The sequence below is a fragment of the Salminus brasiliensis genome, chromosome 5 (assembly GCF_030463535.1).
Source record: "Salminus brasiliensis chromosome 5, fSalBra1.hap2, whole genome shotgun sequence".
Taxonomy (NCBI): domain Eukaryota; kingdom Metazoa; phylum Chordata; class Actinopteri; order Characiformes; family Bryconidae; genus Salminus; species Salminus brasiliensis.
The window spans coordinates 16,825,639-16,947,534 of record NC_132882.1 but is presented as its reverse complement, the minus strand read 5'-3'; the positions used below and the strand labels follow the sequence as shown (position 1 = coordinate 16,947,534).

The window sequence follows — 121,896 nt, the reverse complement described above, 5'->3', positions numbered from 1 at the left end:
CTGCATCCGGCCCTGATTGCCTTTGACTGCTATGAATCACAACTTCCTCTAAACCTAAGGCGGGAATTCTTTCTTTAGTGCCTGGACAAATTACAGTAAATTTCTCAGAAGTCCATTAGATATTTCTGATATTTTTTATGCATGCAGAAGAGTGAGAGCAGTTCTTTCATCACTAGTTCACCCCCCCCCCCCCCCGTATTTGGACATTAGTGCCAACGAGCAGATGACTTAAGGAGGGACTTGGTTATTAGCCAACCTTCAATCCTTCAGAAGCCATTGTAACACGTAATGGCCAAAGCAGACTCACTGATGCCAGATACCGGCTCTTTGAGCAAGATGAGGCACAGTGTTCTGTGTAGAAGTGAAGAGAAAGCAGGGGTAGGTTTTCAGCAGCTTGGTAACAAAACAAAAAAAAAAAAAAAAAAAGGGAACAGTAGAAAGCAGCTAAAGCACGGTGTAATGAGTGATCATTAATATGACGTGTACAAGCTTCTAATGATGGTTATAATCAAGCCCCAGTTGTTGGATTGGACACCTGGTAGGAATTCAGCAGCAGTCACATTTAAAATGCATTTAGGTGCATGATTACATCCATATGAAATCCTATGTAATGGTTCCCATCTGAATTCAGGAAATCTCCAGGAGCAAAAAGGATGGAAAATCATAAAAAAGAGAGATAATAACCAGAGCACACGTCTGGGGGGAAAGGAAATAAATAAATGTGTGCTTTGCAACTGTGCATCCGCCAGTGGTGAGAGACGCTAGTCTGCATGTGGTTTTAATTAGAAAGCAAAGCTTTTTGACAGCAAATTGATTTTTAATTGTTCACTTCTGCACTCACTCCAGGTGGCTCGGAATCGTCTTCATTTGCTGTTTTACGCGCTTTATGCAGGGTACAAAAACACCCCACTACATTACAAGATGGTGCAGACCTGCCAGCCAATTTTTTTGCCAAATCACACAGATTCCACATTTCAGGGATATTTGGGCATATTTAGGCGGAACTGTCTGAACCGCCTCCTCTAGCCAGAGTCTGCAATCTGAAACAGCAGCAATAAGGGATTTTCTAAAGACGGTCTGGTCAGCCACTCTAATGGCCCTGACAGGAAGCAAATGCAATTTGAAAGGAGCTGATCTATGTAAGCCATTGTTGTGGCATAATGCTGATCTAATTATTAACTACCACTGATGGAGGAACAGCGCTGTGTGGATTTTTGTCGGGGCAGATTTGGGACGGTGCCATAGGAGCCATGTCGGGTGCCAGGCTGCGCTAGAGCTCCTTCTCTCTGGAGAGTGAAGCCATGAGTTTGCATCTGCCCCACTGCCACTGACCCCCTCATGCACTCACACTGAAAATGACGCCCAGCAAGAACGGAGCATTATGGGCCACTTGAGATACACTTTCAAATGGTTATATGTCTCCTACAGAGTCAGAAGTGGCGGCGTGAAATCTAAAGCCGGTCTTAAATCAAGGCACAGGACACTTTTCACATGGAGCACAGCTTTGGTGGGCAGCAACACACCACAGAGTAGCATGACTACTCAATGGAAGGAAAAGCAGGCTGATTTGTTAAGGTTAGGTTGCAGGATTTCAGACAGATATTTGAATGTTGAATGATTGCTGTAGGTTTAGAGCCATGTATCACATCATTCAGATGTGCTGGAAGAGACATCTTGACTTCGAAGATACATGAAGAACAAGGCACGAGATCAAAATCAAGTTTAGAGACTATCAAAGAGTAAGCTGTTCGAGGCCTCGTTTTAAAAGCAGGCTTTGCCTTCTGCTGAGGTGCCATTTATCACTCACATTTTGTACAATTAAGGAGCAATTAATGCCCTGTATTGAACGGCTCTCTCTAATGCTGGCACTCCATCAAAGCCCAGCACATTGAGCTCTCACTTTAATACCACCACCAAGAACACATATCTGAAGTGCAGCACTCAGATGGTCGACATAAGACAAAAAGAGGAAAGAGGGGGGGGGGGGGGGTAGTGGTTCTAACATCAGGTTTAAATCAATCTCATAGACAAATGATATCAAAAGGCAGCAAGACAATACGATTGTGGTGCCTGTGACCTTTTCTGCATTCGGTGCTCTACCAGTCTGGGTTGAGCACAGTAAAGGACTGACCTTTGTAGAATTATTCTAATACTGCCTAATCTGAATGGTTGAAGGATATGCTCCGCACGCTCCTCATGCAAAAGGTTACTACACAAGCTGTATGGTAGTGGCATCATTCCAAGGACTTCTTATTTGTGGGAGCTTCAGCTGGAATCAACAGTGTGTACCAGCAATATTAGACTGCACTTCCTAATTAGAGAGGCTCTGATTGCCTTCCCTCTACATTCATTAAAGTCATTGTGATAATGGCCAATGAGATCTTCATTACACTACAGTCTCTACTTTAGAACTTCTCAGAGAACAACTTAATCCATGCCTTCTGTATAAAAACACTGATGTACTGTAGCTAAGTAACCCTATCATCAATTACGTCTGATTGGACAGATTGCTGAATAAATGAACAAAGTAGTCTATACAGAGTCCTTTACATTAATCTGACAGCATTCTCAAGAACCTCGTCTCGCTCTAATGCATTTGTTTTCTATACCTAATGCCACCTCTTAGATTATCAAGCTACAGAGAGACAGACCATCAGACAAAACCAGACAGACAAACAGACATACCAGATAAAAACTTTCCCTGCCAGATGGCCCTGTTGTGCGGTTGACTGTGCTACAGTGACATCTTTTGGTGATGTGGATTAACTGCATGTACAACACAAGTGACAGTGTAATTGGAGTGAAGGCAGAAAAACACACTAGGAAAGGTTCAGTGTATTTTATACCTCATGGAAACGTTTTAAAATATAAGACGGCTGTTGTAACCGCCTTCAAAATCAAGCCTCACTGAAAAGACAAATCCCTTAAATGTCATGTATTCAAGCAAGCTTTTAATGGATTTCTACTCTACTCAGTTATTGTACTTTCTTCACGTAGTATTGAAATTACTCTTATTCAATTTCATTTAGAAAAGAACTCATTTGGACCTCATTTACAAATCTCAAACGCCGCGAGAGTTTCCGGCTTTTCTAAAACTTTTTTCCTCTATTTGAATTAAAAATACCAATCAACATTATGTCAGCGTAAAAACGAAAATGCCCATTGCTCTCCTCCTTCATTAGTATGCAAGGCCCACCACTGTCCATTAGCCTTCACAACACATGCACTACATGTCCAAATGTTTGTGGACACCTCTTTTCAAATGAATGCACTGAGCTACTTTAAGTTGCACCCATCGCTGACACAGATGAGCAAACGCACACAAACACATCTTGTCTAGTCCCTGTAGAGAGGTATTGCCAATTTAAGAGGACTCTCTAGAGCAGATCAACACGACCCTATTGGCACCATGCCTAATGCCAGGTATGGGCTAGAGGGGTAGACAGCATTGAGCTGTGGAGCAGTGGGACGGTGTTCTCTGGAATAACTTCTGGGATGAGTTGGGGAGATGATCATCCAGGATCCTGACCTCAATAGCACTTGCTGAATGCAATCAGATCTAATCTGGCAGAAAGCCTTCTTCCCTGGACAGTAGAGACAGTTACTCCAACAACAAAAAAAAGGGCAAAAGCTCTTTTTTAAACAATTAATGAGCAGGTGTCCCAATACTTTTGTCCATACCGTGTACCACCACCACCAAAAAAAAAAAAAAAAAACACTGTGATTTTACTGTGCTAAACTAGTTACATGAAGACTTAGTGAGTAAGGTTTTACCTTACCTTTTACCTTCACCTGTTAACAAATGGAAAAAACATTAACTAATGTTCATGTCAGATTTTTTTCATCTTTTATATACTGTAATATATGTTGGTGACAGCACTTGTACTGCTTTATGACTGGACACACCTCACACCTCACACAGCTTCTTCAGTGAACACAGCATTCCTTTATTTGGGTACTTTCCCTCAAGCTGTTTTAGGAGGTTACTTTTCCTTCCCCTGGAGAAACAACAGGCTACTTTCACGGGAGTATAGGTTTACCACTTCTGCCCAAAAAAGTCAACCAACCGCACTGTATGACTGCGGGCCACTTTTCCAGTTCGTCTACCTGAACTTCTCCGTCTGTAGAGGTCTGATCAGCCTGGCCTTCCTCTCCAGTGCAGATTCAGCGCTCTTCTTTCCTGACACGGTATTTCCGTTTCTGCGCACTCTGGTGCCCCTGCCTCTCTGCCCGAGTTTCACACACTGACGGAAAAGTTTGCCTCATGAACAGCGTTCAAGTTATCTGAGAGAAAGGAGCGATCTGAGCCATGATGAGCGGGACTGTGGTCGACAGCAGCAGTCCCACTGCTGCAGTCCCGGGCGACATCTCAGGACAGATGTTGGACGTGGACGAGGACGAGGATTTTGAGGTTTTCAGTAAGGTAAAGTCTCGGTGTCGGTGAAAGTGGGAGTGGAAGTCGGTTTAGCCTCACTGAGACCGGAGAGATAGTGTGATGATGGCTGCTGCTACTACTACTACTACTACTACTACTACTACTGCTGCTGCTGCTGCTGCTGCTGCTGCTGCTGCTGCTGCTACGTGGTCTGTCTGGCAGACTGTTGTTAACAGATTCGTACAAACTTGGCTACTTATTCGTCGGTTGAGTTTAATCAGATGTTGATACTAACAGAAAAAAAAAGTCCCTTGTACCCGCTCTGAATGTCTAGTGGCACTCCCAGCTCATAGCCTGTGACAATAACAACACCTCGCTGAATGAGCTCGGAGGATATAACACAAGCCTACTACGCAGTTTACCTCGAAAATGAGGGAAAGCAAAGGAAAAGACCGAACTCTATGTCGACTTGTTGCCATTCCTGTGTTTTCCTCTCATGCTGGGTTTCAAAGGTCAGAAATCAGCTGAGGTCAGTATTTCAAACCCTGCTAGCTACTTTCTTTCTTTGCACCGTGATCAGAGTAGACGGACTGCTGTAAGCTACTGCCTGCAGTGGCCAGACACGTACAAACAGACACCCCAGAAACCAGGAACGTATGATTTTGGACTTTTTCTTTTTCTTTTTAATGACGTTATGCTTCAGATGAAAACGTGTAGCTTGTCTAATGCTTCCTTTTTTAGGACCGCATGAAATCTGCTGACAGCAGTGGAGTTTGTTTTGACAGGAAGTCTCCATGAGAGGAGGTGCAGCGAGGCTGTGCAGGCCTCTTCTCCTCCTCAGAGATCTGACCTATCTGATTCTGGTTTTGGTAAAATGAGAAGTATTTGCATGAATCTCTGATTGAACGGTGATAAGGCAGTAGGCTTCGCAGGGAAAACAGTGCCTTAGTGCTAACTCACAATACACACTGGGGCTTTAGCAGAATGAATGATGCCATTCTATGGCTGAGTCTCAGTAGCACCCTGTCCCATATATAGTGCACAACTGAGTCACAGATGGCTTTTGCAGTCAAAGAGTGCACTAAATGTCTGGTAGATAGATGTTCAGCCTATGACTAAATCTAAAATACTCAGCAAAGTGTTGTTACATAGCAGGTAAGCTAGGGGCATAGCAGGTAAGCTAGGGGCAGTGGTGGCTCAGCGGTTAGAGCGCCGGGATATCGATAACAGGGTTGTGGGTTCGATTCCCGGGCTCGGGAATCGAACAAGTTGCCACTGTTGGGCCCTTGGGCAAGGCCCTTTACCCTCTCTGCTCCCCGGGCGCTGGAGTTGGCTGCCCACCGCTCTGGGTGTGTGTGTACTCACTGCCCCTATGTGTGTGAGTGTGTGTTCACTACCAGATGGGTTAAATGCGGAGGACACATTTCGCTGTACAGTGTACAGTGACAAATACGTGCACCTTTACCTTTAAATCAGATGTGTTTGACCAGGAGGAATACCAAAATATACACAAGAGAAAACCTCCTAGACTGGGGAGTCCTTGCCTGTGCAATCCAGTATTAAAACATTTAATTGACCAATTATTACAGGGGTGAAAAAGCTGAACCTAACTCATGTAACTCATACTAATATAGGTATTTAGTTTTAGTTGGATGCATGGTATATGCTCTCAGCATCCAGCTTTTGCCAAGACACATAGGCCCCTCATAAAACTGGATTATGCTATGGCTAGACTCATAGCTGAGGGTTTGGGGAAACAAGCCAGATCAGGAAGTCAGATTTCTATTATTCTCTCCATGTCCAGGTGATTGAGGGCTCAGTTTTCCTTGTTTTACTGTAGGATGCAACCTTCACGGACGGAAGCTCTTTGAATGCCTCTATGCAGACCTCCCCTGGCTCTATGGTCAATCAGTACAAGTTTGAGGAGGAGGACGAGCAGCCTGACATGAAAGACATTTTCGTCACAGTCGATAACCCTGAGAGCCATGTGACAGCCATTGAGACTTTTATTACGTACAGGGTTTTGACCAAGGTACACTACAAACCACATTCTTGAAAATTGTATCTGGTCTCATTTTCTGTCTAAGTGCTTAAAATGTTTCCCTGTCTCTGATCTCAGACCACCCGTAGTGAGTTTGACTCTAGTGAGTATGAAGTCCGCAGGCGCTACCAAGACTTCTTCTGGTTAAAAAGCAAACTGGAGGAGGCTCATCCCACGCTTATTGTTCATGTAGGTGAAATTTATCCCACATCCACACCACCCTCAGTATGCTGTAGAGATGAAGGCATGCAGCCCTTTTCTCTCATTTGCAAATGCACAAGTCTGATTTAGCATTTCAGGCTTCAGTCTAGATATGTCAGAACAGTTTTGACAGGTTTGAGAGGTACGTGTGTAAACATTAGACTGTTTTAAACGGTCAGCCAGTGTGTTAATGTGCAGTACAGATTGACACTGTCCAACAAAACAGGAAGTATCTCCAAAGCTGAAACTTTATAGAAGAAGGCAAATATGTTCTTAACTTTTAGTGTATATTAATATGAAGAGATTTTATTCCAAGTCATTTTGGAGCATTTCTTTTGGCCCATTGATCATGAAATGTTGTAATGATGCAGAAAAACAAAACTGAAAAGAATGGAGATTCTTGTTTTTGTGGACGTCTCTGAAATGGTAACTTTATAGGAGAAATGTAATGCATGTTGATGTAGCAATATTTTATTCCAGTTAATTTTGGATTGTTTTGATTGATTACAATTCTGAAATTCCCACACAATGAACAAGACCTTTGGCTGTAACGGTATAAATCATGAACTCCTGTGAATCCTTTGTTACGCCCTTTGTGCTCTACTGTCATGCAAAACAATGCCTTGTTTGTGCTGTTTCAGCCACTACCAGAGAAATTTGTGATGAAGGGAATGGTGGAGAGATTCAATAACGACTTTATTGAGACCAGGAAGAGAGCGCTACACAAGTTTCTCAACAGAATAGCTGAGCATCCGATTCTCTCCTGCAGTGAGGATTTCAAGATATTTCTCACAGCACAAGCCTGGGTAAAACACACAAACACAGTTACAGTGAAACACACCTGGATCTATACCCATTAGAGATAGGCAGGGTAGGTTTTGTCTGGGAAATTACAAAATCTTTAATAAACCTTCCTTACAGTAGACTGCAGATATTTTCAGTTCACATTTCACTTTTATACTTTACATACTCCTACACACAACACACCCACCCTGTCCAACCTAATCTGATTATTACTGGCCTTCACTATACGCACAGTTCGCCTATTCATATTGACCTATGCACTCACAGTTCCTCTAGGAATATCAGGCTCTGGAGGTACACTAAGGGCTGTTTTGAGATTATGTTGCCATAACAATTATATGTATCATGCAAAAGCTCTTTGCTGCTTTGTTGCCTTGTCTTAGAGATGTACTGTTGTGGCAAGTGACCAATGATTGACCAATGTTTTGCTCAGACATTCATTTTAATTGTCTCAGCATTTCTTTTTTTTAATTAAAAATGCTTAAGCTTCTCTTTACTGGCACTCTAAGCTTTTATCACCGCCAAACTCTGTGATGATATTATCAGCGTTCAGCAGTTACACTTTCCCTTTTTTAACCTGATACTGTCATCTACAGGAGCTGGCCTCTCACAAGAAGCAAGGACCTGGTTTTTTGAGCAGAATGGGAGATACAGTGCGAGCAGTTGCTGCCACAGTCAGAGGGGTCAAAAACCGACCAGAGGAGTTCAGTGCCATTCAGGACTATGTGGAGGAATTCAGTCAAAAGATGACCTCGTTGGACAAAATCACCCAGAGAATCATCAGAGAAAAAAAAGGTATGTTTTGACTTTCACTAAATATTTAATTAGATTTTCAGTCTGTGTCTCTGACCCCTCAGTTTGGCCCCGCCTTCCTGTTCTCAGACTCCTGACCATGGAGGGCTGTGGTGTTATCGGGATTCAAACCTATGATCTCCTGCCTTAACAAGCAGGCAGTTGGACAGATACAGCACTCTAGAGCTGTAAAACAAGCATATGTTTACACATCTGTGTTTTGAGAAAGAACAGAAAGGCAAATTTACTCAGAACTATGTTCTATCTAGTGTGACTATATAGCTTTAGAATGGCACAGCATTCTGCCTGCGTATCAAGTGTGAAGAGATCATAAGTGTAAATCCCAGCAAGGGCTTAACACTCCATTGTCAAAAATGTCCCAGTCCTTGGGACATCACAGGAAATTCTAATACATTGAGGGGGAGAAACAAAAATCTAAGACTAAAAATCTGCTAATATTTTTGAGTTTATATATATATATTGCTGACCAAACTGAGATGCAGAATTTAGTTTATTTAAAAAATATTATATTATTTTACAGCTTTTAAATATGCATGTGCAACATGGCAGTAAATGTCAGTAAATACTTACACATATACAGCTAATACTGCTTCACATGTTAAGAGAAATTTAATGTAAGAGGGGACACATGTAAATCACAGTCATCTGAACAGCCTGGAAAGCTCTTGCAGGTTTTTGCATTATCAACATTCAAGAAATTAATGTTAATAATTTTTTAATCTTTTTATTTAGAACAGAATGAAATATTTTAGCATTAGGATACTCAAGTTTGTCTCAGTACAATATAAGTTTACTGGAATATATTAAATGGCTAAAATTCCCATCCCTACTCCCTAACACCAGTCTGGTCTGATGATAGAGCATTGTAATGAGTAGTCAAAATGAGCTCTTCTGTATCCAGAGTACCTAGAGGAGCTGAAGGAGTGTGGACCCATCTACACTCTGTGGTCAGGCTCAGAGGAGGAGCTGGTGGAGCCTCTGAAGCAGATGGCGGGTTGCTTGGACAGGTGCTGCAGAGAGACTGAAGAGCAGGTCCAGCAGCTCAGCAACAGCCTGCTCCCAATCCTTCACGAGTATGTGCTCTGCTCAGAGACACTTAAGGTAATGTTGAGAGATGTTTACAGGCAGTAAATGTTGAATAAGTAATCTCCAAAGTGAATCTCCAAAGTGACTGTATTATGGAATTATTGAAGATTTTTTAACCCTCTTTCTGACACTTCTCTCTTTTAAAATAAACAGTACTGTTTTAAGGTTTATAAAAAAAAGCCATGTTCAATTTGTGTTTTGACAGTTCTAGCATTTCATCTTATTTGTGCTGTAACTGGAGGCATGAACCTTGGTTCAATACTATGATCAATATAATGTGCATTATGTTTTACCAAGGCTTATTATGTATTTCATCCAGTTCTATATTTCATTAAAGTGTTATTGATCATGGCATTTGTAATACACAGGCAGTACTTCGGAGACGAGACAACATCCAAGCGGAGTTTGAGGCTAAAAATGAGGCTCTTGCCACTAAGAAGACCGACACCGAAGCAGTGAGTGCAGTATTGACTCTTTCCTTTTTCCATTTAATCCGACCAACACTCTCTTGCAATTTCCCAAAGATTATTAGCAATAAAGCCTCGCTTCAGCAGCCATGTCTGCTTTCATTTGAAAGCAATCCATTTTAAGCCTAAAGAGGAATATGGTGAGATTATATAAATATCTCAAGAAAGCTGAGGAAGTCCCACTGAGCCTAAACGCACTTCAACTAGAACACGGTAAATATGGTTGAATATAGCCTGCACTAGTCATATCATTCTTAAATCTCTTGGACTTCTGACTTTTTTTGCATCAATTCCATCAAATGTCATGAGTACAAAAAAAAGATCATCCTACAGAGAGGGGAAAGGGGCATTATTGGGCAGAGTCCTGTTGAAGAAGTGCTTGAAGGTTGCAGAGGTGCCCTCCAGCTTAGCAATAACCTTTCTCCAGAGAATTTAATTACAGACAGTGCGCACTGTTCTTGATGACTTCCACTGGGGTGTATAGCTGTTGTGAGATGGAAGGATTCTTTTTTTTTTATGGTCTGTTTTTAGATTGCTTTGCTCTCTGTGTCTGGTCTACGGACATTTAACATTGAGCACTCCTTCAAGGAGTTTAGCTCTGCTCTGCTCGTAATGTGGTTCTTTTGTACAAATAAACTGTACTTTAGACCTAAGTGCACCAAATGCCAATGCCAGGTAGTGTGACAATCACCATATAACCCGCTTGAATTTGAATACAGCCCTATGCAAACACTGTTATCTGGCCTTGTCTGCAAAATGTCACTGTGACTTATGTAACCACAAATGGGAAGTAAGTGAAAACATTGATATATATATATTGTATGGTTCTGAAAATGTAAGGGCAATGGACAGAGATTTTGAACTGTCCCAATTATTGGCTCTTTAATGGGTTACTAATCATTACACAAAAGTACATACAATGCTGTGAAAAAGTATTTGCCCCTTGCCAATTTCTTTTATTTTTGCATGTCTGTGACATTCATATGTTTCAGATCATCCAACTAATTTTAATACAAGATAAAAACCAAACTAGTATACAGTACAGAATGCAGCTTCTTTATGTGATCATTTCATTCATTGAAGATAAAGATTTATTCAAACCTATATCACCCTTGTGAAAAAGCTCAACAACTGTTGTGCCACCCAGTAACAACTGCAATTAAATGTTTCCTGATAAGTTTCCATGAGTCTTTTTACACGCTGTGGAGGAATTATGGCCTACCTCTTCTTTTTTGCAGTTGCATTGTTTTATCTCAGTATTTTGTTATATCATATAATGGGATTCAAGTCAAGACTCCAAAGCCTTAATTTTGTTTCTTTTGAGCCATTCTGAGGCGGACTTGCTTGTGTGCTTCAGGTAATTGTCCTGCTGCATGCCCCAACAGCGCTTGAACTTTCGGTCATGAACTGACGGGCGAACATTCACCTTCGGGCTTTTCTGCTGGACAACAGATTTGTTTTTCAAATAGAGGGCAAACACTTTTTCGCAGCACTACACCTTTTCTTACCTGTTGCATCTAATGTGTCCTCCTGTATTGGTTGTGTTCATGAAGGAGTCTAAGGTGCTGAGTTTAGCATGGGACAGTCTGGTGGGCAAAGACCCAGAGGAGGTCAAACAGCAGAAACAGCAGAAGCTTAAAGGAGAGATTAAAGAGGTACTGCGTTTAAAACAGCAGTGGAGCATGGCTTTACTAGCTTGCAAATCTGTTCTTGGAAGCATAATTTATTTTTGAGCTGGTAACATTTTACGAAGGTCAGGAATTCTAAGAGGCTACACCCAATGTCTGAGGGGGCTGTTACAGATATGCACGGCTGAACTGGTTTATCTGAAGACCTGAAGAATGTGAAGTGTTACCAGTTCATTTCTGAGCATAGTGAAGAGCCAGGGGATATTAAGTTGTGGTTCTGAAGGGACAGTGTCTAGTAGCGTTTGGTGTTTTTTTTTTGTTTTTTTTTTCCCTGCTTAGAAACGTCATGTTCAGTCCAGTCATTAATTGTCTGGTTCACTAGGTGGATTTCAGCTGGGAAACCACCAAACTGTGCTGGACACCAGCCCTTCAGGACTGTGATTGAATAGCCCTGGTTTAGACTTGCGTATGGATGTAGGAAAATGCTGAAATGCTCTGAGGCGTCAGCCTTGTGTAGCATCTCTGGCCTCTTTCATTCTGGCTGGCCTTGCTTTGGCTCGTGTGGCTGCATGTTAACTTTGGCTGTGCTGGTGTTTTGCGCCGTGGCAAAAGGTTTCTTCTAAATGTATCTCTTTCCTCTAGCAGAATTATGGTTGACTTTGGAGAGCAGACGTTGCAGAGGGTGCATGTGGTTATAAATGAGATCCTGTGCTCTGTATTGTGGCTGGCCTCCCTCAAATCATGTCAAATGATTCCCCATTGCATGCAGAAGCGGAAATAATATTTTACAGCTATCTGAACACTAGCAGTAAAGAATGGCTGTTGATTACGACCGTGTTAATGCTGAATGAAATGCTGTGGCCCGTTGAACATGTGTGATGTAATGTTCTATCCAGCAGATGTCAGTAAAGGTCAGAAGAAGCATATGGAAAACCCATTCAACCATGCAGTTCCCTGGTATCTGATGGTAGCAGTGCATAAGGGTTTTTTTATGTATACGAGCTCTTAGTTAGTGAAAAGAGTCTTGTGTAGCATTATAATGAGTTTTTTTTTAATTGTCTGATTTATCTCTTATTCATTATGTTCAATAGGCTTGAGTGCATTTTAATGATGAAACGTAGATCTGTGCTTTTGATCCTAATGGCTAAGTATGCATGTGCAAACTAGTGTGTTTGTTAGTATTATGTGCCTGCTGTGTATCTTGTAATGACAGCGAGGGCAAATCAGCGTAACTAATGATCTGTCCTCATTGTCATCTGGGAAATGCGGCTCCAGACAGTTACTGAACACGCCAGCACTGCCTCCCTCCCCCTGTGCATCGGCCCCATTCAACCCAAACCATCTCTCGTTCCACAAGACAGCCTCACGTAATCAGAGTCTTTATACACAAACAAACACACACACACAAACATATGCCTATCCAGAAGGGACCTGGGCAGAAGTGGCAGCAAACACCTAGTGCTCGACCTTCACCAGCTCAGCTGTCAATAAGGCGACTGGTTCTCTAAAGCTCTTCCCCTCATCTCCGCTTACTAATTTGACATGCATTCCTCCCTGTGGTCCCCAGACATCCCAGCCGTCGATTAGCGTGTTGACTAATCATTTTGCTTCGTGCTTCAGTGCAAAGTGATACTTTTTGTGTGTTATCAAAAGCCTATTGGACCCAGGAGAACACTTGCTCAGAAAGCAAGCGGTTTGATTCAGATAAGTCGTTAGGAAACACCTTGATGAGGTGGTCGGATCAATTGTGCTGCAGTAACAAGAGGGCGTTTGTACTGTAGTGTCTTATAAGGTACCTACAGACTGTTCTGCTGCACTGTAAAGAGATTCCAAACTGGTCAGGAATGTGTGCATTTATGACGTGTAAATAACTGTTTAGTGAGGACTAGTGCATCATAGCATGTAAAGAGTTAACCCTGGCAAAAGTGAAGCCTGCAGCGTGTCGCTGGTAGAATGACTGAGGCGGCCTTACTTGAATACTGAACCGAGAATGTGCCAAGGAACAAATTAGCGTAATTACAGTGAGTCAAGCTGTCTCTACAAGTTCAACAGAACTGCCCATATGCATCATTCCAAATTAAAATTGAACAAAATTTAATAGCAGCCCACTCAATAATGAAAGGATTTTAAAAGGCTCCTGAAAATAAAACATTCCTCTTTCATCCAGCTCATTTGTGAATGAAGGACTAAGTTTTACATCAGGGAAGATGTTTCTAGCTGATTCTCATGTGACTTGGCTGGCTTTTGGACGGAAGCATTGTAGGTTTGAGGCTGAGTGTCTGTGTTGGATGTGTCTCATATTTGTTGTGATTTGGGTGTGATTGTGTGTATGGGCAGATGAAGGAGGAGATTGACAAGCTGGAGGACAAGCTGGAGTTTGCCAACAACACACTAAAGGGGGACTGGAGCCGCTGGCAGAAGAGCATGAGGGCTGACCTCAGAGCAGCCTTTACCTGTGCTGCGGAGAAGAACGTGGAACACTACGAAAAGGTGAGCAGTGTCCATCTACTAGTTCTTATCAGAGTAAGTCAGTCTAGGTAGCTTAGGTATTTTCTACAAGAGATTAAAAAAATAGACCTTAATAACATTAACTATCAGTGTGGCCTGTGCTGATGTTTTGGCACCTTTGCCGCAAAGGCCTGACCAAATATGTTTTTTAGATACTACGTTTAGAAAAACTGCTTCATAAAAAGCGACATTTGTGACTGCCATATACTAAGTTATTTAACAGTAGTTAGGTTACAGATCTTGGAAATTACATGTATTTACAATGTTTACACATTAAGTTGTGCATAAATTAAAGTGTTTTTGTGGGGGTTTTTTGTGGGGGGGGGGGGGGGGTCAATTTAACAATTTTCTGCTTGATAAGCAGGCGCAGACAATTCACTAATAGTAGCATTGTTATTTATTTATACATTTATTTTAGATATCTACTTACATTTTGTATATAAAACTGGCACTGTGGGCCTTCTGTGCATTCCTGATGCTCTAGGATGTGTCTGACCAGAGACATTATAAATAAGAAGACCAGCCACTGGTTGAAATATGAATGGAAGTTCTCATGAAGCTAAACATTTATTGAAAGAGACAACCCCAAATGTGGAGATTTGTGCAAGAGCAATAGCCAGAAAAAAAAGGAAAAATCTGTTTGTTTGGTTTTTTGGGACAGGAAATGTACCTCAAAATAAGGCCTTAAACATGTTGTGCAGCAAAGTGACCCAAGAATATTCTGCAAAGAAGAGTGGGGGGAAAATCCAACCACAAGAACTAAAAAAAAAAAAAAAAAAAAAAAACATTTCGCTTCTTCAAAAAGCATTTGCGAGCAAGGATTTCTGTCAAAGGGGTTCTAATCATGTCCTGACTCTGTAAGGTGCACACAAACCGAAGTTACTCTTTTTATTTTATAAAAATACACAAATATAGAGTAATTGTGTATTAAGATGTGATGAAAAAAATTGTATTTAATGTTTAATTGGCTACCGAGGCTTACTACCTCCCATCCGATGTTTTAAAAAAATATATACTCATCGTTTGCCACCCGGTTGAAGTTTTGGATCAGTTACAAATTGTTCTTGATGGATGCATGTGGCTTTCTCCCTGTGCTCATTTGCATTTGCTTTGGGTATTTGCCAGTAGAGGGTGGTAGTATTTCATTGTATACTCACTGACAGTTTACCATATGTAATGGGTCTCCGAGGCTATAAAGATAGGCTGATATTTCCAGTTGAAAAGGTTTGGAGGGTTGAGGTATTATGATGGATGTCATTAGATGGGCACACTCTCTTTTTATTTGCTCCCTGTAGCTCCCTCTTTCACACCTCCGAGTTGAATCAGAAATCGTGACCCAAGCACTGATGGTGCAATACAGCCTGGAAAGTGGAATTGGCATCTGCGAATAAGGGAAGGCCGTTCAGGGACTCTGGCGAGAGATGTCAGATGTTTATAGAGATTGTGATCCATCAACAATCTTGCTGCCTCTTGATGCTCCCTGGGACCAACCTGTGCTTTCTTAGAACAAGGGAAGGAGAATGTAATTATAGTAAGTGTGAATATCACACGTTCAAGCTGTTCTAGAGCTTGAGTCTCAGCCACAACATTAACACCACATAGGTGATAGGTGAAGTGGAAAAACACATTGATTATCTTCATCTACTGTGCCGTCTGTCAAGGGGTGGATATATTAGGCAGCAAGTGAACAGTCAGTTCCTGAAGTTGATGTGGTAAACAAGAGCAGAGCTGCTTTGACACGAGTCAAATTAGGGTGGCTAGGCGACCAGATCAGAACATCTCCAAAACATCAGGCATCAGGTCTTGTGGGGTTTTGTGGGGTCAGTACCTACCAAAAGTTGTTCATGAAAGGGCAACCGGTGAACCGGCGACAGGGTCATGGGCACCTGCGGCTCATTAACACAATCCATGGAGGTGTACTGCCAGATACCACTGGATGACTTCAGAGGTCTTGTGGAGTCCATGCCTTGAAGGCTCAAATCTGTTGTGGCTGCACAAGGGGCAATATTGGGCACTATTGTTGTGGCTGATCAGTGTACGTATTTCAACCATGCATGAGAAGAACATTAGTTACTAATCAGATTCACTTATTTGTCTGAGGTAGATGCTTAGAGATGCTATGGTTCTCTAAAGCAGAGGGCTGTAAAGAGGGAGCCATAGGTATTGCCTGGTATGTATTGACCGAACAGGCAAGAACAGGAGGAAATTACAAAATTAGAAAGTCACGAGAGAACCATCTCCTAGCTCACATACTGTTAATTCCATGATTTATTTTTTCTCAGCCTGTAGAGACTGGTATGTTATTGTTGTGTACATTTTATGGGGGGAACAAGAAAGCACACATTCTAAATAAAACAACTCTGGGTCATTCATGCATTATTGCAAGTTTCCATCAAAGACAGCACAGGTGAGATTTGAATTAGGACAAGCCTATTCCTCATTTCATGTTTGTTGTTTTTGTTGTAACCCTAAGGCTACAGCACCTTTTTTGTTTAATATCAAGGAGAAAAAAAACACACATCAAACAGTTGAATGAAATAGTGGGTGAGGTGAAAAAGAAAGTATATAAAAAGAGAGAAAGGAGGGGTAAGCAAAACCACAGTGAATGGCAATAGATAGAGAGCTCTGTAGGCTTAAGTGGAGCCAGTTCAGAGGAGTGTGAGATGGGGTCCCATGATGAGAGGCAGCATTACAGTGCGGTAGTAAGTGGTGAACGCAACTGAGGAAATGCACTCTGCATTAGAACCCTGGCTTTAGAGTTTGGTATGCAGGTGGCGCTGGGGGACGGTTGTGTGCCTGTGGCGGTCCCAGGCCCCCTGAATGATTAATGCACTTCAGAATGACCTCAATAAGGTGAGGCAAGGGGATGAAAATCCTCCTCTGAGGCCGGGGGCTGAGGGCCACAGGTTTTGACAGGACCTGGGGAGAGTGCTCCACTGTGCCCCAGCTATAGTGGAGCACATCCTGAAGTGCCTCATGCACAAAGAGAAATAATGAGGTAGATTTAGGGAAGTTATAGATTTAAGAAAAAGGAGATGAAAGTAAAGTGCATGTGGAAAGGTGGCAAATGAAAAGAAGAGGAGATGCAAGGAAAGAGCGTCAAACATCCAGAGAGCAGGGAGACAGAGTGGTGTTGAACATAAGATGACGTGTGGAGTTTGCAACGTCCATTTAAAATGCAGAGTTAGATGTGGTTTTAATTAAAAATGAAATATGTTTACAAATGGAATAAGCATCTGGTAAGATTTTGCATTAATGTCCAAGATCTCAGTTTATTGACATTAGACCCATTTACCTTGCACTCTTCGACTCATTTAACTAGTCTCAAAGCTCATGAGGTTCATTTCTGAATGCATTGTAATCAGGGACGCTTGCGTCTTTCTATCAGAAATGTATACAGAAAGTGAAGATCCCCAGTCTAACCCTGTCTGCTTGCGTGGGTTGGTATAGGAATTTTTAGAGGCATTTGCATGGTAGCCTATACAACACTGTGGGCACAGCAGCCGTACACTGTAAGATGGCAAGTTCAGAGGATTGCCATGGAGACACCATAGCAACAAGGATGTTGCTCAGAGATGGGGAAGACAAGGATCTCGTCATTAAATGCAAGACTTAAATTAGACAGAGCAGAGCGTTTTCGAGGTTTGCCAACACTGCCTTAGAAACACCCCTTCTGGGCCACGGGGTACAGCAGGGGTCGATGCTAGGCTTTCTATTATTCATTCTAAGAACCCCCTACAGTAGATGTTTCCCCTGTGACAGCTCTCACTGCTTTCTGAGCCACGACGCCATTGTTGACAGTGCATTGCAGAGAAGTTTGTTTTTCTGTCTCTGCGTATGCACTTTGAAGTAGCTCAAGTTGATCTTGTCTCTCCTAGGTCATATGTTCTAAGTCTGTGTGTACATTTGTAAGCATGCCTGCCTCCAGACTAAGAATGGCTGATTATTCACACTGCCCTGCCTGTGTTGTTCCCTGATTAGCCCTGTTTACCTGCACATCCCGTCCTAGCAGCTGCTGCTGAGGCAGAGCAGTGCTGGTTAATGGGGCCAGGCCCTCGACCTCCTAATGAGCCTCCTTATTGCAGCTGAGCTTTCTCCGGCTCTGTCCACAGAAGCCACTAAAACTAGCTGCAGTGGAATGTCTGGTGTCTGTTACAATGTCCAGCCACACTAACCCTGCCATACTTCCACCCCATCCCAGAAGCAACAAATGGCTGATAATAATGACTATCAACTCAACACATCACTGAGTATTGAGATCCCCAGTTCTGGTCACTCCACTTAGATGCTTCAGCCAATTCTTTGCCTCTGCAGACGCTTGCGTCAAAGCACGTCACTCTGTGATTGAGCTTGCGCAATAATCTCACAAGTGCTGTTTTTTTGGGGGCTTATTCTTGTTGTTGCAACTGTATTGCATGCGTGGTTCCCCTCTGTGCAGTGCACTGTAAAATATGTATCTCTGGATTTAGGATGAGTCACATGGTTTATCAGTTGCATCAACAGTGCCGTGTTCTACTGCAGCCCTAACTTGCCTTTCACTTTGACTTCTTTCGCCGGCCTTTTGAAACCTTAGTCAAGTTTTTCTTTTTGATGTCTGCCCACGTCACCCATCAAAGCACGGTGAAATCAATGCGAGCTGCAAGCAAACAGTGGCCTGTATCAGCCTTCAGCCAGTGCTCTTTTCCAGCCCGAGGGTGTCGGTGACCCCACTGCCCAGAGCCAGGGCAAGCGAGGGTTGAGCAGTTGTCTCAAGAAAATGAAAGAGTGAAAGGACAGTCTGCTACTCCACCTGCTTCAGCTTCATAATGTGCTTCTACCCTCATGATGGGGAATCAAACAAGACTTGTCCTTGAGTCTTCCTTGGAGTCTGTTTTGTATGCTATCCATGGTGTCAGCCGTGGAAATTGTGGGTTTTGTTCCAGGCTGTTTTTAGAGGGGGACAAAAAAGTTTTTATTCACATTTGAAATTTTTATGCGGTACACTCATTTCTAATTCTCTTAGTTGGAATAACTTCTCTGAGACAAATGGGGCAATCAGTCAGATGATTTAGTATGCATTCCCTATCCGTCCTTCAGTTTCAGCAGAAAAATGTGGACCAAGTGCTGTTAAACTCTACGACTTGTTCCCTGACCGTTTCCTGTTCATTGTCTGATTGGCCATAAATTATGTGGGGGTGTTGGAGAGGCCAGCCAACAGGCTGCCTTTGATGTGGTCTTTTCTAGCAGGTCTACTGAGCTGTCTCTCCTCTCGACACATTAATATTCTAGTCTTCCTGAGTCAGATGTCCATAGAGACAGCTCAGAACAGGGAGGAGCTTTTAGTTACTCTACCTTACCACTTCTGTAGCTCTACCATTCATACCTCACCTCTTATTTGTCCTAGTAATGAAGCTTACTATTATTTTTTTCTGTCTAGACCTTGAAATTTAATCATTTACCCAAATCTGGTCAGTGGTCAGTGAACTAAAGTCTGGACATATAATAATGCACAGCTGATTTTGACAGTCGTCCAGCACCTTGCCTCATGTGGAGCACTTCAAAAAGGTCAGAGCTTGTCTTCGGCATGTGACGAAGTGCTGTGCTGGTGAAGTGCTTTTGACAGGCACTCAGCCGCAGTGAGCATGCCTCTGGTGTGCCAGCCACGACACAGACTCTCAAGTGCCAGGCAAGTTGTGTGGGCTGTTGTGGGGGGGTTAGGGGAGTTGGAGTGTTTGGGCCTCAGAGCGAGAAGGACATTAATCTAGAACCTGGCAAGTGACACATAAATGGCGTGCAAGCCCACGTCCGGCCACAGCTTGTGAATGAAATTGGGTGCTAAATTGAAAGTTGCCATGTGTCAGCCCTCATGGCAGCCTTCAAAATAGTCTCCCATTACTCTGGGGTCAGGGGGTCTTTATTGATGGAGGGCGGAAACACACCCAGACGAAAGTCCATAGGTGCAGACTTGAGAGAGATGGAGATGGAGACTTGATGATGCCGTCATTCTAAATGTGTGTTCTCTTGCAGTGCCTGGCAGTGTGGGAGTCATTCCTGCTGTCTCAGAGGACTGAGGCCAATGAAGGAGGAGAAGGAGACGATTCTTAATCTCCCGTGATGCATTTAGACAAAACACGATGACCAAAGACAAGTTTTTACCTAGCAGTCCAAATTGTGCAGTAACATACCACTGCTGGAGATATCTCGGTATGAACTCAACTGTGCCTTATCCTCAGCTGACAAGGGATAGGGAAATGTGTAATGGACCCATTTTTTCTATTCTCTATTGCCATGAGTTTGTCTGAAGAAAGCTGTTTTATTTTCTTTGCAACAGATTTGTTGACAATATGAGAAAATGACAAACATTTTATGAGACTATATTTTTGTTTTTGGTTTATTATAAGCATCTAATGCATTATTGGGTTTTTAGATTTGACAATAAAAAATTAATTGAATACATACCGTTTATGGCTTTCTGATCTTTTGGGTACCATTACTTTGTGCTGTTATTTATATGGACAAAAGTATTGGGACACCTGTTCATTTATTGTTTTTACCGAAATCAAGGGTATTAAAAAAAAGTTTATCCTGCTTCTGTTGGAGTAACTGTCTCTAATGTCCTGGAAAGGTTTTCTGCTAGATTTTGGAGCATTGCCTGTGAGGATTGGATTTCATTTAGTTGCAAGAATGTGAAGAAAGTGAGGTAGTAGTTGTTGGATGATCACTACCCCACCTCATCCCAAACACTGGATGGCACACCATCATTCCAGAAAACACAGTTCCACTGCTCCACAGCTCAGTGCTGGAGGGCTTTTTATCCACTCTAGTTCACACCTGGCATTAGGCATGGTACCAATAGGCTCAGAGAGTCCTATTCTAGTGGCACATCTGTGTCAGCAGTGTGTGCAGCTTAAAGTAGCTGAATGCATTTTTAGAAGAGGTGTCCACAAACATTTGGACACATAGCGTATGTTAGTGTATAGAATATATTTGGGTAAACAGGTTTTATCTATAAGATTATCTGGTATAGTTTACACTATTTGACCTTCCAGGTCCTAAACAGCTTGAGCTACTGCTAATGTGACTAAATGATCTACACCCAAACCATACAATCCAGTACAATCCAGATGGCCTTGTATGGCATTTCATTGCTCTCTTGATTTATTTTCATTTTAAAGTATTTTTGGACAAAACAATGTACACTTACCAAGCGCTTCTACTCATTCATGCAGTTATCTAATCAGCCAATTTTATAATATTATGTAGAGCTATGTGTCAGCAGCTTCAGGTATTATCCCACATCAGCCAGAATGGGAAACCAATCTGGTGTTGCTGATTTTGAAGGTGGGATGATTATTGGTGCCAGGTAGGTTTGTTTGACTATTTCTATAACTGCAGATATCCTAAGGTTTTCAGCACAACAGCTAGGGCGTGGATAGGCTACAACCACACAGCCAAGAACAAAAGACTGAGACTGCAGTGGGCATATGTTCATCATAGGGTCAGAATTTGGCACCTGTAAAACCTATGGACCCAGGCTGCCTTACATCAACAGTCCAGGCTGGTAGAGGTGATGTAGTGGTTTGGGTAATTGGGTAACAGCCTCTTTGAGTATTGTTGCTGATCATGTGCATCCCTTCATGACTACAATTTACAAGTTACTTCCAGTATGGTAATGCGCTATGTCACAAAGCTCTCTACTCAAACTGGTTTTATAAACTGTCACCCTGATCCAAATCGAACAGAATCCTTTTGGGATTTAGTAGAAAGGAAGATTTGCAGCAAGAAAGTGCTCCTGGAAGAACTGCAGGAATTGTGTGACACAAAAATGTCAACATGGACCAAAATGACGTTTCCAACATCCTGTGGAATCCCTGCCAAGAGCCGAAGCAGTTTTGAGAGCAAAAATAAAGCCCTACCCAGTATTAGTACAGTGTTCCTCATAAAGCGCTTACTAAGTGAATGTATGAACAGAGGTACCTTGGGGGGTGGAGGGGGGTGGGGGGGATTCGGATGATTCGCAGGCCCGCTTACTAACAGGGGCCCTAAAAATGTATTTAATTTTTTATAACTATTTCCATGTTAAACTATCAAACTTCTATCATTCATATGATGATTTCTGAAAAATGTTCGCATGTGTTCTTGTATTTTTCTTGTTTGACCTAAAGTATTCTATTTACATTAAATGGTTCAGTCAGACCAGGTGTAAACTGCAGTTGTGAGCAGTGACTGCGAGTTGGGAGGAAAGCATTGTCTTGCACCAGAAATGCAAAGAATAAAAAACAAAGACAGGTGAGAGAGAGAAAAGGACGGCAGTATGTCTCCCAATTGTTCAGGATGGAAAGTGGGTGTAATCTGTGATTGATGTAAATGAACCCTTTGGCTTAGTCCACAGTGAAAAGGCTGGCGGTTTTTAATATCTATACAAAAACTGAGGGATTACATATCACACCTCTTTTAGCCAACATTTAATCAAAGGAGGCACAGTTTTTAGCAGCTATTCACACAAGTTGTCCCTACATCTGCCCTGTGCCAGGACAGATATAAACAGCTTCAAGCTCTGCAGCCCTGTCTATACCCATCCCCATGTCGAGCGGTGAGCAGCGCTGTGTTGAACAACTTGTCAGTTGGCATAACTGCAGGGATTCTTCTGCTACTTATTCATTATAACTTATATAATAATAATAATATTACTATAATTATTATTATTAATTAATAATAAGAATTATTATTATTAAAACCATGCTCATTATGTTGGTCTGTGTTAGTTTTTGCTGGTCTAGTGTTGGTCTGGTGCTGATTTCGGGAATTATATTTGCACCTTCAGAAAAATTAGTGTTTACTTTACAGCTTTTGGTATCTTAACATCAGGAGATCAGCATGCTAACTGTAGCTAATTGTGAAGCATATGGCTATTGTGTAAAATAGCCAACTGGTTATACCCATGTTTTTTACGCTGCTGTTGTCAAACATTACAAGCGCAGGCTATTTACTAATTTATTACAGTTATGTGTTTGTCTTGAGTATTTACAGCAGAATTGTTACAGTTATATGTTACATTGTCAGGGTTGGGGGCAGTGAGGGCCAGTGTAATATTTTTTCATGGGGTTCAAAATCATTGGCAGTGCCCCTGTGTATGAATGACCCATCAGTTATCATACAAGACTATTTTATTGTTGTGCCCCGTTTGTTTATTTGTTTTTTGACTATTTTTAGATCCTAAATAAGCAGAATAGAAACCTGTAATTGAAAAACCTTCTTTTCGTGATACACTTTCGCATTGCTCAGTGTGGATTTTTGGTTTCTTTGTCAAGGGATTTACCCTTCACTCTGGGTGTGAAAGAACAGGCCGCTGAGCTGCATGTTAGATGCTGAAGTAGGTTACCCACTTGGTCTAATCACATTAAACATTTAACGGCTCTCTTTAAATAACATGATGCCCTGAAATTATTGCTTTTATCAGCAGTTTATTTTATGCAAAATTGAGAGAGAGAGAGAGCAATAGGTACTGTAATTGCTTGCTTACTCACTGTCAGTTTTGGAGAAAAGGCAGAATTATTTCATATCCTGAGCGCTCGACATTTGATTTACAAGTTGGCACAGAGTTGTGGTGTAGACAGTCTTCTTGATTTGTGAGACTGGAACCTTTGTGTTATTACCATAAAATCCATCACTTTCAGAAGGTCATCTTATTGTTTATTTGTTTATGCGCCAGAAACTGTTTTTTCTAGTCAATTGCTTTTTCCTTCACAAACATGTCTTGTCATTACTGGCAATGCTTGTACTCAAGAAGTTGTTTTTTTGAGTTGTACCACTCTACATTTTCAAAGGAAAAACACTCCTTAATCCACTTCAGTTTCTCAAACATTGCACATTGAGTCGTGTCTGTCTCCAGCTGATATCAGAATCATCTGCAATTGAAATGATGATTACCAGATTATCCGTTCAAACATACGTTGTTGCGAATGTAAGTGGGCAATTATTGGAAGGTTTGCCATGGTCTGGAAGAAGACCTAAACTGTGACCCTCAACTGGGAGGAAAATCATTGAAAGCCCAATATTGCTGTGGTATCCATTTTTGTGATGAGTGGATGTGAACTTCTGACCAGTTGTATATATGCCATGCTCTAAATGCACAAACAATCAGCTTGTCTAGTCCCTGTAAAAAAGTATTGCCAATAGAAAAGGACTCGCTGGAGCAGATGAACCTACTGAAACATGAACCAACTGGCACCATGCCTAATGCCAGGCATGGACTAGAGGCTTATAAAGAACCCCAGCATTGAGCTGTGGAGCAGTGGAACTGTGTTCGCTGGAATGATGGTGCTCCATCCAACTCCTTAGGTAGATAAGGTGGTGAGTTGGGGGTGACCCAAAATCTACTAGAAAGCATTCACTGGACAGTAGAGACAGCTACTACAACAAACATAGAATGCAGTGTTTTTACAATCCTTAATGTTAGAATAACTTTGAGTTGTCACAGTTCTGTATAGCAGTGTTTCTCAACCGTGGTCCTGGAGGCACCCTGCCCTGCACATTTTAGTGGATTCCCTGATTTAACACACCCCCTGCAACCCAACAAAAAGGCTTGTTAATAAGCTGATCAGGGGTGTTTTAAACAAGGACAACACTACAATGTGCAGGGCAGTGCCTCCAGGACCAGGATTTAGGAACGGTGCTATATACAACTACTGCCTTGAATAAAGCACCCCATTTATATGAAGTAAAATAACAAAGCCAGTTCATTTTGCATATTAGATGTACTGCCTTTTTTGCCGTGTATTGACATGTATGATGGCCTCCTTCCTTGCACAGAATAATTATACCATAGAGATTGATAATTATGATACTTTCCATAGACAAACCCATTTCTGTTGCCAAAGCTTCCATTCCAGTCTTTATGCAGTAGGAGATAACCATGTTCAGACATACCTAAATTGGGACTCACCCTATGCTGCTTGAGTTTAAAACTTTCATAAATCTGCTTGGTCACATTTGCTAGAGCCTTCATAGCAATGACTGACTTGTGATATAAGAGACCTGTAAGCAGTGGAAAGTTCATTTGCATGCTGTCATTCTCAGCAGCTGGTGCTTGGTTGAGAAATCTGCACTTGGCACATTGCAGGCTTTTAGGGAGTTCCTTATCATTGAGAGTTATGCTAGTGTCAGGTGAAATGTGCACGTGTCTCTGTGCTCAGGTGGAGACCTTTACTCTCAGAATCCAAAGCCTGAGAGGCTGACAGTTCAGACTAGACTAGAAGGCCCCAAAATACCCTGAAACTGCCAGCCATTAATTCTCACCAGTTTATAGCAAGCTGTAAAACACTGTGGGATGTGTGTAGAGGGAATAGACATGTTTGCAGAAAGTAAATCCACAGCATAAAACGTTAGCTTTTCTGTGAAAAGCAGAGACTGACAGAGTGCAGGTGTAGTTTGAACCTGAGCCTCTAAAGCCGTTTGTTGAAGCTTACAAAGGAATGAAGAAACCCTTTGTATTCTCTGTTGACAAGTAGAACCTGCTTTGCATGCTTCTTGCTGATTGTGGTGACCTCACGCAAGTAGTCAACTGTTACCAAGTTCCTCCTTAATGTTGTACGTCTCAGTGGTGATGTGGAACTGGGTGTGAAGTCAGTGTGTGAATGTGACTCACTGCGCACCTACATCAAGTCTTCAAACCATTTAAAAGTGTCATCAGGGGACTATGGTGGGATATGGTTTCTGCTGAAAATAAACCCAAGAAGAAAAGGTAGGTTTGATTCTTCTCCTTGGCTTCATGCTTTGACCAGTTTTTCGTCTCAGAGCGGATTTCTTCTACAATGCAATACAAATGACACTACCTCATTAATTCACTCCTATGGTTTGATGTGATACTGTATACATACAGATGCCCCTTTCACGGAAATGTGCAAAAGTGTTGCCTACTATCTCAACTCGTAATCAGCAGTGAGGAAAACATGGGCTGAGAGAGGGTAGAGTCTGGTCTCTCAGAAAATGAGGTGTAATGAACAGGGTGACTTTCTGCTTTCAGTTTTGTCCTCTGCAGACTCATTTTCCACATGCCTCCAAAGGCTTTCCCTGTATTCGGAGTCTGGGTCTGTCCTCTTTTCTCTCTGTCTAGTCATGCTGCTTATAAGCCACTAGAGCCATCATAGGCTCAGCATGATGACAGTATGTCAGTAATATACAGAAGTGAAAGAAGAGCCAAGAGGGGAACACATTCCAGTTCTTTGGCAAAGGCTTGTTGCTATGTCTGTCTTTAAATAAGGCCATTTAAGACAAGTCACCTACAGGACTGATGTGATTAGAGGCAAAGAGAGACCGAAATAATTACAGGACATTTCAGGAGTCATTGGACATGGAGTGCAGACTGCCATCGCTCTTAAATGAGAGGTTTGATGAGCTGTAAAAAAAAAAAAGAAAAGGGCAGCCGCTGCGTTCACGGCTCACATAAACATTAAGGGCTTCAGGGGCTGAAGTTCCTTTGCACTCTGATGTACCTTTCTTATGCTGGCTGTTACCAATGTAGATACCAGACATTAACGACTCCACTAAACACAATGAAGGTGGTTACATCTGAAACAGTAGATGTCAGCGTTATTTCCCTGTAGCAAACAAGGACATTTCTCCCCCACTGAAACCAACATAATCACAATTAAATCAGATTTAAATCAGAAAAAAAGCTTTTTTTTTATTCCTACTGACTGCCAGAGGCATTGCAAAGTACAGTGAATGCTTCTCGCACAGGCCGTCGTCTGTCTCTGTGCCGTGCTGGCCTAGATTCTAGTGCAGCCCTTACCATTATGACTAGGGTGACCATATTTTGGTTTACAAAAAATGGGCACAGGGGACAGGAGGGTGGCCCAGTACGGACTGCAAAAGGCAAATGTCTACATGAAATAAAAGCCACATCCCAGACATTTTAGGCAATTAAGAAATGATGGCTTTTTTTTAATCCCACATTTTTAGGTCCCAAAAAGAGGACATGTCCTAGAAAACAAGGACATATGGTCACCCTAATTATGACAAGCCTGAATAGAAGAAGCAGCCTATTCCATGCAGGGGTCTACAAAAAGAGATGCAAAACCTGCTGCTCTGCTGTATATAGTACTGGCACTGCCTCTAAGTACCAGGAAGTATTTTCAGCTTTTCATTGCTGAGTCCCTTCACTTAAACTCACTAAGTGGAGTGCTACTTCTTAATACATCCCCCCAACCCCCCATTCTCGAGAGCATCCAGTGATACACTATATGGGCAAAATATTGAGACACCTGCTCTTTCATTGTTTTTTCAGAAATCAAGGGGCGTTTGTCCTCCTTCTGTTGGAGTAAATATGCCTACTGTCCAGGGAAGGCTTCATACAACATTTTGGGATTTTGCTGTAAGGATTTGATTGCATTCAGCAACAAGCGTGTTAGTAAGGTCAGGATGTTGGATGGGTGCCAACTCCCCAACGCATCCCAAAAGTATTGGATGGAGCACCATCACTCCAGAGAGCACAGTTTCACTGCTCTACAGCTCAATAGCACCTCTAGCCCACGCCTGGCATTAGGCATAGTGTCAAAGGGTTCATGTTTATCTGCTCCAGAGAGTTGTGAGGCCTAATTTGCAGACATCTGTCCCTCACTGGCTTTTAAAACGGTTAAAATGTTGTGAGTTGTTGAAGCTCTGAGTAACACTGAGACTGACAGATCAAAGTGTTATATATCTAAAGTGTATTTTTGAACATGAGCATTCACAATGCAGAACAGATAACTCACACACCCATACCTACAGTTTACTGCAGCTCCACAGATATAAGTCTCTTCTTCATATTTTTTGTGCAACCCTATATTCTATGCCACCATACATAAAGCAACTCAACAGCAAAGCAGTAAGGCACATTTTCCAGAGCAACACCTGTTAGATGGGATGAGGGTTCTTTCAATTTCTCAGAGATGAGAATTTGCCTGTCTCTGGACTTGTACACAAGGGTGGGTTAATTATCTTAAGGATGCTCAATACTTCTACACTTGCTTAGAAAGTTGCCAAGATATTTATCCTTGGTTTTTAGTCTTTAGGTGGAGTTAACTACAGGCTACACCCACCATCTCTGAGGCTTCTGTGCTTAAATGGTGTCTGGGTGGTTCTGATGTCACGCTATGCCCCAATTCAGTGCATCTCTGTCAGTTCTTATCCCTCAGTGTGTTATGAGTCAGTGTGCTGAGCTAGCTTTCAAACAGCACACTCGTCATTTCCTGTTTTGCCAGTCTGGGCCTTGAGGCATTATATTGACTTAACTGATGGATTTCGTCAGTCAGATGCTCAGTAGAGCTTAAAGGGGCTACTCTGTCTAAACAGAGCCTTTCACAATAGTGGCTGAAGACAATTTCTATAGCCTACAGAGGTCAATCAAGCAGCTCACAACAGGATCAGTAACTTGCCACTTTCTCCTGAGTATATTCACATTGTGGGTGGTGCTGAAGGGTGTTTTACTGATGAAGGAAATGGCTACTCAGTCATCTTGCATTAAATCTTGGAGTCTCCCATTTGAGCAGATCCTATTTGTGGAATATCTTACGCCCCTCTGTTACCCAGATGGTATAAGAGGACTGCCCACTGGCATTCATGCTGGATCTGGTAGTACCACATCTACAATTAGCTTTGTCTGAAACTAGCAAGTTGTATATATATAATGATGTAATGCTTTCAATAATACACTTTTATCACATGAAAATGATGCTCTGCATTTTGTAGGAGTCTCGCATGGCGTTGTCAAAGGCTTGAAAAGCTCTTATAGATGCGTTCAGAGCATGCTGGTCTCTTTATGTATTTGTTGCTGATGTGTCAACAGAAAAGATGAAAAGAAAAACCTCTGCAGTGCCTGGGAGGGTTTTGATGCAGACAACAGACCAAATGGTAAGCAATCAAACTCATTCAGCCCCTCACCAATCCCACTTGTAATAGTGAGAATACTAAAAGCAAAGCCTTATTCTGCAATGGGCCCGAATGGATAAACAGACACTGAGCACCACTTCCTCCAAGCTACTTTCAGACCTGGTTCAGTTTGAGCGTTTGGTCACATGGTGTTTTGTTTTCATGCTGCACACAATGGTGTGCGCCCCTCGTCTAATCACATAGCTTTTTTTCACCTGAATTCCGCGCTGGGATCAGGAGGCAACCATTATGTGCCTCAGCGCTCAACCTGAATTCCAATGCAAGTAGAAATCAGCGTGCCTGGTACACCATGTGCACATGTTTCCAATCACACTGGGACACAAGGTGAGAGGCCTCGTTTGCAAATGTTTGTCTTTCACTGGCTTTTTAAATTGTGAGCAACTGCAGTGGGAGACGCTTTGAGTTTGCTCTGCAGTGGCTACACTGAAGCTGGTATAGCATAGGTAGAGCAACCTTCTGAACTTGAGCATCAGGCATCTATAACCTTCGGCCAATCCCATATCTGAGAAGTGTGAATCTCATATCATCATCTGCATGAGGCTAGAGAATATTCAAGTATGAGTGGTAAGGCATACTTCAGCCATCTCTACCACTGGATCAGTGACATTTGGGAGTAATGAGTAGTGTCTTGTCCCCGGAGTGTCACAGAGGGCCAGTGTTATGGAGGAGAGAGATGGAGAGTAGCTAAGTCATCGATCAGAGCCAGGCTACGCCAGCTTTAGGTCTGACATTTATGGTTGGAGCCTGTGATTAATCATCAACTAACAAGGCACAGGCCTCGCAGTATCCCTAATGTAGCTGCTCCAACACATACTGACAAGAGTGAGCACAAAGAGAGAGACAGCACTTTTAAATTAAGACCAGTCCTAATTACCAAAGAAATATTTTGCTGCTGTCCAATGAAGAACAGGTATCTGCATTTCTCCCCATTTCCAGTTTTTATTTCCCATGGTTTGAACCCTGTATCTTCCCTTACACTGTGTGAATAATTCTGGATGAATAGACCAATAGAAATGATCTGAATTACATTTACATTGACTTCAATTCTAAGTTAAGACCATTTTTGCCATCTCCTGTAAAGTCACCATTTTAGAGATACATGCTTTTCACTGGACAGTGACAATTTATGTTTTCCTAAAAATATTTTTTGCCAATAAATTTGACAAGAACAGGTAAGGTTTATAGCCAGAGTCTGTGGAGAGACTGTAATTGTATGCCAACGAGCAACACTACTAACTCAATTCAAGTGCATTGACAGACACCCCCAGTCAGGCTCCACAACAAGATTAAAGTAATTCCTTTCACTGTCAGTAACCATGAACACTCTTTCATTTATTACAGATGATAATGCGTTTTATGGATGCCACAAGGCTAAACAGCAGATTAAGCAGAAATGCAGATATCTGGATGAGAAGAACATTGTGGTGGCACATCATTTATTAAGGGAACCCTGGTCTTCTAGCTCAGAAGGGAGTGATGTGGCAGAAAAATTGCCCCCAGGATTGGATGCATCTCAAGACAATGCTCTCTCCACTACATCTCCTGTGGCCCTCCCAGAAGAACCGAGCTGTTTGAGCCAAAGCTCTTCTGACACTGCCTGTTTCCCAACAAATAACACTACACTCATTAACCCGATGATCCATACACGAAATATCATTTATGGTCTCAGCCCAGTGCGGACAAGCAGCTTAGAACTGAAGCGTACCCTGCCCTTGATACGATGGGCTCCTGCAGCATCTCGTGTGCAGATGACTGAGGAGCCGGTGGCCTGGCGAAGTAAAGGATTTGTTACAGTGAACCGTGAAGCAAGGCCTGCTGAACCACCACAGTTCTGGAAAAGGGCATCTGGCAAGAAGCTAGAGGGGTGCCATGGGCAGCTAGCCAGGTTGGCACATCTGCAGGTGCAGTCACCCAACAACGCCCCGTCTGTGGCCAGAACCAAGCCAGTGATCCACAGAGAGGCCGGGCTAACTGTGGGTCATGGAGGGGTACAGGTGCAGGACAATCATGTGGAACAGAACTTCAGTTCAAAAGCAGAGACTAACGACATTGGGCCAGCCTCAGAAGTATGTACACATAAACAGGCCCTGTATAACTGCCTTTGGAGCACCACAACACAAGCAGAGTCAGGACACGACATAGAACTGGGACAACAAAGAGCCATTTCCATGGGCTGCTCAAATGTGGGCAGGTGGTCGGTAAGAAGCTGCTTGTTGCAATACTTCCTTCCTCAATTTAAAGAGCATTTAGGCTTGGGATAGCCATCTTTTATGTCATTTTATGACTGTATGAGTCCGTCTCTGCTCTTCCTTCAATGCAAGCCTCAATTCAAAACAAATTGCCATTAAAAAGCCATTTCTTCAAACATATCTTTATGTGACACAATGGGGCTGCAAGTCCTTGTTGTGGCACTGATGGATTTTTCTATAAAGGTATTGAGCAGTGGAGTGAAAATAGTGTTCTCCAAACCTATACAACCCCCCCCCACACACACACGGTTTCTTATGGAGCCATTGCTCAGAAAAAAAGAACACATTTTCAGGTGGCTATTTTAAGATTGCTTAAGGTACAACAAGAAAGAAGGAGCCCATTTTTGTTCCAAATATCTTGCACTTCTTTCTCACACACAATGTGTTTTGTGATTCTGTCCAAGCCGGTGGTAAACCGGCAATTAGCATCCATGGCAACCAAGCGCGTGTCACAGTGTGAAACAATACCATTCTTGAAAAACACGGCTCACTAAAGATGCACTGCACAATATGAATATTGAACAGAGGGGAGAAGCTTTATTCAAAAGACTCCTTCAATGACTTGAATCGAACAAGGAGATCTGTGTGCAGATTGCATTGGAGTCATGTTTGAAGAGCAACAGAATCATGAGTTTTTTGTGAAAGACAATACACATGATTGAAGAGGCGCAATTGATATTGCTATTAGGTTTCAATTGGCATGAACTGGCTGGAAAAAGCAATAATATGTTGGAAATGAAAACAGGCAGCAGAGAGAATTTTTTTTATGATAATTAAGACATAATTAAGGGAGTCGTGAGCTCTTCATGCACTATTTTGTCTGTGTGATTCTGTAAACAGCTCACAATTGACAAAGCTTGACTGTGGCTGTAAATAGCATGTCCCAGGGCCGAGATGCATTTTCAGTCCATCCAGTCCCATTGACTTCACATTCAGCAGGTGGCTTTGTGACTTGCAGAGTTGCACTCTCTTTGAAATTATAATGTGCTACAAAGAGTTATTTGAGCAAATCCAAAGAGGAACCACTTTTGGTTCCATGCAGAACCATGTTTGTAATAAAAATATTGGTCATAAAAACACTTCACATTAAATGGTCCCTTTGTGGCATCACTCAAACAATACTTTGTAGCACCTTTATTTTTAACAGTGCAGGGAAGGCTATGGCTTTTTGGGTGCCTTAAAGCCTCACTGTGGTCATTTACTGTTTTACCACAGTATCCCCTCATCCTCATCAGTGGTTCTTACAGAATAGAATATCACCAATAGACCTAGTATCAAAGTGTGGTAACTGTGATGGAGTAAGAGGATCTCTGCCTACTTTTAACAACATGGAAGAAATGAATGACGGTGGGGAAAAGTAGACAGACTGAGCTCTAGGCTGCCAAATGACAGATACACATCTGAGGCCACTGATCATCTACTCATCTCCACTGATTGCTTGTTTGTGTGTTCTCAGGATGTGTTGTGTCAGACAGGACGCCAAGGAAGCAGCGAGTCCTCCACCGTTTTCCATGACGTCACCTTATTCCACGTTCTTCAAGTTCTGCAGAGCAAACCAGTCCATTTCCCACAAGTCAGGGGCCAGAGACACCTCAAGGCACTTTAGAGTCTGAGGCACTTAAATTCATTCGCAAAGGAACACTGTACGCTGTACTCAGAACAGGTCATGGAGATGAAGTCACTCTGACAAACGTAAAAAGCCGAGCAAGGTCAGAATATTATTTTTTATTCAAAGCCTTTAAATTTCATTTCCTCTACAGTGTAAAAGGTCATAATCTGATGAAAGTCTTTAAGGGACGCAGTGAGCTGGAATCATGTCAAACTAACAGGACCAACCTACAACATCCATACAAAACCAACAGCTACACAGGTGGTAATGTCACAGGTGAACAACATAGATAGAAATCAGCAATTAAAAAAAAGTTCAGTTAGGTTGCAAGAATATTCCTTTTACAACCATTAATTCTGTACAAACTATAAAACAAATAGGAAATAGAAGTTGTGAACATAAATAAATATGCAAAATATAAACACTATAAACAAATCGGTATTTCAAAATGAGAAAGGAATCCTGCCATCCGGTTTGAGCGGCTAGCCGATGTGTTGTAACACAACTCATTTTCTGTCTTTTCTTACATTAAAGTAGCTTAAGAATGAAGTACACATGGTACAGTATGTACTTTCTGTGTCATTTTACACACACTCAGACGTACACACACACATACACATGCGCACACAAACACACTGCACAAACATAGGAAAATAAACAGCCAAAAAACCCTGACAATGTATACTATATGTGCATGTTCACTCTTCATTGTACATGCCTCATTACTTTTGATATAATACTGTTTGTTTTACAAGCACTGCAGTAGCTTTAGTCCACACTTACCAGACTAACGACTTCTGATTATCACTAGACTTATTCCTTAAAGCAGCAGTTTAATAGATGTTTTCGTATTTCTCTCTGCAGTTGACGTTTTCACCATGTTGTCTTTTAAAGTGCTAGAATTCTAGTGCTGATTACATGACGTTTGTGTGTAAGTGCATCAGCAAGAATTATAAAAATATACCATATCATGGCACGCAGCCAAATGGGTCTATGTCAATGGGTTCTTCATCAGTGATACTTGTGAAAGAGAAAGCTTCAAATGTTATTGCTCTTCTATGAATTGGTCACATCAGCAGGAAACTGCAGCTCTAAATGGCAATATCATTCTTTGTAAGAGAAGGTGTATATAGCACCTTAAAAATGAATGCTAATCTTTCAAAGGGCACTATTCTATATACCTATTGCAAATAAATGTGCTACTTCCATCCTCAGGATTCAATTCATATGATTAGCTTTTTTTATTTTCTTCTCCGAGTCTGAGGTATCTTGGTTTAATTATGTGACAGATGAACGAGGGCCTTTCTGGCATCGCTCTTGGCTTTGCGGACGCTTCTGAATGTAACATAACCAATTAACAGGTTGGCCATTAGGTTAGAGATCAACATTACATTTGAAGTTAATAGAAAATGAGAACAAACAGTAGAAGACTAAAAGTCTAAAAACAACCTGGCGATGTCTGGGCCTGAGAGGAATGGAATCAGTTTCCAGCAAAATGCTCTTTGCCCAACTGACTGGTTCAAGTGATGTATCTCTGCTATGAATGATTAAATCATTGCCCCAAATTGAACATTAGTTAGACTTCTATTTAGGAGAATTGCCCAGAATGCCTCGCTGAGAGAGCGCTTGTGATTGTCTGCACGGCGGATCCATTCTTCACGAACTGAGAGGGAGGAGGATGCATAGCACACTTGTAAAAATTAAGGTGCTTCAAATGGCTCCTTGAGTGATGCCATAGTAGAACCACTTTTCTATTTGTAATAGAGATTGTAGAGATGTGCAAGTGTAAAGAACCGTTTCTTAAGGTCTAAAAACCTTTAAAATGTTTTTCACACACATCTCTATTACAAACAGTAATAGAAGTGGTTTTTCTTCTGCATCGCTCAAAGAACCATTCAAATAACCTAATTCTTAAGGAGTGCAGATAAGGCTATGCTCATTGTGGGTGCCTCAAAGCTTCATTGTGATCATTTATTGTGTTACCACCATCTCGTCTTGAGCAGCGGTTCATATAGAGTAGAATATCGTACAGATATATAAAAACTATATTTATACTAAATTGAATATTCTTCTTGGGACTTGTGATTGCTCAACATCGTTCACTGAAGTGCACTTCTAAAAACAGAAAAGAAATGTGTGATGACTTGCATTTATTTTGTGGGCAACTCCATTCTTTTTTTTTTTTCGTGTTAAATGAAAGCATTAAAAATGATGCCACAAAAGTATTATCATACATATGATACAGGAGTGGAAAATAAAGGAAGAAAATAATACACTAATCTACAGCAACAAGTTGAGTTCACTCTGAATGTGAAAAGAGGTCTAATCCATCTGTCACCATCAAAGGCTTCTTACACAGACACAGTCTCTCCAGTTACACACAGTGAATCTTCAGTTGAGCTCCAGTTTCCAGGGGTCAAAAACAACAGAACAGAAACCGCAGGGGCAGGGTGTGTGAGCAGCAGCACACCGTTATTCGTGGACAGGGCCGACAGGTTTACACACACACATACACGAAGGGGAGAGTGATCCAAAACAACATCATAGAGGATATGACTGATGCGGTTAGCATTGCACCTTGACTATGATGACTGCACGGTAAAGAGCGTGGATGTCCAATGTGTCTGCCACACTGCCGACTCAAGGTCATGTGACTTCATCGAAGGCGATGTGATTCTGTGAGAGACAGGCGCAAGAGATACAAGGTGAGCAAACACTTCACAATATAAAGAACAGCCCATTTACATCTAGTCACACACGCCAAGCCTTTCTTCATAGGGTCTTTTCCTGCACCAAAACTGACCATGTTTACCCTTCATGCAGATACAGGCTACAACATGTCACTTTAGTAAACTGTCGGAAGACACTAATGTGTTAGGACAGAGACTCCTAACATTTCTTGGCTGGGATCTTACATCTATATCAGATGACTTCGGGCAGCTTTCTGGAGCCGGTTTGGTGGTGAAAGGAAGGGGAAGGGGAATTTCGTATTGCCATTCCAGCTTTGTGCCTTTAAAGCAGCCAAACCTGCCACCCAGAGACTGATGCAGGTGTTGGGGAAGAGCACACGTTTAAAGCAGGGGATGCAACCATGCAGCGTTGCCGCTATCAGTGTGCTATTATTAATTAATATTATTATTATTAATTGTGCTACCTTAATAATCTTGTTCAACTGCCATATAGCCCCTGTCTGCGGGCCAAATCTGAAAGCAAAGGAGGTGTCGTCAGATGCAGTCATTTGTACACAGTCATGACAGAGGGGCTTCTTTCAGAAGAATATTTGGATATTACCTTAGGAGAACATGCTGCATTTCTTGCATTTTACTTTCTATACTAAAGGTGCCGGAAGGGTCTTCTGGAGCAAATGTGAAGAATCACATTTTGTTCTTTAAAATAGTTAAATGATAATTTTTTCATTCTTCAAGGCAGAAGCAAAAATTTTAAACATTTGAGCCAACATTTGAGCTCACAAGCTTTAGTTTAATTCTGTGCTTCTCACAAAACTACATTTTCACAATAAAGTCCACCCACAAATATAAACTGCACTCTGAATGAGGCCATGTAGGTCACACACACATTACAGGCAATCCAGTCATAGAAAACAAGGTAGAAAGCACTGATTTTATGTGGTGATAACATTTACAGTGGTCAAAGCAGACATGCACATGCTGTAAGCCCTATGGAGGCAGATTTCAACGAGTTAAAGGAGCCATTGCCATCGGATGAAGCTCGGTTAAATAGGGTTAAGAAAAGGTCTTTCAAAGCAGTTTCCTTTAAATTGCCATTTAAATATTTGTATTTCTTTTAAATAACCATGAAAGGATCGCTTCAAGGAACCTTCTGGCACCTTTATTTTTGAGAGTGTAGCCTACAAATAACAATGCTGAACAACTTGTTAGCTTGGTTTCTGCACTTACATATACAGCATTCTTCAAAAGCTTTATTATCACATAAATACCAGCACATAGAGTATGTTTTCCACATGCAAACCGACTGCCTTGAGCTGTAGACAGTAAGCTATGAGATTGTGAGAGTTAAACACATCTGAGAGAACAGAAAATAATACAGTTATCATCAGAGATTTACATCACTGAAATGTAATGTGACCCCACATCAACACAGTGGTAGAGAGATTCAACCTTTGAGTAGACAAATGACGTTGTGTTTCAGTGATATCTGCTTCAAAACGAAACATTCTTGCGAGTCCAAGAGAGAAAACATTGCCGTGTGTCCTTTCTCCTGACTCTCTTCCACTAGCACTGCTTTCAAATGTATTATACGCTGTGACAGTGGCCTGATGTGGGGGCCGTTTTTTTGTAGACAGCCGAGCAATACGGCATGTCACTGTCCTCCAACCTCCTCTCACATATGCTATTCATCTACGTGCGCTTTGTCACCAAAGACAAATATCACTGACAAGGATCTCCCGCTTCCACAATTCAGCAGCCTTGCGAGGACAAAGAAATGAGCCATTAGCATTTTTTGTGGTGGAAATATCACTCTCATCCTACACAATTCACCCTGTGCATTTTGAGGAAACCAGCTGCAGACCCAAAGCCATTTCAATCATGGCTTGTTTAAGACCAACAAGCAGACAAGTAAAGCATTTAATCCCACGAATTAGACAAAGCAACAACACAGCAAACAGGGATTAAATTGCTGATTTGTTTGCTTGCATGTTTGTTCATCTTGTACCTATTATTAATTATTTTTTAAGAGTCATACTTATGGTGTAATTACCCTCTATCTCGGAGCTCAGCAGCAGGAGTGCAGCATGTGGCTTAATTAATAGCTGCATGTCTGGTCTAAATCAGTACCCGGCTCAGCTATGGAGGGCAGCTGTAACTGAGGAGCTAAATACAGACAAAGTGGCCTGAGGAAGTAGAATATTTTCAAATGTATTTCATCAAGGTCTCCTTGGACTTGCTGGGGTGAATCACGCGGTTGCAGATTTCCATCAAAGATACAGTAGAATAAATATTTTTTTTATTTTAAAATCTGCCTCTTTATAGATACTGATATATGGGTAATTCTTTAATTGGGGGCTCTTTTTACCATCTTAACTTTTGTTAGCATTAATTGTCTTTTGATTATGTCACCACAATGCTTTGATGCTTTAAAGTAAAGACTTGGCCAACTGATTAAGCCAATTAAGACCGATCTTATTCAATTATTTTATATATATTTGCCAACTGGCATAGATGGACATTCAGACAGTTCACTCTTTCTGTATTTGCAAAGCTTTCTCCTGATGTCTTAAAAAATTGAATATTTTTAGAAAGTTTTAGGAAGTGATGCATTTAACTTTAATTTAACAGTTTAGATAATGATGATGAAACTGAAAACCCTGTCATTCATTACCATCACAACCAGTTCTGTGTTGGTGATGACTTGTTGAAGTAGTGACAATTTGCATTTTTTTCAAACATACATTTCTCACTTTTCCAGACATTAAAATAGTTATGCTTTCCATAGTTACGGCATAAACAATTGCTGTGAAACAAATTAGGCCAAACCTAGTCTGTAGCCCCACCAGCATACAAGAAAAGCAACAGTATAAAGTTCAAGGCAATTAATGGCAACCTGATTGCTTCACATTAAGGGAGGACAGTAGAAAACAAGATTCAAAGGACAGGATCACTCAGCTTGCAGAGCCAAACACTCTGGATACAGGCTGATTATGATAGGTAATTGGTTTGTTTGGAGCAAATGAATGCGATTAGGTTTTAACAGGAATTTAATGGCCTGGCTGTGTACTCCAGAGGCTTGGCAGGTGCTGCTCTTCACACAGGTGTTCATACGTTTATTGCCTTGTGTTTTGCAGGTGGCGGAAGCTGCTGTTTTTGCCTGCGATCCAGTCAAAGAACCCCAGGAGGCGCGCTTTCAGAGAGCGGGGCGCTGCGCTTCCCTCTTCCTCTCTCAACTCGGCCATCTGAAGGACGGCCGTATGTGCGCACACACACACACACACGTTCACAGACATGTCAAGCACGCAGACACTTGACCCATTCATAACTTTCATGTTGCATCAACAAACATACAGTGTGAGTCAGTCATTTTATGCTAAACACAGTATGAGAGTATGGTCGCTGGTAGTGATCTGAATATGCATCTATGCTCTACCTGGGAGGCGATGTATTTCTCCAGGGGGCTCTCCACCCTGGGCATGCTCATCATGGGCGCACTGCTCATGCTCTCCTGCTGGGGGTCTTCACTCAACAGCAGTTTGCCTTTGAAGTTGTGAACCACACACACGACCTGAAACAGCAGAAAACAGCACTTACGCAGCTTGTTATCGACATGCTTTCCTAAGAGCCCACCGCTATGAAAGAAATCAGTAAATCCTGCATCATACAATTTGGAAGGAAAGCAAATATACACGATATGGACAAAAGTATTTGGACACTTGCTTATCATTGTTTCTTCTTAAATCAAGAGTATTTAAGTTTATCCCGCTTATGTTGGAGTAACTGTCTCTACTGTCTAAGGAATACTACTAGATTTTGGAGCACTGCTGTGAAGATGCGATTGCCTTCAGCGACAACAGTGTTAGTGAGTTCAGGATGTTGGATGAACACCACCCTACCTCATCCCTACCTCCCCAACTCATCATAAAAATATTGGATGTAGCAACATCATTGCAAAGAAGCTAGGGGGTTTATACCCCTCTACCCCACACCTGGTATTAGGCATGGTGCCAATGAGTTCATGTTTATCTGCTCCAGAGAGTTCTATTCTATTGGCAATCCTTCTCTAGTGGGACTAGACAAGCTGTGTGGTGTTGCATTTGCTCATCTGTGTCAGCAATGGGTGCAATTTAAAAGTAGCTGAATGCATTCATTAGCATGGGTGTCCACAAACATTTGGACATATAGTGTATGACTGAAGGCTGAAACGAACATTCTCCATCTCGGGGGAACACTGCAACAGTAAAAGTTCGGCCGACTGGTGTGCTTCACACACTACAAAAGAGCAGATATAAAAAAAGAGGCTGATGCAACCCTGTATACAGTGCAGGGGGGACGGGAATCTCAGGCTATATCACTCTAAAAATAAGACTGAAATGAGGGTCATTTTTCAAGCTGCCTTGTCAAATCCTCTCATTCCAGTGGCCTCATACAGAGAGGAGCCAAGCTCATTGAATCTGTCTCAGTGCACACAATGCTTTACATAAGCCTAACTTATCCATCCTGGCTTATCCAGCTTGCAAACCCTGGCACAAAATATTACAGTGGAGATGTGTGGTATATTTTCTATCAGCTAATTTTGGTTTGTTTATCTCAATTTAGTGTACACGGTCATAGTCCTGTAACACAGTAACTGAATTAACTGAGCACTTTATCCTAAGTTGGCTTTTTTAATGAGGCTGCACCTCATCTGTGGTTGGTACACAAAGCACACATTTCTCTTGTTTTACCTGTAAATCTCAATTAAAAGTATCCATTTTCTTCGCCTGGTTAAAGGGTTCTTTGGATTTGGGAGACCTTTTAAAGAACAAATGTGGAAGACCATTTGTAAATGGGTCTATATAACCTTTTATAAAAAAAGCTTACCAAAAACACCCCCTAAAACCCAACAGAATCTTTCTGTTTGTAGTCACAGATATATGCAGCTCAAGGTCATCTTCCCACCTCTAAGGAAAGTAATTTGCTGTATACCCATTTAAAAGCAAGGGATGCATCTGTGCTTTGTGCTTCATATTTGGCCAGACCCATGCTTTTCCAACTCCCAGTATGATTAGTGCATGTTTACATGTTGTGTAAATGATCTGAATTTATCTGTTTATATTTCATCCCACGATTCTTTTACTAAATATGTATTTTAGCTAGTGCATCCTTAGAAAGAATGCATGTCTTCTATCTTGAATAGACAATAACCGCTTAAAGGAGGAGCACATGGTTATGCACTATATGAGGCAAAACTGAAGACGCGAGCATGGGCGTATGACATGAAATGTTTTAATATTCTACCATTCATTAGCTAACAGACTGCTGCCCTGCAGTGCTAACTAGAATTCATGAATATGTGAGGCCCTTGTTGCTCTGCATTAGTTCACTGTAGCACCCTCACATATCTCTCCCAATATAACACTTTCCTTTCAGCCAGCACTCCCTTCTACTCTGAGCTATTAAAGATGCCTAATGTCATGCTTATTGCAAGCAATACATTATCCGACTTGTGTGCATGAGGTGTTGATAATTAATACCACAGAATGTATTCTGACAAAGCACAAGGAAAGTGGGTCACATTTATATCCATATGCCATCCATGCAGCTTCTTTAATCTTAGAAAACAAAACAGAACATACATCATTGCACTAAAATAGTCCAATGATTACCGTAATAGCTTCTCATCATCTGATGCCAGAACAGAACAGAACTCGGTCAACTTTGTCAAGATGAATGCTTAGCTGTTGGAACTGAAGTGTATAGTGTTATAATTCTAGCTATTTTGATTGTATTTTCATACAAGTGGAAGGGTGGTTAAACATGAAATAGATGGGTGGAAAAGACAGTGGAAATCCAGCAAAACAAAGAATAAAGAGCAATATATCTTTGCTGCCATGCAAACACCCTGTATCTCCAAAACAGTAACTTTACAGAAGAATGAAAAGACCTGCTTAATTTTTAATGGAAGTCAATGTCAAAAAAGATTTTATTCCAAGTCATTTTGGAGCATTTCTATTGGTCCATTCATCATCAATCATCAATTTTAACACAATGTGAACAACAGAAGTCAAAACAAAAAAAGAAATGCAAAAATGGAGGTACAAGGTTTTTGTGGGATAGCAACAATAATAGTGGTAAGAGCAGCAATACCGATTCCTTCAACCTTGGATCGTCTGAAAGCACTTCAGCTCTATTATGTGCCATCATGTTGTAATGTGGACAGCAGCTACGATGAAGGCTTAACGAGATAGTTATGCCTTCACATCACATTCACTTAGACACTGCTGAAAGAAAGGCCCCATCGCTCTCGGTTCACTTCCGACACACCCTGGCCCCCGGCAAATTAATTGCTGAAGTCAATCAAATATTAATTGTAGGTTTCTGTGCTTGGCAGGTCATTGAAACAGATATCAGGGCTGTTCTTGGGCCATTACATATTCTTTTTTGCCCACCATGGGATGAGATGTACTCAAAAAGGAATTATGTAATTTCATATATTCTGCTTCTTAGTAAAATCATGAGCGGTAAAATTATTTCCGCAATGCACAATGAAAGGAACATGAGATAGATTTATATAATCTGCCAACCAAATGATACCCATTTGAAACTTCAGTTCCCTGTAGACTGCGCAATAAATTGATGGCTGCCAGGGTGACTAAGCAGCTCCTCCGTACTGACACAGTGGATCTCAGCCCTCTAGTTCTTTTGGCTCTCAGACGCTTTCACAGACGCCTGTTCTCTTCATCTCTGTATCTCACTGGACCAAGTCTCTTTTATCCTCCAACAGACCTTATCAAGTGAAGTTAATCAAAAGGGAAGGCATACCACATTTGCATGTGCATGTAAAATAAAAATAAAATAAATAAAATAAGTAAAGGTGCGTCCATACATCCCGTCAGTCCACTGCAGTAAGCTTACCAAATCAACAGCTAAAGCCAACCTTTACATTCCCCAGTTTTAGATGGCCTCTGTCAACATGGCATATAGAGCCAGGCATCTCTGCTGTTTAAATATGAAATGTCTAACAAAGGTGGTTCATACACTGATGCTGTATATAGCTCTTCCTGAAGCTCAGACTGCTAGCATTCTCATCTAAGGGACGGCTGGTTTCAAATATATGTCTTTTTTGACAGTAAGATCAAAAGCATGTTGTAATTTAATCTCAACTACTGTACTAACAGTTTATTGAACAAATGCTGTTATACAGGCAGATTATGAAGGTTTAATCAATACTGCATGTGTGATTTTATGTAGAAGACAGGTCACTTTATTGGGCTAAAAAGTAGGTGAGCACAATCAACTTTTGCAGAAATAAAAATCATCATCGTTGCTGTTTTTTTTCTAGACATGGCACAACATCACTTTTTTTCCTGGTACCAATATTATTGGTATCTTAATATGGGCTGTTACAAATTTTATATTTCATTTTTTTAAAAAGAACTAAGAACTTAAAAATAGCTGTATTTAATTCAATGAGCAGCTAAAAGCAACCAAAATGTGATAATCCGTTTTTTGCCCTATAATAAAACAGGCAAAGCTAACATTATTATCCTCTTATTAATTTCTACAGAAATAATTTTTTTTGGCTAGTGTAACCTGTAAAGCATTCAGTCACGTATGAGTTAACTGTCTGTGAGTCCTTATAAAACAGTTTCACATTCAAAACAACACAAAAACAATTGTGACACCATGTAAGAGATAAAACTAATCAATCAATAAATACCATTCTTTAACATAAATGTGTAGATAATATAGTCACTGTCACACAAAAACCTGTATTTCATTTTGTGATTTTTGTTTTTCACTTTTTGACATAATATGAATCTAGCTGGTCTTTATATTGTGTCAACATTTCGTGATTACTGGACTAATAAAAAGTCTCCAAAACAGCATGGAACAAAATCTTTTTACGTTGACTTTTTGAGATACAAGGTTTTTGCATGACGGTAACAATATATGATACTACAATCTATTCCCATGTATACCATGTATTATACTATACAGGCACAGACACATTGGTATCTTTGAAGGGTCTAACACAGTGGCATACAGTCCAAAGTCAAAGTTCTTGGTCTTCCAATGAAGAATTAAATATGATTGGAACATTTTGGTTAGCATGCTGTTAGTGGCTGACTGACTGACAAATGACCCAATTACTCTGACTGATAAAAGATAACTAGACAACTGGACAACTGGACAACTGGACCACTGACTGACTGTCTGACTTACAGCTCTGCATCCAGCCTCTGCCGGGGCTAGAATATAATTACAATCCCCAATATACCGGTTCAGGCGCAGAATCTGTGTTGAGTGTTAGTTTTAATCCTGCAAAATTCTGTGCTAGATTTCCAAAGGTAGCAGTAAAAAGACTGCTACGTTAGACACTGACATTTAGTAAATTCCACATTTTGGAAACTGGGATATATATATTAGTTTTTATAACATTTACTATGATTATTGAGCGGCAGCAGTTCTCACACTGAATCATGACTCCCACTGGTTTCCCTGTTTGGAAGAAGTCCTGCTCCTCCCCAAAATGAAGATTCTAGTATGTCCTAAAATAAAACTGTGAGAGGTCTGAATAGCTGCAAAGCAGCAGATCATTTGATCAACAGAATTCAATTAGAATACAATGAGTCACAAAACAGGGAAATATATTATATATAATATAACCAAAAAGATAATTGGACCTCATATGATCATATGATTATGGCCCAGACCCTCTACAGACAAGACCTCAGCATCTGCTCAGAGAACGCCTCCGTTCTTTCCTGGAATTCAGTTATAAAAGGTGACGAGAAGGACACAATGCCCACAGCGAGTGTCACTGCAGTGCCCTGCTGTCCAGTGCCTCCGTGCAAGCAGTGACACACAGGCGTGGAGATATGCAGTCATGGCTGCTGCTGTATTTATCTCCTCTGCCACAATGCTATTTGCACTAAAGCTCTGTGAGCTCTGAGAGCTTTTACTGGCTGCTTTCTGCACAATAACACAACCAGAGCTGGCTGCTGGAAGGAGGAGGTAAAACCATCTTCCTGTGCATGCTAGAACAAAACAGCACAACAGGCTTTCAGGGGGAGCTGGGGTGTTCGTGAGGAGAGAAGCACGGAAGGCGAGTGCTTGGCTATGTAAGCAATCAGGCAGAAAAAAAAAAATCCATGGACCGCCACAGATTCCTTTTATAAACAAAAAGACACATCAGGCAAGTTAGTACCATCGTTTCTGGTCTTAATGGGATCACAAGCTTGTTTCTAGTGATGTGTGGCTTTCACTAGTCTGCTGAGTTACTGACAGTGTCCAGAAAACGGCTTTGCTTTGCTGGTTTATTAAGATTCTTTGTAGCATCCTTGGCTAGTTTAATGGCTTTAAGAATACTGTCACTAAAACCAACTACCAAAACCAAAACTTGATGTAGTTCACTTTACTTCATGTTTAGTTTATTAACATGTCTTGATGTGGCATATCTCATGTAAGGATCTTTTGGCTATCAAAGTTCATATTGGAACCCTTGACTTATGGGCTTAACCCTTGAATTATGGGCCTAAAACACTGACTCAACTAGAACAAAACATACTACTTAAGTACTAAGAAACATATAGAATAGCAGTGGAACTTATCATACTCAGCATTTGTCATGCTTGTTTTGTGATCCAAAATAAAATGATAAATATACACGCAAACATAATAGAGTACTATTGAAAGCTTTATTAAGTAGAAATGGTAGTGATAAAAGTACTAATTTACTACAAGTGTTATTATTTAAAGACAGTCAGTGGAGTGATGTTTATTCCTAAATACGTGTAACTGGGTACATATACCTTATTCTCACACCTACTGCTATGTGATTTCGTTTTCACCATACCTCTGATTATGTATTACTATTGTATTATTCTGAACTGAAACAGGTCATATTAAAACGTGTGTTAATTTATTTGGTTAATCCATTCATAAATGCAATACTGACTGATAGCTGGCTCAGCTGGCTAATGGCCCGGGGGTCGTAAGTTTGAATCCCAAACAGTGCCAACTGGCCGTGCTCTCTCTCAGTGGGAAGATAACGATCTATACCCTTGTCTCTCTTAAAGAGACGTGTGGGGTCCTGATGCTGCATGTTGGCTGCCTAGCGATGCCGCATTGGTGGGAGTTCGAATAGAGGTGGTGGCTGGCTTTGCATGTGTCGGAGGAGCTACGAAGGAGTGGGTTAACTGGCAGTACCAAATAGAGAGAAAAGAGAAATTTTCTTTGATTAACAAATAAACCTAAAAAATACCATGTGCCTTCTTTATGAAAGATTACTTACATAATACATAGAATGAAAACAGGGCTTGGACAAGCAGTTAATAAAGTTGTTCTCTCACTCTCCTTTTGCTGTGACTGTATGTCTGCTTAGGGCAGAGTGTGCATGTAAATTTGACTAAACTCTTTGTGCATAGCTAGTTGATTGGTCTAAGGTAACTGAGAATTGCCAACATTGCTTGGAGCATTTGTTGTCCCTTATAACCACCACACTACAGTGCTAAACACTAGCAAATGCTCTCAGTCCCTCCATGACCTCACATCTCATACACATCCAAAGTCTTTAAAAAAAACACATAATAACTGCCGCAACATGCCTGTGTTGGTTATGCTGCCCTGACTACATTACTGTGAATCACTGTGCGGTCTGAAACTCTCACACAGTCCTGACCAGACTGGAGTTTATGTAGCTTTGTACTTCACTTTCAATATTATACCTGATTTTTACGCTAGATGTGTAATTTGCTTATCACTCCTGACAGTTAGCTGAGTGATTGACACTTTCATAATGCCTGTCGATTTACGCTAGTCAAAAGGCAATCACAGCATACAGCCCACTGCCAGCGCTGCAAAATGACCATGGCACAGCTAAAAGATCCTTACCAGAAAAGTGGCGATGGCTACTCCAATGATAAAGCCGGCGATTACGTCCGACCAGTGGTTGCGGTACTCCGCCACCCTGTTGATGCCCGTGAGGAAGGCCAGGCACATCAGCCCGAGTGACATGACTGGCTTTGCCAGCCTAGTTCCTTTGGCTTTCACAGTGCATGTGATGTACATCTGAAACGAGAGAAAAAAGAAAAGGGAGCTGTGCTCATGCCACCTCAATCAGACAAAAACTTTCCTTTTCTCCTGTGGATAAATAATTACTGTGTACAGTGTTAACCTGGATTACTGCAGCTTTAGTGCTCCTGAGGGAGGAACACAGTGCCATATCAGCAGCAGGGAGCAAAGCAACACGACGGCCACGAGCGAAACTACAAGCGCACAGGGGCTGCTCATGCTTTGCCATCACTGCTGACAATACGCGTTAGAAAGGCTCCAATCCAGCTGTGCCTTAAAATGCCAGGCAGTGTCTGTGCAATCATAGGAGGGTGTGGGAAAGTAAGCCCAAATGAAAAGAGGTCATATGGTATCACTGGGTAGATCAAAGCTGTGAAATGCATTATGTTCAGTAGGGGAAGCATTTGGAGAACAATGCATACACAGGAGCTGTGCAAAGGTTGTAGCCATCTGATAAAATCATATTTTTAACCAAACCTTTAACCTCCTCTAACTACATTATGTTTGTTACCAAATGTTTGTGGACACCCCTTCTAATGAATGCATTCAGCTACTTTAAGTTGTATCAGTTATTGACACAGATGTGCACACACTGCTTGTCTAGTCCCTGTAAAGAAATAGAAGCATAAAACATTTGACACCATGCCTAATGCCAGGTGTGGGCTAGAGGGGTATAAAGCCCCCAGCAATAAGCTGTGGAGTAGTGGAACAGTGTTCTCTGCAATGATGGTTGGGTGGGGTGAAGATCACCCAACATCTTACCCTCGCTAACACTCTTATCATTAAATGCAATCAAATCCTCAAAGCAGAAAGCCTTTTTAATATCCTTGATTTCAGAACGAATAAATGAGCAGGTGTCCCAAAACTTTGTCTATAAAATGTATTTAAAAACATAACATATTATAAACATATATAAAATAATAGTACTTTATAGCAGCACTGATATTTAATATTGTTTTAATCTCAACACATCTCACTACACTTACTGTTGAGATACATGTTACTGATCAATCTGCTTAGGTACAGTCTCGACATTATATGAAAACAAATATGCAACAGCAATTGTGTGTGTGTGTGTGTGTGTGAGTGTGTGTGCATGCATGTGTGTTTATGTCTATATCCTGAAGGAGACAAGGGCAGTATGCAGCTGCCTAACAGTCTCAGCTAAATCTGGCTGGCTAAGGAAGATGCAGACACAGTGCCCAGGGCAGGCCTGTCTGTGGGCCAGCTGACCCGCACTAAATGGGAGAGCTGAGGCTCCAGCACTTTGATGAAACTTAACTTCTGACGTTTTCACATTCTAAGAGCACAGCTATGCTGAAGGTCGTTGTGCATAATCACCAATCACTCCTGAGGACACATGCAACAAAGGCCGTAATTGTAATCCGTTGGGTGTCTGAGCCATCATGTGGCACCATCTCCCTTGTTCTTTAACAACTTGTTTGGGACTCAAAGGTCAGCAGACTGTGACGCAGTCACAGAAGCAGGAGAGGGGAGCATGATTTTATTGTGTCCTTCAGGCTTGATATACAGTCTTAATCAAAGGTCTAGGCATCCAGTAGTAGTATTAAACAGCAGTATTTACTGTAATTTACCTATATTTTGTAACAATATTTTCAGCTTCTAAATCCTAATGCAGTTACTTCTAGAAAACACAGCTCATAAACACTCTTCATAGTAACTAAAAGACTTTCAGTAGGAATTATCCCACTCTTCTTTGTAGAAAGCCTCTAGTTCTGAGTCTTGGGTCATCTTGCATCCACAGCATGTATAAGCTCTAGCCACAATTTTTCTATGAAGTTTAGGTCAGGGGAGTGTGAATGCCATTTTAAAGTTTGTGTCAGTTTGTGTCTCTTCAGGTTGTAATTGGTGGATGGTTTGACATTCGTGCATCAATAATTTGCTGGTATTTTGTGAAATGCATTCTTCTCTCCACAACATCACAATCCCAAAACTTCACAGACCTTGAAATACCCTTTTTCCTTTAAACATACTTTTGCTGATTGTGGTCAATCGGCAAAAGCATGTCAGTCCACAGCACTTGTTTCCAAAACTCATCTGACCTGTCTAGACGTTCTGCAGCATACTTCACACGATGATGCTTTGTGATTAGGTTTGCAGGTTAAGAATTCAATCTTATGTTTGTGTAAGCAATGCTGCACTGCTCTCATTCAGGTTCTTGGCAGTCATATGAGTGTTTTGTCTTATAAACATAACAGCAGTTCTATCCAAGAGTTTTCTTGGGTTTTCAGATCTTATTTCCTCAACAATTCCCCTGACCTGCAATTTCTTAATAGAATGCCACACTGTAGAAGCCTTACCCAGTCTTGTGGTCATTGATTATTTTCGTGTTCAGATCTCCAGACATTTGATAAGAGGAGCTCATTTTTGATTAGTGTTAGTACAAGATTTGAAGGGTCAAATAATTTAGAAATTATAATTTGATTTAGCGGACAGTTCCTAATTACAGTTGACATGCCTCATGTGTTTGATGATTCCGATTTTTATTTTTTGATTTAAAAGAAAATATTAATATAAAGAATATAGTATTTTATGTTTAAATGCCCAAACATTCGCATAGGACTGTGTTTTGAGAGCCCAATCAAATAAGAAGAACTGTTAACTGTGTGTAAAACAGATAAACACTGATAATGTAAAATAACATGCTAATATAACAAGCTGTGATAACAGACTTTATTATACAGCAGGCATAACCTCCTCAAATAAGAGTCTTTGTTCCCCCAGTAATGTCCTCTCCTGTACACCTGTAACCTTCCACCTGCAAACATGCTACTGCACCACAAACAGTCTGGCCCTGGTCTTCCAACACATTAACCTTAGCATCTGAAGCAGTGTTCATGTTTAGCTCAGGCCTGAGTCACCCGTCCCCTGGAGCTCCATCAAATATCATGTCATCTCTGTGTGCAGCAAAACTTTGCCTCTCAGGTCAAGGGCAGTGCTTGTGGCCATACTAAAGGCTGGAGCGTGTAAGCTGTCAGAAATATCAATTTTACACACTACTGCACACCAGTACTCTCTCACCCATAGAGGACCTTCCTTTCAGCCGGGTCAGCCTGCCATAGGCTGGTATATCAACTTGATTTACATCACATAATAGCCTAAAAAGGATATTTTTCAATTCACTTGGGCGTCTTTAAAGAGTTCTAGACATGTGACATTAACAGAACATTTATTCTACCGCTTGATCAAAGACATTCAGATAAAAGGTTTTGAGGGTGTGTACATCTCCCTTTGCAGACATTTCACATCCCCCTAAAAGCCATTAACTAGATTTAAAACCTGAGGAACCTACAATTCAGATTGTTCACTTCAGCAACATTTATGGTATATCATATGTAATACCACTAAATGCTATGCTATTTCTTATGGTGTGCTAATTTTGGCTTAATCTTGCACATACAACATGGAGCAACATCTCTGCGAAGGTACATATACATGTGATTCTTACATGTCTGTGGCTAATTTGCCATTATAAGGATAAAACACGACTATCCTCCTACACGACAGATCTCAGCATGCGCTTTCTGAGTACCATTTGATCCAACTATCAGCCTCTTAATGGCCGATTCGAAAAAAAAAGCTATTTTTGTAGACATCAGCAGAAACAAACAATGCCTCACACACTAGCTGTCCTACATATGTCTCAATCTACTCAACTGATAGGATTAATCATCCATACTAAAAGGCCTCTAGGGGACTAAGTCAAAATCACTGCATCTTAAGACCTCTAGTCCTGAAAGATGCCATCTTCTCCTTTCACATGCTACGTGTCTGGTATGTTAGAAATCTTTCATATGGCAAGCCATTAGCCCTTATACTGTCAGCTCTGGCCTATTGTGAAAAAAGCCCAGAGTGATATGTCCTCTTTCCGTGTAGCTCACTGTGTATCACTCACACACCTGGAGCTGCATCAGAAATGCGACCAGACTCGAATGTAACAGATGCTCATTAACTACCGATTTTGGATCCTCTGTCTCTTTCCCTTTTCATTCATGAACACAGGGTGTCTCTAATCATACCTTTTCATTAAAGCACAGTTGGGAGTGCGAACTGAAAAATGAATCAGACATAGGAGTAGTCATTTTCCAGAACCACTGGAGGAGTAGGAGAGATTGAAATGGAGAGATTAAATGCAGCGTGATAGGGCCATATCGCATCTGTCATGGCTGCAGGGGGAGTCATTTGGCTCAAAGCTTTAGGAAGACTGTCTTTGTCAGAGGAATAATTCACAGAACAATTAAACATATTTCAATCCTAATTAGTTCCTAGGATAGAAAGTAATCCAAAGATCGAAACATTAGATCTTTATTTTGCAGAATTTGAATCAGTCAGTTGTTCCTTATATTTTCTCCAAATGTAATGATGAATGGACCAATACAAAAGCTCCAAAATAATAGGGGTGTAAGAAAATATCGATACACCTTAATGTCGCGATATTCTGCTATGTTTTGCTGATGACTTTGTGTTGTATTTATCCGCATCAATGTAAGCAAGTACCGCACTGCATTAGCATTAGCAAACCTAACTGCGTGAGTGTGACCGCCAATGGCCGAATCCAAATGCATTAGACCGCCTCCCGCGGTGTACAGAGCTGAAGTCTGGGCTCATTTTGGCTTTCACAATAAAGAAGGCACAACAGAGATCGACAAGAACCATGCCGTGTTCTGACTGCATGAAAAGTAAACATTTTCCCTTAGATTTTATGCATGTAGTGGTTTGTTTTTTTATACTATGACAGTTTACCTAAAATGAGATTAAAAAAACGTAAAATAACGCCATGCTTAAAGTATCACAGTATATCGCAATATATCGAATCGTAACCCCTGTATTGTGATGCATATCGTATCGCCAGATCCTTGCCAATACACAGCCCTACAAAATAACCTGTAATATAATATTTTACACTGACCTACATCTTTTCCTGTAAAGTTGCCATTTTAGGCAAACAAGTTGTATTGCATGACAGCAACAATATGCACACATATACTGTACATCATACAAATAAGCAAGCTAGGCTAGTATCAGGATCTATTTTCCTTCTGCATCAGCAGTACATCAAAACGAAAGACTGCACAGGCAGAGATGGCAGTCATAGCCAGAATGACAGCTCCCACTTTTCGCTGGCACTCATTAACAGACCAAAAAAAAGAAAAAGACAACAAACACAGCCATAATCACGGCGCATTGCATTATGTCTTCCATCTCCGTGCTCTCTCAGGCTGATGAACAGAATGCAAATTCACCTCCCGCGACTGCACATCTGCATTTCAAAAGCAGCCGAGGGTGATGTCATCTCGGCCGCTTGCATAGCAGATTAGAGCGCTCCATGAAGATTGCTCTAAGACACTGAGGTGTGCATTTCAATGTCCTTTGTTTATGACAACGCACAGCAGGAATGCAGCGGAGCGAGAGGAAAATAGGCTACCACTAAACTGAGCGAATGTAAAATGCATCTCCTGCTCCTACAAGCACCTAAAAGTCATAACTGTGTGAGTCCTGAGGAACAGTTGAGAATAAGAGAAACATTCTTGTTGTTGAGATGTGATTATATAAGGCAATTACTTTGTTCATGATGTGTGACTGATTTTTGGATCGACACAAGAATAGGAAGAGGAGGAACCCTTTACGGGACTTAGAGCTACTCACAGCCAGATAGAGCGCGGCGTAGACGCTAAGGGCTGCCTCTTTGGAGGGGAAGGTTTTGCGGGCTCGCAGGATGTCCTCCTCGTTGCCAGTGCAGGCCTCCTGGTGGCTAATGTAGCGCAAGGCCTGCTGGCAGCCCAGCGCCGTGTAGTTGGGTTTACACACAGTCAGGAAGTGAGGGGCCAAGTTCCCTGTTACAACCTGCCCTGCGTTCACGAAGATGTCTGTGGTGAAGAGGCCGAACATATACACACCTGTGGGAAGAACAGTAAGAAAGATTACTGATTATTTGTCTGGCAGATGCTCCTCTACTACCATTACTACTGCTACTGTAAAACGCAAGTAAAGATAGTACTTCCAGAGCATGAGATAAGAGCAAGACTCTTACTTCTAAGTGTTATGTCTAATAAATTGTTAAATGTACATTGTGAGCTGTCACTTCAAAGACCTCAAAGAGACAAAAAACGTCAGTCATCGGTTCCATTGTGGTTTGAAGTGACGTCTAGACATACATAAGTTTTGTATGGATTTAGGGCATAGAAAGAAAGAAAACCTTTAGGATGCAAACAGCTGATCATGACCAGCGTGATGGAAGCCATCTGGAGCTTTAGGATTATAGCCTTTAGCAGTAACAAATAACCATAAACAAAACATAATTGGCCAAAGCTTTATGTAAGCTTCCAGCCTGTCATCTGTTTGTGCCTATGCATCCTAACAGGGCTTTTTCTTCTTTGAAGAGCATTTTGCTGTCAGACATTAACTATGTCAAGCCGTCACTGTCAGCAGTGGAGAATGCCTTGTTTCTTTCCTCGGTTCTGAAATGTCACATACTTGTTGCCAGGTTTCAATTTTTCCACCTCAAATGAGCTCATAAGGCAAAAACGACAAAGCCATTATTATAGGCGTCAAAGTCAACAATGAGTCATTTTGAAAGCATGAACAAAATGCACTTAGGCGACATTAACAAAACCCTAATTAACACTTTTTATGTTATCAAAGAATGAATGAATCAAAGGATTATTTCTTAGGATTTACGACACAGGCAAAACTCCAATACTGGCACCAAAACATAAAGCTTGTGTCCAACGAGGCTGATATGCCTAATAAGCGCCCCACTGCTTTGCACAGTAGTAAAAAACAGCAAGCTAAGATTTAAAGCATCAGTCAAGAACTGCGGGAACAGCACTATGACGTCCTGAAACAGGATCTGAGGGTGATTGAATGGTGGACTGAAAACATAACGATTCTGTATTTTTATGTGTGTCGCCTTGCAGCATTATTTTTGGCTGAAAGCTTCTGTTGTTGTTGCCTGGCAGCTGCACTGACTCCTGCCTGGGGCTTTAAAAGGTCTTCGGTTGGCACCACATTGATCCCATTCCCTGTCATGTAGGAACTGTTGTTGAAAGTGCCTGGGTGGCCTTGATAACTTTGATGCTGACTGGAGTTCACTGCAACAGACTGCAGTGCTGGGACCTGGCTCCAGATCAAAGCTGCAGGTGCAAGGCCCAGCCTGGTCCACAAATGGAAACATGCAGACAGCGTGGGAGTCTAAATGGACCCAATCACATTCATTGGCTGTCTAGCCCAGAAGAAAATGCTACACCCTGGTATCCTTCAAAGACTTCGTTCGGAAATGAATTCTATTTCTTATGTGCCTATGTATATGTGTGTATATCATGGCAATACAGATGTCTCCAAAAGATACCGTATGCCGTAATTAGTCTCTTCGGTACTTAAGAAATCAATCTTGGCCAGTATCAAAGAGAATAAATCATTCTCATATACTTCCTAAGTAGGAGGCCATGCAGTAAATTTATTCGTTCCTTGAAAATGTACTCGACACTTTGAGTTTTCAAGAGTTCCACAGTAACTTAGTTTCAGTGGAGGGTTCACAAGGTTGCATGACACACTGCAGACACACTGCAAACACTCTTTGAAGTCATCTTCAAATGCTCATTCTTCCCAGCTCCCTGTTGTCATATTGGGAGCAAACCTAACAAGGAGCCTCTCCCAGTCAGAGGTGGCAGGAAAACAGAGCAAGATAAAGAGCGAAAGTGAAGTAAGAGATCATTTCTGAGCTAGGCATGAGCATGTCATGACCCACAGCCATTTTCTAAATTTAATCTCTCCCAAAGAACGGCGCCATGTGAGTCATTATGCAAATAATAAGACGCGGTGACTTCAGGTCATGAACCAAATGATTGTAGTTAAACTCACTCGATTGACAAACAAAGAGCTGAAATTAGCAGTGTGGCAAATGTCAGCAAAATGCTAAATGAAATTACACAATGCTTTTCTTTACCACCTAAGGCACACTGTAATAATGTCAAGGGTATAGAGGAAATAAGCTTACTGTCTCAGACAATAACAATAATTCCCAAATGTGAACACATGCATTTCATTTACCTCATTTACCTAATTTTACTTCATTTACCTAGAGCACTGGAGAAGCTGTTTACTGGAATAGGGGAACTCTAAATTATATGAATTTACATTCTTGATGAGCCGGTATTTAGCAAGTTGCATGATGATAATTTATATAAAGAATATTCTACTGATTTATAGCAGTTAGGAGCCTAAATCCTATTAGCAAACAGATATGTTACGTTGTTACCGATCAATGATCAGCATTGTATAGAAAGCATTATATAAAAATAAAAAATAAATAAATATCTGCCTCCAGTGGGTGAAGTGGACAAACAAACAACTCAACAAGGGAATTCAATTCGATTTATTAGAGGTTCTTTATCATGGCATCAATGCAGTAATTAGCTACATAACACACTTTGAATTTGGATTATTTTGATGATAATTATGACATATCACAAATCACAGGGAACAGTAGGTGAAGCTCTTTTACTTGGTACCAATGTTTCAACAAATCAGTGAGGAGCTGTTAGCTAACTTAACCCTTCTGATACAGGAGTTCCTTAGGCTTTTCACTGTATCCTATATTCTGCCGTTTTAATGCAGCATCAAACATACTACTTTGACTTGTAACATTGCAATTGTTGACTTTAACAGTACAAACTTTGCAGTAATTAAGTGTTTGCCACCGGTGTACATTTGTATTGACTAACCGGGTCCTACAGTTGTTGTTTTTTTTCCAGATTGAAGTACCTTATTGATCCCGAAGGAAATTGCAGAAAATTTACCATTTCCGTCTTGTCTGCAGATAGCCTGAAGCCACGCATCTCTCCTTTTGCTGTCCTTCACTCTTTGGGGAAGTAATAAAATTCATAAACTGGGTGTTTTTATTGTTAAACATAGAAAATACAAGCTTTTAGGCATGGTGCCACTAGTATTTCAATATGCCAGCACTCTGATGAAGTTTGTTTACACCCAAAGGGTTACATGTTTGTGATGTATGTCTGCTATTATTTATGTGCTTTATGAATATCTTTAGGTCTCGCCATATTAGGATAGTACTCTATAGTCCCCATAAGATTATCTACAGATATTCAGATTGTTAACACACATCAATCTATTCTCAACAGAGTTAGGGTTAGGACTAGATTTAGGTTTTGGTTTGAGGTTGGAGTTAGGTTTAGTGTCAGGGCCAGGTCTTGGGTTAGACGCAACTAAAGTGCATTTAATCGATGTTTAGCTAAATTAAGTAATTAAGTGAAGGGAAATTTAAATATTGTATCCACATTAGAATTTTAAGCATTGTACTGTAAAGTAGTTTAGACATTTTAAGAGACTATTTAGTTATTGTCTGACCATTTTTAAAACTCTGATTACTTGATTTTCAAATGACTTGACTGCTGATGTAATCGATAGTGGCCGGCCATGCTGGAAATAATAAAAGAAAATGTCAGTGGAATCACGGTGAATGGAGTAGCCACTGCTGCTAATCTTGCCAGATGCTTTTAGTGGGGTTAAGATGATTCTCTTGGCACTGTGAAGGGGGCTTAGGAGAAACTCTTCATCTGATCTATCAGCTAATGCCATCAGATATCAACACTACTCTATTCCACAGCACTGCACACTACTCAGATACTTTAAAGCACAGAGTCCAACCCAGAAACTGCAGTCTGCAGTGGAAAACCATTCACAGTTAAATTATTATGTGTCTAACAATTAGGATGTCTATAACTGTTCTATATATTAAAAGGCTGCAAATAATTAAATAAATATTAATATTTAATGTGCATTGCAGTGGTGGCAGTAAAGTAATTTGGAGGAAAAATATGGGTGAGTGAAAAAAGGAGCCTCTTTGACGGTGTAAATGCAGGACTTAACAAAAGATGGGAGTGGATTTCCTCTGAGGATCAGGCTAATAATCCCCTTCGCTTCTGTATCTTTATCTCATAACGACACAAGAAAGCATGAGAGCGAGCTCTACACAGCCTCTCCTCTATCCTTTCTCTTTTTATCAGCTAGAGAAACGGGACTGAAATGGGAACTACAATGGCATTAGAAACAAAGAGCTACGTGTGGCGTGAGAACAAGGTGAGGACAAATGACTAGAATAATAACTGTATTATGTTAGATTAAGAACATACCTAAAAAGCGGAAAGTCCTGCGCACCAGAGGATTGAGGTAACAGCAGTCTCCTGTTACAATGGTCTTCTTTCTAGTGTCCGGATCTTTTGATGTGTACTGCATCAGGAACAGCACTGCTTCCGTCACTGTTATCTGAAACAGCATGAAATCACAGAGGGTAAAGAAAACAGTCCTTAAAGCTTCAGAAATAAGCTGATGCTTCACAGTCCCAAATGAGCAGTCACATGCCTGACATAACAAAGTCATAATACAAAGGAAGCGTATGGCCAGCCACTAAAACAAGCTCCATCTGTAAACCACCTGCTGAATTCACAGCACCATATTGGTGGATAGATTAACTTGGCTTAGGCCGACAGATTCTATTACTGAGGCACTAATAGAAGAAACACAGGTGTCAACTGTAAGGTAAACTTGCAGATGAGTGAGAATCTGAGCTTTACCTACATGTTTACATGTAAAATACTCTCCCTCTTTTATCTGGAGGGGCTTAAGGGGACTAACAGGTGGGATGTTGGACAATAGGTACAGTGGTCCAGCTAAGCAGAGACTGGAGCAATCACCAGTGTGTGAAATGCTATAATTGAAAAAAACAAAACAAAACAAAAAAATGACTGCTGTTGCCAATGGAGACCAGAAAAATGGGTCTGTAAAACAGGAGAGGTGTATTTCACAGTTTCAATTAGACTCTCCCTGCATTGCAGGAGTCCACAGTTAGCTGCTTCATAGATTAACCTGTTTAGAGTTTGACCTAAATTTCAAATGACCATAAGGAAAATAAAATGTCTATGTAAACCATGAATTATAACTATGGCTTGGTATGTGTCTTATTAGTAAAAGGTCACGTAAATGTAGTGGTCATCTACAACTTGAGCTCTAATTCTGTAATACTTTAGGTGTTCTGACTGCATTATTATTTTAAGGTTAATGAACATCTATCAAACTTCTTCTAGTGTCTAAAAAGCATCATATTCCACAGTATATAATGTGTTATGTGTGTTATAGGTTATGTGGGTCATCATATTCCACTGGAGACCCGATATCTCAAAGACTTAATGTTTCAAATGCAATGAGAGTGAAAATTACCTCATGCGACTGTCCTCAGCACTTCTAATGATTCAGCATTTTCTGAATTACAAGTTATACTTAATTATACTACATATTTTTCAGAATCTTTATTCTATTTTTATTCTCTATATGCTGTAAATATTTTAAGTCAAAATAACTTCCTAAACCATCTACAGTTTAGAAAAACTAATTTAAAATATTGACTGAAACAACCTTCTTACATTTATAGATGCAACATAAATGAAAACAGATTAAAACAGTTCCTATGCCTTAACAAATACTACCTGAACTGCACCTGCAGTGAAGAATGGTGGTGGCAGTATGCTGTGGGGATGTATTTCATAAGGATTCTTGCAGAAATTGAAGCAAAAATGTGTGGGAAACATGCTTTAGTCTAAGAAACTGAAGCTTGGAAACTGAAGTTTACCTTGATGCAAAGTACAATGCTAAAGCAACAATGGGTTGCAAAGCTGGTACATATATATTCTATAATATATTCTATATATTATATATATTAAAATACTTTTATATGCAACCTGCATGTCTCAGTTGTTCTGCAACACATATGTAAATGATGCTTAACAATATGTATAAGCATAATTTGTAATCCAGAAAATTTCATGAAAGTGGAATATTTCTGCAAGGTATTGTACATTAAAAGGTGGAAGATAGATTGCACAGTAATAGAAAGAGTCCCTGTACTTGTTAACTTCTGAGCTTTGCTGGTCCCAGAGAACCAGACCTCATCTCATCTCTTGCCTTGTTTAGTGGAGCTTTGGCCTGCTTTTCACACATAGGAACACACAGGAGCAACCCTGGGGCACTCCAGCACTGCCAGGGTGATTTATGATCAGTCTGTAGCTGATCTTCTCTCTGCTCACCCATGAATGAGCTCTTAGAGACTGCATGTATCAGACAGATTCTCTTTCCCAAAGTTAGCAAACCTACACACACATGCATGCACACATACACGCTCCTACATAAACAATCGCAAGATATAAATGAGCGTGAAACCGGCTCCCACCAAACCCCTCCTTCTCACAAACGCCCAAAGCTTCACCACACAGCAAATCTGGGTTATGTGTGTCCCGAGGAAAGAGAGCAAAGCAACCTAGCTTCTTTAGTTCAACTCTGTTCACTTTGCCTGACTTCAGTTGGTGCAACCCTGGTGCAATGGTGGACTTGTGCATGTACTGCACAATATTGTACAATTGAAAGTGTAATGAAACTAGAATGGTCATGATTAATTAATACATTTGTTTTTACAAAATAATAAAATTATGCATTTCTTCATGAATCTTTAGTGATTCATTGGCAATTGGAGTATTTTACACAAACGCACACACCCGTTCTTTCTGAAAGTATTAAACTGATCTGATGCACATGCTGATTTATACGTATCCCTACCTAACAAGTGTAAATTGATATTGTACAGTTAGGTCTATTTATATTGTTTGTCCTTTTTTAAAACTAGATTACTTGATTAACCAATAGTTTAACTGACTACTAATATAATTAATGACAGTCCTATTAACAGCACTGCATGTATGTGGCACCATAATTAGCTTGACAAAACAGCAGCAGTATTCGTTTTTGTACTATTGATGATCAAATTGTTCACAGTAATATTGCGCTACATCATGTACAGTCACACACTTAATACGTATATGTAATTGAAATCAAATGTATGACAATATTAATTGTATCAATAACATTTAATATCACAATACTTTCCACATACACTTTATGGACAAAAATATTGGGACACCTGCTCATTCCTGCTCTACAGCAAGGAAGAAAAAAAGGAGGCTTGTCCAGGGGAGGCTTTCTACTAGACTTTGGAGAGACGTTTTGGACGAGATGTTGGATAATCACTAACCCATCCCAAAAATATTGGATGGAGCACAATCATTCTAGAGAACACAGCTCCACAGCTCATTGCTGGGGGGCTTTATACCACTCTAGCCCATGCCTGGCATTAGGCATGGTGCCATAGGATCATGTTCATCTGCTCCAGTGACTCCTATTCATTGCATTACTTCTCTACAGGGACTAGTTAAGCTGTGTGTGTGCATTTGCACATCTGTGTCTAGGCAAAAAAAGGTAAATTCCGGTTCAATGTCCAGCAACATGTGGTGTGACCTATGGACGCATAAACACCACAAAACAGCCAGCATGAACATTTTTAGCAATTTGAGGACCAGACCAGACAAGCTATTATTCGCTCCCCAGGCACATCAATGAGCCTCAGGTGCCCATGACCCTGTTGTTGGTTCACCGGTTGTCTTTCTTTCTTTTAACCATATATACACTCCATAAGACCTGTCTGATGCACAATCTAGTTCCTTCCTTGCCAATTTTTCCTGCTCCCAACACATCAACTTCAAGTGACTGATCACTTGATGCCTAATAAGTAGATGCTATCCAAATGCCCTGTAACAAGATAATCAGTGTTATTCACTTCACTTCACATCAGTGATTTAATGTTCTGGCTGATTGGTGTATTCTACAGCACTGATGTATGTGCGTAAAGACCATCCTAATCTTTCAAATAGTATAAATTAGAACAAGTGCACATAGATGGAAGTGACACCATACCAGCACATACTGAAAGAGCTAATCTGCATGAGAGCAAGCCGAAGCTAAGCCCTCAGTTCTAAGCTTTGAGAGTGAGGCTCCACCATCCCCCCTGATGGCAGCCTCTACTAGAGCGCTGCACAGCCTTAACAGCCTGTCACCTCCGCTGCAATCACATGCCATGATGAGGCTTGAGGAGCAGAAAGGGGGAAGTTGCTCTGCCAAAGCCTATGCTCTCACGCCTGGAGAATACAGCACATTTCGGAGACTCTTCTGTGCTTGCTGCAGGGGACCAGGTCTGCTGGGACAGTCATTTTCGCTGATGCTGTAGTTGCATTTGGTTCTTCAACCTAACCTACGCTGCCTGAGCATAAAGGTTCTTGGCTTGGATGTGCAGTAATAGGAAAATTAATCAGTATAGAGCATTTACATTATACAGAGGTTCCTTAAACTTTGGAAAAGGTTCTTCACACTCTTCACACATTTCTTTAACAAAAAAAAGCATTGAACATTGACTTCATTACATCCTAAATATTTGTATTATTGAATTATGGATTACTATTTAGTAACTGGATTATATTTGAATAACTACATAGGAATGCAATGCAAATTGACTAAGACATTCTTAATTGAGGAATGACAGGAAGATCTGCAACTTTCCACTTCCAGTTTAAGGTTAAAAGTTCTTTGAGCTCTCCAAAGACACCTCAGCAAATTGCTAATAATATATTTCATATATATTTAGCTGAACAGCAACATTACTGATAAATTACGCTAAATCTGAAAGAGTTAGATCAGCTCTAGCGGTTTAGCTGAATTGTGGGCTAATTTTGGCTTCCACAGTAAAGGAGGCACTAAAGACACAGATAAGTCAGAAAGCCATGGCGTTTGCAAAATATGCCTTGCCAAAATCGAAAACTCAGGGAATGCAACAATTCTGAGAACACATAAAGCAAGACTCATTGTACAGCTAACAGAAAACGAAGAGGCTAATGTTAAATGGGTGAATCCCTCTCTGCTCACTCTGGAAAAAGAGGTTCAATAACTGAAGTGACAAAAATAACTCAGTCAATATGTTATTTAATTTGCAAAGATATGCGTCCTCTCTGTGTGGTGTCGAGAATAAATGCCTCCGCAAAATGGTGAGTACAATGGAGCCTCGTTGCACCATACCTTCCTGATAGCACATCACTGACACTGCTGTGCCCAAAGTTACAAGAAGACATTTTATTTAATTTGTCCTGCAAGTTTTTTTTATTGTTTACTGATCTGCAAATGTTTAGTCATTTGCTTGCACAAAAGCAGTACTATGATGTTGGATGTTACAGGGACTGAGGCAAATGCAAATGCATAGTCCAATGTTCTTATGGCATGAAACTCTTTTTTCCCTCACATGTTATACATGCTTCAGTTCTTTATAAGCTAATATGACAATCACAATTTATCGACTTACATTATTGCAATATACACTACAGTGGCAAAAGTACTGGGACACAGCTTTTAATTACTGTTTAAGGTGTTTCAATCAGTCCCATTGCCACGGGGTAAAAAAAACAAACAAAAAAAAACAGCTAGCCATGCGGTTGGCCTTTACACACTGGATCTCTCTGAATTTCAGCATGGTACTGTAATAGGATGTCACTCTTGCAACAAGGTAAAATTTCTTCCCTCCTAGATAATCCACCATCAATTTTGAATGAGGGGTCATAAAACGTTCTGCTGGTGTAATGTGTGGCTGTCTTAATACTTTTAACCATATAGTGTATTTGAATAATTAGATAATAATTATAACTTCTGTATCATGACTTGTATCGCATTGCTGGATTTTTGTCAGTATACAGGCCTAGTAAACACACTGGGGAACCCAGTATTACACTGTATAACTGTTTTCTGTTTTTTTTTAATCAGAATCACATTTTATAAACACTACAGGTTATTGACATGCTTAGCCACATAATCTGTGCCCTAGTTTAGATCAAATTAATTAATAAAATATTATTGCAGTGTGAGTAAAGTGTGAGATAATGTTTTTCCTATTTTGCTAACATACTGCTGCTCTCATGGTCCACTAACACCAGTCATTCTTGCTGGAAGCAGGATGCACATCCCACCTTTGTGCAAGTACAGAGAGATCCGAGATCTCAGTGTTTCTTCAACTTCATTCACTAGACCCAATGAAGAGGAAGCCACATGCTGTGTCTCCATATTCAACCTGCATGGAGCTTACAATACTACTGTAAAACCTGGAAACTAAGCTGAAGATCTGTCTGGACCACAGACTGAGCCCATCAGTCAGGTAAATGAAAGGTAGCTGCTCTTCCACTTTGTTCTGTATAAACTTAAATCTGAGAGGTTACTGAGGTCCTTCATAAGCATGCTGGACGAGGAGGGACACAATCCTTTAAAAATTAAGCCAACTCTGGGCGTCAAGATTCTTGTCGCTCTGGGCAATTTCTGTCTCATTACTTTTTCAGGGGACCATAGGATAATATTTCAGTCACCCTCAAACCTCAGAGTGCACTGAAATACTAATCACTGGGAGTGGGATGTTCGAAAAGAGGGTGATTTGCATAAGGTCATAAATAAATTAAGACCGCTGAAATGAAATGGTCGGGATTTAAGCACAACCGAAAGCTGGGAGGACTCCAGTATAATCACTGAGAATTAGGTTACACAATCTAGCTTAATTTGGTTTAAGCCTTAGTTTTAAACAAAGCTTGGTACTCGATAGTATAAAACTGTGGATCTTACTAAACCATCATGTATCATAATGACTGATTTGCAGCTTCTTCTCAAAAATGTCCTAAAGCCAAGAAATAAGGGTTTTGTAGATTCCCTGCGTCCTCAATACATTTCTGTCAAAGGGTTTGGAGAAGAGCCAATTGCGTTATTAATATTTATAATTCACGCTGTGCACACCCCTTTGCATGTTTTGAAATGGCTTATTTTCAGCTGGTATATTTATGCTTTTATGGATGAGGAGCACACATGATGTCATGTATACCACAAGAAAACAACAAAAATACACAAACAGAATGAGATTGGGCATCTATGGATAACATAAATGCTCAGATTAAATTACCTGGAATTACAACTTAATTAGTGTGAGCCTTAACAAGGATTATAAAAAGGTCCAGAAAAATGTTATATATGGACTTGTGCTACAGCACTCAAACCACAGGTATTAGCACACCTCCAGCATTCGTAATTCAGGGAATCTTCTTTACGGATCTCAAACATACAAAGAGCGTTTACACATATTTCTAATATGTACAATACTGGTACACACAGCTAAATCGCTCAAATTGTGTCAAGCTGTGACGTTTTCTACACACTGTACTGTAGTCCCAATGCAGCAGTGTTCTTTAAGCCTGACATAATCAGCTTATATGTTACATTATTCATAAAATACTAAACCATTAATTAGAGACACATTATGTAGCATTTTTGCTGCTAAGTTTGCTGCTTAGTGTTTTTAACATGTCCAGTGTTTTTAATATGTAACTTTGTTGTTCAAGGTTGTAAAACATGTGCAAAGATATAATTAAGCTCAACTTTGAATGTGCTGTTGCTCTTACCACTAAATATATAGGGTAAATTTTTTTGTGCAAAAAGGATATCTGTGTTTTACTGAAACACAGATGCTAGGATTGTGGTATTACTAATACATTCCAAATTTTACAAAGATGAACAATGTATCAATGCATTTCACCACCTTGCTAGCTTAACCTGTCTAAACACAGTAACTACAAATATTGCAACAAAATACTGCAAAATACTGCAGATGGAAATTCTCCATCAATTAAAATGTTCTTCACTGCGCTCAGATCTGGATATGCTTATGCATTTCATATTTTGGAGTAAGAATAACTGAATATGTTTTACATTTTAGTCACCCTTGTGTTCCAAACAAGCAGGCAAAGTAGGTCATTTATGGATTAATCAGGCACCGATGTGTGGTTACTTCAGTTCGCGTGATCCAGCACCAGATAGTAGTGACATATACAGTCATATGCAAACATTTTGATGCCCTTGGACAAATTGCACATTTTTACTTTAATTATCAAGAAGTAATATGCATAGCATCATAGCTAACAAACCCTAAACCCTATGCAAATCTCTGTGCAAATAAAAAAATTCAAATCCAAGTGTTTCCAGTCTTTAATTGCTTTGTTTTTCAGGTCTTTGGACAGTTGCTTAGAGGAACCTATGTATGATGAATGTTAGAACAAGGTTTGAAGAGACTTTATAAAGCTTGAAAATTTGATTTAGGTGACAGTTGGTAATATGCCCCAGTCCCAATTTGCTAATCAATTACAATTTCAAAAATATGGTGTTTTTTATGTTGTGGTGTGCTGAAAGATTTTTATGTGCAGTTTTTATGTTGTCCATTTTTGGTGAATCAATCTGGTCAACTAACTACTCCCAAGCTTAGAGGGTATGGCCTCTAATCAGCTCTCTGGAGAGTGTTGTGCCTTCAATTCATCAGGTTTGGTCTCTCTTGACGTCAGAATGCATTACTTTTCTTTTTAGCCACAGGGAACATCCAGACACATCATTTATACACACAAGGTGCTATTTGATGAAAGGTCCATATACACAGCATGTATTTAACTTATTAAACAAGATAGCGTGTTACTATACTTCAGTCTACATGCATTTAATACACATGCAGAAGCTTGTAATGAATCATATCTAACTGGGAGGTTAGGAACTGTTCTGCTAAAAAGCCATCTATCAACAGTCCAGTGGTCAGTGGTAAATGTAGTGACAAGGGTCTTCAAGAACCAATTGTCAATCTGCATCATGGACATGCAGATGTGTCAGAGGTAAGCATACTAGAGCTTATTAGATGGCAATACTGGTGGCTTGGTATGGTTTCTAACAGCCTGGAAGGTCAGCTGGTCTTGGCTGTGGAATCACTCCGCATTCTGGAGGGAGCTCATGTCATTTTTTCTAGCAAAATCACACCCTTAATGAGTGTGAACAAATGAGGTGGAGACTCAAACAGGGACTGTGCATTTGTGCAAATGGCTCTCTGGTGAACAACTAGCTGGTCTTGACACAACCACAGAGATGAGGCATTGAAGTACGTCTAAATAGGAAATGTACACCATTAGACAGAGGTGTTAGTTGCTTTGATCAAATGAATGGTTTCTATATCTGAGAATTCATTTCTATTTTTAATATCCACTGTGAATACTGTGACTGGCAAATGCTTGGCCAGGTAGATAACAGAGGAATGGCCTACCTGGGAAGTGTAAAGCTGTGTACTGGCAAAGGGGTTAGAATTGATACTCTAGGACAATATATTAAAAAGAAAAAAAAAGAAAAAAAAAAACACATCATTATATACAAAACAGTGGGATGACGGAGTATAACACTACTATTTGTTTAAACACAACACAAAATAAACCACTGACTGCCACCAATATTTGTAAGTAAATTATTAATTACGTTTACCACATTTAGCATATTCATCAGGTTTGATCTCTTACCTAAAACCTGTTTTTATTTAATACAGTATTGCAAAACTTAATACTGCAATACTTCAACACATCACTACTTTCTTATACCCCTAAAAATTGAAATTTGCTACAAAAGTAGTTTTCCAGTCCTTGAAGAACTCACTGACTCAAGATTAATGCTCTACATAAGAGGTCAATGATAGGTGGACTGCGGTCCAGGTCCGGACCCATATGCTGTCCTATTCGGACCTGGACCTATAACCAATTAACTATTGAGAACCATTTCATTTTAAAGTGGACCAAGGAAAATTGGTAATGGTTTTATCAGGAATGGACAAACTCGTACATTCTTCCCAAAGGCAGTTTAAAACAAGTGTGTCTCATATGTATAGAGACTGTGGTGAATATTAAAAGCAGCAATGTCAAGCGCTACCAAAAGATGAGTTATTAAGCACTTTCTTTTAAGAAACACATTTTGATTATTTTTTTTATTATTCAGGATTTGGCGCTGACTCAGAATGCAAGTTATAGATTATGATGTTCCGGACCTTGACTTGAGGAAAATGTTCTCTGACCGGACCTTATTGAATTTCAATTAATTACCCCTACTCTACATGCTTCAGAAATCAGGTATGGTTGAAAGAGCCAACTGTCCTTTTGAGAAAAATATTTCCAAACAATTAGACCAACGCAAATATCAATGGATGGATGCCCTTCCGACAGTGCTAACAGTCCTGAGAGCAATGCTTTCCAGGGCAAAAGGCACTAGCCAGTGATGCATGTCACATAGAAAACCATCTAACTACGGCTGTGCAACAGCAGCTATCAGACAAGGCAAATAATAACAAAAACAGGTTTGCTGTACAGGCTACACACTATGCCAGATTTATCTTCTTGTGTTCCACATATTTTGGCAGGGTCGATTCATTATGCCTCTAATCAAACAATTGCACTGTAATGCAGGGCTACACTGATAGCATAATGTGTGCTTGTGTCTTGTTTGTTACGTCTGGAAAAAGAAATTGTGCTGCTAAATGGAACATTACTGTGCTGAGACAAGCGACTCTTAAATCATCCAATATATGCTCAGCAAAGGATTTTAGGATGATTCGTACAGGATCTTGACTACTACCCACCCACACAGAACTTTTCGCTGAACATAATCACTTATTATTTTAATCATTTCTATCTCCTGCTTAGCTGCAGAATATCATGTTGCACAACTACTTTGCACTTGTTGCACTTTACACTTGGCCACTCATCCCTGTATTGTACTTGTTGCATCTTTTTGTATTGTATGTAAATATAGTGTATATATTGTTATTTATGCTCTGTACACTGTGTACATAATCTATCTAATCTGGATGAATAGACCTCTTATAGGCTCTTATTTTACATTAACATCCATTTAAAGTGAAGCTAATTTCTCCCTTCTACTGTAAAGTCACCATTTTGGAGATACATGTTTTTCATTGGATAGCGATGAGATACTTAATACTTTACTTAATTTCGGTTTATTTAATTTGACAAAGCTGTATCTTCTTTGCTTATTTTATTTGATATATTCTACCTTATATTCTATCCTGTTGTTTTATGTGAGCAGACAGTTAGAAAAGCATTTCACCGCTAGTACTGTGTAGAACAATGTAAGTGACAAATAAAACATTGAAAAAACAGCTCATTTTAACATGCATCATCAACTCAAGTCCTTAAAATGCCAACTCAAGTCCTTAAAAGAAAGGTTTACACATAAAGTGTTTCAATTTTTCATGATTTAAAAAACAAACAAACAAACAAACAAAAAAAACAAAACAAAACAAAAGGGAAACGTTAGACAATAACACAAACATTAGATCTTCAGTCTGCACTGGAAACTGACAACTGCTCAGTGTGTGAACAGCAAATTCAAGTATTCTAGGAACATGATGGGATTTGTGGAGTTTTTCTCAAAAGTCAGACGCCTCCTGTCTATAAACTAGATCAGCGATCAATGCCATCTGATTGGTTTTTGTCCAGGGTTGTCACAGTCAGGGTAAATTGAGAGTTAAGAATGTATGTGTGTGCTCAGAGTAAGAAAGAGAGAGAGAGGGCACACAAGTCTTCTACAGCGCAATGAGTAAAAAGCATCCATTTAATCATTCCCTCCTTTGGCACCCTTTTTTCTTTTTTTTTTTACTTGCCGTACTTTAAAAAGTAAGAGTTACAGGTAAGTAATAATTAAGAGGTACATGGAACTAACATACGGTGAGCATCAAAACTGCTGCGTCTTTCTTTAAAAGAAAATCCAGCATTACCAAAACCTCAAAACTCCTCAAAATTTACATCAACCCAGGCCAGCCCAGCCCACCCCACTAGACTTGGGCTGTCAAAGCCCAAATGTTACAGAGCAGTAGTTAGGGGAATACGTGTTGCTACATGAACCAGGTCTCATGCCAGTGTCCTGTGGCAGTGTCCTGTGGCAGTGTCCTGTGGCAGTGTCCTGTGGCAGTGTCCTGTGGCAGTGTCCTGTGGCAGTGTTCACAGAATGGTAGCTCAAACCCAGCATGTGATGAAGCAAAGGTCAGGAAAGCAAAGAAGGAATCCGTGTTAGGCTAAAAGCTAAGGCTAGGCAACCAGCTTTTACCGTTGCACAGAGAGGACACAATGAGGGGACAGCAACACTATACAGGAGAAAGTTCTGGTTCCAGTGTTAAAAGCTATCCTATGGTATATGGTTCATGTGAGGTGTCACCAACCAATAAAATCCATGACATCCAGCTTTGACTTAAGCCAAGAAACTATATGAACTAGGGCTGCACAATATATCGATACTACATCACCACCGCAACGTGTGCATGCACAATAGTCACACTGCAGGATATGCAGTGTCAGGTGCAATGTCTAATTAAATCAAACACAGCATGCTTTATTTAACTTTTTTGCTTCTTTATACAAAAGAAAAAATATATATTTATATTCATATCAGCATTTATATCTAAGAGACACAGAGTGCATTATTAATAATCATAAAATGTTGGATAATTGACTGCTGTTGACTGCAAGTGAAATCTGGTGAAAAATAATGCACTTTTTTTTTACTGGCACCAAATATTGCAACAACAAAATATTATGTCAGTTTTTCTCCCCAATGTCATGCCACCCTAATATGAATTATGTCACAATGCTGATACCTTAATCACTCAGAAACGCAAATGAAATCCACTTAATTTCAAGTACACTGAGGACTACAACGCAAGAATGAGGAGCACAATCTTCAGACAACAAAGAAAATAATATTCTGGACAATAGTCTGGACACCTTTTGTTAGCTCACAGTTTTACTTTTGGAATATATAGAATATATGCTCTTAAAGACCAAAATATACAAGATATATGTACAAACATGTTCAGGAGTCATGGATAGACAATCGCACAGGTGTCTGCCAACATATGTGCGCATAATCAAACCAGAATTAACAGAAAACCTTTCCTTTTTTATCTTTCTCCAAGAACCAAATGCTCACGTCACTGTTTTTGTAATATTTTGAAGATGAGTCATAAATTGTTTTTAACATCACACCTTTTCCGCCCACCAAAAAACATTTGATTTTGTGCCAGGCCTTGTTTAAATCCCCAGCATTACTGGACATCTAGTTTGTGTGATGTGCAGCTTGGTAGGTTTACATGACACATAGTTGAGATTTTGGAAATGTGCACACTGTCTCACAAGGCCTCTGCAAGATATCTCTTCTCTGTCTCACAAGGCAGGTCTACACTGCACTGTACCTATATAACAAAAATGATCAGGTTTACACTGATAGGATTGGATGACATGTATGATATTTTGTATCATGTATCATGTATGTCATATTTGTATCATGTATGTCATATTTCTGCTCTGTGTCTGTCTCACTGACTGGTAATGTCACACCCTGAAAACAGGAATCAAAACAAACAGCTAGCATTAATTATGGGTTTGGCGAACTGCCAAAGAAGTCATTCCCAATTTGAGGGAGTGCAAGCAAACCTGAATATACCAGTCTGCTAAACGTGCTTAAAATACTCTTGGAAATGTAGGGGTGTAAGAAAATTGTTATATTGACGTATTGCGATACTGTGTTTTGCAATACTGTATCGATTCTCAAAAAACACAGTATAAATTTTTATCAATAATTGACATAAAAAACTTGTGTTTAACCACAGTTGTGCAGTGCTGTACTCTGTTTTCAGAGACCCTACTGTTCTTTACACAAGAAGTACATTTTTGTATTTCCCTGTGCTCAGATTATATGTACACGGTAGCGTGTTTTCCTAAAAAATAAATAATGCAAAATATGGTCTTGCTCACAGTATCACAATGTTTTGCAATATATTAAATCATAACCCCTGTATCGTGACATGGATCGTATTGCCAAATTATTGCCAACACACAGCCCTCAGTACACAGTACTCTGAGCCACAGTTGGCTGGAACACAGTCCGTGCTGTGGTGTTTAGCCTGCTAGCTAACTAATCTATTTAATTGTTATTCATTATTTAGTATCGCAGGAGTAGACAGCACTAGCTGTGCTTACTTTGCTTCTTAACCTTGCTCTCCACACCAGTAATACAGTATACTGCAGTAGTATTTGAAGATTGGGTTGGGCACAACACATTTTCTGTTTCTGTTTCAGGTTGGCCTGGGATCAGCCTCCACATGCATCAGTGTCAGTGTGAACTCTATCAGCTTTAGAGAAACTCTGCCTCAATCTTGTCCTGCCAATACTGACTACAAATCAGAGCAGAGAAGAACAAAAGTGTGTGTCGAGGATATCGAGTTCAGACGGTGTCGTCGCACTGTTACACAGAAGAGATCATTTTCTTTCAGTCCTGTATCAAGGTGAACGTGAGCTGATTCCGTTATCACTCATCTCTAGCAATGTTTCATAAGCCATGCAGCCTGCATGATGGCTTATAGAAGGGCTCTTGTGAGCTGTATATGGCCTGGCGCCTCATTCTGGGGAAAATTTTACCTGCAAGTGTAGAGTCTACCAATACCACCGGGATCAACAAGCAGATGATTTTTGTCCGCGTCAGCACAGCCAATTTCCTCAAAAGAAATGACATGATATATAAAAAGTCATACCGTACGTGTGGACACACTTTGATAAAGAGGAAATACACAGTGCACAGTGAAACGTGCTCCACTGCTGATTACACACTGAAGGACAGAAACTGAGGCAAAGTATGATGAGCACCACATAGAGGGGCTCCACCGTAGCTGATGCATACATGATAAATCTTATGTGAAAGGAAGGTCTATTGCAATTATTACACGACAGTCTGACCGCAGTTATTTGAGCTGATGGTGATTATTTAAGCTGCCTGCAACCACAGTTACTAGATATCAATCATATGTCTGTGTCACAACAAACAGAGGGTCCAATGTACTAAGCCTTTTGGCAGTTTGAGGGGCAAAAAGGACACACGAGCTGGATTATGCTAATCTCATACATTTATCTGGTCCAGAATGTGAAGATTTCATTAGTTAGGGTTAAAACAATGAAACCAACAGGACCCCCCCCCTACACAATCTAGCAAACAAAGAGGTTATATGCTGGCTTCAATCCGTAAACATCAGTGCAACCAGAGTGCAACCATCAGTACAGTGTGACAATGATGGATGACTAGTACAGGGATTTTACCCATTTGTCATGTGCTTTTTCAAATAAACAAAAATGTTATTTTTGGATGCTATTCAACGGCATACAGGGTTTAACAGTAAGGGTTTCCTTTGTTGGGCTTAATAGCTAGACTTAGTCAGCTTATAGCTAGACTTACCAGACTACACTGGTACTTAGTCTTATTCAGTTAATGCCCACTGACATTAAGCTGATCACAGAAACAGTGATGAAACTTTTACATCTGAGACACTAGCTGCACGGATGATGTGTAATAGAGATGATTTTTGGTGACTACAGGCAGGTCTAGCAGAGTGTGACATGCATATAGTTCCATCACTATTGACACGTTCCACAGTGTGCTGTCAGGGATGCATGGTGTCATTTAGCGTCTAAAACGAGGGTAAGTTAATTACAACATCAAACAGAGAACATATTGCATCACTATGGTGGCTGGCATCAAAGAGCCCATTGAAATGAAAGGGCCATGCTTTCATGATATATCCACTTCACTTAGACGCATACAAACTGTGGCAACTCATTAGGCCTTGTTGTATTATGGAGAAGATAAGAAATGGAAAATAAGGTTGAGGAAAAACGGCCACCTAAATCATTTAACATATGAGCAATTTGCACCATATATACCACACAGAATATTAGATGTACCCCTTAAGGTTATATAGTAAGGTCCATAGGTATTTGGACAGTGACACAATTTCACAATGTTTGTGAAAATTGACTCTGTACACCACCTCAATGTAATTTAAGGGTACTTTCAGCTTTCATTTAAGAGGTTTCAGTGTACGAACTACAGCCGTCCTATCAGATTTGCATTATTTGATTTAACTATATAGGAGCAGCTTTAAAAACGTTAGAATCCATCCTACAACTTCTATCAACAGTCATATTATCAGGAGGCAGTGACTCAGTTCCATTGGCAGCCATTTGTGCGAATGACATAAAAGTGCCTCCACCATGTTTAACAGATAATGTGGTATACTTCGAATCATGAACCTGATCTTTCCATCTCCATACTTTTTCATTTAGTCTTGGTGCTGGGCAAGCTTTTCTAGATGGTTTCTATCAATGTACTCTGGCCTTTCTGTTTTTGAGTGTTACCGGTGGCTTCCGTCTCGAAGTAAACCCTTTGAAATGACTTTCATGATTGTAGACTTTGACAATGATGCATCTACCTCCTGTTTTTTTTTTTTGTTGTTGTTAAACGTCTTGAATTAATATGAAAAGAGGAGCAGATACAAAGTGTCATTGCCCAAATCCTTATGGACCTGGATGTATATGTACACCGTATACATCATTTAACGTTTTATATGAAGTGTAATATCACAAGAGGCAAGGTTTAACATTCTAGTCACTTTCACGACACAGGGATTCATTAGGGACAGATTGTAGCCAACATATAGCCTGCACAGTCCTGCAGTGCCAAAAAACAGAGTGTGACAAGACAGTGAAACACACAGGTGATAAAGAAATGGTTAACACTCCCATATAACCAGTGTTCATTTAGCTTACTTAATGAGACCAAAGGCATGGCTTGGTTGCTACTGCAGTTCATGATATATCCTTAATAGGGTCAAGGCTGTACACTGAGTCATACAAAAGTTTCATCCCACGACCTGACCATCCCCAAACCACCCGCAACACACAGCCAGCCACCCACCCACCAGTCTGATTATCACTCCAGCAGAGGACACTCACCACCAATGTTGGGACCCCTGAGACCACGGCGTAGAGCACGGCGGGGGGGATGGCGCTGGTCTCCTCGGGGCCGAGGTAGGGCTTGGTGTACGCGTTGTCGTAGCAGAAAAATCCCTGCACGTGCACGTTGAACGTGTCCGTGTACTCGAAGTAGTAGGCCAGCATGACCGTCCCCGCCATGATCACCAGCTGAAAATAGAGCATGGTCGTTAAAGGTTGGGGAGCGCGCATTTAACGATCTGCTTCTTCCTGCTGGCCAAAGAGCAGCCCGGCCGTCTTCATCTCCTCCCCACTCACAGTCTCCTCCACCTCCGCATCGCGCTGCTCCAGCTCCCACACCTGCCCGCTCCACCGCGCGAGCTCGAATGAAAGCGCAGTGGACTTTTTTCCCACACCTGTATTGCGACAGGACACGCCCCCCTTGCACTAACATTGGCTGGGGTCGCCGTACATCAGACTGATCGTGAGTATAAACTATTAGCCAATCATGGTGCAGGGGAGTGACCGTTCAAGCCAATCCTGGCAGCGAGGCAGGACGCGAGTGGCCAATCACGAGGCAGGACGCGAGGTACGGCCGGCTAATTGTAGCGCAGGAGGCGGGATTTGTCGGAATACAGGTGGAGATAAGACGGCCGTCGCTCTCCCTCGCCCTGAGCAGCTGATGATGGGGACTGACGCAAATGAGCAACCTGTAAGAGCCAAGCTGCTGCCTTTCGTCAGCTTCAACATCTGACTGCTACAGCATGGGACCAACAGGGACCTACAGGGACCAAACAGCTATATGATAAGCCACTAAAGCAGGCCTGTACTGTGCACCTCCTCTTACAGGGTCATCATTATCTAAACATAGATAGACGTTTAATAATAAATAAACCTGTGATTTATACACCCCCAAATCTGTGATGGGATCACAAGTCTTTTAATTGTGTTAGTAAACCAGATGTGTATGTGTACACAGAAAAGCATTGCCAATAGAACTGAATGCACTGAAGCAGCCATACATGAGTCAGCTAGAGGGGTATGAACGCCCCCAGCATGGTGTTGAGGAGAAATGGAACTCTGCTCTCTGAAGAACACTGGTAGTGCTGTTGAATTTACAAGATTAAAATGTGTCGAGCGGCTGCTTAGTAGTGTTTTTAAATGACGAATGCAATCAAATCCTCACAGTAATGTTAGCAGAATTTAAAATCTTTATAGTAATTCAAACTCAAAATCATAGAAGCGACTGCTTAAATATTCAGTGCCCACTGAAATGCACTGAGTACCCCTTATTTATAAGATACATCAGGCACTGATACACAACGGCTTACTCGAACATCAAAAGGTGTCCTAAAACATAAAACTGTATTTTACCTTGGAAATCGGTACCATGAAATGTGACATAACCAAAACAGAGCTGTAAAATGGGCCAACTCCCAAACCCTAAAACTGTTATGTAACAATCTTGGGTCATTTTACTAATAATTACATACACCGACCTACTAGTGAAAGTCTAAATGCAAGGTTAAATGCGAAGGCTACTCTGGAAAAATGCCAATGCTAGGCAGGGCCGGTAGTAGGAGGAAGCAGAGGGTCTGCTGCATGCTGCAGGGAAGTCGGGTAAGTGAGCGGGTGCTAGGCTAAAAGCTAACTTAGTCAACCTGCTAATAATTCTTCAGCTTGCTAAAAGCACACTGCGCAAAATACAGTGTTTCATTCTGAGGCGACATATCAGGGTTGTAAATCAGCATGTAAAATTGGGAGAGGCTGACCTCATAAACAGTCACACACAAAAAAATCATGTTTAATATAGCTGGGTTGTATCAGTATATCTGCATGTCTGTATATATATAAAATGTACACAAAACCCAACATTTAGTATGAAAGTAAAATGTAAGAACCCAAAGTTTCAGACTGTTGTTGAAAACTTTATATTATAGAAGTGTCAGGAAATCTATCATGTACTTTAAACATAGGTTTTTCCTCCCTCAGTTCAATTATTACATTTCAACACTGAGGATTTGTAGTGTAAGGCCATCCCAGAGGAGTTGAGGCTCTTGCTGCAATAAAAGGAGAAGTGGGGGAAACTCTCTAATTTCCTGAAACGGTGGGTGAGCGAGTGTCTATAAACCATTTATCGATGATGATCTAAACTACAAGGATAGCATGTGGTGCTGTGTACTGTTATGCAATGTGAGATTTATATATATATATATATATATATATATATATATATATAGTTTTTTTTTTAATAAGTGCTTTTGAGAGGTGTGGAATTTGAAAAGAATTACACAAATACTTTCATGTTAGTGGCAAAATTCTAAGTTTCGGTCATCTATGCAGTCGTCTGAGGAACATTTCAACAAAGTGGGTTAAAGCCTGACCTCACTGCTGCGCTATTACACATATCAGAACACACTTCAGAAGCAGAATCAAACCAGACAGAAGGCTCCACCACTTCCAACTACTCTGTATACAGTCATTTCCGGCATTATGTGTGCTTAAAATCCTCAGACGTCTGGTTGGCTCCTTGTTTCATTTCAATGACATACAGTTTATAGTTGGCATGTAGAAAAAAATCTGACAAAAAGAAGAAGTGGAGAGTTGTAATGCCACCACGTGGCTACGCTAAAATCTTACCGGGGGTAAATCACGACTCAGAATCATTCATAAAACCTAAAGGGAGCTCATGGGAGGTAGACAGCTCCTGCTTGCATACCCCCAGATGTTCACATTAACCTAGTAGAGATGCACTTACAGAGCTGGCATATGCATGATGGGCTGAAGATTTGGTGTACACTATGCATGGAGTTTCACATCTGCTGTGCTCAGAGAACTAATCATGGTAATTGGGCAGCTGTTATTTACATCAGCATGACTGCCAGCATTTGTCTCAGTGTGAGTGCAGGGAGGGAAACATCAACTGTGAAAGTATTTGTGAATTATGTGTAAGTTCTGAAAAAAGAGAGTGAATAATGAGAAGCTGAAAGGAACTGAACTCTTCTTCCTTCACGTGGCACAGCATTCATCATCACGTACGCAAAGTCCTACCCTGGAAAAAGGTGAACAAGGAAGAAGCTAATTTGAAGATTTTGAGGTTTAACCTGAGGTGCTGCTGCACTAAGCAACTCGTCTTCTGCCTCTAGTTGTTTATAAACTATTTTCTTCATACATTCCACTACTTTTGTGAAGCTAAGACCCTGGTAAACCCATTTCAAGCACCAAAACAATTCATCCACATGAGTAAAGGTATGTTTTCACAGGTAATATTATATAGGTATAGGTCACATGCGGTCTCATTACAGAGAGAGCACAGATTGTTCTGAACAGTTTGACATAAAACATGTGGGTGCCTTTTTTATGTGCCTTTAAAGGTGAATTTAAGAAAATATGCAAAAATGCAGAGGGGTCTTAAAAAAGTTATTTCAATACAGATGTCAGTGAATAGTCAGGATATGCTAATATACTTTCGTCATTTAAGATTATATTACAGTGTTTCTATAATTTATGCTACTAAAAAGTTTTAAAGAAGTAAAAGAATGCTCCAACTATTATACATAATATTACCAAGCATAAAAAGCTTACTTGACACTTTCACTGAGCAGAAGCACCCGGAGGAACAGACTGACCTACATTGAGTAACCACGGACCCCTCAGCTACTCACATACAGATAAAAACCAATCACAACAAAGCCGCCAAGTACAGTAACTGCATCCTTGGTGTCTTCCGCGTCGCGGAAACGCAAAATTAATAAAGCAAAAATGATCAGAGCTGCTAAAAGAGAGATCATGGCTGGAGATGATTTAAAGGCAGACCTCTTTCTGTACACATTTCATCTCTCTCACCACATCTAAACAAACAGCACTTATTAAAAGCCAAGACAACAGAGGGAAACTTAAAAGCGGTGAGCTTCAAGCAGCGGTGGCTTATCTTGTGTGCCACACTTCATAAGAAATTCATGCCCTGTCTTCAGTAAGATTTGAGAGGATCCTGTTTTGTTCCTTTTTCTTTTTTTCTGAATGAAAATATTCAATATATTTTTTAATGAAAATACAGAGAAGTATTAAGACATGATGAGAAGTTTTAAAGCAGAGCGGGGAAAGCTGGCCACATAATGTGCAACAGCTCTTATTCTACTTTTTTTAATGCAGGTCAAGAAATTTGGGGTCCTCACATCAGTTTCCTTATATGTGCCAGATGTCACCACATGTCATCATTTTGTGAAAACCCCTTGCATTTGAATTCTAGTGATAAATATCTTAAGTTGCACCCATTGCTGACACAGATGTGCAAATGTGTGCACACACAACTTGTAAGTACTGTCAATAGAAAAGGACTCATTGGAGCAGATAAACATGAACCTACTGGCATCATGCCTAAGGCTTGGCATAGGCTAGAGGGATATAAAGCCCCTCAGCATGGAGCTGTGGAGCAGTGTTCTCTGAAATGACGGCGCACCATTTAATACTTTTAAGATGAGTTAGGGGATGAGGTGTGCATCATCCTGACCTCACTAATGCTCTGGACACTGAATGCAATCAGATCCTTACAGCAATACAAAATCGAGTATATAGACTCCCCTGGACAGTTAAGACAGTTATACCAACAAAAGCAGGACAAACTCTTTACATATATATATATATATATATATACTTTATATATACTCTTTATATATATACTTCTATATATATAAATACATGGACTTCAGAAGAAACAAAAAATTGGAACAGATGTTTCAATTCCTTTGTCCGTATTGTGGGTTTGTGAGTTAATGTTGTTGCTTTAGGAGCGCATTAAGCACCTTACAAATGATATTACCAATATATTTAATGCTTCAAAGCTGATAAATTGTTTCGTTTACACATTTCAAAAGAAGTGCTGAATTTGTCTTCCTTCATAATTGCATATACCATCACTGTCAGAACAACCGAACAAAAGATCCTCCTTTTGCTCTCACAACAGCCTCAATCCTATGTGGCATGAATGTTTGAAACATTCCTTTGAGATTCTGATCCATATTGGCATGATTACACAATCAATTCTTGCAGATTTGTCAGGAGCACTTTCCTGCTCTGAATCTCCTGTTCTACCAGTTCCCAAAGGTGTTCGACTGTTTTCATATATTTCTGACTGGGAAGGCCACTGAAGAGCATTGAACTCATCCCCATGCTTGTGAAACCATTTCGAGACGACTTTTGCTTTGTGACATGGTGTCTTATGAATGTCAAGAGACATTAGAGATGGCTAAATCACGATCATGAAGGGCTGAACATAGTCAACAACAACAACAAGAGATTTGCATGGTATTAATGGGCCTAAAGTGTGTCAAGAAAACATTCCCCGCACCATTACACCACCTCTACCAGCCTGGACTATTGACAGAAGGCGGGTTGGGTCCATGGGTTCATGCTGTGATCCTCAGCAGAAATCCAGATTCATCAGACAAAGGCTCCTTTGGCCTTTACCAGCCTGTACCCAGTGCACCCTCAGCTTTCTGTTCTTGACTAACAGAAGTGGAACCTGACATGTTCTTCTGTTGTTGTTGCTCATCTGCCTCAAGGTTCGATGTGTTCTGAAATGCTTTTCTGTTATTCTCAGTTCTGGTGGTTGATGGGAACATCTGCATGGTTTCATCAATCCGATTGATTGGATTATTGCATGAATGAGTACAAATGTGTACAAATCCTTCTAATGAATTGCTTGGTATTTAATTAATTTTGGACTATACTTGTCTGTTTGTCATGCATTTATGACACAATATAAAGGGCATGTGACAGTGACAATATATGAGAAAAGCAGGTATACACAGGAAAAGAAGGAAATTACCATCATGTCTGATTACACACATATACTTATGAGTAATAAAGGATTGTATATAGGGAAGTCCACACACCTATCCCCAGGGCGTAGAACGGAGCATTTGCACAATCGTTTCACTGCTACTCAGGCGGAATTTAAGAGATCTCCCCAATATATCTCCCCAAATGGACACAATGGAATAAAATATCTTTGTCATTGCAAAAGTGTGTTACAACACTGTTTTTAACTGTTGTTCTGTATATTGTTTGATGTTGCTACACCAATTAGGCTCTGAGCTAATAGCTAAGCTAAAGTTGTCTTCTTACCCAAACTTTCTGTTCCACCTTAAATAATGCAGCACTTACATCCTGCTGTTGAAATCATTGTGGTGGCTTGGTGGTTAGAGCACAGGGCTATTGATGACAAGGTTATGAGTTATGATACCTGGCCCCTATGTCCACTGCTCCGGGCATGTGTGCTCACTGTCATTGTGTGTGTTTGATCACTAGTGTTTGTGTATGTTCAATGCATGGATAGGTTAAAGGTCGTAGGCCAAATTTCATCCCTGTCCAACACAAATGTTGAATATAGTTGTCTTGTCTTGTTAATGTAACTGCAGTATATATTTAAGGTGGAACGGAGGGTTAGAATTAGAAGCCCACTTCTAATTCTATATATATATATTATATTATTATATTATATATTATATTATATTCTAATTCTATATTCGATAACTGATAACGTTACTGCACTAATCAGTTAAAATTAAGCTCTTTGTTGTTTTGCTGATCAACATGAGGTCATAAATAATTACTGTCTAGGGTAGTTTTCGCAAAAAACAAGATGTTCCTCACTGTGGGAGTAGGGAATTAAGTCTGTTAATGACACCTAGACGACTACAACAAAAACTAAGGATCGGAACTGGATCAGAACTTTAAAAGCTGCTACCCGAGTCATTAAAAATGCCTGGATCGGTCTTGATCCTGATCAGGATCGGGACATCTCTAATTGTGGATAAACCTTACCATAACGCTACATGAGCAAGAAAGAAATTAGTTTGATTAGATGGGCTTAGATCTCTGTATCTCATGCAAACAAGCATGTTTCCTAGTGACTGATGAGAAGATAATTAAAAAGTAGATCAAGCTCATCAAGACTCTCCCTTGGGTCATTATCGTTTTAATTAATAATACATGCAAATATGTCGAATGCTTCAAGCAGAGCCCTGCTTGTTTACCTAAGCTTTGTGTCTCGTTACTGGCGCAAAGCTTGCTTTTGTAGAGCACTGCCAAAATTGTTCATACTGGCTACTGTTCTGCTCACAAATGCTGCAACAAATCTGTCCGATCGATATGCTTTAGCTGATAAAAAAAAAAACAAGACTCCAAGGAGCGAACTTTGAGGGAACTGGTCACAGACGGGCTTTCAGTACCTGATGATCACATACATGCGCTGGACTTCCTTCCCCACTGGCTGATGAAATCGCCACAGGCTACGACGAATGTTCCCATTGCAATAAAGTGACACAAGAATCCAGTTTAGGAGGATGACAGAGGGAAGCAATACACTTCCGCTGTGATAGCCATTTAAAGCCTGCTCTCTGCTCAGGCAGCGAACATTAGCCTCCAGGCTCGAGATTTCCCTGGCCTCTCTGAGGGACACTTCTTCTTAATAACTCATCTTGTGCGAAATGCCTACAAAGTATTAGAGATGGCTGTAAGTGAAATTCGCATCAAAGGCCAGCATGTACTGTACTGTATTAGACTCTATTATGCACTAAAAAGGAGACAGGCACTGCTCTCTCCTTCCCAAAGTTTGACTGTTCTCAACCATCCGCTGGTTCCATCATTTATTAATCCCTGCTCATTCTTTTACAAGACTCTTAGGCTTTGTTTAAAAGAGATGCGGCACTTGATGGCTTTAATCATGCGCTTTATTTTTCTAAAAGACTTGAGCTTAATTAAGACATTCATAGGGGGCACAGTCATACTGTGGCAAAATACAGCTAGAGGTAACTGAGGATTAATGAAGTAAGAAGCATGTTGAAGCAGTGCTATTATACTGTGTGTAATGTAGAGCTGCTTTTTCTCCCCTCTCAGTGATCCACTTTTGTCCTTTTGTCTGTCTGTCACAAAGAATAGCAGGAGCTTGCGTAAGAAGATTCACTACCTAAGAGGTAGAAATTTCTGGGACATGAATAATGAATGAATTCAGCTACTTTAAGCTGCACCAATTGCTGACACAGATGTGCAAGTGCACACACACACACACAGCTTGTCTAGTCTCTGTAGAGAAGTATTGCTAATAGAATAGGAGTCTAATGGCACCATGCCAGGCATTGGCATTGAGCTGTGGAGCTGTGGAACTGTGTTCTCTGGAATGATGGTGCTCTATCCAGTACTTTTAGTCTGACCTCAGATTGACCTCAAATCCTCAGACCAATGCTCTAAAATCTAGCAGAAATTCTTCCCTGGATAGTAGTTACTCCAACATAAGCAGGATAAATTATTTTTAATACCCCTGATTTTGAAGAAAACAATGAACAAACAGGTGTCCCAATACTTTTGTCCATATAGCATACGTTCACATGTTTTTGACCACATCTTCTATAGATCACACCTCCCTACAGAGGAGCTGCAAATATGTAAATATTTCAGAGCACAACAACAGTCTAAAAGCATCAAAACCATCAAACTGCTGTCTCCGTAGTTTCCTTAGGCTGAACACATTCCAATCGTTTGGCATCCTCCTCGCTATTTGGCTCGCTGTGCAGCGAGGAGTTTTCACCTCCACCCATGAATTATTAAACTTCATTCAGTTTGGAATCACTGCACTGCTCTTCGGAGATTCAATTGAAGTTCGTGTTTACATGGTGGGAAAGCATTTGGGCGTATACAAGAACGTTAATGCAGCCTTCCACCGCATTTCTAATTCTGTCTGCAGCCAGACAGCCTCTAATGAGCCTCTGCCAGTTAAAACCAAACCATGAATGTAAACACATTCTAAGTCACTGGATCTGAGTCTAATATAAAACAAAAACTATGAAAAATGACAGATGTGCATCTACAAATCCACAGAGTAAAACAGCAGTAACCACTATTATTGAGTGTTCAGGCTTTTCTGTATAACAAATCCGTAATAAGCAAACAAATGAGATGTTCTCAGATACACACTCACAGAATGCTGAAATGTTACTGTTGTGTCAGCAGCTTCACCCTCAGTGGATTAAAAACTCTTGCTGACTAAAGGCCTGAGCAATAAACAGTATAAATGATTTGCTATAAGTTATTACTGCAGTACTTATTTATATGTCAACAGTCAACAATTCTATCATTGAAGATGCATCCCACCAGTTTTGGTATTGAACTGATTCTGATTTGTGTTGTTTAGAGCTGGCAACAAATCCTGTTATCAATTAGCTGACATGTCTGACATGGCTGATAACTGGGCTGTTTCTACGTGGTCAGTCACACTCGTATTTATTATGATGTTACTGAGAGCAAAGAAACCATTTAATTAAGCTTTGCTTTACAGTTTCTGCACCTTTCACACTAATCACTAACCCCTCATTATTCTCAAGAGCAATACAGGAGATCTGGTGCTCTGCTTTGTTTGTTGGTAAACATGGTTTTAAAGGTTAATATATATATATATATATATATATATATATAGTTTATTTTCTATTTATAGAAATATAATACTTTTTAATAATAATATAATTATTGTCTCTTTATTTTTTAAACATTGAAAGTTAATTACTGCTAATAAATACTGCTAACTAATACTTGCACATTCTTTGAATTAATCCCACACATAATGGACTGGTTCATCGATTTTGAAAGTAATCATTAGTTGCATGCAACCCTGTAAAAATGGTTAGTCAACCTAAAAAAGGACAAACAAATTTTATTTAACCCACACAAAACAAGAAATCTCCTAATATTGTGTTAATGCAAACCAGATCAATGCATGCAGTAGCTAGTTTAGGTTACTATTTATGTCAATACATTATTAACTGGAAGACACCAATCACTGAGCACAGCAACAAAACTAACCACTATAATCATGAGAAAGTTGCATGATATAACTGTCCAAATGTTAGAATAGAAAGGTCAGCAATTGGAGCTAATAGTTGGTGTCAGCAGGTACTTGAGAGGCAGTATTTGGAACAGGTACCAGCTGTCCTGCAGTACTGTGTGTATATGTCTACTTTGATGCTGTGATACACCAAAATGACCCAAATTCCACAAATGCACTAACTGGGTTATAGCCTCAATAGTCAAAAGTTGGTATGTGAAGTTAAGAGCTAATATATAATTAACCAATTTCATATGATGTCAATTTGTAAATAAATAAATAAATAAAGATATTTATATTTATTCACATGTATGACCTTTCACTTGCACGTCTGTTACTACATATCTTTTACAGCTACTTCCGTGACTGTATATAATATAATGTTGCTGTCAAAATTAAGAGATGTACTTGTCACCCACCCTTAACTGAAGTTTCAAAGTGGCCATTACTGATCTAATTCAATATCACAATACTTTTCAGATGATATTTCAGCTGTAAAGAACCTGTGCTTAAGTTCTGTACTAACAGAATGTCCATAGTTTTGTTCTACCAATTTGGACCGTTTTCTTCTGTATGTCTTAAAATAAGGACAACTTTACACAGAATTGCATATGTCAGGGGTGGGCAACGGGGGCCGGAGTCCAGCACAGTTTGCTGATTTCCATGGTCTGACAAACCTACCAAGCCTGGCAATTAACAGGTAAGTTGAATCAGGGTGTGCCTGAGCAGATAACCTTCCAGGACTGGATTTACCCATTCATGGTATATATATAACCAGACAGTAACTACAGGTTTTGAAAGGAACCTTTTATATGTTTTAAATGCACCCAGCAAGCAACCTACAGTTCACTATGCTTTAAGTATCTGTCAATATTGCACAAATGTAAAAGTCCATATATTGTTGTGTGGTACTGCCATACCTCTAAGCAAAAAGGGTTCTATATAGTACTAAAGTTTTTTTACTCGTAATGAAAGGAAAACCCTTTTTAGTGCTATTAGCAAGTTTTTGACATGGCTTTCATAAGAGTGCTGCAATGGAGACTGCATACTTTATGTGCAAATGAAGTGCCATCTGGTGGTCCCAAGGAAGATGAGCTTTGCGACAGATTATCAGAGAGTATTACTTACTCTGAGAACTAAACATAAAGTAAACTAATGCTTAAAATATTATACCTTTTGTTATTCAATAGAAAAGAGTAAGCATAGAGTCAAACATTCTATCTATAACCAGAAATGTTTAAGCTTGTAAACTTTTTAGCTCACAGCTTCATCACTAATATCACTGCAGTACATTTACACAGCAAATCTCATCACGAGGTATATCACATTCAAGCAGGTTTTTCAGAGGCATGGATTTTACAGCCTCTCGGGGAGGAAATTATATTTGCTCAAAAGTATCAGGCGCAAAGCTGCTCTATAATGGTCATCCCCCACCAGAGCAGAACCAGGCATCTCAGCTAATTGCAAATATTTACAGGGCAGCAGAGCGCTGATTGCTCTGGCATGGCAAACAGCCGCCTCATTCCAGCAGGCCTGTGCCAGCCTCAGCTCCTCAGATTAATGAGCCTGGGCCAAGAGGGAGTGATGACCAAGCATTTCATTACAGGCTAACAACAAAAGCACATTCAGCAAAGCCACACATCTCCGATCCATTTGAACAGACAGAGACAACCGCAGACAACTGCTGTAGACAAGGAACGCCTCCAACAGTCCTCTTCCTAATTAATATACCTAATGCCCACATGGCTACATAGGCCCTCTAGTTCCAAATCTGTTACTCATATTTTATTTTACTAAACTGTAAATCATATCTTCAGTTTTTTAATACACAACTACACATTAAAAATGTCATGGGGTCTGCTCTTCTAGTCCTGATTGGCCCTCTCCTATTCTACCCATACCTTGTCCTTAGAACTGACCACCCTGCATCTCCTGAACCTCTTATTTTGGACTCATCAGGACTATGCATCCCTTGTTTGTCCCCGGGATCTGCAGTTTTGCACTAATTGTGTGCATTTCTATTGGTTGTAGTCTGTGTTTTGAGGTTTTAAGTTTTGAGACTATTAGCCGTGCTTCCTGCCTCTGTGTTTACCTCTGCTATGCATGACTCTGAATGAATCATCACACCACTATATAACAAGTGCTTCAGAGCCACAATATGAGGAATTGTAAGGTACAATATACATTTTACCCAGCTGACCATCTCCATCTAACCAAGGCACTGTTAGCAGGCCAACACTTATCCCAGGCCAGTACTCATCAATGATGGACTGAAGTGTAAACATTTATTGCTAAAAGTACCTTTGAGCTCTGCATTTAACCTCCATCTGCTCCAGGGTTTAGAGAGTATACCTGACCCTGCCTCTGGCTCTATTTCTCCAACTCAGCACCATCCAAGGACTGTGGTGCATGCAGAAATACAATCCAATTTATCAAACAAATGTCAAAGCCCCAAACAAATCCTTCCATGGGACAGAGGAAGAAGGAATATGTGAATGTGCCGGCCTCAGAGAAGATAACAGAACATGATAAGAAATCAGCTCATGGCTCATGCAGTGTATCCTTCCCTCCACGGAGCATTAGGAGAGGAGTGAGAGCCGAATGATTGAAAGCACGGAGACCGGCCCTGGCTCACATGTGCCGCTGACAGATGGAGTGAATATGTTGTATGCAGCAGGGGAGCCTTTAAATCAATGGAGATGCATACAGTGTACAATAAAGGAAGACCAGCTCTGGCCGCCTTACTCAGAGGCCTTCCCTACAATGATTTAAAACTGTCTTTGGTGTACTGGGGGAGTCCATGGTGATTCCAGGTCATGTGGTGGTCATGTATAGATCCAGCAGAAGAGCTGTGCAAAAATAAAACCTGCTAGATCAACGTTCGATTTTTGCCTAATTTTAATGATCTTCAATACACTTACTATATTTAAGTATTCTGCCATTCACTGTGTATAACACTGATGGAATACATTTTAAAGCTAGGTCAAGTCCAACTAGAACAATGCTCAAATGTCTACTGTCTGCCCACATAGACAATGTAATAGATTTTGGCTATTCCAGGAAGGTACTACTGTAGGTTTCTACACAAGGCTGAATTCAGAGGACTGAATGATAGTGTAAGCTAGGGATGAGGTGTCCTTGATTTAGGCCTCTGTAGACACTCTAAGCCCACTTACTGAGCCTGAGCACAGCTGCACTGCACCACTGCAATGCTGCGTGGGCTTTTCTCTACCACAACCCACTCCACACAAACAAAAGAATGAACAAGAGAATTTATTCAGTCCATCTAGTCTGTAAAACTGAACCGTCTTTACAAAGGTTTGTGCTTTAAGGCAGTGCTTTCCAATCCATCTCCTGGAGAACCTAATGCCTTCCATTCTTTTAGTATTTTACACCTAATTAAACTAATCAGAGATCAGTTCCCAAAAGCATCTCAACGTTAACATCATCTTAACTTGTAGAGAGTGAGAATGTTCAGTGTGGTGCCTGTTTGACCATTTAAAAATCATCTTTGTGTTACCATTCTTTCTGAATAGTTCCTCTTGGGTTTTCGTGAGTGTATCAAATCAGGGAAATCTGCAGGAAAGATTTGACCAGGGTTGAAAAACTGGGTTTATGGAATTGTATTATTATATGAACAGTCAGTTATTGAAGGTGAAGTGTTGAAAAATGGGCAAGCGTATGAATCTGAGCCACTTTGACATGGGCCAAACTGTGATGGCTGGACAACGGGGTCTCCAACATATCATGCAGGTCTTGTGGGGTTTTTTCGGTATGCACTCACTGATGCAATCTGTCGAGGGCCCACCAATTACAAATCACAGGACTTAAAGGATCTGCTGCTAACATCCTGGTGCCTGCCATCTTGCCAATTTTAAATATCAGTCAGATATTTTAACGCCAAATGTGTTCTTAACTGATAGAACAGCACACATACATGTGCTAATATGGTAAGAAACATTTTTGCTCCATGAATTAGCAGAATCAGTCTAGGGACAACACTGAAGAGATCATGAAGAGAGTTTGGATGCATATGATGTTGTGATGTGAGACCTGGAAAAGTCAAACTGACAGCTCATGAGAGCTAAGAGTTGTTTTATTTATTTGGGGGGGTGGATAGAGAAAATTTAAAATCTTAATAAAATGTCAGTTACAGTTAGTCCTAACGTGTGTAGTGGAGTGTAGGAACACCTACATGTTATGTTCTTCCTTTATCAGATAATATGTCTTTGGGGACTGGCTATAGAGCAGGGTAAACCACAGACTGACACAGATTTTCAGCTTTATGAAGCTCATGACACAAAGGTTTTTTTTTTTTTAAACAGGACTCAGATTCAGTTCTGACTTGTTATTTGAAGCTGCTAATTTAGAGAGTTGCCGATTCGTTTTCTCATGATGAGCTGTGCCTGGCTTATTACTGGTGTCTTTGGAGCCTCATGATGCTCTGAAAACCTATAAATCAAAGGGCTGACTATCTGCCTCCTCGCTGACACATACCGCAAATTGTCTGAAGGTAATTTGACTCCTTTTCATGCAGTGTTTTCATTGCTTTGTCTACACTCAACATTACACGATCCCTATAACTATTAACGAAACGATCACAAATACAGTATTTCAGTTATGACAACTGTTGTTTGAGGGTGACAAGGGAAAAGTCTGTAGAATCTGTACTTTCATTTATCTGATTCAGTGTAATTTGTGTAGTACACAATTAGAGATTTGTAGATTCTCTGTAAAACATTTTAAGGGAACATTATGTAGCAACTTTACCTTACAGCTTCAGCTTCAGAATCATTTTGATGGTATACTGACTTGTAATAGGTAACTTTTTAAATGTAACTTATATAACTGTAGATTCTGAATGTGGCCTCTCGCAAGAGTCATATTTGTGTAGAAGTCTGTTATATTACTCTACCTTGTCAGTTCACATGCTTCTTTCATGGCTAATACCGGTTCTGTATCTCTTAGCTTGTCAACAAAAGCATGTGTACTGTTGTCAATAAGGGAGAGCACAAGTTCTACAGCAGTGGTGTAAAAGTGAATTACACTTCCCAACTGTAGGGGAAGCCCTTTGACATATTAAATATCAAAAATGTAATTACATTTTGAAATCATATAAAGAAATTAAAATATAAATAACATTAAAATTTGACCACGTACATATTCAAGTACCTCACTGAAAAATGCATCATAATGAGAATTCCATCTCTACCTATGTGTATTTTTTATATTTATGATTTTCCATTATAAGTATTTAAAATGTCAAGGAAATGTCAAAGGAAATATCATACGCCAGGCTTGGTAAAGGGAGACGTTCTGCTCTAAGCCATTTAATGCATAGCAATATTTAAAAACAGGGGCAGTGTATTCTGAATACATACAAGCAGCTTCATTATACATGATGCTTTGACGTTATGCTTATAACAAGTGGATTGTAAGTGACAATCCAATAAAACTTCATCCACTAACACCCCTAGAATAGAGCACATTCATCAGATCTCAATTCAAATGATCTAAAGCAAACTCCCAAACTGCTCTAAGGAGAAGTGATACATTTTCTCTGCAAATGAAAATGAGCGGAGAAAGATCATTTCACACTTATTCCAGGGTGATGAGCCTCCTAGCTTAGAGGAGGCCAATTATGACATTATTGCAGTGCTCTTTAGTGATAATGACCCGCTGATTAAACAGCCTCCTCACCTTTCAGGTGAAAATCACATCTTAATAACTTCTGCCACAGCTTGCTTAATCTACTGTGATATTTTCAGAAATTCTCATTTGTTTTTGTTTTTTTATTTGAGCTCTAAAATGCATGCAGGAAATGTATTTCTCTGGTGAACAGAGACATGTAAGGCCATTTGTGTTTTGACTGTGGAGAGGCCACCTTGAAAACTTTGAATATTTAAAGGAGGATTTGCAGTGGAATATGTCTCAGTCTACTGTCCTTGTGAGGGTTGTCTAATCTAATCATAGTGATTTCCCACAATAAAGTAAACGATAAACTGTCTTTTTCAAATGACACAGCTGTGTCTTACCTCCACAGCTAAATAAGTGTAGAGTTCATGGCGAGGTCTTTTAGGTGGCATTTTGTCTTGGACACCTGAAAAAAAGAAAAGAAAAAGTGTTGAGAATACTATACAGACAAGCCACTAGATGGAGCCTGTTACCACACATTGAGAGTAATAATTCTCAACATCGCTGTGACTCTTTTCAGTTGTTCTACACTATCAACATCATTGCAAACTGCTTGTAATGTTAAAAAATGTACAATCACTTTCAACACTGCAATTGTAAATTTCTTATTTTTTAATATATACAATAAAGTGATTATATAATATATTAAAGGAATGTGGAGAAAATGCAGGCATCAGTGCAACACACACCCCACCAGATGGCCTCCTTTGCAAGAAACTAAAAAACGTTTCTTCCAAAGTCATTCAATTGCTATGGTGTATTTATCTGAGCATGTCTAGACTTTCTAAGAAATAGGTTTAAGATGGTTACATTTCATATTAAATATATTATTATTGTTACCTTATGATTCCTTACTGCACAATGATATAACATCTATGATAACCATTCTGGAGTCTGTAATACCAGCTGCAGTACAATTAAATATAAGGGTCATTTTCCAAAGCCTCATATCCTTATGTTCATCTTCACTGTTCATCTCCACCATTTCTAATAAAACAGAAGTGTTGCTGCTGGACACTAGATCTGCTCGAGGTTAATTACATGCTACAGATTTTAGTATTGTTCTCAATGATGTTTCACTGCAACAAGGTATAACCTCAGGTACTGGCGTATCTGGAATCTCATACAGTCTTATGCAAAACTTTGGGCACCTCTGGTAAAATTACTTTCCAACTTAACACAAGTTCACACTCTCTTTTTGCTTAATTTAAGATATTGTGGGGAATGTAAAATGTAATGCACATTAAATAGGGCAATATGTTCCAATAAGAATTTCATAATACCATATGTTTAGAGTATTTGTTTATTTATTTATTTTTACTTGTATCACTTGACCAGGGGTGCCCAAACTTTTGCACATAGTAAAAATAAAATAAAATAAAATAAAATACACACAGTGTTGGAAATGTGCAGGTTCAGGAATTCAAACGGGTCCAACACTTTTTCATGGTACTATAAAATCTAAGATTGAATATTGTTGTTTATGTTTATTTTGTTTATGCTTTTAATATAGTTCATACATCCTAACTACTAGATTAGACTACTGCAATTGTTACTCACTCCAACAAAACGCAGGTGCCAACGTCTCTATCAGGAAAGTAGAAGAATTTTACCCTGGTTTTATTCTGGCTTCCAATTAAATTCATCATCCTCCACAATGTTGCTTATGACATTTAAAGTCCTTCAAGGTCTAGCTCCAACATATCTTACTAATCCCTTGAAGCATTACATCATTCAGGCCATTTTACTTGGCTTACATCTCAGCTGCAGGAAGACCCTTCACATAAATGTGTCCTAAATTCTTATAATTACAATCATTATTACATACAAACATTATTATGGATGCACCAATCCAAATTTATATCTCCTGATGCTGATTCTGATATCTGACCTCAGGTTGTTGATGGATACTCAGTTACAATGCATCAATCAATAAGGCATTTGTGTATTGCAAACACACAACATACAAAATGCTGATGTCATGCAAAAACCTTAGCATATCTCCATTTTTGTCATTTTTAACTTTTTGACAAAATGACAATCTGGCAGTTGAAGTTTTATATTGTAATAAAATTTATCAATTTATGAAACAAGAGAAATACTCCAAAATGCCATAAAATATTTTGGTACTACAAGGTTTTATGTGACAAAAATATAGATAAGATAGAGGCTAATGTAACATAGCAGAGATACACCAAAAGTCTTTTTCGGACTGGGAGAACTTTTTAATGATGTTGTTCAAAAAGACTATATATTTTTACTGTTACAGTTTTATAACAACTATGGCTAAGAAACTAAAGTTACTAAAAGTGATGGTTCAATCTCATATGACCAATACCCAATCTGTTTCATAAGATTAGTATCAGAGCAGATACCAATCAGTAGGGGTGTAACGGTACACACATTCATATTCATTTTGAATAGACTGAAGGGCAAGTTACAGTTTGCTCCACATAGTGTCATATAGGCCTCCTGCGATAGCCGGCACAGCCTGTAGTTTGTTAAACAGTAAAATGTAAATGTCAGCATTAGTTTCCACACCCATGGTCGAACAATGCAGACACACCATTCTTGTCTAATCCACCAGGATTTCATAATGAAAAATATATAAAAAGGTCAGAATGCTGGTGAAATATGATGTTTATTTTCAACACCCTGCAAATTAAAATGTAACCTGCTGGCTTACAGCTAACGGTTTCCGCATGGAACTTGGTGGTGCTTTTAAAAATCTGGTGTTGCACTGCACTCATTAATCTTTGGATGCTTTGTCAATAGTGCACTGTGCATTCTCCATATGACTGCGTATAAATACATACACACATACGTACGTTACACTCCAACCAATCAGCACCAGACCAGTGCTTTATTCTTTATTATTATGTGACTTCACTCTAAACACAATTATAGTTAACATTAACATATTTATAAAGACATTTAATTACATGATTTACACAACATTTACACAACTCATTTCCCTTCATTTCTACTGTTTGGATTCAGCATCAGTTAATGTCTCTAGACAGAACACAAATCAAAGATTTCATCACTGCACACACCGGGGCGGATGAAACATCCCAGTCAGCGTGTGAACACAAACACATCAGAGGACTTCCACAGTTCTTTCATACAAGAGAAAAACCAAAGATCATAAACCTCTGTCTGATTTGAAGGCACCATTACACCAAAGCACACGGCCTCTCAGCAGGATTGGGTTGCAGCAGGTTATCTGAGACAAGCTAACCTTTGACTGATAATAGTGTGCTTTGATAGCTACTGACAAGAAACAGGAAGCAATCATTTTTATAAACTATCTGTAAACAACTGTAGCTTTTGCATGTCTTATACCTGTTTGATTTTTCACTGTTTAAGCGATGTCAGTGAGAGGCAACAAAAGAACAACCATATCTACCAGCTTCACAAACTAAATTGGACAAACAAAGTTATTATCTAAATTTTTTAATGGTATAATCTTTTTTTCTTATAATGTTTCTGTCGAATTTTCTCCCAGTTTGGTACTGCCAATCAACCCACCTGTCCGTATCTCCCCCTAACACTAGCAATGCTCCCAACACTAGGAGGGTAAGGACCTAACACATCTCCTCCGATACATGCAAGGCCAGCCACTACCTCGTTTAGAACTGCCACCAAAGCGGCAACACGTTCGGAGGAAAGTGCCGGGTCCCCAGCTCCACCCCACCTGCTAACAGAGGCCTGTGTGTATGTATATTGTGCTTTCAATGATTTCTTAGAACTGTTCTTTTTCTGGACAGAATAAGTGAAAAAAGAATTTGCTCGGAAAGTTTTATTCTTTTTTAGGTTCTGAAATCAACACAAGGTGAAATCATACATACAGCTTCAAAAATATGCATCCATCACTGAATATTTGGTTGAATGTCCATAACAAGCTTCTGGCAGAATTCTGGTTGGATATTTGACCATTCTTCTTGGCATATTCATTGAAATGTGTTGGTTTCCTGGCACAGACACAACTTTTAAGCACCGTCATTACCACCACCATGTTTAACAACCGGTATAGTGTTATTGGGGTTGAATACCTTACCTGTACTCCACACATCTTTGTTTAAAATGACTGTTTTTTGTTCATATGATCAGCTGCAAAGTTTACTCGAGCTTGAAGGTGACAATTTTGGAGCAAGGACTTCTTCTGTGGATGGCAGACTCTTAGTCCATGGCCATGTAAAACGTGCTTGACTGTAGACAGCTCATGGCTGACCTGTCCCATTGTGGTTCTTGGGTTGTTTCTGGCCAGCCAAACCAAATTCCTCTCAGCTGAGAGGCACAGTTTGGGTTATTGGCTACACCTCCCAATAACTTGTACTTATGGCACAGTTGTTAAAACCGATGACATTGGAATCTGCAGTTGTTTAGAAATAACTCCTTAAAGACATTCTGAGTTAAGTAAACTTAGGACCATTTCTCAGATCTGCACTGATCTCCTTGGATCTTGCACTGATCTCCTTGGATCTTGCACTGATCTCCTTGGTCAATCCAGTGCACGCTGTCAAACCCTGTTTATGTGGGCACAGAAAACCTACTCGATGTGGCCAATCGTAATCACTATCAGGAAGTTGGTTAACAGACATTTTGGAACTTCCAGCACCACTAAATATATCTAAGTGGCTGCATATATACTTTAGACCCCTTTTGTATGAATTTGCCCATGTTGATTTCAGAAAACTCCCAAAAATAAAATTTGCACACCACACATGTGTTGTACACTCATAGTACAACAAAGAAAACGCCAAAAGCCCAAAATTGCCATTCCATGATATTCATGCCCATTATAAGTATCAGTAAACTTCCAACAACCACTGTACAATATTACTTAAACAATATTTGACGGCCAGTCCCTAGTGGTTGCTTTTTTTTTATTTATTTTTTTTACAAAACAATTCCTATGCAATAACCAAAAATATGTTTAATTACAACAGTGTGGTCTATTATCATCTTCACAGGTACTTTGGTTTCTCCCCTTTACTTCTTGTCACTTCTTCTTCCATTGCCCATCTCTCTCTCTCTCTCTCTCACACACACACACACACTAATAGTCTGACAGTCTGAAGTCTATGACTGGCCATTGTTTACAAACACTTTAAGAGCCATTGGGCTGTTTTCTTTCTCAGGAGAAGAGAAGTAAAACTAACCTCGAGTATGTTTGGTAGTCTACTCTCCTCTCTCTTTCTCAAATGTTAAGATGAGGCTCAGCGACTGGCTGTCCAGTAAACAGCCGGACAGGGCAAGAGTGCCTGGAGCCTCTGGTGCAATGCTGTAATTCTCTCCCCAGTGGAACCGCATGGACCGAGACCAACAACTAGAAAAAATAGCACCCCGCGGTTATCTGACTTAAGTGACGAGGCGTATGAGAGAGTCCTACCTTTAGCTAGCTCGGGTTTTTAGCGCTGCAACAGCATCAGAGGTACCTGGAGGAGGAGGAGGAGGAGGAGGAGCAGGAGGAGCAGGAGGGAGATTAGACAAATATATAGACGTACTTTTCTCTGTGAGTGCCTCCTCACTCTATCTGTACCTCTTCACTGTGTCCGGACCTACTTTTGAACTAATATCAAACTTTAAATGCCAGCTTCGTCTCTGGTGACAGGCATTTGTCGATACTTTGGAACAACCAGCGTTACTAATCCACTACACCGCATACCGCTCAACCTCCACTGCGCGTGCGCCACCTTGAGTCACCCGTGCACGCGAGAGCAAGATGTTGCTGTATGAAAGGCCAAACGATCCAAAATAGTGCAAAAAAAACCCCCACGCATTTATTTAATAATAACACAGAAATGACACAACAACCTTAAAGACATCGCTAAAAGCAAATGGCATTTAAATGTTGTATGTTTTAGTGCTGTAAAACAGCATATTTTCTTACACTGTAATTAGCTTCTCTCTGATTTTGAAAGACAATTCATTTGATCTCCTCCAATCCAGTCCGTGGTCAGACCAGGTCGGTCACTATATATATATATATATATATATATATATATATATATATATATATATATATATATATATATATATATATTCTGAGAAACCTGTGCTCTTTGGTTGCAGTTTATTATTTTAAACATTTACATCTTGTTAAATTCTTATTAACCTTTTTCGACAAACTCTTTCATTTGTAAAACATTCATGTGGTTAAAATTTTAGATTAAAATATAAATTCTAAGGCAAGTGTTGTTTCCCTATGCAGATTTTCTCTTTATTTAATATTTAGTTGCTTTTTATGAACACTTTGGCAAGTATATTCTGGAGACCTGTAATGGACGACCCAGAGTGAGTTTCTTTTCTGTAAATTCTGGACCATTTAAGATTGAATGGTTCTTTGATCATTTCAGGGATGCACTGTATGTTGTAGGAAGACTAATTAGTAGACAGATTTGATGAATCAGTAGAATTAAAGCTGATTATTGTGTCACCCATGGGACTCCTTCTCTGAAGGAGAAGTCCATTATTGAGAGTTTATCCTCAATAAAATCAGAATCAGAATCTCTTTATTCTGCCAAGGATCCTACACATACAAAAAAAACAGTTTACTTGGTGAGAGCAACACAAGTATGACATGTAACAAACGAACAGACTGTTAACAGGTATTACACTAAGAAAGAAAAATACACTAAACAATAAAATAGAATAAAGAATAATTAGTAGTACTAAAAGTAACAAAGAAAAGAATCTGTAATCAGAAATCTGTACTTGTACAGGTATGAATACTGCATATGCATATGTAGCTTGAGTAGAAATGTACATACAAACTGTTATGTACATATTTAATGATATAAACATTAACAGAAAAATAACATCTGTACAGCTGTGCAAATAATCATAGTGCAAATGTTATGTATCAGTGCTGTGTTGCGGTTAAATCCAGTATCTAGTATATATCCAAATACAGTCTTTTTAAACATAATGTTAGAGTTGATTGTTTTTCTTCTTATTATTAGTTTCTTATCATTATTTTAATTTTATACTGCTACTGATGATGATGATGATGATGATGATGATGATTATTGATTGATTCTTTGAACGAGTTTTGGACCGTTTGGCTGTGCATATTTTTTCCCCACCTGTATTCTGACAAGCCCCACTTCCTGCACTGAGATTGCTATGGCAACCAGAGCTGTAAACAGTGCGGTTCGCCTTTATTTATCTCCGCCAGTGCCAACGCTTCAGTTAGCTGGCAGGCAGAGTTCATGGCCCAATATGGTACTACTACCAGTCGTTTTGCACTGACTAGTGATTCTTCAAAATGAACAGCCAACCTTAGGGCCGGAGGCGGCGTTTGTCGGAATACGGGTGGGGAAAACTACGCATCCTCTTTAGCTACTCCCTGTCTCTGGAGTCTTGTCCTAGCTCTGTTGCTCTCTCCGTCATGTAGCTAGATATCTATTTCCAAGACATCCACACCTCATCTGTCGAGTTTTCCACGTTCTTGTGGTTTCAGTTAGCAACCCAATCCGTAAAACGAGTGGATTTCAGAAGAAGTCTTTCCTGTAAAGCACATAGCTAACATGATGACTGAGATTCAGATGTGCGTTAGGTTAGCCTAGATAGCTAGATACATGTTTCAGTAAATGAATGATGTCTGACTTCTTTGTGAGACATAGCTGCCATGTATCTATCAATTCTGATTATATTAGCTAGATAGCTACAGTCCAGTCAGTTGGAGGAGGCGTAATGATGTAGGGGATGTTTTCTTGGCCCGTTAGTACCAATTAATCATCACTTTACATTTACATTTACATTTATGGCATTTAGCTGACGCTCTTATCCAGAGCGACTTACAAGGTTACTCATATTACAGAGGTGGGCCAATGTAGTGTTAGGAGTCTTGCCCAAGGACTCTTATTGGTGTCGTGCAGCACAGTCACCCAGACTGGGAATCGAACCCCAGTCTCCCACGTGGTATGGTAGTTCACTGGCAGGTAGTGGTGTTATCTGTTGCGCCACACCAACCACACTTGAAAGGCACAGCCTGTTTGAGTATTGTTGCTGATCATGATGTGCCCCCCTTCATGGCACCAACTTGCCCATCCTAAATGGCTACTTCCAGCACGATGAAGCCATCTCGTGAACATGACGCTGAGTTCAGTGTTTCTCAGGGGTCTTCCCAGTCACCAGACCTGATTCCAGTATGACACCTCTGACAGTGCACCTGATAAATGCAGCAGTCAATGTGGACCAGACCAGAATCCATGAAATCCATTGAATCCATGCCATGAAGAATTAAGGCTGTCTTGAGAGCAAAGGGAGGCCCTTACTAAGTTACCATACTAATGCACAAATAGCACTCGGTTTACACGTTAAACTGAGAAAAGTGGTTGCATCAACACAAATCTTCTCAAAACTAACTCAATTTAAAGAAAGTAATTGCATTTATGTAACACATTTGATTAATTTACAACCACCAATTAAATCATATACATTCACAGTGCCAATTCCTTCCCATTTTATATGAAATTTTATGCAATATTACAAATGTTTTTTGCATTATTTGGTTAATCCTGTATATTAAGCAATACCTAATATGGTAAAATTCTACTAGCAATGTATTATAGCCTACAATATAATATACATACATAGAAAATACTGCATTATATTGTATATCTGACATATTGGGCTGTTCAAGTCATTATATAACTCCATACAATTTCATATTTCATTCAATAGCACATATAATGCGCACTATACTGTGTATTATTTGTGTGTTATGCATTTTATAGTTATTATAAGTTATTATTTGTATTATTATTAATAATGCATTACATTGGAATAGTTAAGTGTATTCAGCTCTGCAGATTTCACATGATTCTGCGTATTACTGAAAGCGAAGTTGTAAAAGTTGCTGTATAAATGTTGCAGGTCTGAGCACTGTGAGCACTGTGAGCACTGTGAGCACTGTGAGCACTGTGGGCACTGTGAGCACTGTGAGCACTGTGAGCACTGTGGGCACTGTGAGCACTGTGGGCACTGTGGGCACTGTGAGCACTGTGAGCACTGTGGGCACTGTGGGCACTGTGAGCACTGTGGGCACTGTGAGCACTGTGAGCACTGTGAGCACTGTGAGCACTGTGGGCACTGTGGGCACTGTGAGCACTGTGAGCACTGTGGGCACTGTGGGCACTGTGAGCACTGTGGGCACTGTGGGCACTGTGAGCACTGTGAGCACTGTGGGCACTGTGGGCACTGTGAGCACTGTGGGCACTGTGAGCACTGTGGGCACTGTGAGCACTGTGAGCACTGTGAGCACTGTGGGCACTGTGAGCACTGTGGGCACTGTGAGCACTGTGGGCACTGTGAGCACTGTGAGCACTGTGAGCACTGTGGGCACTGTGAGCACTGTGGGCACTGTGAGCACTGTGGGCACTGTGGGCACTGTGAGCACTGTGAGCACTGTGGGCACTGTGGGCACTGTGGGCACTGTGAGCACTGTGAGCACTGTGGGCACTGTGAGCACTGTGGGCACTGTGAGCACTGTGAGCACTGTGGGCACTGTGAGCACTGTGAGCACTGTGGGCACTGTGGGCACTGTGAGCACTGTGGGCACTGTGAGCACTGTGGGCACTGTGAGCACTGTGAGCACTGTGGGCACTGTGAGCACTGTGGGCACTGTGAGCACTGTGAGCACTGTGGGCACTGTGGGCACTGTGGGCACTGTGAGCACTGTGGGCACTGTGGGCACTGTGAGCACTGTGGGCACTGTGAGCACTGTGGGCACTGTGAGCACTGTGGGCACTGTGAGCACTGTGAGCACTGTGGGCACTGTGGGCACTGTGAGCACTGTGGGCACTGTGGGCACTGTGAGCACTGTGGGCACTGTGAGCACTGTGAGCACTGTGGGCACTGTGAGCACTGTGGGCACTGTGAGCACTGTGAGCACTGTGGGCACTGTGAGCACTGTGGGCACTGTGGGCACTGTGAGCACTGTGAGCACTGTGGGCACTGTGAGCACTGTGAGCACTGTGGGCACTGTGAGCACTGTGGGCACTGTGAGCACTGTGAGCACTGTGGGCACTGTGAGCACTGTGGGCACTGTGGGCACTGTGGGCACTGTGAGCACTGTGGGCACTGTGGGCACTGTGGGCACTGTGAGCACTGTGGGCTCAGCGGCGCCGTGGTCGATGAGATGCGCTCGTGTGCGCTTGCGCATCCGCACGCGCGAGCTGCTCCATTCCCCAAATTCAGTTTCCCTCCGCCGGCATTTTGGCGGCGATATCGTTTAAATGCGAGTGTGAGCGCTGATCGGCGATGCCCGAACGATTCGCTAAAGGTGGAGACTTTCTAGTGGCCGCTGTCGTCTAGGTGCATCCATCCATATGGAGCGAGCGGCAGCTGTTTCAGTCGCCGTGAATCTCGTGGTGAAGGCGGTCGCGGTGCGTTAAGCGGCTACAACAAGTTAGCCGGGTTTATTCTTAGACTGGGGTGAAGGAAGACCTAGAGCCATGTCTGCGAGAGAAAGGCTGAAGGCAAGGATGACTAAGGACAGCGTTACTTTGCTGCCGTGCTTCTATTTCGTTGAGGTGGGTTTCCGTTGCCTTTCTGTTTTGACTGGCTTCTCCTTGACAAGAAATACCCTGACTGGCATGTCTGGTTTCCATCCCAGTCTGTTTTGACGGCTGCGGTGTTGGTGGCGTTAGTGGAGGCTGACTGTTTCAATAGAGAAGCTTCTTCCTCAATTACATCTCTCTTCTGTAGCCTATAAGTGTGCACTTACGCTGGCCTGGACCATTTCTCACATGCCTCCAGCTGTTACTATTGCAACATGAGCTTTTGTTGGTTATTGGAAAGATCTGTGGGCTATTGAATGCCTCTGCAGTGAGAGCCCTTTTTTTTTTTTTTATTTTGCTTTCAAATGAGAGCATGTCTGTTTGGCTGCTGGGGACTGTGTGTTGAGCTAGGCTCCCTGCAGAGTTTGGCGCTTTGGTAAGTACTGAGAGCAAAATGAGTCACATACATCAGTATTCACCTTGCATTACAGCCAGGGAGACAGTTTGGGAACAAAAGTTACTTTGCTGTATGGTTATTTTTTTATGAGTGTATTCTGGAAGGACAGGCTGGCTCAAATAAGTCAGCGTTGGCATCAAAAGCAGCGATGCCTGAAGGGCTCGAGATAAGATGGATGAAAAAGTAATGAGGTTTCTCGTTTTTAATTAAAACAGGTCAGAGTCTTTATCCTGCACCCCAGCCGCCTCATGGTTGCCTCCCTCGGTCAGTGTGTCCTGAGGCTTTATAGTGAGGTTATTCCAAAAAAAACAACAACAACAACAAAAAAATCACCCTTTCATTTATTGCATCTTAACCAGAAGGAAATACTCTGACAAAAAGAGCACTTCGACAAAGAAGCATAGACATGGTCAGTGTGAGGCCGTGTGATGTCATACTGGAAGACTAATCACTGCCTGCTCTATAATGGGACCAATGGGCTGACTATCTGTGTAGTAACACATGTTCCTCATGGGTGTATTAGTCAGCGCTTTGCTGGAGATGCAGCCTTCATCCATACAGTCTCCATCCATCTGACCTAGTAAGGAACTAGAGCATATAGGCGGTGGTGCAGTGGGACATACAGAATAGAGGCAGATGGAGTATTAAACACAATAACGTCAGTGGCCCGAGCCAGCGCTTTTGTATTAAATGCAGCCAAATTTACTTCACAATAATTATGTTTACAGTATTGTTCCTTACATTATACAGACTGTATGAGTAGTGGAAGTTAATGTGTATATAATGTATATATGTGGAAGAATAGATTGTGTGTTAATGTCATGTGACAATTGATTTGATTTGTGGAAGAATTGTGGAGTAAGGCCTCCCCAGAAGGGTCAGTACTAAGTGGAAGGTACAGTGTGTATGTGTTGTGTGTGTTAAAAACAGATGAAAGTCGTCCTTACATTATGCAGACTCATCAAACGTTGTGGAGTAAGGCCTCAACAGAAGACTTCAGCAGTAACTGAGGAGAACAGTGTATGAATGTGCCATGTGTGTTTGTGTTTGGTAGGGGGTCCGGTCAACCTGGGGCAGGTCAGGCTCTGTAGCTCCACCAAAACCCTGTTCTTGCAGTGGAACCCCCTGCTCGTATGACCCTGGCCAGCCTCTGACTATGTCACCTTTCTTAACACACTGTCTAAATATGAGCTTAAGTGTTGGTCATCCATAGGCAGCATTCAGCGTGTGCTGTGATACTACCAGTACCTTCATCTCCTAAATATAACCAAGCAGAAATGATCCAGCCTCCGTTTGGGTCCTTGTTGTTGATCATTTAATGCGTGATACACTTGAATAATCTTAGGAGGCTATTTCCAGGCATCAGAGGTATTCTAATCTGCCTCTCCAGATTGGACTCTGTAGCTGAAATGGCATTCATGCTTAACCCTAACAGGGTTTGAGGGAGCCAGATCTAATATGATATTTAGAACAGCACTGTGTTTGAATTACATCTTGGTACAGAAGGAGGTATCGTTTTTGCCCAAGTATTAAATGGCTTGTCATTTATGTATGGCTTGTGGAATGCATATTGTGACGTTTTTTGCCCTAATCAGCTAATGGATTATGGCTTGGAGCGTACATTATGCAGTTGAGAGAGGCCTTGCGGTACAGTAATGCTTGATATGCACAATGCTACAGCCAGCAGCTGCCTCTGTCTGCTGATTCGGCTGAGTTTTACTGTAGTCAAGGTGGTTCCACTGACCTATATTTCCTCCTCAACACGAGTGTGAGAGAGAGAGAGAGAGAGAGAAAGAGTGAGAGATGCAGGGACAGAGATCATGTGCTAGGTCAACAATATAGGTTTACATCATGCCTCATCTACTCCGTTTTAAAACCCCTGTATGTATGTTTTCAGTGCTTAGTAGAGCATAGGGGTGCAAAATTCTAGTAATTTTAAAGTAGGAAAATTTACCATGGGAATTATTAATGAGTAATTATGGGAATTAACAGGAATATTGATGATGGTGTATTATTTAATTTAATTTATTTTTTTCAAACTTCCTATTAATTTCAATAAATTCCCATACATTCCTACATTTTCAATGGAAAGTTTACATTTTGGAGTATTTCCAGAGTTCCCAGGCCGAATTTCCCATGGAAAGTTATCGGCAATTTACTGGTAATTTACAGAAATTATCCTCTCCTTTGCAAACCTAGGGGTGGGCAATATGATGCATTTTTTTTTTTTTTGGGGGGGGGGTATTAAAGCATTCCTTAAAGCAGCAATATGTGAGAATTGGTGTTTTTAAATGTGGGAAGTGTAATTCACATTTACATCACATCACATTTACTTTATAAAAATCATGCTTTGAGCACCCCCACTAAAGTTGCATAGTGCAGTAACAGGAGTTCTGGGCTTGTAGGGACAACGACACACGAGCACACCATTCTTCCTACTAAGTCAGTGGAGCATCAAAACGATTTTGGAACTGGTTTCAGTTCCATGATTCAGTTTCTTTTTTATGCTGCTTTAGTAAGTAAGACGAACGACAGTTTTTAAAAAAAAATGAGTAGTATAGTACAGTAGTATAGCAATGACATTAGAAAGGGCCCAACCATGACAGTGATTTGATTTTGCTGAATCATATGGATATCAGCAAAAGTTATTGTCTTAGTTCAGGTGTTTTGATTTCAGCAGTATTTCAAACTGATATTTGTGTTTAATGTCCTCCAAAAGAGCGAAATACCTCTCATACTGTTTATTGTGCTAAAATACTCATACTTATTTTACTGTTTCACAACAATGCTATTTCAGGCAATCCCACTTTCTACTAGATTTATTTCAACAGATATCCACAGTATTGTGTATGGTTTCTCCCTGTGTCCTCATGGGTTTTCTCCTGTTTCCTCCCACCTGGCAAAATCGCACATGGTAGGTGTATCGGCTTAGTAAAATTGCTCTCCAGTTCAAATGTGGCAATGAACTGGTGTGCAAGGTATCCTGCGATGAACCAGCCACCTGTCCAGGGGGTATGTATGCCTTGTAGGATCTGAACTGATCAGGTAGAAGCGGACAAGAAAGTAGGTGGATGGATTGTGTATTATGAAATTATCTTCAGATATTATATCGCCTACCCGTAGTAGGGCATTCCAAGTGACTGCTCCACGCATACTTTGGTATTCATTTGCTGTCCTCTAATTCATATTAATGACGTAACAAGAATTCTTGAGGATCCTGGAAGCATCAGCCACCAATTTAGGCTACTGGAATGTGCAGTAGTGTCCTCTTTTAGTTTGTCTGTGTGTTTGAATCCTGCAGCGGATCTGTAAACCTTCCTCAGCTCAGCAGGAGTCACTTCATGGCTCCGACATCAAGAGACGTCCTTCTGTTCCACTAGCAGCGGGGTTCCACTTTCTCTTTTCGGGGCTGCCCGTTTAAACCTGCCCGTTGAATATGAAATGTGCAGGTGAAGATGCCAGTGGCCGAATGCAGACCGCATGCTTCAACGTGTTAAGCTACGCCAGTATTCTTTGCCGCACAATATCCTGGAACCTCTCTTAGCACATGTTGTAGTGAATATGGATTCATAATGCATGAGGTGGTTCTAAAAGCTCCCAACTCAGCCATCTTATTTTAGCCATGACATCTTATCAGTTAATCCTGTCACTATTGGTCACCGTTGTGTACTTTCTAGATCTCATCGGTCAGCGCACTTTTGGTCCTTTCACTTACAGTTCTCATTTATTTTGTCTTACCAGGTGTTCTTTCTTCTCTTATGTGCTTGTCAATGTGGATTGAGAATCTCTATTTTGGCGTAATAAGAGTGTGTACACTATGTCCTGTGAAGAATGAGTTCCTAAGAGAACAGGAACTGTAAGCACTTAAGGATAATTGCTTAGCTGTGTATGGGAGTTAGTGCTTAGCTGTGTATGGCAGTAAGAGATCAGTGCACTGATGCATTCTTTCATGGATAAACCAGGGCAAAACAGGCAAATCCTTTCAGAGTGTCTTCTAATGAGTAGGCATCGTATTGTTTCCTTGAGAGCAGCCAAGTTTAACAGTAGAAACCCCTTAGTGCTGAAATAGTGGTTTTCCTGAAGGAACTGCAGAGTAGTTGCACAGCTTACGTGGTTCCCGCATCCAGGCAGTTGCTTGTCTGATGCTACATGGTTGCTGTGGCATTCCAGGTGGTATCTATGGTGTTGGTAGCTTGTTGCTATGGTGTGTATGCTAATTGTTTGCAGAGTTGTTTGCTATAATGCTGCTAGTTCTTTGGTATGGAGTGCTGGGTGGTTGCTGTGGTGTTGCTAAGTGGTTGCTATGGTAGCACCACAGGTGTGTGTCCGACATCTCCAGAGGACTGGGATGCTGGGTTTGATTCTTGCTCCTGTCTCTGTCTGTCAGGGGTTTTCTATGTTCTCCCTATGTCTGTGTGGGTTTCCTCTCGGTGCTCCAGTTATGTCTCACATCCCAAAAAAACAACAACAAATGGTATGTGAATTGAGCGTGCTAAATTGCCCCCTGTGTAAGTAAATGAGCGTGTGTGGTACCGTGCGAAGAACTGGCATCTTATCCAGGTTATCCAGAGTTCTGGAAACCCGGTTTTATATAGGAAGAGCTGTTCTGTCTCTGTCATTAACTCTTATTATGTTCTCTTCACTGTTTTATTTCAGCTTCCAATCCTTGTGTCGTCTGTGGTGAGCCTTTACTTTCTAGAGTGGACAGACCTTTTTAAACCGGTGCGCTGGGGTTTCGCTTGCCATGACCGGAGTCTAAGTTTGCCATACATCGAGCCTACGCATGAGGTCATTCCCTTCCTCATGCTCCTCAGCCTGGCCTTCGCTGCACCTGCCATCACGGTCAGTTGATAATGCACACACACACGTAGACACTGTTCCTTATGGGGACCTCACCTAGTCTTCTGCTGAGTCTACATTTATGCTCCACTATCATCCCGTCGCATGTGCTGTTTTACTGGTACTGTAAAACACACCAATGCTTGCGTCAGTGTCTCGGTTCAGCTGAGTGCAATTGTTGCCCAGAGCAATGCTCATCATAGGAATTTAAAATTAAAAATCGAGACAAACAACCTTGCCTAGGACAAAAAGCTCTATGCTATTCTTTTTTATTTGCTCTGGAGTCTATTAAAAACTGAATAGCGTGATGATGACTTGTCTTAGTCAAATTGTTAATTTTGTTCCAATAGCAGTTTGTAGAATCTTGAGAAACATGCTGTATGTGCCCTAATTTGAAAATGCTAGCAGACCATATTCCTGCAATACAAATGATTTGTCTTATTTTAAACCAGCATGAAGTGTTCTTTTATTAGATGGAATTTAGATCAATTCAGAGAGAAACTCAGCGGCATGCATTACTTTTCCAGCTTGTATAAATAGCTGTTCCTGAGGGTACTGTGCAGTGCTGTGATATGATTTGGTCACTTTTTGTACAGAGGAAAAAGGAAAACACACTCCTTGAGTGGAGATTGTTCTTTTTTTCCATGATTCCTCTCCACTAGATATGGTTGAATCATTGAGGTCGCATTGGCTGTATTCTGGCAAAATGGAAATTGGAGGAGGGTTTGAGTCATTTCTGGAGTTTGTGATTTGCATGCTGTCATCTCCTGGAAAGCAATTTGACTTTGAAGAAAAATTCTGTCCTTGCCAAGGAGAGGTTTGATTGCAGTTTAGCGGTCAATTACATTGCTCTGAAATCAACACTGGACTACATATCATTCTGGATATAATAAGAGGGACTGGTCATCAGGCATGTCAGCAGTGCTTCTGCTTTAATAGTTTTGTGGCTAGGGCTGCTGCATAATGTATAATGAATTAATAGTCATTTCCGTTTTGGTCTCTGTTCATTCACGCTACATGCAAATGAATACTTCTAACAGATTGTAATTAATGTCTTTTTTTTTATTCATAACCATACACATGCTGGTATTATTCAGTTGGATCAACCAACCAGAGTTAAGACAACACACTTTAAAATTCATACAGCATAGCTCATCAGTGATTTTAGGCCAATCTACTGGAACATCATCAATATGGATAACATGGCTGCCCTTCTAAAGACCACTACATGGAGCTGTAGTATGCGTGAATCTGCCTCTCCTACAGCTGCATGCTTTGCTGTCTATATATATCTGGACATAGCACAAGCAAACTGCCAGGTCTCAAACCAGGCAGAGTCATTTCTGGTGGACTGCGTTACACTAAGCCATTATTGTGGATTTATGATATTGAGGGCTTGCAGGTCACTCAGGCAGAAACATGGTGATTATTTCACACTCTGCTTCTTGTTGAGTTCTCGAGGCATATTAGTCAGTTCTTAGGAAAATGACAGGATGGCTAAATGGGTTTGAAGTTTGAACTATAAAAAGACTCCACTGTTAATCTGTTGGGTGCAGTGTTCTTCTTTGAAACACAGCAATGATTATAATGAAGAATACTACCACCAATCTCAATAGCTGGCTGCACTACGAATATTGCAGTAGGTTGCTATTTTTTTTTCAGTAATTATAAAATACATATGTTGTCATCATATTCTGAAAAAAGTGCAACTGTTGTGGATATAGTCTGAAAACACCTGAGGAATAAAAATATATTAGCTTTTTTAGGGAGATAAATAAAAAACCTTTTGTCCTGAATTATTTTCCATGACAAGGTCTCCTTTCTGCTTTTCTCAGCTCATCCTTTTCTAAAATCTGTTTACCTAACAGGCCAGATTTAGTGTCAGGGAGGAAGTGACTGCAGGCTCTGGGGACTCCTGTGGCTTTGCCAATTGTCACGGTGTGGAGGAGTGACTGTGTGGCTGTAATTGGAGGGCTGGAGTCAGTCAGATGGAGCTGTGTGCTGTGATCTGCATGCTCTCTGGGCTCATATTCAACTCACAGCATGGCACGTCATCAAGCCAACGTTCAGTCTATATCCTTAGCACTTCATCTGCCAGGCCAGCGTGTGGAGCGACGCTCACATCAAACACACTGTCCTGCCGGGATTTAAACTCCTAACCTGATTACCAAGCAGTCTAGTCTATATGGAGATAGAAGTGCTGGGTGCCATGTCTATATGATCTATATAGAGGACAGCGCAACTATTGCCAGAGTAATAGCTGAGCATCACATTTATGAGTAATTTGACAAATGGACCTATAGAATTTGTCTAAAAAAGGCTTGATTATTTGGCCAATAAATACATCAGCATTAATAGTGAAGGATTTATTGGTATTGACAACAATAATTGTTACGTACTTTATTATAACAATTGCATTTTGTCAAGTTGCCCACGCCTATAAACCACATTAAGGAATAGTTTGTTTTCAACTAAGGGATGCAAATAATTGTAATTTATTTTAACAATATGAAGCATTGTGGGCTTCACTCAACACAGTGAATTCATGTTTCTTGTTTCATGTTTCTTCTTAAGGTCAGGTTTTATGCCTTGTTATAAGGTCAACGACAAATAGCTTGTTTTATTAGTTTAAACCTCACAATCATGTCAATAAGAACCAGTATTCTTACCACCTGTATTCTTTTGGTGGTAAATTATCATATTGGACAAAACCTAATCAGTAGCAATTATGTATCTAAGTGAATCTTTTGCTGATATGCTATCCAAGTGTGCAGAGCTTGCAGATAGATATTACATAATGATACAGTCCTGAAGTTCTGAGGCTGTTGACGGGCTCCAATTAAATTAAAAAGAAATTGGACAACTGTGTAAAAGATATCAGGTGTACCCAAAAGTCATGGTTCGGTTCGCTCCACAATTTGGACCTCACAGTTAATAAGAGTATGGTACAACAGGGAAAAAGGACAAATTTATTTTCATTTAATTTGAACAGACAGTTCAAACAGCTACAGTTTGTTCCCCTTAAACAGCCTATGGCCCGCTGGTAGGCTGAAAGTGACAAACTTCTATTACCAAAGAATAGCCCTACCAGTGTGTACAGGAGTCCCTGTAGTTACTGAATAATACACCTTAGTGTGTAATAAGCCTTTCTGAGTTAAGGGGTTAAGCCCATAGTGAATATGGCCCATAAAAAGCACAGTGCAATCAAGTAATAGCAATTACAAGTACTCCAGGAATAGGGGATTATGTGTCCATAAAAGATTTTGTATTGCAGAGGGGAGCGTGTCTCTACTCCCTGCTGTGGAACAAGTGTGGAATAAAGAGTCTCCCCAGTATGAAAGTGAGGCAACAGAAAGAATGAGAAGCTAAGAGGAGATATCCACAGAGGGATGTTTGATCTTTGTCAGTGCTCTCTGCTGGTTTTCTGCACCTCTGACTCCGAATCTCCTCTGTCTGCAGATAATGATCGGAGAAGGCATTCTGTTCTGCTGTCTGTCCAGAACTCGGAGCGGCCCTGGAGCTGAAGCAGACATCAATGCAGCCGGCTGCAACTTCAACTCTTATGTCCGCCGTGCCGTCAGGTTTGTGGGTAGGTTACTTAAACTCTGTTGTGGCTCAGTTCCAATACTCAGATCCCTTTTCTGTCCTGCCATTCACTTTCACTGCAATATCATTTTTGATGTTTAGTGGAAATTGTCCATGTATTTTTATAGGGGTTCATGTGTTTGGCCTCTGTGCCACAGCTCTTATAACTAACATCATTCAGCTTTCAACGGGTTATCCAGCACCCTACTTCCTCACCGTCTGCAAACCCAACTACACCCATCTGAATGCCTCCTGCAATGAGAACTCCTTCATCCTGGAGGATATCTGCTCTGGGCCTGACACTGCCATCATCAACGCCGGGAGGTAGGATCAGCATAAGATTGGATACTGAAATATGAATGGGAGTTCTTGTAATGTTCAGCATGGCGTCTGGTTATGGAAACAGTCACTTCCTTCCCCTGAAATGAAGATTCTGATTGGCTTTGTCTCTAAAATACTAAAATACGAATTCTGGTTGGTTCAGCTGCAGCGTATGAGTCTCTACCTGCTTGTGCCTATAGGTCAGTGTCTGTGCAGTGTAGAGAGTGTGGATTTCATATAATATGCAACTAAACTCAACTGGGAACATGAATTTGAGATTAGAATCTTTTTCTGGCTGGTTCTGGCACACAGGCCATATGTTTGACACCACGAAAGAATTAAAATGCAGTGCCTTTCTAAAGCTAGTCATCATTCTGGAGTAAATTGCCTTCTGTGATTTGCTGAACTTGGAATTCTCTGAGTAATAACAGTCCATGGGATGGCTTTTGGGCCCATATTGATATCCAATATTTTAAGTATACACATATGGTGAGGCTAAGTACTTATGCTGATACATATGCATTCATATACATCTATCTAGATTACCAACAATTCTTGTATTTATTGTGTTTATTGAGTAAAATAAATACATCACTTTTGAATATCAAATAGAACATCTTCAGACCTGTATTTTTTCTAAAACATCTCTCACCTGCATGTTGGATAATGTGCTCTCCATCCAGCATAGGTCATTTTAGTCTAAGCTATTTAGAGAGAGATTGTTTCTTAGCAGATATCACCTATTAAAGGGAAAAATTAGCTGTGCTGTACTGATGCTAGGGATAGTACTTGCAAACTGAGGAGAAGAGCAGTGCCTCAGAATGTCAGCTGTGAAAGCATGTAGAATCTGGCATGAAAATGACCTAAATATTTCCTCACTGGAGCTGACAGAGTTAATATGTGCTGGAGCTTTCCACAGACTTTGTTTGAACACAAGAATTTCCAATGTTGCTTTTATATCAGAGAGCTAAGAAGTTCAAGAGCCCGCACAGACAGGAGTGGGGCTATTCTGGAGTCTAAGAATAGCAGTTGTAGATTAAGAGAGAGGCTTTTGATGTTTCTTTTAATGAGGCCAGTTTCTGTGGAAATGATGGCGCGGTGCATCGTCTTCCAGCTGCTGCGTGGATTTGGTAAATAATGAAACAGAAGGAAATGTATCTACACTTGGAATGGAGAACTCAGTGCGGATACTACACGCTGACAAAGCAGGCAAAGCCTCTGAATCAGCCACTTCTACAGACCTTTTATGAAAATGACTGAGTGGATCATTTTGCAGAGTGAGCTAGTTGGCATCCCGCTACACGGGTGCATGCACAGCCCTTTGCCCTCATACTGTATATGGCCATTCATTAAGATCCATTTTGATGAGGCATATCTGGGGTCAGCCTTGCCTAACTCTGGCCTGTCACAAATGCATGCAACACCACCACAGTGCTGGAAAGCATCACATGGTGTTCCAGCATGGCTATATATTGGTCCTATTATCAGGAGATTGTGAGTGTGATCCCTGCTGATGTCACAGCCATCTGTGGCCAGGAGGCCCAGAGGCCATATATGCATCATTCCCTCTGGGTGGGTAGGATGGCGTTCTCCACATCCCTTAATACGATGCTAGCCAGCCAGTGGACATATTTGTTAGCTGAATTTGCAGTTAGTGTTCTCCTCCACATGCGTTCAGCTGTCCAGTGATTTTGCATTGGAGGCATTCCAAAATTATGCAATGTCTGGTTTAATGTGGCTCTAAGGAACAACATGCTGGTCTTTGCAGTGGTGGCATTGTATGATGGAGAGTCTTGAATAGTAGGTGGGAGTTGAAAATTAGGAAGAAAATTTGGAAAAAAAACTAAAAAAGCTAAAGAAAGAAAGTGCTGCCAGTGCACACTCAGTCTAATAATCTCAAAAGTACATTATTTTCCCATCATTAGCTGCAAGGTTTAGACAGCTGAAGGTCCAAAATGGACATTTACAGGTAGAGTGAGTGCAGCTGTGAGAGATGAATCTGCTCTGCTATGAGTGGGACTGCTCTAGTGTCCTACTCATGAAGCGCATAATGAGCAGCTTTATTTATTCTCCAACCAGATCAAGGAAACAGACCATTAAATTCAAGCTGGCATGGGAAACGCCTGAAATTACAATAGCTGTAGGCACATGCAGTGCCCCCCTTTCACTGTCACATGTGAGTGCAAATATAAATCACAGAATAGCTGCTGAAGTAGTTTAGTACTGCATTAGAGTGCATCACTGCTATGAGAATTCAAACAGTGGCCATTTTCTTTACACATTTATATAAACATGACATAGATCTAATCTTCATTCTTACTGATCTACGTCTAACATTAATCTCTGGTTTACTTCTATTTCTTCATTTCATTTTTCATACTGTGTATTCATTAGTCTGTATTATTTCAGGTGTTTTTTTTTTGCTTTTAATTCTTTCACTATCTGATGTTGACCTGAGGAGGATGGGTTCTCCATCTTATCTCTTGAGGTTTCTTCCTCCTGATCCAAGAAAGTCTTTCTTTGACACTGTCGCCAATGGCTTACTTACTTGCGACTCAGACATGGATGTCTGCTTTGTGACAACATATGTTGATTAAGGCTCTATATAAAAATAAACTTGACTGATTGATATTTACAGTTTTTCATATAATAACAAAATGCAAATCCCAAAATGGCATTTTTTTGTCATTTGAGATTAAAAAATAATGTTTCTGGACAATGTCTTTATATATTTTTCAAAAAGTTATTATTATTATTAAAAATATATAATTTTTCCTCATTTATAAAAAATGGTGCCAAATCTGATTTCAGTTCCACTTATTTTTCAGAAAATCCTTCCCTTCCCAGCATGCCACTTTGGCATCCTTTGCCGCCGTCTACATCTCAGTAAGTAATGTGTCACACACTCACTGTGTACTGCTCTGCAGTATCCACTAATTCCTAAATCCTTTTTCGCACAAAATCTTTTAATATCACGTTAAATCCACTGCACTCAAGTCATGCTCATTGTTGATGTGTAAATAAAAAGAATATTACAGCACCCAGCCTCACTGTTTAATAATGTGCTAACTTTGGGGAGGCGTTAATATGAGATTACACTATCACTGAGTGTCTCTAGAGTAAGAAACCAGTTATTTCCAGAAATCATCCAGTCAGTGCCCTGAAAGCACTAGCATCCTGGACTAGTAAATGTGTGTGTGTGTGTGTGTGTGTGTGTGTGTGTGTTTTCATGCTGAGGATACAAGTGATAAAACCGCAGTTTTAGTGAGTAAGGCTCTGTCTCATGCATCCTAAAGCAGCACCGGAGTCATGGAATAGTGCTGGGATGTACTCTAAACAGTCAGTATGAAACACTGTCATTACATTAGATGAACAGATGTTACAATTTCATTTCATTAGTCATTACTTCAGATGATTCACCCATTAGGTGTTATTGAGCTTAGTATCATAAATGCTGTTTTGACACATTGCATTTAGCTTTTAAGACTAACCAGCTATTAACCAATAGTTAAGCAAGGGAGATTTAGCAGACACACATTAAACACAGATAGCTAGACTGGGTGCCTGAGAAAGCTCTCTATAAGAGGTCCACAGTAGAGATATATTGATTTTAATGAGAATGTATTTGTTCCTGCACAGATGTATTTCAACAGTACTCTGACAGACTCGTCTAAGCTGCTGAAGCCTTTGCTAGTCTTCTCCTTTATCATTAGTGCCATCATATGTGGACTGACACGCATCATTCAGCACAAGAACCATGCCATTGATGTCTACCTGGGATTCCTTCTTGGAGGTGGCATTGCTGTTTATTTGGTGAGTTATTTGAGGAATTATATGGGAACCAAATATACTTGATCTTTGTTTCTTTCCGGCATATCTCCACTGTCCTATGGACAAACATGTGTTTCCAAAAAAGCAACTTTACAGAAGGCAAAAATGTTCTGAACTGAATAGAAGTCAATGTAAAATAAGAGTTTATTCCAAGCAATTTAGAACATTTATATTGGTCTATTCATCCAGCATTATTTACGCTAAGGTACAGGGCAGCTGCAGGGTTCAAATGGAGAAAATGGACATGAATAGATAGACATACATGGTTTTCATTGGACAGCAGTGAAATTCAAAGTATTGTTATATAGTGTCACTACTGATAAAAAAAAAAAACAGGGGCTTGGTAGGTAAAGAAAAATATCCTAGACTATTTCTTTTGGTCCAATCATAAAGAAATGTTTATACAGTATAATGGGCCATTTTGAATTTTTGGAAAGTTACAAGGTTTAGATACTATATGAATGAGACCATGCCTTTAACAAAAGGGAAGAGAACTATGAGAACTTGGGCTAGAGTTCAGGGCATATTTAATTTAAGCTGAAAGGCTGGAACATCCCTTAAAGGTGCCCTAGAATGGAAAACTGTATTTTCTTTGGCATAGTTAAATAATAAAAGTTTGACACATGGAACTGACATACTGTGACTCTCAAACCCCTTTGTTTAAAAAACCTTTAAAAGACACTTCGAATTATAAAACCAGAAATGTAAAAAGGGCCAATTCCAAAACTCCAAAACCTATGTAATGTAACAGTCTTGACTTCTTATATTTACACCCCCAATTTTTACATAAACCCAGCTTACTAGAAAAAACAGCTACTGAGAAAATGGAAGCGAAGCTAAAAAGACTAAAGGCTAACATTAAGCTTGAAGAAGATCTGACCAGAGGACATGCAGCGCTCCTTCAACTTCTCTGCTTGCAGCGCCACATGTCCCAGGGAAACTTGGGGACCTTCTCACGGTGCAGAGAAGCTGGTGAAGCAAGTAGGTGCTCGGCAGAAAGCAAACCCAGTCGACTGGCTTTATTCTCTTCAGCTAGCACCGAGAGGACATACGAGGACAGCAATAAATACGCATGTAAACCTGCATTTGAGCATTTTTTGCCCCAACCAAAAAAATCATTCACTTGATGTTTATCCATCAAGAGCAACTTTAAAATACTAAATTAATGCATTCTGTGGCACCTTTAATGAACAAATGTAGGACTGAGATATCAGCCCGAGTAACAGAGAAGAGATGGAGCAGTGGTGCGATATAAAAACTTCCGAAAGTAGAAATGGGAAGTTATGAGGTGTTACACTGAAATGAGAAGGAGCATCAGGCATGGTTCAGTTCAGTGTTCATATCAACTCCATATTGTGAAAAAAAACATGTGACTGTATGTCCTTGCCTCTCTTAACCAATGCAGGGTCTGTATGCTGTGGGGAACTTTCAACCCAGTGAGGAGAAGCACAGCACTGAACCTCAGATTCTGGTTCCTGTTCGGTCCCTGGCAGATCTGGGTCAGCGAGCTGGCCATCACCTGCCTGCTAAAAGCTGCAGCAGTAGCGATGGGCTCTCCTCCTCTCACTCAGAGGGCATGCTGCACCGCAACCCGCAGGCCCGACAGACCAACTCCCTCACCAATCTGAAGAGATCCAGTGCGGACGTGGAGGTAATCTCACCTCGCAGCCCAGTGGGTAAGGAGAGCATGGTGACCTTCAGCAATACTCTGCCCAGAATGTACTCGCCGGCCATGGATGATGTCCGCCGCGCCGCCACCATCCATTCCTCTATGGACTCCAGCCGATCCAAACAGCTACTGTCGCAGTGGAAGAGTAAAAACGAAAACAGAAAGCTCTCCCTACAGGCCATGGAGAACGGACCAGGCCAGTCCCCCTCCAGCAGCATGGAGACTCGCTCCAGCTCTGAGCCGTCTGCCGTCGGCATCAATGGCGAACACCAGGGTCCTGCAGCTCCCTGCTACAAACTGGCCACTGGAAGTACTACATTACCCAGCAATCCCAGTGGCATTGCTGGAGGTGCTAGGATATCCCTGCAGTCCAGGCCAGGGTCTTCCCAGCTGGTCCACATCCCGGAGGAGACCCAGGAAGGCATTGGCACCTCACCAGGTGGTAACGTGCGCGACAAGTGGCTGAAGAGCATGGAGAAGAGTGGGGTGGCACCTGTAAGGACTAACGTCAATGGACAGCCACGAATCATGCAAGTCATCGCCATGTCCAAGCAGCAGGGTCTGCTGCCCACAGGATCACCCAGCTCTGAGAGCAGCCACACCAGCTCAACTGCTCCTCTGCACCGATACAAGAGCCTGACGGAGGAGACTGGGTCGGGGGCTGCCAGTCAAGGCGCCACAGCGTCGATAGTGAGAGTAGAGGCGCACCCAGAGAACGGGCGTCCGCTGGTGCATGCCCACTCTACCGATGGCAGCGGCTCCTTGACCTGGAAGTCTCAGAGCAGCTTCAGGCAATCCTTTGAGCTTAATGACCTAAACCGAGACTCTGAAAGCTCTGAGTCTTTTAGGGACGGCTACAGCTCCACAGACAGAAAAAGGAGCAACTCAAGTGCACCAATCCCTGTCACCGTGCCAACAGTCCCTACTGTCTCCACTGTTTGTACTCTACCCAACTCAGTAGCAGACCAGCACCCTCATCAGGCCATCTCCACCATCCGGGTCACGCCCATGGAGAGTATCGAAAGCGGCCCAGATAGCCGGGACTCGACTCTGAGCAGGAAGAGCAAAAGCAATATGATCCTGATCCCCGAAAGAGGGAACAGCCCCGACAACACCAGGAACATTTTCTACAAGGGCACTTCTACCACCCCAGCTTTTAAAGAGTAGCCAGCCATTAAAGGCCTTTCACTGTTTATTATGAAAAGTAAAAAAAAAAAGTGAGGTTTGGACATCAGACCTCATGTTAATCACACTGTGGTACTCACTGTATTTATCCAGACCTGTTTGTTTATTGTTCTATTTTGCACTCTGGATAGCCTATGTTATTTTGATGACTCCTACTGTTTCTAATCATGCATGATGATGTTTCACTGGATTATGAAGTAGCCACAGGGACATGCAAGCACAAACTTGGAACTGTCTGGGGGCTATTGACCCTTCTGAAAACAAAGACACATATTGTAGCATATCAGACAATTATTCTATGTGACACACTGTGAAGAAGAACTAGTGCCAAGTCTTTAAAACACTGTAAACCATCTCATATATTTCACATTTATAGAAGTCATTTTACATTGATTATGCTAGCCCCTAATTTTTGTAATGTAAATATTCCCTGAAATTGGTGCTGCCCTATCGAAACCACGTCCAATGCTGTAAGCTAGTAAGAAAAGCAACTTTTCCAAGCTGGATCTTGAAAACCAAGAAAAGTGACAGCGTACTCCTAGCCACGCACTCTTGAGAAACCTGTGTTGTGTGAGAAGCTTTTAATGACCATAAGTGCTTAGAACATTCGCTGTAGCTAATGATATAGTCTTTAAGTACCATGCACTATATCCTCCTACTTGCAATACGAAGGATTTGTTCATTTTTGTTTTCTTCTTTAAACTCTGTTATCTCATCAGGATTTCAGAATTGACCTGATTTGTGTATCTTGCTCTCAACAGCACAGATTTTGCTTCACTCTGCTGTACTGACTGAATTTAGGGAACCTACACACCTGGCATTAACATGTGTCTCGAGTGATACAATTACAAAAGATTTCTCACACCATTTGAGGAGGGGCATGGCACACATGACTAATTTATTAATCAAGATGAGGCATCTAGTTTAACTTGCGCACCAACCACAAGTATCGCCTTTATCCATTCATTTGTTATTGTAGCATGTTTAATATGTATTTTCTGAATGGGGCGGCATTTTGCTGTCTGACCACCTCTGGATGTGGTCTGAGTGATCGGATCACAGTGTGTCCTCGAGACCCCGTCGACACACCTGTACCTTGTGCTGGCCGCTTGTGATCTGATCACCTAGGACACATGTTAATGCCAGGTGTGAAAGGAGCCTCACTCAAGTGAAAGAGGCAGCGTACGTTTAGTATGTCATGTTCCGTGGTAAACGAAGGTGTAAATGGGTCACCGTCTTCCTTTAGTATGTATACGACAGTACAGAGCCCTCAGTGACACACTCCACTGCTACTGTAAGTTCAGTCACAGCATGGGCCTCCAGCTGCTCTGTTCACTACTTACGCATTTTGCACTTGAGTGAACAAAGTGAGGCAGAGTAATGGAGGGAGTGTAAATGTTACATGTCCTCTCCTTCCCTTTGTAGAAGTCCTAATACATGCCATTGATATTTCCTCTACGCCACTGTCATTTCGGTTCTTGTGGGCCCTGTTAACATTTCAGTATACTAGTCTATTGTCTGTTGTTGATCCTTGAACTGCACTGTAGGTCCAAAGTGTCCCTTTGTTTATCTAGGGTGTATTTATGTTCATGAGTATACACATGGGCAATTTTAAAAGGAGTATTAGAGCAAACGAAACAAAACACGTTACCTATTTTTAGATTTGCTGAATGTGGTATCATATCAGCTACCGATGAAATAGAATCTGTTTATTTTAATAGACATGAAGATAATTCATTTACTTAGACACTGATTTTTTCCTGGAAGACTTTTTTATAAAGTGTATATAAATGTGCCAAAGGGTATTTTAAAAGGGAATAGTCTGTGTTTTACTATAGTATTTCTATATCAGCCTGTATTCTTCTATACCACATATACTGTGTCAGCACAGCTATAGCATCTGCATGATTCGGTAATGATGTTTTGGTAATCAGCACATTTATTTTGTCCTCTTTTTGTAAACAGTATACTACCGTAGCTGCAGGATGTGTAATTATTTCTACTGGACATGAACTATTGGTTGACAATCTTCGTAGGTGTGTTATTTTGCAGCATATCTTTGCTAATTAGAGTAGCAACCTCGACACAATGAATAGACATTTGAATTGTCTGTGCATTTGTTTTAAGGAATGCATCAAGCATGCTGTGTTCTGAGACAGCTGTGGGGCACTGCCCTGAAATACTGTGTTTGCCTCTCATCAGGAAAGTGTTGTTAGATTAGCTGTATACGAGGAACTAATCCAGCCATGCCCATTCCACTAATTCCACTCGAGGAGAATGCCTTCGTGAGCTCTTCCTCTGCATCATTGTGCCAGGTCTTCATACGAAAACGGGGCAGATGGAGAAGAACGGTGTGGTGTTTCAGTGTTTGAATAAATGTTTGTTATGTTCTCCAGAATGAAGTGTTCCTCCTTTTTCTGAGCTGATTGATTTGTTCTCTTACTTGTTGTAGAGGTAAGAGGGTCCCTCTGCTGCCGCAATGTCATTCTGCTGTCAGGGTGTCTGGCAGTGTGTCTGTCCGTGGAAAGCAGCCAGTGCTCACAATATGTCTGACTGTGGAGCAAGTTGATGATCACGCTGAGCAAACTGCATACGCTTAGATAGCTTGGTACAGTTTGGTCCCTGTGTTTAGCTTTTCTCCTCTCAAAGCCACGCTGTGTGCTCTATCCTTAATGAAGTGTGGCCTGTCTGTAAATTAGCCTGGTCAGATAACTCGTATCCGTTCCACCATCAGGAAGTCCCAGCTTTCAGGACACTAAAGCACTCTACTGCACTATTCATAGCTATAAATCTGTGAATTGGAAGAGCATTAGCATTTTTTTCAAAGAAGGCTGATTTCACACTAATGTGAACATGGATATATGCACTGAAGTGTGCACAATATGACACAAACGCTCACAAAGCACCCAATGAGTGAGGAAAGCGGGTCTTGTTAGTATTGCCATGTGTAATTACCATCGTGGGTCCAAAGTAGGTCAGTGAATTGACCTAAATTGAAAGGGAGCACTTTAAGCTACAGTACTCTCAGAGTCTCTCTGAGGAGTGAATGCAATGAACTTGAATAAAAAAAAGAGAGAAGAACTTCCAGTGCTGATGCTCCAGCTCGTACTGTACACACGCATACACACAAACTGACAGCTACAACAGTGGGAAACACTTTACAATATTGGTACATGAAGCAGCTTTAATTCATGCATTATTTCATGAGTGTTTAAGACGTACATGATGGCCCGTGTGTGTACAGTACTGTGCAAAAGAGAACAGCCTTCATTTATTTATTTTTCTGAAAAAAAAGGGGGGTAGGGGACAAGTCATGCATTTTTCAGGAGAGATTTCAAGTCAAAGTCAAAAGGAAAATAAGTTCAAAAATATATAAAAAAAAAATTAAACAATTATTTTTTATTTAAATATTTAAATAAAATAATAAAAAAACAGGAAAACATGGAATCCCAAAAACCGTGCAAGACCCGGTAGACCACCAACCTGTGTCAGATAACCAACACTTTTAGCTTTAACCTTTTAGAGAGAGGAAATAAGCTCTACTCTCACATGTCTGATCTGAAAATGTAAAATCAGACATGGGTGCTTCTGCAAATCTGGTGATAAGACCACTCAATACTGGGTCTGGAAAAATGTGTAACTAATCAAAAGGCCCTTACTGAGAAGAGGAACATATCGTCACTGTACGCAAGAGATTTGTATCTCCAAAATAGCAAATTTTACAGGCGATTTCTTAAGATTAAGATTCATCATGAAATTCTGGCACAATATAAAAGAATATAAAACACCATCCAGATTCACACAAAAGTGGAACATGGCAACAATGGAGACGGAGAAGGTTTTCATGTGACAGCGACAATATGGAACTCAAAACAGTGGACTAACTGATGCGTAGTCCAGACGTCAAAATCATTCAATGTGTTTGGGATTACGTGAATTGTGACTGAACTTCAGAGGTGTGGAAAAATCTTTAAAACTAAAAGCAAGTAAAACACTGAGAAATGGAAGCTGTAACAAAGGGAAAGGGTTGAGACATAAAACTCTAAAATCATTTGATACCAAATTTAGTTGTTGAGGCTTCTGTTAAATATACTTGTTTCTTTCAGAAGAATTAATAATTTGACAACCTGCTAGTAAAATAAGTGAAGGACGGTCCATGGCTTTTGCACAGTATTGTATGATTAGGACATGGCTAGCTTTTACTGCTAGGTCAATAGCATCCCATGTCTGAGACATTCAAACAGCTTGTAACTTCAGCTGCAAGTCGACACCTGTCTGACGTATTGTTGTACGGTATCACGAAACAGGATCAGCCTCCTACACTACTGTAAGTTACAACAGACAGAACTCAGGCAGGCTAATGCGCTAATGGTGAAACTGATCAGACCAGCGTTTGAGGTTCACAAGCAAACATTTAATGACATCCAGAGGAGTCAGTACTTAATGCATCTTAATGAAGAATTTTGTATTTATATACTGTATTCATGAATAATTCATCAAGCATTTTACATTAATAAAACCACACAAAAGTTATTCATTTCCTCACAGTAAATAAAATTTCCATATTTGACAGAAGTAAATCATAGGCTTGTTCAAATTCACAGTTGTGTGTGATTGCCTCTGTGTTGTGCTTCTTAAAATGCTTTATTTAAAAAAAAGTTGCAGCTTCAGCCCAAAAAAGCTATAATTTACCTCATGTGGAAGCAATTAAAAACTCCCAATGGCAAACTGCCTATTTTCATAATGTCCTAAATGTTAAACTCAGTATCTTGAATGTGCAGACATCAGAAGGCACAGTTTGCCTTTAGCAAAAATAGCAAAAATGGCATGCACAAGTTTGGACACCCCTGATCAAAATGTATATTATTGTGAATATTTAAGTGAGTAGAAGACAAACTGATCTCCTGAAAGCAGGAAGTTAAAGGTGAAATGTTTTCTAAGCAAGATAAGTTATTATCATTATTTTTGTTTTCTACAAAAGAGTGAAACCATGCAAAACTTTGGGCACACCTGTCATGGCGTGTACGGCCAGACAAGACAGGATGAACACTCGCAGAGATGGAACTAAGCAAGGTGTTTATTTGAACATGAAAGGGTGTACAAAACAAGGTTGAGAACAAACAGGGTGCAGCAATCTATGGGTCAAAACTAAAACACAAACGTAAGGTGACAAATGAAGAGGCAAACACAACACACCTGGGACTGGTAGGAACAGGGAGTGACAGGGAATGAGCCAGACTAAACTAAGGATCTACAGGATCTACGGTGGAGAACCGTGAAGAGTCAAGGAGATTCAATTCACGACAGTCAGTGAGCTGCTTAAATGTTCCCAGTCCCAAGTGCAACACATGAACGTGACTCCAACACAAATTACTTGAATGAACACAAATAAACTTGAAACAAGACTGAAGTCCTTATATGGGCCTGTGGGCGGTGGCCCAGGATCCCACCGGGGGAGGGCAAGATAACGAGGTCCTGATATCACCAAGAGATTTGAACTTTCTGATAACTTTTACCATAGGCCTCAGACCTTAATTAGCTTGTTGATGTGATTTTCAAAAAGCTTTATAAATACTATTGACTCCTGTACTTCAGTCCATGTTCTAGATAACAGTGAGTCATACAGTTTAGAACCCACAAAATCAAGATTACCGAAAAACCCCCAAGCAGTTTGCGGCGAGTGTGTGATGATTTAGACATATGTTTAGCACCATGCTAACTGGTAGACATATGCTTCCATTACCTATAAGCAACACTGGCCTCGTAGGTGTGCCAGAATGTACTTATTGAGCAAAATCCTTTCAAGTTTGGTCGGAATATTTCTCATTTTGTTTTATGAATATTATGCAATTATTAAACTTATTTCTAATAATTTAAATTTCTTTCAAGTTGTTTTATCTATTTTAAATGGTTTGTTACATTAGCAGATCAATTAAGTTAATCCATAGAAATGATAAAGCTGTGTCCTAAACTGTGCCCTATTCACTTTCCCCTACATGTGAAAATCCATGTGAAGGATTTCTGACATGTCGGTATTGCCACCATTTATAATGTAGTTAAGAAATGAAGCAAACCCCCTTTGACTACAAAAGACCTTCAGAAACATTTAGCATTTAGACTCATTTAGACTGTTCTGCTGTGCAGCAACACCTGTGGAAGTGTGATTTTCATGAAAACATCATTGGAAGAAAACCTTTCTGGCTTCTTCACCATAACAATCAGCGTCAAAAGATTTCAAAAGGAATGCTTAAACAAACCTGATGCATTTTTAAAACAAAGTAGACCAAGAACAAAGAACCTCTTTCCAACTGTTAAGCACAGGGGTGGATCAATCATTCTTTGGGGTTGTGTTGCAGCCAGTGGAAACATTTCATTGCTAGAGGGAAGAGTAGGTTCAATTCTAAAATCAAAAATCAGACCGTCAATAACACCTGAAGATGATAAGACTATGAATAAGGCTGGATAAGAAGGAGATTAAATCTTCAAGCAGGACAGTACATATTCTCAAAGCAGAGGCATCTAAACACGAATATCAGTAAATAATCAAGATTTGCAGTGTTTGTCCTCTGTTTTCATCGGTTTTGTAAAAACAAAAAAGGAAAGAAAGAATGGTCTCCTTTCCTACCCCATCTAGCAAATTACTATTAGTTACTATTACCTTATTCGTAATAAGGCTGTTAAGCAACCAAGACATTTCATTTACAATCCTACATCCTCTTTTACTATCTTTATTGACAGCAATTCTGGAAGATACTGTGAGTATGTATAAAATCAACAAAAACTGAGGCTACCTACCGGTAAACCCACAGCTTTGGCCACAGTGAAATAAAATGCATTAAATGCAGTAACTATTTAAGCAGTAAATACAGAGCA

The 121,896-nt window shown here is 40.5% G+C and overlaps 3 protein-coding genes across 8 annotated transcripts; 2 read left to right on the top strand and 1 right to left on the bottom strand.

The window, feature by feature from the left end:
• The first annotated feature begins 4,229 nt into the window (after positions 1 to 4,229).
• On the top strand, positions 4,230 to 20,358 carry snx7 (sorting nexin 7). Of its 2 annotated transcripts, XM_072679645.1 has the most exons (10): positions 4,230 to 4,423; positions 6,216 to 6,407; positions 6,495 to 6,605; positions 7,259 to 7,423; positions 8,018 to 8,216; positions 9,136 to 9,335; positions 9,689 to 9,775; positions 11,341 to 11,442; positions 13,753 to 13,905; positions 19,930 to 20,358. In XM_072679645.1, the coding sequence occupies exons 1-10, from the start codon at positions 4,310 to 4,312 to the stop codon at positions 20,005 to 20,007; spliced, it is 1,401 nt and encodes a 466-aa protein (XP_072535746.1). In that variant the 5' UTR covers positions 4,230 to 4,309; the 3' UTR covers positions 20,008 to 20,358. The 2 variants fall into 2 exon arrangements, with proteins under 2 accessions (XP_072535746.1, XP_072535747.1); XM_072679646.1 differs by lacking the exon at positions 11,341 to 11,442.
• Positions 20,359 to 32,788: 12,430 nt separating this feature from the next.
• Positions 32,789 to 94,228, bottom strand: plppr5b (phospholipid phosphatase related 5b). 3 transcript variants are annotated; one of them, XM_072679642.1, is made up of 8 exons: positions 94,021 to 94,228; positions 88,967 to 89,031; positions 73,076 to 73,264; positions 56,612 to 56,744; positions 52,107 to 52,357; positions 46,260 to 46,436; positions 38,815 to 38,949; positions 32,789 to 35,367 (listed from the first exon to the last, which is right to left on the bottom strand). In XM_072679642.1, the coding sequence occupies exons 2-8, from the start codon at positions 89,015 to 89,017 to the stop codon at positions 35,338 to 35,340; spliced, it is 966 nt and encodes a 321-aa protein (XP_072535743.1). In that variant the 5' UTR covers positions 89,018 to 89,031; positions 94,021 to 94,228; the 3' UTR covers positions 32,789 to 35,337. The 3 variants fall into 3 exon arrangements, with proteins under 3 accessions (XP_072535743.1, XP_072535744.1, XP_072535745.1); XM_072679643.1 differs by lacking the exon at positions 94,021 to 94,228 and adding an exon at positions 93,791 to 93,818; XM_072679644.1 differs by lacking the exons at positions 88,967 to 89,031; positions 94,021 to 94,228 and having other exon boundaries at positions 73,076 to 73,422.
• A 4,592-nt stretch (positions 94,229 to 98,820) lies between these two features.
• Positions 98,821 to 117,409, top strand: plppr4b (phospholipid phosphatase related 4b). 3 transcript variants are annotated; one of them, XM_072679638.1, is made up of 7 exons: positions 98,821 to 99,169; positions 104,250 to 104,435; positions 107,892 to 108,021; positions 108,146 to 108,341; positions 111,167 to 111,224; positions 111,978 to 112,151; positions 113,575 to 117,409. In XM_072679638.1, the coding sequence occupies exons 1-7, from the start codon at positions 99,092 to 99,094 to the stop codon at positions 115,003 to 115,005; spliced, it is 2,253 nt and encodes a 750-aa protein (XP_072535739.1). In that variant the 5' UTR covers positions 98,821 to 99,091; the 3' UTR covers positions 115,006 to 117,409. The 3 variants fall into 3 exon arrangements, with proteins under 3 accessions (XP_072535739.1, XP_072535741.1, XP_072535742.1); XM_072679640.1 differs by lacking the exon at positions 108,146 to 108,341 and having other exon boundaries at positions 112,052 to 112,151; XM_072679641.1 differs by lacking the exons at positions 98,821 to 99,169; positions 104,250 to 104,435 and having other exon boundaries at positions 107,960 to 108,013.
• The last annotated feature ends 4,487 nt before the right edge of the window (positions 117,410 to 121,896 follow it).

Bases quoted from the DNA above. Each gene is read 5' to 3' on its own strand.
- plppr4b (XM_072679638.1), top strand. From the start codon at position 99,092: ATGTCTGCGAGAGAAAGGCTGAAGGCAAGGATGACTAAGGACAGCGTT. The intron at 104,436-107,891 runs GTCAGTTGATAA...CTCTGTCTGCAG, and splicing joins TCGCTGCACCTGCCATCACG to ATAATGATCGGAGAAGGCAT. The intron at 108,022-108,145 runs GTAGGTTACTTA...GTATTTTTATAG, and splicing joins CCGTGCCGTCAGGTTTGTGG to GGGTTCATGTGTTTGGCCTC.
- snx7 (XM_072679645.1), top strand. From the start codon at position 4,310: ATGATGAGCGGGACTGTGGTCGACAGCAGCAGTCCCACTGCTGCAGTC. The intron at 7,424-8,017 runs GTAAAACACACA...TGTCATCTACAG, and splicing joins TTCTCACAGCACAAGCCTGG to GAGCTGGCCTCTCACAAGAA. The intron at 11,443-13,752 runs GTACTGCGTTTA...GTGTATGGGCAG, and splicing joins TTAAAGGAGAGATTAAAGAG to ATGAAGGAGGAGATTGACAA.
- plppr5b (XM_072679642.1), bottom strand. From the start codon at position 89,017: ATGCCACCTAAAAGACCTCGCCATGAACTCTACACTTATTTAGCTGTG. The intron at 73,265-88,966 runs GTAAGACACAGC...CTCTATTTTCAG, and splicing joins ACACTTATTTAGCTGTGGAG to CTGGTGATCATGGCGGGGAC. The intron at 52,358-56,611 runs GTATGTTCTTAA...TTCTTCCCACAG, and splicing joins CAGGACTTTCCGCTTTTTAG to GTGTGTATATGTTCGGCCTC.